This window comes from Antechinus flavipes, chromosome 4 (genome assembly GCF_016432865.1).
Source record: "Antechinus flavipes isolate AdamAnt ecotype Samford, QLD, Australia chromosome 4, AdamAnt_v2, whole genome shotgun sequence".
NCBI lineage: Eukaryota > Metazoa > Chordata > Mammalia > Dasyuromorphia > Dasyuridae > Antechinus > Antechinus flavipes.
Window position 1 is genome coordinate 197,113,771 of NC_067401.1, and position 108,417 is coordinate 197,222,187.

The following is a 108,417-nucleotide window of genomic DNA, read 5'->3' on the forward strand; positions in this document are numbered from 1 at the left end:
GAGGGAAAATGATTTGTCTTTGGGGAAAGTTGATTTTGAGATTGTTAGAGGAATTCTAAAAAAATTTTTTTTCATTATTTGAGATTCAGGGTCATTCCTCTTTGCAAATATCTTAATTATCCACCTCACCTGATCCAAAATCAATCCCATAGAATGAAAAAATTTACTTAAGATCCATAAACATGTCTTAGATAAAAAGTCTGAGGCAGAGTTTTAGCTGTCCCCGACTCCTAGTCAATATGTAAAGCTGCCTATTTGTGAATGTAAACGTAGTTTTAATCTGTAAACTTAGTTTATCTATAGAATTTGTCTCACAAAGTTTATTTCCTTAAAGTTAGGTTAAGAAGTGTATGAAATTACTCCAAGTTTGTCTGATTTAATGACACTTAAAAAACTTTATTATGAATCTATCTTCTATTTAACTTTTATGCCCCACAAAAAGGGCTTTCCTATAGATGGGATAGCGAGGGGGGAAGGGTGGAGTAGGTGCTCGTGGAAGACTGGTGTTTTCTCTGCAGTTCGAGAGTTGGGCGCAGTCTTTGTTGTCAAGGAGTAGGGGCGGGGACAGAAGGGCCGCGAGCGCCGCTGGAATGGATTGCGGTTGCGCGGGCCGGAAGCGTTGATTGCTTCTGTCTGTTATTTAGACATGGCGGCTTCGGCGGAGGAGGCAGAGATCCAGGTGGCAAGGCAGAGGAGGGACGGCCGGGCCCAGGGGCCCGGCCGGGGCTCCACCTTGTGCTGACTGACAGCGTGGCCGGGATTAGGTCCAGGACCGGAATCGGCCCTGGGTCTGTGCCGGCCTGACCGGCCATGGGGGATCCCGGTGGCGGCAGCGGCGGCGGCGGCGGCGGTAGCGGCCGGGCCTGGTGCCTGCGGCGAGTGGGAATGAGCGCTGAGTGGCTGCTGCTGGAGGATCGCAGCGAGGTGAGGGGAGCGGGCCGGACCGGGGGAGGAAACAGGCGGAGGGTGAAGTGGGAAAGGAGGCCATCCAGAAGCTAGAACCGCTTTTGTGATGAAGCCAGTGTGTCTGCCTCAGCGTCGGAGGCCTCTTATGCGGACCCGGTGGGAGTAGGGACCTGTGTCTCGCTGAAAGAGCCGCGGGTGGGAAAAAATGTGTGCTGGAGGGAAAAAAAAGGAGGGGGTGCCTTCGAGGAGAGGAGAGATCCCAGAGTGCAATTTTTTGGTGAACCTCTTCATTCCCCGTTTGCCCCCTACCCCCCGCCCATTTTAGAACCAAGAATCAATAAACACTCGTTAAAAGCTCACAGACTTAATGGTGACAAGAGCAAACAAATATTTGCAGCAGACTAGAGGATGGAAGGGAAATTGGCCGACGCTAGAATTAAATTCTTTTGGGGAAGGATTCCTTTAGAAAATGGGAATTTAGCTGGGACTTAAAGGAAACGAGGAGGAAAATTCTAGACTTGGTGGAGAGCCAGTGGAAATAGCCCAGTTAGGAGAGTACAACATCATTTGCATGTATGGGTGTGTGGGTGGCCTGGAAGTGATAGTCTTTGGAATTCCGCGGGGGGGGAGGGGAGAAGAAGGTTATGTGATGGAACCTATACTTAGGAAGACCACATTTGACAACCGAGTGGAAGATAGACTGGAAAGGAGAGAGACTTGTGGGAGAAAGATCAGTGAGCAGGCTATTGCCAGGTGTGAGATGGTGAGAAACTGTACCATGACAGGGTCACAGGAAAGGAGAAATTGGAAAAATGTTGCAAAAGTGAAATCATTATTGGCCCAGATACCTCTGACATTTCTGAAGTTGATACTTCTGCTTACTAAAGATTACTCTTCTGGTGCTCTTGATCACTTTGCTTCTCATGAGCTTGCCCCTCAGCAATTAAGTTCATTTTTACTGCCTTGCTAGATAAATTGTCTCATCCAGTGGCACCTTCCTTACCTCACTAAACTCCGTACCTCACTTCTCAAATTCCTTCTCTTTGGTTCCTGATAAAAGAACTTCATTCAAACTGCTTAACAATAACCTCTTAAGTATTTAAATCTGATGTCCTTTTTTAGCCTTCTTCCTCTTAGAATTTTCATCTTTTGACACAGTCAACCTTGGATATTCCTTTATTCTCTTTTTTCCTTTCGATCTGAATCTTTGAGTGCTGGTAACCTCTTAGATTACTGTCCTGTTCTCGCTACCCTCTACTACCCTTGGTGATCTCATAAATATAACTTGATAGTTCAGATTTTTGTGTCTGCATTAAACTATCTTATCTGCATAAGAAACTCCTTGAGGAAATACCCTCCACTCGTGCAAGTGAATAGGCACTAAGAAGTGATTTGTCTTGTTCACCCAACCATCATTTGGAAGACTGAGAAGGAAATTGAAACCAGATCTTAAGACATTCCCAAGCCCATTCATTTCTTATCCCTTGTTCTAATGAATTCAAACTAATTTTTTTTTTATTTAGTAGTACATTTTGTTGAACAGGTTGTTATAGAATATAGGTTCATTGTATTTTTGATACTTCATTTTAATGGTTAGCATCGTTGAAAGAGATAACTCTTATAATGATACTATGGATCCAGATGTCAGAAATGCTTCATTGGTTGTATTTATTAAATCATGATACACAATTTCCAAACTCAGCCTCCAAAATTATTCATAGTTTTTAACATCCCTCTTCCCTGGTGTCAATTCTTATAAATTATTCAGTAGATAATACTTTTTTTTTTTTTTTTTACACAAATGTACTGGAAGCCTATTGGAATTTTTAATTTGTTAGATTTTTTTAAAAGGTTAAAAAATTCTATATTGGCAACTTTTAAGTGTACAGATAAGTTTCTATGTCTTTCTAATATTAATGGCTTCACAATACCATTAATTAATATCTTAAAGCACACTATGCACTTAGGATGAAGTTCCTCATTAAAGCATATAAAGCCACATTTTAAATTTTTTCTTAATCATAAGTTGGTAGGTTTAGAACTAAAATGGACAGTTAACAAGTCCAACCCCCTCCTTTTACAGATAAGAAAACTGAGGTTCAGAGAAATTAAGTAGATCATATATCTAGTAAATGTCTGTGGAAGAATAACTTTTGGGGGGGCTGTGTTTTATCATTTCACATTAGATTATCTTTTTATCTTGTAAAGTGGTTGATGAAATGTTTATAGCAGGAAAAGCGCACTGCTTAGTTTAGTTTCTTATTAGTGCCTCAAAACTATTTACAAAGATTAGTTTAGTTAAAAATAGATAACAATATGTAAATCCACTTAACCAGAGAGATTAAAATATGTTTTACCTTGTAGTATTGCAAAACATGGACCAAAAAAAAAAAAAGTTGTGGAGTTCTTTCCTCAGAATTCCTGGCATACCATGTTCAATTCTTATATTAAATATTGCTAAAACTTTATTTTTTAGATAGTGGTCAAATATTTTTTTCCCATTTCTCAGTCAATCTCTGTGCAGCTACTTTGGAGTCTTCATATGAGACATTCAATTTTATTTCATGAGGATCATAAAATTATAGATTTGGGGACAGCTAGGTAGCGCAGTGGATAGAACACAGCCCTGAAGTCAGGAAGACCTGAATTCAAATTTGCTCTCAAGACAACACTTCTAGCTGTGTGATCCTGGGCAAGTCACTTAACCCCAATTGCCTCAGCAAAAAAAAAAAAAAACAAAAAAACAAAAAAAAAAACCCAAACCTATATATTTGGAGCTGGAAAGGATTTTAGACATCATTTTAAACAATCCTTTTGTTTTAGAGATGAGAAAACCAAGGCCCAGAAGGGTTAAAATGCCTGTAGAGGTAGTTTATATCTGAATAAATATTCAGAACTTTGAGTCTCGACCCCTAGTCCAATGCTCTATCTACTATACCCTGAACTCTCCCCCAATTCCCTTTCTTTGCTAAATATCTCCATCTGGATGTACCCTAAGTATCTTGAATTTACTATATTTGAAACAACTCATCTTTTCCAAGCCCCTCTCCTCTAAACTTTCCTATTTCTTTTGAGAGCATAGCCTTTCTTCCAGTTATTAAAGTTTATAACATAAAAATCACCTTCATGCTTCTTTACTTTACCATATTCAGTCAGTTGCCTGATTATGTTTTCTCTCTCTACCATCTCTCAAATTTATTGACTTCTCTCCACTTACAATACCACTATCTTGATTTATACCTACATCAATGCTTTCTATTTATTTAAAAAAAAAAATCTGTTTTAGTTTTCTCCTCTTAATTCATTGAGCACAGCTTACAAAATAAATCTTTTAGGTACAGTTTTTACCATATCATCCCCTACTCTAAAACATTTACTGGTTTTGTATTGTATTAAATGATAAAATGCAAGTTCTCATCCTGGCAAGTAAGGCCATCTATGACCCTTATTTCATATTATTTTCGTTTATCTACTCTTATGTTGCAATGAAAATGAACTATTACTGGCTGTTCTTCACACTGAACATTATCTAATCCTGACCTACTGTGCATTTATACAAGTCCAGAATGTAATTGGCTCTTATTTTTTCTTTAGGCCTCTTTCAGGAGCCATTCTCATGAAATCTTACTCTCCTTTTCCAAGTACATATTGTCATTGCTGCTTTACATTTACTTATCTGTATACATGTTCACTCTTAATATATTGTGAACTTCTAGGCAGGGATTGTCTTTTCTATTGTCTATGAATCTCTGATACCTGATAAGAATGCTTTTGTACTTAGAATTTGAATTGAGACTACTCTTGCAGTACTTTACATGCTAGCCAGTTTATGAGATACAAATATGAATAAGATACAAATCTTTATTATGAAGTTGATTAGTTAAATGTGTATTGATAATTATAGTTGGGGGTGGAATGGGAATGAGAAATATGGTTATGCTAATTGTAGATGAGTAAGCAATGCTTCATAAAAAAAAAAAAAAGTGAGATGTGAAAATGGAAGAACAGGAGAAAATATCCCAGCCTAGAGATGGTTGGTAACTGAGGATGGAACAAGAAGAAGCTGGGCCATTAGGTATTGTGAGCTAAGAGAGAAATATGGTTTGAAAGAAGAAAAGATGTTGGGGAGAGATAGATCAGTTAAGGAATAAATGTCAGTACTTTGGAGGAAAATACATAAGACAAGATTCCTATTCTCAGGCAACTTAAAATCTAGATGGAAATGCTAATGTGACATATAAAAAGGCCAGGGAAAGGGAAGAAATAGATACATGCTCTGGATAAAGGTTAAAAGAGTTGAGAGATGGTAAAAAGGGTTAGTTGAAGTGAGGCTGTTAGAAGATGATAGTTTCAAACTTGTATAAAGTTAGTGAAATAAAATTAAGAAGAAATGAATGGGTTTTTTTTTTTTAATAATGTGAAATATCTCTGATAAAAATCTGATAACTAAGCAAAATTTATTAGCACAAAAGCCAGGTACCCCCTCAGTACATAGAATTTGAAGCATATAAACTTATTTTCAAAAAACGAAGTACAGATGATTAATAATCACAAACAAATATGCCACTAATAATAGAAATGCAAATTCAAACAACTGAGGTTTTACTTTGAGCCCACCAAATAGGCAAAGATGATAAAAAGGTAGAAATTGTCAACGTTAGAAAGGTATTATAATATACTGTTGGTGAAGCTTGAGAATTGGACTAAGTATTCTTGAAAACAATTCTGAATTATTTTAGGAAAAATATAATGATGCCAATATTAGGCATATTCTTGAAGGTCAAAGACATATGTTGATACTTATCTGGTTTATTGCATTTTTAAAATTTAATAAAAAGGAAAAGATCCTAGATATATTAAAATGTTCATAGTGAATTTCTTATGATAGTTCACAAATAGGGAATGTCTGAACAACAAATGTGATATATGAATGTAGGATAATGTTATAATGCAATAAAAGAGACAAATATGAGGATTTTGGGAAGACTTGAATGGATTGAGGCAGAGGAGAAAAAATCAGAAAAAAATGCACATAATAATGTAAATGAAAATAAAAAAAACTCTAAAGATAGCCAACAGCTAATTATTTGCAAGGTTCCCATCTTGGAACAGATAATATTAACACTCCAAGAAGTTATATATTTCCCTCCTCCTGGTACTAAAGGACTGTGGGCATGGAATATTGTCATTGTTGTCAGATTCCACATGGCTTTTCAGTTGGTTTTGCTTAACTGCTCTTTTTTTTTTTTTTTTTTTAAGTAAGTATAAGGGTATAAGGATATATTACTAGCGTGAAAAACAAAAGGCATCAATTAAACTCATTTTTTAAAAAATCTACTTTTCTTCCACTTCTCATTTTTCCTCAGATTGAGTGGTATTTTGGACACTAAACTTTATATATTAGGGCTACTTTGTTGGAAAGCTGGTTATTATATTACTTTGATATCTGATAACAAGGGAAAGAATATTAGATTTGGAGTCAGTTTTACTGAAACTGAGTAACATTAATAGTAAGCATATTAAGCACTTACTGTGTGACATACTGTGCTAAGTACTGGCGATACAAAGGCACAAGACAATCTTTATTCTCGAAGAACTTTTAATCGGATGGGAGAGACTACATAAAATAACTTTGTACAAACAATTGTAGATAGGATAAACTGGAGATAATCAATAAAGACTTCATTCGAATGAATGGGTATCAGGAAATAGGATAAACTGGAGATAATCAATAAAGACTTCATTCGAATGAATGGGTATCAGGAAAAGTTTCCTAGAAGTGGGATTTTACCTAGTACTTCAGGGCAAAGGGCAATCAGTGCTATTAGAGATGAGGAGAACAAGATTTTATGTATGGAGGACAGCCAGTGAAAATGACCAGAAACAGGAAATAGAATGTCTTGTTGGAAAAGTGGATAGGAGGTCAATGTCCCTGGGTTTCAGAGTACATACATAGTTAGGAGAAGATATAAGATGACTAGAAGTGTGGGGGATGGGTGTGATTGTATGAAGAACTTTGAATGCCAAACAGAATGTTGTATTTGATCCTGTAGGTGACAGGAAGCTGCTAGAGTTTAATTAGAAAAGTGACATAGCACATTAGTGCTCAAGGAAGATCACTTTAACAACTGCATGAAGGATAGACTGCAGTAGAGAAAGACTCATGAGAGGAGGCCAATCAGCAGAGTGTTACAGTCGTCCAGGAATGAGATAATTAAACACTTGCAATGTACCATATTAGTGGCAGTATCAGAAGAGAAAAGGGATATGTACGAGAAATAAAATTTCTCATTATAAAGATAAAATAAATAGGATTTGAGAGAAGATTAAATAAGGGCCAGGGAGGAATATTAAGCCCTTAATAATAGGTCGAGGCACTTTAAAAATATCAAATTTGAATCTTAACATCAATCTTGTAAGATGGGTGACATTATTATCCCCATTTTTACTGTTGAGGAAATGGAGGCAGAGGTTAAATGATTTGACTATAGATACATAGGGAGTAAGTGTCTAAGATAAAATTTGAACTGGGGCTCTCCTGACTCCAGGCCACTGTACCACTTAGGTAAAGAGTTGGAAATGACAACTAAGTTTTAAACCTTGGAGCCTGGAAGGATAGCAGTATCTTTGATAATAATAAGAAAGTTAGAAAGGGTTCAGTTTTGGATATATCGAGTTTAAAATGTTTATTAGATATCCAGTATGAGATTAAGTCCATTGAGTATTTGGATATATGAGTCTGGAAGTCAGGAGAGTAGAATAGGATAAATAGATCTGAGAATCCTCAGCATAGAGATATTAACTGAATCCATGGAAGCTTAGTCATGAGATAACCAAGTGAAATATTACAGAGGTTGAAGGAGATGAAAATAGAGTTCTCTGGGATTAGGGTCATCCAACAAAGGAGACTGAAGGAATAAACGGCTCAGCTAGGTAGATAGGAGGAGAATTAGAACAGAGTAGCATCATGAGAACCTAGAGCAGAGAGAATGAAGGAGAAAAGAATGTTCAATGTCAAAAACTGCAGAGAGATTATGCAAGAAAGCTGAGGATTGAAAAAAGCCCATTAGATTTAGCAGTTAAGAGTTCATTGGTAACATTAAAGAAAACAGTTTCGGTTAAATGATAAAATTGATTGATAAAGATTTAAGAAGAGAGAGGAAATGCGATGGAAGCACTAAATTATAGATGACCCACTCAAGGGGGTTTAGTCATAAAATGAAAAAAGATCTAGAATGATAGGAGAGATATAGATCAAGTGAGGGATTTTTGAGGATAGGAGAGACTTGGGAATATTTGTAGGGAGTAAGCAACTAGCCAGTCTACTGCAAGAAATTGAAGATATGTGAGAGTGGGTTAATAAAAAGGACCTGGATGCAAAACTTTGCTCTGTGTTGCCCCTTGTTTTACTTTGGTCAGCTTATGTCATCTCTCTGGGCCTTTGTCTTTTCATCTAAAAGAGTGGGATAGGATAAGGGATTTGTACTAGACAATCCTTTCCAATTCTAAAGATATCCATCTTGTGGTGCATATTGGTTTTTTTTGTTTTTGTTTTTGGGAAAGCTTTTTATTTTTAAAACATGCATGGGTAATTTTTTAACATTGACCTTGCAAAAACTTCTGTTCCAACTTTCCCCCTCCTTCCTTCTACCTTCTCCTCTAGATGGCAGGTAGTACCATACATGTTAAATGTGTTCAAGTATATGTTAACTACAATATGTGTGTACATGTTTATACAGTTATCTTGTTACACAAGAAAAATCGAATTTAGAAAGAAAAATAACCTGGGAAGAAAAACAAAAATGCAAGCAAACAATAACAGAGTGTAAATGCTATATTGTGGTCCACACTCATTTCCCAATGTACTTTCTTTGGGTATAGCTGCTTCTTTCCATCATTGATCAATTGAAACTGAATTAGATCTCTTTGTCGAAGAAATCCACTTCCATCAGAATACATCCTTATACAGTATTATTGTTGAAGTGTATAATGATCTCCTGGTTCTGCTCATTTCACTTAGCATCAGTTCTCTCAAAGCCTCTCTATATTTCATCCATTTCATTTCTTAGAGAACAACAATATTCTACAACATTCATATACCACAATTTACTCAGCCATTCTCCAATTGATGGGCATCCATTTAATTTCCAGTTTCTGGCCACTACAAAAAGGGCTTCCACAAACATTTTGGCACATACAGGTTCCTTTCCCTTCTTTAAAATCTCTGTGGGGATATAAGCCCAGTAGTAACACTGCTGGATCAAAGGGTATGCACAGTTTGATAACTTTTTGAGTATAGTTCCCAATTGCTCTCCAGAATGGTTGGATCTGTTCACAACTTTATCAACAATGCATCAGTGTCTCAGTTTTCCCACATCCCCTCCAACATTTGTCATTATCTTTTCCTGTCATCTTAGCCAATCTGACAGGTGTGTAGTGGTATCTGAGAGTTGTCTTAATTTGCATTTCTCTGATCAATAATTATTTAGAACACCCTTTCGGATCAGTAGAAATAGTTTCAATTTCATCATCTGAAAATTGTCTGTTTATATCCAGTTGGAGAATGGCTTGATTTCTTATAAATTTGAGTCAAATCTCTATATATTTTGGAAACAATGTCTATCAGAACCTTTAACTGTGTAAAGATGTTTTCCCATTTTATTGCTTCCCTTCTAATTTTGTCCGCATTAGTTTTATTTGTACAAAAGCTTTTTTAACTTGATATAATCAGAATTTTCCATTTTGTGATCAGTAATGATCTCTAGTTCTTCTTTGGTCACAAGTTCCTTGCTCCTCCACAGGGTCTAAAAGGTAAACCATCCTATGTTCTTCTAATTTATTTATAATCTCATTCTTTATGCCTAGATCATGAACCCATTTTAACCTTATCTTGGTATATGGTGTTAAGTGGGGGTCAAAGCCTAGTTTCTGCCCTATTTCCAATTTTCCCAACAGTTTTTGTCATATAGTGCATTCTTATCCCAAAAGTTGGGATTTTTGGATTTGTCAAACACTAGATTGCTATATTTTGTCATGTGAACTTAACCTATTCCACTGATCAACTAGTCTATTTCTTAGCCAATACCAAATGGTTTTGGTGACTGCTGCTTTATGTAATAAAGTTTTAGATCAGGTACAACCAGGCCAGCATGGATAATTTTTCATTGCTGACCCTTGCATAATCTTGTGTTCCAAATTTTCCACCCTTTCCCCTAGATGGCAAGCAATCCAATATGTGTTATTCATGTTAAAATATATGTTAAACCCAATATATGTAAACATTTATACAATTATCTTGCTGCATAAGAATAATCAGATCAAAAAGAAAATGAGTAAGAAAACAAAATGCAAGCGAATAACAAAAAGAGTGAGAATGTTAAGTTGTGACTGGTGCGTATTGCAACCTATCTTTAAAGGCCGCCTTATACGACTTTTGTTCACATCATCCCATATTTACTCTAGAAAGATTGAACAAATGCTATAGAGATCTACTTTAAGTCTTTTATTACTGTTCTGTGTTTAGAGACATATTCTGGATATTGCTTGGAAAGCATTGGCTTGCTCACCCCATGCTGTGCAACAGTTATCTCTTATTACATTATCAGCCCACTTTCTTTTCATACTTAATGACATTCTTTTGGAGCCTTCTCCTTTGTTAGAAATGTTCTTTGTTAGAAATGTGTTGTATTCTTATGTTCACTGTGTTCTCTTTATTGCTATTTTGAGGTCTCTCAACTTATATCTTTGAGATATCTTATATTTTTCAGAGATTGCTGTTTTTTGACTCACAGCCACAACACCATTGGAAGCTAATTGTTAAAAAGATAGGTGTTGCCTTGGCAAGGAGATCTTGGTTGATTGTTTTTCATTCCTTCTAACTCTTTCTGACCTGACCCCATTTGGGATTTTCTTCTCCATCTTATTTTACAAATGACGAAACTTGAGGTGGACAGGATTAAGTGACTTGCCTAATGTCAAACAGCTAATAATAGTAAGGAGATGAGAGTTCTTACAAACACAGTGTGAGCAATGGAACCAGAGTTTTGGAATGGTACATATACTATTAAGGTAGTTCTTTTGGGGGCAACTAGGTGACGCAGTGGATAGAGCACCATCCCTGAAATTAGGAGGACCTGAGTTCAAAATCTGGCCTCAGACACTTAACACTTCCTAGCTGTGTGACCCTGGGCAAGTCTCTTAACCCAAATTGCCTCAGCCAAAAAAAAAAGGTAGTTCTTTTGTCACTGGTGTTAAGTTCTCTTTCACCATTTTCTTCTTTGGACAGAGGAGATCAGGGAGGGAAATGGAGAGGAAAAAAGTTTGAGGATAGGATGGAAGAAAATTCACAATCATAGCTGAACAGGAATAGTTTGTACACATGAATAAAACATAGTTAAGCAAAACAGGAACAAAATCTGTTTCAAATTAACTAAAATAAAACCTGGCTAGTACTTATGACCCTGCAGATAAGTAACAGTAAAATAAATACAGTTTAAAAAGATCAAAAGGAAAACTATCTTGTATTTAAAAGTGCCATAGATAAACTAGCATTAACTCAATTTATATGTACCAGATGATATAACTTTTAAAAACTTAAGAGTGTTATGGCCAGCACAACACACATGGGCTAATGGCAGTTAAAAATAAGAAGACAGGTTTGATGATAATTCAACAGAGCCACTTATTGAGAGAAATTATTATATCTCTTAAAATCATATGTTATGAAAATCATTTGTTCTATGAAAAGCCAACTTTGGTGTCTGTTTTCTATCTCAGAAGCATGTTATTAGTTTCTAGGGACTCAATCTTGGGTTAAGTTCACAATGCCCCAGTAATTGTGCCAGGATTTTGTTTTCTCATGATTTCAAACTTAGATGCACCCTTGATTAACTTATGAGAAGAGAAACATCCTAGTTATTGAAATTTCTATTTTCCTTGGATTCTCTACAAAAGGGAAGGTAAATTGAATTACAGACAGAATTAATAAGCATAAAGTAGTGGAAGACCTCAACATATACTTTCAGGGTTTAGATTTGTCTTTAAAAGATAAACAGCAACCCTGGGAAAGGTAGGTGCTATTATCTTCATTTTTATAGATTAGGAACAAGAGCACATTAGGAAACTGGTGAGAAAGGCTTAGGGACTTGACCAGAATTGTAACCTTAATAAGTGTAAGAAGTAAAAAGAAAGATTTTTATTAAGCTTTTCCAGTTTGCAACTCCAATGTTTTATCCAGAGTTGAGGAGGCCTTTATTGAATATCTGCAATTTTGATGTGTTTTTTAGGATATAGAAAGATGCATTTCCAGAGTATCTGAAAAGTCAATACAAAAGGTTTGGAAGGAAAAAGGTTGAAGCTTGTTATTACTCTCCAAATGTTAACCAAGAAAATAATTTAATTGTTGACCTATCTCTCTTTCTTTATCTTGATAAAATTTTAATGAAAATAATATGCACTTTAAATTAAGGAAAAAGTTGCAAGTGTTCTAGTTAAAAAAGACTTGATTTTATATCTTCTCAGTTTTGTTCAGTGAATATTTGAGTACTTGGATGATTCTGTGGAAAATATTGTAGAAGAATTATGAATCAGTGATTTTCTAAGGCAGAAGACTTTTCTTTGTTATTGCAGTAACCCTTATTTTAAAATTTTTTATCGTATTGTTTGTAAAAAAAAAAAAAAAATTCCTATTTTCAGGAAATTCCCTTGGGGAGGTAAGACTTGGACATTGGAAACAGAACATTAAACTGGCTTGTAATCAGTTAAATTCTATTCTGTGATTCTGCTAAATTGAACTGCTCAATGTTCTTTAAACTCCTCTAACATTTTTTCTATTTCTCTTTATTTTCTGGGGTTGTTTCTGTGTCTGGAATGGCTATCCTTATTTCCAGTTGCTTAAATCATCCTTTCTGTCAACACCTAACCCCATTGGTATCAGTTCTCTGAAGGTTTCCAGAAATGCAATAGCTCTTCCAACTAGAAATAAGAGTCATCTTGCTAGGAGCTTCTTAGGTACTTTGTAATTCTCTTTCCTACTATATTGCATTTTAATTTAATTGCTACTTTTTGCAATTTGCATTCTCTTAGAGGAGAATGGCAGCGGAATAGCTAGAACTATATTTAATCTTACGTGAAAAGTCATGTAGGGGAAATCAAACTCGCAGAAAGTATAACACCAGATGAACTAACCTAGATCATTCTGAAAGTGTTTAAAAATGGAATTGATGAATGGATGTCCATCAGTTGGAGAATGGCTGGGTAAATTGTGGTATATGAATGTTATGGAATATTATTGTTCTGTAAGAAATTCCCAGCAGGACGAATACAGAGAGGCTTGGAGAGACTTACATGAACTGATGCTAAGTGAAATGAGCAGAACTAGGAGATCATTATACACTTCAACAATGATACTGTATGAGGATGTGTTCTGATGGAAGTAGATTTCTTTGACAGAGACCTAACTCCCTTTCAATTGATAAATGATGGACAGAAGAAGCAGCTACACCCAAAGAAAGAACACTGGGAAATGAATGTGAACTATTTGCATTTTTGTTTTTCTTCCTAGGTTATTTTTACCTTCTGAATCCAATTCTCCCTGTGCAACAAGAGAACTGGTCGGTTCTGCAAACATATATTGTATCTAGGATATACTGCAACATATTTAACATATATAGGACTGCTTGCCATCTAGGGGAGGGGGTGGAGGGAGGGAGGGGAAAAATCAGAACAGAAGCGAGTGCAAGGGATAATGTTGTAAAAAAAATTACCCTGGCATGGGTTCTGTCAATAAAAAGTTATTACAAAATTAAAAAATAAAAAAAATAAAAAAAAATTGAATTAAAAGATCAGCCAAATATATAGCAAATAATAATTGCTTTTAGTCATTTTAGTATCACTTAAGGGATCAATTTTCTCTTTTTTTTGTTTTTGTTTTTATTTTAATAGCCTTTTATTTGCAGGTTATATGTATGGGTAACTTTGCAGCATTGACAATTGCCAATCTTGTTCCAATTTTTCCCCTTCTTCCCCCTGTCTCCTCCCCCAGATGGCAGGATGACCAGTAGATGTTAAATATATTAAAGTATAAATTAGATATACAAGAAGTATACGTGACTAAACCGTTATTTTGCTGTACAAAAAAAGAATCAGATTCTGAAATATTGTACAATTAGCCTGTGAAGGAAATAAAAAATGCAGGTAGGCAAAAGTATAGGGATTGGGAATTCAATATAATGGTTCTTAGTCATCTCCCAGAGTTCTTTCGCTGGGTGTAACTGGTTCAGTTCATTACTGCTCCATTGGAACTGGTTCCAATTAGGTTCATCTCATTGCTGAGGATGGCCAGGTCCATCAGAATTGGTCATCATATAGTATTGTTGTTGAAGTATATAATGATCTCCTGGCCCTGCTCCTTTCACTCACCATCAGTTCGTGTAAGTCTCTCCAGGCCTCTCTGAAATCCTCCTGTTGGTCATTTCTTACCGAACAATAATATTCCATATTATTCATATACCACAATTTATTCAGCCATTCTCCAATTGATGGGCATCCAGTCAGTTTCCAGTTTCTGGCCACTACAAAGAGGGCTGCCACAAATATTTGTACACATACAGAGGGATCAATTTTCTCAAAAGATAGGACGATTCAGAAATAAAGTTCCCAGTTGTTATTGTTACCTCAAAAAAGTCTACATAGATGAAATTAATTACTGATCCATTTGGGTTCTTTTTCATATTTATGAAATCATTATAAAATTATGTATCAGAATATTATTTTGTTCCTTAAGCATTAAAAAAAATGTTCTCTTATTTGATCTTCACAACAGGTCTGAGAAGTTGATGTTTTTACTCCCATTTTCAGTTATGCAAACTTGAGTTAAACAAGTTGAGGGACTTACCCAGGATCACATAATTAATTAATAAAATAAGGTCAAATTTGGACTCAGGTCTGCTTGTCTCTAGATGTTCTATCTACTGCCTGACTAGCTTCCTCTGTATCAAGATGTTTTTAGTGGGATTGTAAAAATGATAATAGGCAGGCTTTTACAAAATTCTGTAACAATGATGTGGCTTAGCAATTTCTGGTTTCAAATGATGTGTTAGGGATTTAGCACCAAATATTGGGATTCATTCATGACTATTGGATTGGGAGAGCATATAGTTAGCATGGAAAGGGGTTTTAATAATTAATGATGAAAAGACAAATTCCCTAGCAGTACTTAGGATTAACTAGGAAAAGGGAACACCCCATGAGGTTGGAGTATACTCTTAGGTGACAGGCAAGACAACAGGAGATAAAGCATTGTGGGGTGAGAGGAGAGACACCACATGGCATGGAGGAAGAGTGAGAGAAAAGATACCACAAGACAGAGTGCCAAAGTAGACATAAACAGATTTATAGGGGAAATTTAATTTTAGTGCTTTGAGAAAGCTCAGATTTCTGACCTGACATAGCAAGACAGGACTGCTCATGACTTTCACAGAGAGCGGGATTGAGGCTAACTGATCCCCATCAGTGCTGAAATTTTCCTGTCTGTCCCAGGGAGCAAGTCTCTTTCCATCAACCATTACTCATCATTATGATGATAGCTGTAATTATACATTTAACTAAGTGTTGTCAACACACCGTTTCTTTTATTTATTGATTACAAAAAATACATAAACATTGCCTCAGTGCAAAAAAACAAAAACAAACCCCTAAGATTTTTATGTTAACATCATACTGATGCGATTCTAGTGGTAGAAATTTGAGGTATGAGAATTGATGTGAAAAATCCCCTCTGGTTGGCACAGGTCCAACATGAAAGAATTCACAAACTCAAAAAATCTGAATAGCAAAAGGGATTTTTATTGGCACTAAGAAGCCAGCTTTGCTAGGAAGACAGACTTCTCAATGGCAAGAAGTCTTGTCAGAGAAATAATGAAGGTTATCGCTGAAAAGAGAATGTCTTCACAGTGGGCAGGATTCCTGGTAGTCAGCTGTGCCAAGAAGAGAGGTCCCTTGGCAAAGCGTAACCCTACTTCAGACTTCTACAGAGATTTGGAGTTTTGATTGTCCTTTATGGCAGTCTGAGTCTAAGGCTTCCAATTCTTCATATGCCACAATTTATTCAGCCATTCTCCAATTGATGGGCATCCACTCAGTTTCCAGTGCCCCCAGGCCTAGATAATTATCATGGAGTTTCAAGCTACTCAATATCTGTCTCAGATTTCTAACGAATAAAATCATTTTGAAGGCCTTTTTCTTTTTTTTTTTTAAGTCTGGAATTTCCTGAAGATCCAGACCACCTCAAAAAGATGAATGGAAGGTGCTTTGATCAAGATTTCCAATTGAATGACACTGCTTAACTTGTCTGGGAAGATATGTTTTCCCAGAGAGCCTGAGACTCCCGAATCTCCCTTAAATCAAATTAGATTAAAGAGAACACAGTATAAGATTCTTTGATAGATACAACCACAGAGGTAAAATTGCCTAATGAGCCTCCAGATAGTACCATCAAACAAGGACTAAAATGAATGGAAGATATATCTATATCTATATTTATATCTATCTATCTATCTATCTATCTATCTATCTTATTTATCTTTATATATAAACAAAATAGGTGCTTGCCTGTGTTGGAAATGTTTCTTGAAGAAACAAATGGTGAGGATTCTTTTTTTGGGACAAACTACTCCATTTGTTTTGGGAAACTTTTATAAAAGTAAATATTATTGAGGACCATACAAAGAGGTTATCTGAATTGTAATCTACATCATATTGTGTTAAAAAAATATTTCATAAATTTTCTTTAGGTCCTCTTGTCATTAAGTCAACTGTAAGAAACAAAATATCTTATCAAGAACTCCACAGACTCACTGATTAATGCAGGAAAGGTTTATTTTACATTCTTGCCCAAATGGGTGCCTAAGTGAGTAGACACAGCTTTGAAACTCCAAAGGCAACTTTTTATTTCCTATCCCTGAAGCACAAATTTCCCATTAATTGGATATTAAAGAATTTATACAATATGAATCTCCACCCCTCTGTTACATGGCTAGTTCCTACCCCCAAAAGAGCTTCCATTCTAGAAGGGGGAAGGGTAAAAGAGGAGGGATGAGGGCAGAGCACAAAAGATTTTTTTCAAATCTCAAGCCACCACTCTTCATTACAAAAGTCAGTCCCTGTCCTCAAGTGATGAAGTGCAAGAAAGAGGACAAGAGATTCCCTTGGCAGTGGCAGGCTTTTCAAAAGAAATCACAAACTCCAGTGCATACAGGCACAAGTTTGTGGCAAAGAATGGGATTTATTTACACTGACAAGAAAACTTGCTAGGAAGAGTTTTCTTAGTGGGCCTTTTTTTTTTTTTAAATAACTTTTTATTGACAGAATCCATGCCAGAGTAATTTTTTACACTATCCCTTGCACTCTCTTCTGTTCCCATTTTTCCCCTCCCTCCCTCCCCCAGATGGCAAGCAGTCCTATACATGTTAAATAGGTTACAGTATATCCTAGATATAATATATGTGTGCAGAACCGAATAGTTCTCTTGTTGAACAGGGAAAATTGGATTCAGAAGGTATAAATAACCCGGGAAGAAAAACAAAAATGCAAGCAGTTTATATTCATTTCAGTGGGTCTTCCTGATTAGGAATTAGGCAAAAGTGGGTTAATAGACTCTTAATTTAATTATCAGGTAAATCTTGGCCTGGGGACTGGGGAACAGTTTGAGCCACTCAATAGAGGACTATTGACTATGCTCTAGAGGAGATCTCCAATTGAATAAGACCACTTAATTTGGGAAGGGCATTGTCTGGGAAAGGTGTGCTTTTCCTAGGGTTTGAGATTCCCCACAAAGGGGATACAATTTACATCAGGTAAATAGAAGGGACCAGATAGGTTAACTGCTTTGGGGAAAGGTTTACTTGTATCTCTACAGATGGAAAAGGAATCAGATGGGTGCCAATGAGCACCCAGAGAAAGACAGAAAAAGAGAAAAATCTCGAAACAAAGGAGAAGACTTAAAAACCATCTGACACTGAAAGAGCATGGCTGATAATGAGACTATTAAAGAATTTTAAAACCAGCAGGAATCATTGTGTTATGCCACAGTTCTCTTTAACTGTCCTGACTCAGTTTCCCTCTACAAGTTTCCCTTATCTCAGTCTCCCTAACTATTCTCCTAAGCTGTAAATCCCCTTCTGATCCATTAAGACTGAGGACCAATTACTCTAAGGTTATAAATTGTTAGCACAAGCAAGATAAACAAGACAGTAGACCTCCTGACTCTTTTCTGTCCTTAAGAATTTACAATATCCCCCTAAAATATTTCACGATATTTCACTGACATCTTTATCTCTGTGTATTCAGACATCCTGTTTCTGGGTTTTTTTGGGTTTATGGCCTTCCCTATCCTGACAGAGGCTTTACCTCGTTTTCCCTCTTCTTTGTCTCCAAAGGTACTTAAAGGTTTGAGATTCTCCCATTCAGCACTGGATAATTTGAGACGAGAGTCCTGTCCAGTCAATTTTACTCTCCCATTAATAAAATTTTAAAACTCTCTAATCTCTCTCTTGCCTCAGTTTCTCCGGCATTACAATTGGATTTCCTGAGATAAAAAATTGTTGATAAGATTATTACTTCAAAACTTGCAGGAATTATTGGATTTTTGGCATATGAAGTAATGGACAATAGATTTCTTTTGGACTACTTTTAGGACTTGTGGACATGTATAAATTCTCATGTTGATTCATGTTACATCACTATGTGCTTATGTAATTATGTGTAGTGCCTGCCATATTGATGGATTTATGTATACCTGTTTCAAATGAGACCCTTCAGAAACCCACTAATCTGATTTGATTCCCCATTTTCCTTTGGTTTTCATCTCCCTGACAAGTCAGGGAGGGCGTGACCACCTCGTTTTATGGTGTTTTCACCCCTTTTTTGAGCAGTCAGTGAAGGTGTGATCACCTCCTTTTTTGGTGTTCTCATCTCCTTGAGAAGTCAGAAGGTCTAAAACGAAAAAGGGAGCAGCCCTTTTTGTAATGGCCAGAAATTGGAAACTGAGTGGAGGTCCATCAATTAGAGAATGGCTGAATAAGTTATGGTATGTCAACGTTATGGAATATTATTTTTCTATAAGAAACAATCAAGTAGGATGATTTCAGAAAGGCCTGGAGAGACTTATGGAACTGATGCTAAATGAAATGAGCAGAACCAGGAGACCATTGTATTCAACAACAGCAAGAATATATACTATGATCAATTCTGATGGATGTGGCTCTTCTCAACAATGAGATGATTCAGGTCTATTCCAATGATTTTGTGATGAAGAGAGCCATCTACATCCAGAAAGAGAACTGTGGGAACTGATTGTGGATCACAACATAAGAGTTTCACTTTTGTCGTTGTTTGCTTGAATTTTCTTTTCTTTCTCATTTTCTTCCTTTTTGATCAGATATATTTTTATATACAGCAAGATAACTGTATAAAATATGTATGCCTGTATTCGATTTACATATATTTTTTACCATGTTTAATATATATTGGATAACTGGCTATCTAGGGAAGTGGAGAGGAGTAGAGGGAGAGTTGGAACAAAAGGTTTTTGCAAGGGTCAATGTTGAAAAATTATCCTTGCACATGTTTTGAAAATAAAACGCTTCAATAAAAAAAAGCTAACTAGATTGGAGATAGGATGGATGAATTAACGATAACTGACTTCACATTTTATGTGATAAGCATTTTGGACTTCTTAATTCATATCAATATTGCTTTGTATTTGTATTTGAAGGGTCTCTGATTTTATTGGTGTTATTACATCTCTAGATGGCAGTTGCAACTCCCTTGCACCTTAAGAGACAAAATAACCTGGGATTTTATACCATTGTTATCTGTTAATTGAGAACATTATTTATTGATGATAAAAACTTTGATGAAATCAATACTTTAGTTGAATTTGTATCATTAGTCCCAATGGCATCTGAAAACATTTGAAAAATACTACCACGGATGTGACTCCTACTTTTCTTTTCAGCCTTATTTCATACTGCTGCTCTTTTATGAACTGTTTTTCAGTTGAATTGAACAACTGAATTCTACCATCACTCATCAATCATACAAGTTTTTTCTCATCTCTACCTCTAAGAAGCTTTGTCTTCCTGCTGAGCTCAGTTGAGGTTGTCATCTTATTGGGTCCAGACTCAGACCTGGAAGGAATCTCAGAAGTCATTTAGTCCAATCCTCTGTTTCACATATAAAGAAACAGAGGTCAGAGATATAAAGTGACATACCCATGGTTCAATAGGTAGTAAACTGGCATTTGAACTCAAATTCTCTGGCTTCAAATCCAGGATTATTTCCATTACAGTTTGATTTACCCTTTAGTGAATACCCCCCTCTATTTTCCTTGATGGTTCTTGTTTGTGTCTGACCCACTCCATCTCATAGACTTTTTGAGAAATCTTCACCTGGTCCCATTCAAAGCCAAGCTACTCCCTGAGATAAGTTGGAAGGAGCTCAGACAGCAATGTTTTGGCTGGAAGCGGGCTTTTATTGGAGTAGGCCCTTGCTGAATTCCTTATATTGACAATTTATTATGAGGTGTCATATTAACTGTTACTGTATTCAATCAGAAGGCCAAATTATATTATCTTGCAAGTTTATTTTTCTCATATAAACTGGAACTCCACTTCTCAAGACAAGTCCTTTTAGAGTTAGCCCATAACACAATGACTAACTTCTTTTTGGGAATTTAAATCTCCATGCCATAATTCCCTTAGTGTTCTTACCAAATGTCATAATGACTTGTTAATTAGAAACTTAGCCTGCTTTAATGGTGTTTTCCCACTTGTTAATGGTCTCTAAGGAACTTAGTCCAAGACTTTAACCCTTATTGATTGCTAAACTCCCTTTTGTTAGTTCAACTTAGTTCAACAGTCAGTGATGTGGTAATAAAATTTTTGCCTCTAAATCTGGAAAAAGCCTACAAATTCTTTTGAGATACCACATGACACAGATGTGAAACCCCAGTATATTTTTGGAGTTCAACCCCCATATCTCAACATTGGACTTAGTCTGACTTAAGACCAGTCCATTTCCATCAGACTTCATATTATTAGAATATGAAATGAGATGCTTGTCTTGTTGAAAGTTATGTTGACTCAGTATCCCATTTTCCCCTGTTTATAAAGAGATGCTCTCTTACTATCATAGTTGAGAAAGGGTGTCTCCTCCCAATTAGTCAGAAAAGGAGAGGCAAAGTCACATTTTTTTAAAAATTTTTATTTAATAATTACTTTATATTGACACTCGTTTCTGTTCCGATTTTTTTTTTCCCTCCCTCCCTCCACCCCCTCCCCTAGATGGCAAGCAGTCCTTTATATGTTGGATATGTTGCAGTATATCCTAGATACAATATATGTTTTTTTTTTAAATTTTATTTTTATTTTATTTTTAATTAATTTTATTTTATTTAATAATAACTTTGTATTGACAGAATCCATGCCAGGATAATTTTTACACGACATTATCCCTTGCAATCACTTATGTTTCGTTTTTTCCCTCCCTCCCTCCTCCCCCCCCCCAAGATGGCAAGCAGTCCTATATATGTTAAATATGTTGCAGTATATCCTAAATACAATACATATTTGCAGAACCGAACAGTTCTCCCGCTGCACAGGGAGAATTGGATTCAGAAGGTATAAATAACCCGGGAAGAAAAACAAAAATGCAGATAGTTCACATTCGTTTCCCAGTGTTCTTTCTTTGGGTGTAGCTGCTTTTGTCCATCATTTATCAATTGAAACTCAGGTCTCTTTGTCAAAGAAATCCACGTCCATCAAAATATATCCTCATACAATATCGTTGTCGAAGTGTATAATGATCTCCTGGTTCTGCTCATTTCACTTAGCATCAGTTCATGTAAGTCTCGCCAGTCCTCTCTGTATTCATCCTGCTGGTCATTTCTTACAGAACAATAATATTCCATAACATTCATATACCACAGTTTACCCAGCCATTCTCCAATTGATGGGCATCCATTCATTTTCCAATTTCTAGCCACTACAAACAGGGCTGCTACAAACATTTTGGCACATACAGGTCCCTTTCCCTTCTTTAGTATCTCTTTGGGATATAAGCCCAATAGAAACACTGCTGGATCAAAGGGTATGCACAATTTGATAATTTTTTGGGCATAATTCCAGATTGCTCTCCAGAATGGTTGGATTCCTTCACAACTCCACCAACAATGCATTAGTGTCCCAATTTTCCCGCATCCCCTCCAACATTCATCATTATTTTTTCCTGTCATCTTAGCCAATCTGACAGGTGTGTAGTGGTATCTCAGAGTTGTCTTAATTTGCATTTCTCTGATCAATAATGATTTGGAACACTCTTTCATATGAGTGGTAATAGTTTCAATTTCATCCTCTGAAAATTGTCTGTTCATATCCTTTGACCATTTATCAATTGGAGAATGGCTTGATTTCTTATAAATTTGAGTCAGTTCTCTATATATTTTGGAAATGAGGCCTTTATCAGAACCTTTAACTGTGAAAATGTTTTCCCAGTTTGTTGCTTCCCTTCTAATCTTGTTTGCATTAGTTTTATTTGTACAAAGGCTTTTTAATTTGATGTAATCAAAATTTTCTATTTTGTGATCAGTAATGGTCTCTAATTCATCTTTGGTCACAAATTTCTTTCTCCTCCACAAGTCTGAGAGATAAACTATTCTATGTTCCTCTAATTTATTTATAATCTCTTTCTTTATGCCTAGGTTATAGACCCATTTTGATCTTAGCTTGGTATATGGTGTTAAGTGTGGGTCCATGCCTAATTTCTGAGGCAAAGTCACATTAAACAAACAATGATGTAGGGGTCTGGGGTAACAATTCCTATAGGCTGGACCTTTGCCCTGATTAGTCCCACCAAATAACGCCACATTCTAAGTCATAAATGAGGAAAAACTTATAACCCAACCACATCTTTAGGATTACTACTTTATATGGGAGTTTTAATACCAAGGTGACCTTAATTTAGTCTCACAAAGAAAAGGACTTTATGAACCTATTCTTTGTAAACCATATGATTTCTGGAGAAGAAAACTTGGGCCTGGGGCATAGCCAGACTTTCACTAAATTTTTAGAACATTGTTTCCATCTTGTAAGATAGCTTTCACAGTTCACTTCATTCACACTTAAATGCTACAACTCATTCAGACTTTTCCCACCTGATGAGCATCCCCTTAATTTCCAATCCTTTACTACTACAAAAATAGCTGCTATAAATATTTTTGAACATCTGGATCTTTTCCCTTTTTTTATGATCCTTTGGGATACAGACCTAGTTGTGGTATTGCTTGATCAAAGGTTTTATTTTAGTCCTTTGGGCATAGTTCCAAATTGCTCTCCAGTTCACAACTCAGCCAGCAATGCCTTAGTTTCTCTAATCAAGTGACTTAGAACATGTTTTCATATGATTGTGGATAGCTTTAATTTCTCCATTTGAAAGTTGTCCATAGCCTTTGACAAATCAATTGGGGAATTACTTGCATTGTTAGAAATTTGATTCAGTCTTTTATATATTTGAGGAATGGCCTCTTTATCAGATGAACTGGCTGCAAAAATTGTTTCTCAGATTTCTGCTTTCCTTCTAATTTTGGTTGCCTTGGTTTTATTTGTACAAAGCCTTTTTTTTTTTTTTAATTTAAATTTTATTTTATTTAATAATAACTTTGTATTGACAGAATCCATGCCAGGATAATTTTTTTTTTACAACATTATCCCTTGCACTCGCTTATGTTTCGTTTTTTTTTCCCCCTCCCTCCCCCCTCCCTCTCTTCCCCCCTCCCCCCCCAAGATGGCAAGCAGTCCTATATATGTTAAATATGTTGCAGTATATCCTAGATACAATACATATTTGCAGAACCGAACAGTTCTCCCGCTGCACAGGGAGAATTGTACAAAGCCTTTTAAATGAAATGTAATCAAAATTATCGGTTTTATATTTCATAATGTTTTCTGTCTCGTTTGGTCATAAATTCATCCTTTCTTCAAAGATCTGATATATAAATTATTCCTTGCTCTCTTAATTTTTTTTGGTTTTTATGTCTTAAGTCATGTACCCATTTTGAATCTTCTCTTAGTGTAAAGGGTGTGAAATGTTGATCTATGCCTAGTTTCTGAAATACTAGTTTCCATTTTCCCCAGCAGTTTTTGTCAGATAGTATGTTCTTATCCCAAAAATTGAAGTCTTTGGGTTTATTGAGTAGTAGATTGCCATAGTCATTTACTAGTGTGTCTTATGTAGCTGATCTATCACTGTTTCTTAGCTAGTACCAAATAGTTTTAATGATTACAACTTTCTAATAGAGCTTTAGATCTAGTATGGCTAATTTACCTTCTTTTCCATTTTTTTCTCATTTATTCCCTTGATATGGATGACCTTTTATTTTTCCAGATGAATTTTGTCTTTTTTTTCTAGATATACAAAATAATTTTTGGTAGTTTGATTGGTATAACAATGAATAAGTAAATTAGTTTAGGTAGAATTGTCATTTTTATTAGTTCAACCTACCCATCAGCAATCGATATTTTTCCAATTGTTTAGATTTGATTTTACTTATGTAAAAGATGTTTTGTAATTTTGGTCATATAGTTCCTGGGTTTGTCTTGGTAAGGTAGACTACCAAATATTTTATAATTGTCCACAGTTATTTAATGGAATTCTCTTTCTGTTCCTTGCCATTGGGCTTTGTTGGTAAAGTATAGTAATGTTGATGATTTATATGGACTTACTTTATATAATTCAGTCTTCCTGTAATGGATACATTACTTTCAATAAAATTTTGCCCCTTGACTAGGAAATGGGTTCAAGCCTGCAAATTCTTTTGAGACACCTCATGACACTGATCTGGCACTTTTGAGGTTCCCTTTTTCAATCTTAATAATATGATTTCTTTTTTGTTATTGGTAATGGTCAATTATGCTGGTAGTTTTCCTAACATTGAACCATTTTTGTGTTTCTGGTATAAATCTCACTGGTCATAATGTATTATCTTGATGATAAATTGGTGTAATCTTTGCTAATTAAAAAAAATTTTTTTGCATCAATATGCATTAGGGAAACTGGCCCAATTCATTGATCTTCTTTCTCCATTTTATTCATATAAGCATTTAGATATAAAAAATTTTTCTTAAGAACTTATTTGCCTGCATCCCGTAAGTTTTGCTATGTTGTCTCACTTTTATCATTCTTTTTGATAAAAGTATTATTTCTATGATTTGTTGTTTGACATACTCATTCTTTGGGATTAGATTATTTATTTTCCAATTAATTTTTAGTCTTTCTTTCTATGACCCTTATTACAGTTTTTGTTGCATCATCATTTGAAAGGAATGCATTTAATATTTCTGCCTTTGGTTATGCAGTTTTTATTCAGTTTGGTTATTCAGTTTTTGTGTAGGTGCAATGTATTAATGAGAAATGGGGTATAGTACTTTCTTACCTCTTTCGATTTTCCCGAAAGGTCTATCATATCTAACTTTTCTAAAATTCTGTTCACTTCCTTGACTTCGTTATTGTTTATTTTGTGGTTAGATTTATCTAGTTCTGAGGAGAGCTTGAAGTCTTCCAGTAATGTAGTTTTGCTGTCTGTTTAACTTCTTCAAGAATTTGGATGCTGTATTACTTGGTGCATATATATTTAATATTAATATTACTCCATTGCCTATTATACCTTTTAGCAAGATGTAGTTTCTTTCTTGATCTTTTAAAATTAGATCTATTTTGTTTTTGCTTTGAGATCAGGATTGCTTAACTTGGCTTTTTTCTTTTTTTAACTTCAGCTGAAGTATAATGTATTCTATTCCAATCTTCTACCTTTACTCTGTGTGTATCTCTGCTTCTGATGTGTTTCTTATAAACAATATGTTGTAGGATTCTGATTGTTAATGCACTCTGCTATCTAATTCCATTTTATGGTAGAGTTCTTCCCAACCACATCCATAGTTATGATTACTAACTGCATATCCCTCTATCTTATTTTTCCTGTTTATATTTTTTCCTTTCCTTTCACTCTGTCCCTTCTTAACAGTATTTACTTTTGACCAGTACTTTTCAATCTGCCTTCTTTCGGCCCTCCCCTCCCTTTTCTTTTCCCCTTTACTGTTCTGCATTTGCCTTCTCTTCTATCAATTTCTCCTCCCCCTTTTCTTTTTCTTTCCCCTTTCCCATCTTATTTCTGAATAAGGTAAGATAAATGTCACTATGAATTGATTCCCTCTTGGAGCCAAAATCAAAGGATATGTGTATAAGATACCCTCTTATCTCTGTATACTCCTTCTAACTGCCCTAATAAGGATAGTTTTCAAAATTTACAAGTGTCACCTTCCTGTGTATGGTTGTAAACAGTTTAATCTTATTAAATAACATGTATTTTTCTTTCCTTCTATCTTTTAAAAAAGTTTCTCTTGTATTTGAAGATCAAATTTTCCATTTATCTCTGGTCTTTTCATCATCCATGTTTGATGATCTTGCCTGTTAAATTATGTAGGTGATCTTGGTTGTAATTCTAGTTCCTTTGCCTTCTAGAATATCATGTTCCAATGTCTTCTGATCCTTTAATGTAAAAGTTGCCAAGTCTTGGGTAATGCTGACTGTGGCTCCTTGATTTTTGAATTGTTTCTTTCTGACTGGCTGCGGTATTTTCTTTTTGACAGGATAGTTCTGGAATTTGGCTGCAATATTCCTTGAAGTTTTCATTTTTGGATCTCTTTCAAGAGGGTATCAGTAGATTTTTTTTCAGTGATTATTTTACCCTCTGCTTCTAGTATTACTTACCAGGTTATTTTTCTTTTGATCGTTTCTTGAAAGATGCTGTCTAGATTCTTCTTTTTTTGATTATGGCTTTCAGGTTGTCCAATAATTCTTAAATTGTCTCACTTGAATCTGTTTTCCAGGTCAGTTGTTTTCAAATGAGGTGTTTTATATTTTCTACTTTAGTTCTTTTGATTTTATTTGATTGATTCTTGATATCATAAAATCATTTGCTTGATTCTAATTTTTAAGGAATTATTATTTTCTTCAATTAGCTTTTTCCATTTGCCAATTCTGCTGATAAGAGTTGCTTTTGTCAGTGGATTTTTCCCACTCAATTTAACCAGTTCTGTTTTTAAGGAGTTGTTTTCTTCTATCTTTTTTTGTGCTTCCTTTTTCAAGCTGTTGATCCCTTTTTCATAATTCTCATTTCTTTTCCCAATTTTTCTTCTACCTCTCTTGATTTTTTGAGCGCTTTTTTTTCTTGTTCTTTCACACATTTAATTGACAAAGACATTAAAAATGGTAATTGCCAAGTTTCAGAAGCTATGGAAAGATAAGTATACCCTATAAACTATTAGAGCTGTGAGCTAGTCTAATTCTTTTTTAAGACCAATTTAGAATTGTAGCATACAATTCACTAAGCTGTTCATATCCTTTGACTTAGCTTTTTTCCTCCTAGACCAAGAATGTTAAAGACATAAATAGAAAAGTCCCACATATGTGTTCTGGCATTCTTTTTTTTTTTTTTTTTTTTTTTTTCCTCCTTTTTAAAAATTTTTCCAAATACATGTCAAGATAGTTTTCAATATTTATTTTTCTAATACTTTGTATTCCAAATTTTTCTTCCTTATCTTCTCACTCCCCAAGTTGAGCTCTTTCAAAAGGATTTTTTGGGATTTGGACCAATTCATATTTCCCTTTGAGGCTTCATATGTAGACACTTTGACACTGTTATCCTCTTCTGAGTTTGTATTTGATCTTCCCTGTTGGTGTAGTAGCTTACTGGTTAACTCTTTACTGTTTATTACTCATTTTTTAAAATCTGTTTCATGACTTAAAAGTTGATTTCTTTTTCTATGTCAGAGGTGGCACTGTCCCAAGTATCTCAAGGGCCTGATCATTGGCTTTCCACACTAGGGCTTCAAGGGCTTGTGGCTTGCCCACTGTGCTGGGTTGGCCCAGACTAGTTCTATCTGTTGTTGGCTGGTTCCAGAGCTCATGATTTGCCTTCTGCACTGGGATTAGAGGCCTCACAGTTGGTCTGCAGAGCCAGGACCAAGGGATCTAGGTTACTGATCTGTGCTGTAGCTAAGCACCTCCCGCTGGCTTGCCTGGACACGGTGTGCACTTCCTTTTTACCTACTTCAAAGTATCTAGTTTAAGAAAGAAAGTGGTGAGTGGCCACTGGGGGGAAAAAATCTGTGTATTAAGTGGGCTGCTAAAACAATGTAGACAAACACCTTTCATTTCCCAGTAAATAAATAGTGAAAGTATATAAAAAAGCAGTTCTCAAAACACTTGTAAAACATAGCTGTCATATGGAAGAATGATCTAAATGATTACTAATAAAATAATGTCAAACAACTCTTGAGATTTTGCTTCATACCTAGTAATATTCCTTTCTGTTCCACTTTATTATAGGGACTAATCCATTTGTTGACAGCTATGAATTGGTACAAGCATTTTAGAAAGCAGTTTACAATGGTGCAAATGAAGTGGCTAAAGTGTCTATATTTTTTCTCCCAGAAATTCCATTATTAGGCATATACCTCAGATAAGTAATTGATAAAAAAGGAAGGTTCCACATCTACCAAAATATTTGTGCTGATACTTTTTGTGGTAGCAAAGAACTAGAAATAAAGTAGATTAAAAATTATGTTATAGAATCTTGCTATGCTATAAGAAACATTGATTATAAAGATTACAAAGAAAGGTGGAAATATGTGACTGGATACAAGTTAGGTGAGTCAAGAATACAATACACACAATGACCTCAACAATTTTGCAGTTATCATTTTCAATTGTTGTACAGTTGAATTGTGTTCCTCCACTTACAGTGTTAAGGTCATTGTGTGTATTGTATTCTTGAACAATCTTGAATTCTCTTGAACAATTTTGGCCTCAGAGAAGGATGAGAAGATACCCCATTCACTACTTTGCAGAGTGTATGTCGATTGGAAGGTTGTCTAAAAGATATGAAACAGTGCATGTATTGTCAGGTTTTTAAAAATATGTTGATTAGTTTTGTTGATAATCTTAATTTTTAATTATTTGCTGTGTGAATTGACTCTGTGAGAAAGGGAAAGGAGACATGGGAAAATTTAGTTGATATGAAAACTAGTAAAGATACCCAGGGAGGAAGGCACATCACATTTATGGCTATATGAACATACTTAGCCTAAAGATAATTCTGGTCTTCTCTGTAAAATGTTTTCAATACTCCTAATTAATATCATTGCAAACACTTTTTCAGTATTTTATTTAATTTTGCCTTTCATTTTCATTGTCTTTGCAGATTACAATTGGTCGAGGATTTGACGTCACATACCAGCTGCTTTCGAAAATTTGTCCATTGATGATTTCTCGAAACCACTGTGTTTTCAAGCAGAATGCTGAGGGCCAATGGACAATGATGGACAACAAGGTAGAAGAATTCATAGTTCTCCAGTGGTCCTCATCCTAATGATCTTCAAAGTGATACCTGATTTGGGACAGATGTTATTTGAGGAGCTTGCTCATTTACCAAACAATTATTCAGTACTTTCCGTGAGGAGATAGAAAGCTTTAAATAAAATAGTCCCCGCCTTCATATAGCTTATAGTCTAAGAGGAAGAGAAGGTAGGGACTCTCAGATTACTATAATATACAGTACTATATGAGAAATGATAAATTCCCTTGAATTTCAAAGCAAAGTACTATGAGTTCCATTGAGTGAAGTCACGGTAGAGATGGGCAGAATCAGGGAAGGCCTCATAAAGGAGATAGCAAAGAACAAGGAGGGCATTCAACTGGTAGATAATTGCATGAGCAGTGATGAAGGCAAGAGAGTTCATTATGCAGTATAGAAGTAGAAAGTAGTTCTGTTTAGTTAGAGAATAAGAGTATGTAGCAAACTGGAAAAATATTGTACAGAAAACTAACAGAAAAATACTCTGCTAGTTTATAGAGATCCTTGAATGCTAGTCAACGGAATTTGAACTTTATTCAGTTAGTAGTGAATAACTCTCTGGAAGTTTTTGAGAAGAATGATAATAAATCTTTACATAAAAAGGATTACTTTGTTGTCCAGAGAAGGTTTTTGTGATTGTAAGGCTGGATGGTAATAAAATCTTGTCCTAGAGTAGGAGCAGAAGGAATAGAGTAGAGAAAGATAGCTTTTAAAGGTGTTGATGTATTGGAATCAAGATGACCTGATAATTGGCCAGATATAACAGATAAAGAATCAAAGACAATTCCAAGGTTATGGACATGTAAGACTAGATTGTTGATGTTTCCTTGCGGAGAAATGACAAAGACCAAAGGTGTAACTTTGGTTTAGAGGGAAATAATATAGGCCATTTACATAAAGTTTAAAATATGTGCAAATGACATTGTCTAATTTAAACTTCTCTAGTAAATTACTTTTATCCTGTTTTCATAAATGAGGAAATTAATGCTTAAACGGCCTAAGCTACTTGCCCAGAATTACATAGCTACTAAGTGTGGGGAGAGGATCACAATTCGGGTTACTCTGAATAACAAATAAAATGCTCTTTCCTCTATACAGTCCTGTATTTCCTCTCTACCACACCTGAGATAAGAGGCTTTGTTTGAGGATATTAGTTTTCAATCCTTTTAGGGATTTAGGTAAAATATCTAATAGGGAGTATGTGGCTCTGAACATTAGAAAAGTAATCCGAATTAGAGAGCTAGGAATTATTTGTATAGAACAGGTAGTTTAAAATGGTAGAATGAATAAAATCATCAATGGAGTATAGAAAGGAGAAAAGAAGGCAAAAGAACTGAATATGAGTTGGAGAGGCAGCATGATACAGTGGAAAAGGCATGGAATTTTGATGTCAAAATCTGGGTTTAAATCTTTCCCTCATACATTCATCGCCTGTGTGCCCTTAGGTGAGTTTTTTTAACTTATCTGGGCTTCAGTTTCCTTATTTGTAAAATAAAGGAATTCAATTAGATTACTCTCTTAGCCAGGGGTTCTTAACTTGGGGCCCTCAGGACCCCCAAGGTGGTGCATAGATAAGATTTCAAAGGGCCTATAACCTTGAATTGGGGGGGGGAGGGGAGAATCTCATTTTCATTATCATTGGTTTCCACTAACAACACTAAATTGTTAATTTAACCATATGAATGAGCTTTTGGTTTCATCAGATGATGGGAGTGGGGAGGAGTGCATGATGTGAAAATGGTAAAGAATTTCTGCTTCAAGCTTTCTTCCATTCTGAGTCTGTGAGTTTGTGGAATCCAAATTCGTCTGAGAGAGCCTAAACCTCAGGAGGAATCTCTTTACCTACTACATGTCCTTAAAACCTTTCCAGAGTTTTCCCTCTCCCACTTCCAGTTTGTGCTCTTTGTTCTTTCCTCAAATTTGTATTTACTTATCTTTCCCCACCCCCATCCTCTGGACAATATAAAATTTAAGGTCATAACAATTTCAGTTTTTTGTCTTTTTGTCCTTGCTCTCTTAACAAAGTACTACTTTGTGGTTGGTTCTTTTTTTTTTTTTTTTAAGCTTTTTATTTACAATTTGTAGTAGGTTCTTAAATCTCTATCATTTCAGGAGGTAACATGCAATGGATAGAGCACTAGCTCTGAAATCAGGAGAACCTGAGTTCAAATCTGGCCTCAGACACTAGCCTGGGCAAGTCAGTTGCCTCACCCAAAAACAAAAACAAAGCTCTGTCATTTTCTGTAGCTCCTACTTCTCATTTTGGTAAGGGCAGTTCTGTGAAGCAGCAGAATCTGGTATGCTACTGGCTATTGAGAGTTCTGGCTTTTCTGCACATCTAGGTTGCATGTAACCAAATTAAATGGGAAAGGCAGTGTGGTCTTTGTCGTTCTGGGCAATACTAGGCAATTATAGTTCTGCTAAAACAGAGTGCTCATATTACACGAAACTGATAGAAAAGCAGCCAGGGCAAATGTTTGCAACGAAGTGACATCTTGTTTCCTTGTTCTTATCTTTTCCATGTGTGTAAGTGTGTTCTGCTGATAGACATTTAGGAAGGCAATTAGGAAAATTGGGCAATAGGGTGTGTCTTATGTGTCTATAGTTAAAGTTCATCAAAGTCCTTTTCCAGTTAACACTGAATCAGAGCTTTCAGGTATGAGAGTTATTTGTGTAGCACTATAAACTGGCCTCTGTGCACCTGGAGTTAGGAAGACTTAAGTTCAAGATAATGGCCTCAAGATAATATGGGCTTGTGAAAGCCTCTTAACTCCTTTTTCTCAGTTTCTTCCACTATAAACTGCTGATAACACCTGCCTTTCAGAGTTGTTAGGTGCAAATGAGTTAATATTTGTAAAAGCCCTTAATACAGTGCTTGGCAAATAACAAATAGTGCTATTCAAAGGCTTAACTCTCCCTCCACTGGTAGTTCAGGTTCAGCTTTGGAACAATATGAGATCATTTAGCGATTTTATCTCCCACCATTTACCTGACACATAGTGGTTATTTAATTAATGTGGATTAGCTGAAGTTCAGGGTAGTCCATACTGCAGTTTTGCCTCTGAATTATGGTTTCAGTGGACTGACTCGTCCTACTGCCAGAATGATCTTCCTTAAACAGTGCTGTTAGATATCCACATATGTACATATTACATATTGAAAGTCTATAAACAGAATTTAACACTGACTTAACCAGGGGTCCTCAAATTTTTAAAATAAGAGGCCAGTTCACTGTCCTTCAAGACTGTTGGAGGGCCGGACTATTGTAAAAACAAAAACTTTGTTTTGTGGGCCTTTAAATAAAGAAATTTCATACCCCTGGGTGAGGGGGATAAACGTCCTCAGCTGCTGCATCTGGCCTACGGCCGTAGTTTGAGGACCCCTGGACTTAACAAATATCACTCTGAATTATAAATTGTTCTGTTTTCTTCTTCTTCCCTCATCTCTTCTCTCCTTTACCAAAGTACAAGGAGACAGTAAAGGAATAGAGCAAAGAAAAGGAAAATGTGGTTTCTCTGAAATATATATAGGAGTATATTTTATACACACATACACATATGATATGGGAGTAATAAACAATATCAAATTCTATAGCAAAGTCAAATTTTTTTTAGTCATCTTTGGATTTGGAAATGAGAGATTATTTGTGATCTTTAAAAGAAAATTTTTTATAAAGTGGGTAGAGGCAGAAACCCTTTTGTAAGAGTTGAGAAGAAAATAGACATCAGATTTTGGTAGCTTTTCAGAATCATTAGTAGTGAAGAGGAGATAGGAAGGAGAAGTAAACTAAAGTAAGAAAGTTCAGGGGAAGACTTCTTTGGGATCATGAAGAACTTAGCTTATTTTACCTAAGTTGGAAGGAGTCATCAGATCTAAGTTAAGTGAGAGGAAAAAAGAGTTAGCAGTTTTATGTCCACATTGCTTTTTTTTTTTTTCCAAAAAAATTTTTGTAGCCTAGAATTGAACCTTCACATTTATGTATTTAATCTTGAGCATTTTTTATTAGTTATGCTTTTTGAGGGTTTCCCCAAGGAATAACATAATTTTACTTAAACCCAAATTTCCACACACATGAAAAGAAAAAGGTGTTTGTTTTTAAAGGAAAAGAGTCTTTACTCATGAAAATACTCAGGCAATAAAACATCAAATAAAAAGTTTTATTTAATTTGACAGGAAATGCAAAGGATTTATCATATATGAATACCTAACTAGTAAAACAACCAGTCTCTCCAGGCTTCAGGATCATTGAATTTCATGAGAAGGAAAAGCCATTTAATACAACTCAGATCTGACCAAGAATCCCTTCTCTAAAGTAGCTTACATATTAACAAAGGACAAAGCAACCACAGTCTAGGAACTACATGAAATAGGAATGAACTTAGAAAAAATTAAATTGGATATTGTACACATAAAAGCAAACTTCTTCGAGTAAAAAAAACAAGCTATGAAAGTATTTCCAAGGTCAAGGCATAAAAATTAAGTACTCAGAGGCCAATATCAGTCTAGCCATTGCTTCAGTCCCTTTAGCAACAGAAAATCCAAGGTGTATCCTGTTCTGCATTTGGATAAGTTTCCTGTAGGAAAATTTTCATTTATCAAACTTAAAATTTATCTTTTCAAAAAAAATTTTTTTTTTCTGAGGCAATTGGGGTTAAGTGAAAATGTTAAGTGTCTGAGACCAATTTGACAGATTTGAACTTAGGTCCTCCTGACTTCAGGGCTGGTGCTCTATCCACTGCGCCACCTAGCTACTCCTATCTTTTCAATTTTTACTAATTGTTTCTAGTTTTTTTTTTTCCTGAGAAGTTCAAAGCTAATTTCTCTTCCAGTAGTTGTAGATAGTTACTATGTCCCTTCTAAGTTTTTTCTAGGCTTTATTCATCCCTAGTTCTTTTAGTTAGTTTTTACATAGTATGAACTCAAGGTTCATTCTTATTTTTCACTCATTTCAGTCATATTAGATTCTGTGTGACCTCATTTGGAGTTTTCTTGACAGAGATACTACAATGATTTGCTGTTTCCTTCTCTAGCTCATTTTACAGATGAGGAAATTGAGGCAAACAAGAGGAATTGATTTGTCCAGTGTCACACATGCATTAAATGTCTGAGGCCAGATTTAAACTTGGAGTCTTCCTAACTCGCGGCCCCAGTACTTTTATCTACTTTGCCATCTAACTGCTCCCCCCACCCCCCTTACCAGTGGCCTTCTCAAAATGTGAGGCCCAGAATGATACATATTTTCTGTCTACATCAGGATAGAATTCAGTGAGATCGTCAACTCTTATTGGGTGTTTTGTCTCTCTTGCTGGAACCTAAGATTACAGTATTATTATTGTCCGCTTATCATACTGTTAACTCATGTTGAACTTGAGGTCCAATAAGTACTGCTTTGCCTAAGGGTGTGCCTATTAGACAGCTATTTCTAGAGTACATGCCTTCTAAATCTGTCCCTTAATCCCAATGGATCCTTATTTGCTGCTCTGATAGTTTCTTTCTAGGGGTTGATGTAGTTTTTTTTCCTCCATCTCTCTATCTCTTTTTAAAGACTAGGCTTCAGGGCCACCTCTGATGTATGAACACCTTTAAGAAATTGTTAGCTCAGTAATTCTGTGCCTACTAAAATTCTGTGATAGCAATTTTCATCATCTATGCCAGAACTAAGCACTTACGGGAGATGTAGGAAGAAGACTCAAAACTCCATGAGACCCAATAGGCCGTCATTTGTACAAACATGAATGCAGAATTCATGCTATTTGGGAAAGCACCTTCCTGCTGTATGATGGAGTTGCTTTTTGCACTGTGTAACAGAAGAATTTTGATGTATAAATACCAAATCATTTAACTCAGCAGTTTAATAAGCAAGGCACTCTTTGAATAAATATTTGAATAAAGGGCATCGGGGCAGTTGGTTTTAGGATTTTGGAGGGAAAGTGAAATTATGCACAATTTTAAGGCAAGAGTTTATTTTTTAAATCTAAGGTCTGCCTGGGATTGTAAATGTTCCCTTGATTTTTCTTTCCTTGGGAAGAAAGAAAACACAAACATGTGGTAGCTTAATCCTTTTCTTTAAAGAAAAGGCTCAATGATGAAGTTTGGAGACCTTTCCCAAGATTCAGTCTAACATATTTTAAAAGTTGTTGAATAACCACAACGGCAACAGTTTTGAGAAGCAAGACCTTATAACATATATAGACTATGTTTCAGTATTAACTTTTTTTTAAATTTTATTTTATTTAATAATAACTTTATATTGACAGAATCCATGCCAGGGTAATTTTTTACAACATTATCCCTTGCACTCGCTTATGTTTCGATTTTTCCTCTCCCTCTCTCCACCCCCTCCCCTAGATGGCAAGCAGTCCTATATATGTTAGATATGTTGCAGTATATCCTAGATAAAATATATGTTTGCAGAACCGAACAGTTCTCATGTTGCACAGAGAGAATTGGATTCAGAAGGTAAAAATAACTCGGGAAGAAAATCAAAAATGCAAATAGTTCATATTCGTTTCCCAGTGTTCTTTCTTTGGGTGTAGCTGTTTCTGTCCATCATTTATCCATTGAAACTCAGTTAGGTCTCTTTGTCAAAGAAATCCACTTACATCAGAATACATCCTCATACAATATCGTTGTTGAAGTGTATAATGATCTCCTGGTTCTGCTCATTTCACTTAGCATCAGTTCATGTAGGTCTCTCCAAGCCTCTCTGTATTCATCCTGCTGGTCATTCCTTATAGAGCAATAATATTCCATAACATTCATATACCACAATTTACCCAGCCATTCTCCAATTGATGGGCATCCATTCATTTTCCAGTTTCTAGCCACTACAAACAGGGCTGCTACAAACATTTTGGCACATACAGGTCCCTTTCCCTTTTTTAGTATTTCTTTGGGGTATAAGCCCAATAGAAACACTGCTGGATCAAAGGGTATGCACATTTTGATAACTTTTTGGGCATAATTCCAGATTGCTCTCCAGAATGGTTGGGTTCGTTCACAACTCCACCAACAATGCATCAGTGTCCCAGTTTTCCCGCATCCCCTCCAACATATTCATCATTATTTTTTCCTGTCATCTTCAGTATTAACTTTATATTCCGTTATTTCAGGGTTGTCTTTTTTCATATAACCTCTGTAATGTCTGGACTAGCTCTCTGGAGGACCTCGGGGTTAGCCCGAGTCCTTGGTTTTAGTGGAGGAGTGAAGGAGGCAGAAGAGCTACCAAGTGACTGGTCAAAGATGGAATCTGGAATCTGGCGTCTTCTCTTGTGTCTATGGCTGAGAGGCCTTTGTGTCCCTCCTTAAGCCTTTAAATACTTCAGTATAATTACATCACTACACCATACTGAGCATGTGCCAGCTGTAGAACATTACAGCCCACTGAGCAGTGTGCAACCATTACATCACCATACTAAGTATTAAGTATATACTTAACTATATGTACCTTGCTGTCCTAGATTTAAGTACACCTTTTCTGAATTGTGGCCCTCTACAACCTCTCCGAAAAAAGAGGCAACTTTCTGATAAAAGAACTCTTTAGGATATTTATGCACATTTAAAGACAATTAGCATTCATTACTGTATGCTGTATTTTTGTGTCCCTTTCAAAAAAATATGCCTGAGATAGAAAATTGGAGTTGTCAGGGAAACAGCCACCAGGAAAAAAATTCCATTTTTGCAAACCAGAATTTTTTTGTGTATGGCTCCCTCTGACTGGTATACTGTGCACTCTGGCTTTCGCCCTAAGTTGATAAATGATCCAGTTTCAGCAACTCAATTTCATTGTTCCATTTTTGCCTAAAAAGGCCTTTAGATGATATAGTGTTCTAATAAAAAATAAAAAAGATCTCAGATCAGATTATCATAATCTCTCATACAAGGGCCACTCTTGACTATTGGGATAGTTGGAAAATGAGCACTTAAATATAGAGATAGAAAGTGTGGGTTTTTTTTTTTTTAATGAAATTTTGACTGTTTTGAATGTTTTTTTTTAAAACATTTTAAACAAATGAGCAAAAATTTGTGATAGAGCATTCATCTAGAATGAATGTTTCACAGTTTTTAATAAATGGTTTAGGCGACTGTGTTTGTTGTGTCCCATCACATAATACTTGTACCATTTTTTTTTTCCTGCAAAAAACACACAAAATTTAAGTTAGTGACAACGTGAAAGATCATTTTGGAATTATTGTCCTATACCCTTGAGACATTTCAGAGGGAAAACACTTCCCTTTCTAATGACATTACTTCTGCTCATCTCCAGTTGATCCTTTTTGTCCTTTTTTCCTTCCTTGACACTTTTGATCATCTGGTTTTCTTAAATTTGGTGACACTGCTCTCTAGTTTGCCTGTCTGATCCAATTCTCAGTCTTCTTTACTAGATCCTTAACCACATCCTGTCACTAACCATGGAGGAATCCCAAAGATCACATTTTATTTTCCCTTCTATACCATTTTTTTGTTGGCGATCTCATCACTATATGGGTCCACTTAATCATTTTTATGAGGATGATTCTTAGATACCTTGCCCTAATCTCTCTCCTGAGCTTCGGTCTTGAATCACTAATTGTTTCTTGGACCTCTCAAACTGTCTGAATATGACTGAAACATGTCTGAACATATCTGGGGAAAAAAACCAAAAAACTCCTCTTCTCCAAATCTTCCTGTTCTACAGTTTTCATTATTTTCAAGAGCACCACTTTCCTCCTAATTAGTCAAATTCACTACCTTGGTGTTACTTTCTCCTCTCTATTCTTGTTCACCTCCCATATCCATTCTTTTGCCAAATCTTGTTGATTTTGGCCTCACAAATTTTGTATATATTCCTTTCTTTCTACTTACCTAGGCACCACCCTGGTTCAGGTCTTTATTATCTCATGCCTGGTCTGTTGCACTAGACTTGTGATTGGTCTTCCTGCCTCAAGTTTTTCCTCATTCTATTCTATCCTCTACTCAGTTGCCAAATTGATTTTTCCAATGTCATTATGAATTGCCTTTCATTTACATAGTATATCTTATATATTTGTTTGCATGGCATATTTCCCATTAGAATATGAGCTCTTTGAGCACAGGGACCATGTTTTTACCTTTAATCTCTATTACTTAGGACTATTTTATCTTCGAATTTTTGCTACCACAAAAAGTGCCTCAAAAAATAATTTGTTATATATTATAGCATTTCTTCTCCCTCTCCTCCTCCATATAACTTCTTGATACAGTAATAGCATTGCTGGATTAAATAGTCTGAACAATTTAGTGACTTCTTATATAATATATCCTTATTATTTTCCTTAATGATTAGACCAGTTTACAATTCCACCAACATTGTCTTGGTGTTTCTCTCTTCCCCAAACACACCTAACATTGACTACTATTATATATCATCATTTTTGTCTTTAGCATTTTGGAATAGGATGTGGTACTTTCTACCTCTGTGACAAGTCACTTATCTGAATCTTATTTCTTTATCTGTAGAATGAGGAAATTTAATTATATGGCTTCTGAAGTCCCTTCCAACTCTAAATCCTTTGAAATGTGAATGGCCTATCAGGCATCTGTGTGCCTTCATCTTTTTTTTCCTGACTGAAAAGCAGACATGTGTAGAAAGATTTATAAATTATGCCACTAGGTGGCACCAAGAGTTAAGAGAGAGAGGGAAATTCAGTGAATCAAAGGAAAGATTATATAGTAGAATGAACACTTATTTCTCCAATATGGGAGATTTGAGAAGACCTGCAAACAAAATATTTGGGAGTCATTATGTATTATCATAGTTTTAGGTTGATCTATTTAGTTCTGTTGTTGCTTCTTTATCCCTTTAATCCCCTTTACCTCTCTTCAAACCTCTGTTTCATATTAACTCAGTTGTTTTTAACCTTGATAACTAAATCTACCTTTGCCTTCTGAGTTTTACTTAATTTCTGTACCTTGATCTTGACTTTCATGATCAGCTTGCTTTTTTACTTTGAGAAATTTGAAGAGGCACCAAAGATCATAAGTAGGGAAAATCTTGAGTGCAGAATTCCTACATTTGAGAACCTTGGAAAGAAGTATATATAAGAAGTCCTATCACATGCTATCTACTTCTTGCTCTTGAATTATTCTACTATTCTTCCTCTGATCTTTGGATTGAATTAAACTGACAGAAAGACAAGTCAGGCCTTATCCGTGATGTGTATATGCTAACAATATTTTAACTTTATTTTGAGTCTTCATCTCTGAACTGCCCCCAAAGTTAAACCTGGGATCTCAAATGCATATGAGTCTTTTAAAGATGTCTCCCAGTTATATTTACTGATCTCAATCACATACTTTTTTCAAGCCTGGCTCAAAACCTACTTTTCCCATGAATTAATTTGACCCTTTTTTTTTCCATTCTGAAATACTAAAGAATTTATGATTTATATTTATGGTTTATAACTTCATATTTGTGTATATATTACATCGTTTTGTTCTCTGGTTTCATGTGTTTACATTTTCTCTCCACAACTAGACTACATTATTCAAGCATAAGACCTATATTATCTCCTTATTTACATTTTTCCCAGTTATCTCCCATAGCACTGAACACAATAGGTCATAAGTGCTTAATGAGTGAATCAGCTAGAAGAAAAGCCATATTTTTGGTGCCATTAATTGTTTCAGCCTGCGGATGCTCAGTATAAGACATTGGTGTTCCTTTCTTGGTTGTTTTTTGTTTGGAGTTTTTTTGTACTTTGTATGTTTTATTATAATAATAGCTGTCCACATATCTCTCTAAATTTGACAAGATATTATCTACATTGTCATTTTCATCCTCACAACAAATTTGTGAAGGTAGATACCCAGAGAATTTTAAGGAGTTACATGATTTGCCCCAAATCACAGAACCCAGAAGTATATGAAGTGTCCTTAAAACCAGGCCTTCTCCACTAACCTACACTTCCCCTAGTGTATGTAGGATTATAAGAAACCAGCAGGAAGCTTGGAGAGCATCTGATCTTTTCACTTGATAAATGAGGACACTGGGGCCCAGAGAGGGACAAAGGAATTTGCTCAAGAGACCCCAGCTAGTAAGCTCTGAGGCATGTTATGGTTTTGTCCTATGTGTAGGTGTTTTCTGGAACACTCTTAGGTGTGTTCCACTTCACTGACATCACCATTAGAAGCTGTCTGTAGTCTAATTGAATTTTTCACATTTCATAACAAGGGATGACTTAAATTCACGTTCCCTTCAATGCTGTAGTATTTGTTTTAGTGGTTCTTCAGGAGTCTTGGACTTGGAATTAGGAAGATATGTCCAAATACTTCCTCAGACAGTAGTTGTATGTGACCCCTGGATTCAACTTTGTTCAACCTCAGTTACCACAATAATTCTTAACACTTCTTAATATTTAGCCCTTTTTTGTTGTTGTTTTAAGGATCAAATGAAATGACATTTGTACATATTGTACTTTGCTAATCTCAAAGTGTTAAGAATTTTTTATTATTGTTATTACCTGAAATTGAAAGTAATTCCTGCCTATTTTGCAGCTAGTTCTCAATGATGGAGACATGAGTATAAAATATATTGGAGATAAACTGAAGTTGCTCTTTAAAAATGCTGTTTCTAAAAATAGTTGTTTGCCTTTTTTGAAATTTATTCTCAAGAATTTTTTTTTCTGAGGATGCAGAAAAAGAGAGACCCCCATTAAGAAGAGTAAACATTGTGAAGCTTATTCATTTCTATCTCTTCCTCATTCCCTAGAGTCTGAATGGTGTTTGGCTGAACAAAGAACGCCTGGAACCTTTAAAGGCTTATCCTATTCGGGAGGGAGACCAAATCCAGCTTGGAGTTCCACTAGAAAATAAGGAGAATGCAGAATATGAATATGAAGTAGTAGAAGAAGACTGGGACAAGATCCACTTATGTCTTGCCTTGAGGAACAATAGGGCAGTAGTTAAGTGCTCAAGAACCAAAAGGAAATGTAGTTTGGAGGAGTTGGATAGCCCTGGAGCAGAGGGCTCTTCAAACTCCAGAACCAAAGTAAATAAAGTGTCCCATTACTATGAGCAGTCAGGAAAGTCCTGTGGAAAAGCTGAAATGTCCAAACAGACCCCTAAAAACATGGACCAAAAATTGGCTTCTCCTGGACCAAGTAGGGAGAGAGCAGCAGAGGATGACCTTCAAATTGTTTCAGAAAAAGCAACAGTGCTGCAGAGCACGGAGCACAAAGACCCCAGCTTGTCACAATCTCAGAGCAGCTTGGACATACTTAAGAAGACAATGGCCAAGATCCTCAAGCTGAAGGTGAAGGTTCAGGAGAAGCAAGTAGCTGTTCTGAGTGTGAAGCAGCACAGCCACAAGGGGACCCAGAAAGAAATTGTGAAGATGGAAGAGGAGCTTCAGGAGTTACAGGATCAGCTGTTTACGGAGCAGGTCCAGCAACAGCAGAGAGTGGAGCAGCTAGAGAAAAATTTTCAGGAGAAGGAGCAGCATTTAGAGGTACAGAATGTGAGAAAATAAATGACAGTTTATTAGAGGTATATTTTTCATGCCTGTCTGTCTCTTCCAGAGACTCAATGTCCTGTTCATGTTGTTAGGGATAAAAGCTGAACACTAGATACAGGAGATGGAAGCTTGGGACAGTGATTAGAGAATCTATGGTTGAGGATTAAAGGGAATTATTGTGTAAGGCAAAAATCAGGAGCAGAATTAGAATACCAAGCCAAATGAGTGGCAGACAGTCCGAGAACCCAGAGGCAACTAGGTGGTGCAATGGATAGAGTGGTGGGCCTAAAATCAAAAAGATCTGAATTCAAATTCTCAGGCACTGGCTATTTTACCCCAGGCAAATCATTTAAACTGTTTGCCTTGGTTTCCCCAACTGTAAAGTGGAAATAATAACAGCATTTACTTCAAAGGAATGTTATGAGAAGCAAATGAGATAATATTTATTTATAAAGTGCTTAGCACAGTGCCTGGCACATATGTAGTTATTGTATAAATGCTTATTCTCTTCTCCCTTCCCTTCCCCTCATCTAGGATCAGAACCAGTAGGTGAAGAGGGAACCAAACAAGGGTGAATCCAGAAAAAGTGAACCAGTGTAAATCAAGATATTGGAATGCCACAGTAAATTGCTTGTTAGATCAGTTGTGTTTTTTTGGCTCATTATTTTTGAAAATGTTTATTGACTTTTGTTTTTTACGTTATAGTCATTTTTCCAATATGGCACCACTGACTCCTTCCTGTAACAAAGAAAAACACTTAAGGAAAACCAGTTTATAACTTGACTAAAATGGAAAAAATATGTAATATTCCATACCTTTTATCCCTCACCTTTCTACCATCTATTTTCTGGGATAGATTGCTCATTACATTAAATTAGAATTGGGTACCTTTAGTTGTTATTTTCATTTATGTTATTGTAGTCTTCTGTTTCTGTTTTCTTTGCTCTTTATTAGCTTATACATGTTTATTTGCATTTTTCATCATTTCTTACAGTGCAGTAACATTTAAATACCAGTTTGTGCACCATTCTCTATTCATTGGACATATAATTTGATTCCATTTTTCTGCTATTGCAAAATATCAATGCTCCATAATATATGGAACTTTCCCTCTTTTTTTTGTTCTCTTTGGGGTATATATAAACAATAGTAGAATATGAGCAATTTAACAACTTTTTTTTTCTAATTCCAAGTAATTTTCCAAAGGAGTTGGACAAATACACACCTCCTCAATAGTGTATTACAGCGCCTGCCTTTCTATATTCCTTTTAGCAATGACAATTGCCATTTTTATCCCTTTTTCTACTTTGGTGGGTGAAAAATAAAACCTTAGTTATTTTAATATGCATTTCCTCACAGAAATGATTTGGAGTGGGGCAGTTAGGTAGCACAGTATATAGAGCATCAATTCTGAGTCAGGAGGACCTGAATTCAAAACTTAATTACTAGCTGTGTGACCCTGGACAAGTCATTTAACCCCTAATGCCGCCAAAGAGATAGAAAGAAAAAGAAGTTATTTGGAGTATGTGCCATTAGCTGTTGATAGTATTCATAGTTTTACAAAAAGCTGATTGATGTTTACCTGGAAGCCAAATTTAGGTTAACAGATTATCTTGCCTTATTAAAACAAACTCTCCAAACTAAATTCTGTATGCCACATATAGAACACAACTTAGGTTTTTGGTATGCACTAATTGTGGTGAATCCCTCTTCTGACAATTTTGATCTTGAAAGACATGCTGATTTATGTATGTCATGATTGGGGTCTAGGCAGAACTATATTTATATCCCTTTCCCTGAGCACCTAGTTGAGTCAGCAAGAATTTATTAAGCATCAGCAGTGTGCCAAGCACTATGCTAAACTCTGGGGATTATAAAGAAAGGGAAAAACAGATTCTGTTCTCAAGGACCTCCCAGTCCTTGAGTCCACAAACACCTATTTACAAACAGCATGTGCATATATATAGAAAGAATACCAGGAGGCCAAGATGAAAGGAGAGAATTCCAGATATGTGGTATAGCCATTGAAAAGGCGCAGAGTTGAGAGAGAGGATAATTTTTCAGCAACAGGCAAGAAACCATTGTGACATAGGACTGTCGTACATGGAGGGAAGGAAGTAAGGTGTAAGATGACTTGAAAGGTAAGAAGGGGTAAGTTTAGAGAGGTCTTAAAGCGAAAGAATTTGATATATAAGCTTTTCGGAAATAGTGAGCTGAAGTTTATTGAATGGAGGTGTGGTGGGAGAGAGGTAGCTATATAACATTGTGACACTTTTTTAGGAAGATCACTTTGATAGCTTAATAGAGGGTGGATTAAAGTGAGGAGGATTTAAGACAGTGGAGACTATCCAGAAGGGTATTGTATTAATATAGACATGAAATGATAGAACTTGCACTAGTATAGTGCTGTTTGTCAAAAAAGAAAAGGGGATTTATATTGAAGCCCTATAAGTCTGGCAACTGATTGGAAGTGAGTGAGAAATAGAGGAAGACATAAGGTTGTGAGCCTGAGAGAGGGGGTATGGATAGTGGTATCCTACAATAATAGGGAAGTGAGGAATAAGGGAAAGTTTGAGAAGGGTAAAGAGGTAATACATTTAGTTTTGGACATGTTGAGTTTAAAAGATCTTGAAACATTCAGTTCTAGATACCTAATATGCCATTATAAATGTGGTACTGGGAGATGAGAGATTAGGGCTAAAAAAAGTAGATCTGGGAATAATCAGCATAAAGATGATAATTAAATAATAATAAAATCAACATGGAAGAAGATGAGAATACTTAAGTTAAATAGCAGAAGGAAAAAAATAGAGAGTAGCCCTAGCAAAGGAAACAGAGAAGTGGTCAGACAGGTAGGAGGAGAACCAGAAGAGAATAGTGTCACCAAAACCTAAAGAGTATGGCAGAAAGGGCTGAAGAAATGGAAAGTGAGCAGAAATATTGTCTTCAGAAAGGAGAAAAGAAATCCATGTAAATGGTCTTACGGGACAAGTAAAGAGACCTTTAAAGCCTAGAAAGAAGAGACTATCAAGAGGATGATTGACAATGACAGAGGCTACAGAGAGGTCAAGAAAGATGAAGATGGGAGGAGGGGAACCTAATTAGATTTCACAATGAAGATATCATTGTTAATTCTGGATAAAATACTTTCAGCTGAATAATGAAGTCAGAAACCAAACTATAAAGAATTCAGAAGAGAATAGAATGTGAGAAATGGAGGCACTGTTTACTGTTGTAAATGACTTTCTCAATGAGAAACTTGATAGCTAATAAATATTACTGGATCAAGGGAGGGATTTTTTGAGAAATCTTGTGTTTATAAGCTGAAGGAAAGTATCTAGTGGACAGGGAGAAAGTGAAGATTACTGGAAGAATGGGGATTAAGGAAAAATCTGCTGGAGAAGGTAGATAGAATGAGATTAAAGGTATAAACAGAAAGGAGAAAGACCACTGATAATGATGAAAAGCATCTTGAGTGATTCAAATGAGAAAAGAGCTCTCAGATATCAGCTCAATTTTTTCAGTAAAATATGAAGCAAGATTCTTGGATGAACAGATGTGAGGGAGAAAGGCATGAGAGGTCTGAGAAGGGATGAAAAGGTTTTTAAATGCCATTATGGTGAGTGGAATAGTGAATCAGTTATACAGATTGCTTTGCTGTGAGTAGGGATCTACTTGAGGCTATGTAACAAATTTTTAGTGAATTTCATCTGAATGATTTTCTTCAGCTTCATTAAAATAGCACGTGAATAGGAGTAAAGAGAATGGCAGAAATAATTCAAGATTTCAAGTTTGTCGAGGAAAGTTTAGCCAAGATTAAGGAAGGAACAAGGGACTCAAAAGAGTTAAATTGAACAAACCTTTCATGGAGAAGTCAGTTACTGAATAATAGTGCTTGAGGGAGAATCTGGAAATGACAGTGGTGAACAAGGAGTATTCCAGTTCTCTTATTATGACTAGTGAAATGGAGGTATGAATGAGTGAAAATACAACTGACAATGGAAAGGACGTCTTTTAGCTAAATTAGATGTTCAGGCATGAGATTAGATAAGTGGATTTTATGGCCCACAGGCCAGAATTCTTCAAAACATCAAGTTTCTGAGGACAAGAATCATATACCCATATATCCTGCCTACTTAATATCAAACTGGTCAAGAGCCAAGTAAAATTAGCTCTTAAAACAAAAAGATTCTACAAAGACTTAGCTTTCACCTCAGAATCAAGTGACTCAGGACAAGATAATTTAAAATGTTGTCATCTGCTTATTCTTTGATGTAAAAGCTCATACCTTGAGCATATTTTTCTTATTTCAGAGTAATTGTAAGTTCTGTCCTCTTCATGTCCTTATGATAAGTGATTTGGGGAAGGGTAACAAATGGAATAACTATATTTGGGCTGACTGCCTGTTTGTGAAATGCTGCCTTTAACTTGATACAATTCTGGAAATTAACAGAGGACATTTCCCTCCAGATTACTCACCTTTCACCTGCTCAAATGACTTTTTCCAACTTTAAAACAAGTGGGGTTTTTTGGTTGGTTTGGTTTGGTTTTTTCCTAATGGGGGAGAATGGTGTCAGAGAGAGAAAATAAATGCTTATTAATTAAAAAAAAAAATTTAGTGTGGCAACATCTACCTCTGGAATCCTCAAAGCAACAAAATAAAAAAAATAAAAAATAAAAAAAACTGGGTTGAAAAATTCTACTGCCCATTTGCCAGGTATGAGAAGAAGGTCAGATGTATGGATGTTGAGGGAAGTGAAACATCTTTATTAACAGCTACCTTCTGTGCTCTTATTACCCCTCCCTGACAAAAAAAGCAGGTAAATTTTCTGGTAGAGTTATTAACCTTTGTAAGAGGTTGGAAACTGCATTTTAATCCTTTCTCCCCCACTTATTTCAGTGATATTTATTAAGCTCTTACTGTGTGCATATGCTAGGTCATCTGGGGATACAGTGAAGCTTACCATCAATCCTCGCCTTCAAAGAAATTATGATCTTGTTGAGGAAATGAGACTTAACACACATGAAAAAACCAGCGAAAAGTTTTTAAGGTGACATTAATAGCTGCATGATTTGATATAGACTGTATTAAGAGAACTACTGCAGTTCAAAGGGAAAATTCACATAGAAAGTTCTGGACATAAATTGGTAAAAATGAAGTCAGCAGGTACTTGGCCAGAGGAAGAGATGTAATTGTGACAGAAAGGATATGTATGCTGGGGTGGATGTCTCCCCAGCTCCCAACCCCACCTGAGAGTAGTAAGTGTGGTACTGTAGAGAGAAGGCTGATTTGGGAGTCAAAAGGATCTGGGTTCTGTTCTCAGTTTTGTTACTTATTACTTGTATGAGCTTACTCCTCATTTACTGCAAAAATAAGAGATTATAAACTTTTTGAATTACCTGCAAGGTGCCTTTCAGTTCTAAAACTATGATCCTGTTAGGTTGTGTGGCTTAAGGGGAGGAAAGTAATGGTCAAAAGATAGGCTGAGATCTTTCCATAAGAGATCTGAAACATTCTGTATATTGTAGTTAATTCAGTTTCAGCTGTAGGAGAACTTTGAGACCAGCCAGTCCAATTCCTCATTTGACTGATGAGAAAATTGAGACATGGGGGTATTAAGTAACCTATCCAAAGTCACATAGCTAGCAGCCTGCAGAGCTAAAAATTAGTCCCAAGTCATTTGATTCCAAATCCATAGCTCCTCTAGCATAAAAGCCCATTCAACAGTCTTGTGAGGTGGGTAGGACAAATATCATTAACCACATTTCATAGGGAGGAAACTGAGTAAGCTTAGGAAGGTCAATTGCTTTTTGACTTCAAGGAACCATTATCTTGTAAAAGATGCTTGGAACAATTTCATTGTATTTCCAGGAAGTCAGGCAACTTTGCTTAAATCCCTTTGTAGGTAACAGCTTGAGAGAAAACAGAAGTTGTTCCCACCTGCTCCCCCGACCCCTGCTGCTCCCAGATGCTCATGCCATCTACCCTGCTCTGCATGTTGCTGGGTTTTATTCCTCCTCTTGCTTCCCCTCAAGGAAACCTTCCATTTGTTTTTGGCTTTGCAGGGTTTGGAGAAACAGCATGGGGAAAAGAACCTGAAGGAGCAGCTGGCACAAGCCCTGCAGGAGGTAACTTATCTCTTGCCACTGGGCTGAGATTGTTCCATCAACTGTAGAGCAGGGGGTGCAGCCAAGCCTTGAATGACTGATGGCTGCTTCTCCTACTTATCTTCCACTTCCATTGCACCTCTAGTCTGTCAGATGGAGCAGATGGCAGCTGCTGACACCATCAGTTCCAAGATGTGGAGTCCCACAGACATGGCAGGCCTCGGCATGAAAGCCTACTACTTCATTTGAGCAGTCCCCTTAGTGAAATGGACTAAGAACCTCTGGGGAATTGTGAGGCTCATGGGTTGGGGCAAGCTTTGCAATTAGAAAGGTAAGGAGGAAAAAATGTCAGCTGTGCCAGGGTTGTAGGACCCATTGTTTCCTCTGCTGACCTCATTCATTCAGAGCTGTAACCAGATGGGGATCACGGTTATTTAATAGAAAAAGGCAATTAAACATTTCAGGCCAATTTGAGAATGTACAATTTAATGATCACTGAACGGACAAAAAGTTACATGGTTGAAATACTGATAAAAGTTTCTTCTAATTTAGTTCTTTTATCTTAACTACTCACTTTTCCACTCTGGTTTGAATCTTTGAAAACTTGCCTTATTCTTCCTTAATTCATCCTGAATGTGGGTCAGGTGTAAGTTTATTTTGCGGTCAGAGAGTAGAGTAATAAGAAAATGGATTCAAGCTTCATTAACAAAGATGAGCATTACAATAAGAATTTGTTCTGAAAACAGGACTCCTAGTAGTTTAACTCCATGGTATTCTGGCTTATTAGACTTGTGGACCAGTTTCCTTAGAGAAAGTATCACATTATTAGTATTAGCACCAGGGGGTACTCAGAGTTTCCCAATAGAACATAAAAATGGCATTAGGGAAAACAGTGTTGAGGATATCAGTGCTCACTTAGTTTCCTTTTTCAAAAGAAGACTTTGTCTTCAGAAGTTATTTGTGTATTCCATACTGCAGGTTTCTTTAGCCCAATCATATTTACCGAAAATCTTATTAAGGTGTTGAGGTTGGTTGGAGTTTTAAAAAAAAAGTCAACTTCTGATATTTGAAGATACTATAGGAATAGCTGAACTCCCTTCATATCTTTCTACTCCCTCTTGAGATATAGACAACTCCCTTTATTGCCTTACTATGTTAGAACACAAAATTGCTGTGTGCTCAGGTACTTGGCTCACAGATGCTTCTCACCTTATAATTTAAAAAATTGCAGCCACTTTCCAGGCATCAGGGGTGAGAAGCAGCCTAAATTATTTACCATTCTTGAGACCAGATTTAAAGGGATCATCATAATCTAAATTTATATAGTATTTTTTTTTTTTTAAGGAGAGTAAACACTTGGAGTACTTTTGTAACTAATCTGACTTTATTTTCACATCAGGACTAAGAAATGTATCAGGCAGGTATTTCCCTATTTTACAAATAAGGAAACTGAGGTTTATACACAGGTAGAGTGGCAAAGTCAAGACAAAATTTCAAGTGTCCAAATTCCAGCCAGTATTTTTCACTAAATAGTTTATATTTTGCCCTCTAATTGATGATCAGTACTTTGATCTAAATTGTGTTGGATTTGTGAGTGACTTTTTTATTAATTCAATTTGCAGTTGCAGATTTGTGTCTTATGCAAGCCATAAGACACTCTCTCTGATGTATAGCATGGCAACTTTGAGAAATGAAATGAAAACTCTGTTGTTGCTCCCTTGACTTGTAGCAAATACCAGTGATTGTTCAGCTCGCTGGCAACACATGGATTGAGGGAGCAACCAGGATGACAATGACTAAAGCAGTTTATTTAGGATGGTTTTCTATTTCAACCAAAATGCTTACTTGAATTTTCTGGATTCTCTGTTCCTTTTAATGTTTCCCAAAAGACAAACAATTGATATCTGACTTCCTAGTATTTGACAGTTCCTCAAAGTCTAGCGAATCCCTTAGCAGGAATTCTTTCAACAAGAGAACAGAAAAACAAGAATAAATTGTTTTTCACCCTGTTGGAAGATTACTTATAATGGGAAGATTACTTATAATGGTGGTGTCTACTACCTTGCTATTGAGATATTTGTAATTGCCAGGAAGGTTTTCTTCTTGCTGAGCCACAGCCTGCCTTTTTGCAGTTTGCATAGCCTAGTTCTACAATGGATTCAGAGTTAGAAAATGTATGCTGGCCCTGGCTTCTGTCTCTTACTAACCTACATCTAGACTAAATGATATGAACCTGTTGAATCTCAGTTTCCTCATGTATAAAATATGGATAAAACTTCCAGTGTGGCTAATCATACAGAAGTGTTGTGAAGATCAAATCAGCATATTAAGTACTTTGGAAACTGAAACAGCATACAAACCAAAGTGAAGTTATTTCTTTACTGGTTTTGGGATCTCTGATTATTTTCTTTTGTACCCTGTTGCTTGTCAAAAAACAATATGGGGAGAGAGTTGTTAGAATCCAAGAAAGGAAGGATTTTAATAAAATTGGAAATTTTCAGTGAACTGTAGAAAAAAGAATACGGTTGTCGGAGGGAAAGCTGCTAGTATGTGAGTATTTTAGAGAGAAGGATACAGTAAAGGCCATGTTAAATGTATATATTTATTTTTGCAGCATCACATTCTAATGGAAGAGTTAAATCGGAGCAAAAAGGACTTTGAAGCAATCATTCAAGCCAAGAATAAAGAGCTGGAACAGACCAAGGTACTCAAAAGGATATTGTGATTTCAGTATCAGTAAATTAGCATTTATTAAGTGTGTATTATGTGTCAGACACTATGCTAAACACTGGGGATATGAAGAAAGGCAGAAAATAGTTTCTTACCTCAAAGGAGCTCACAGTCTAAAGGAGATAATATATGAACAATTTATGTACAGACTTATAGAATAAATAGGAAATGATCAATTGTGGGAAAGGCACTAGAATTAAGAGGAATTAAGGAATCTCCTCCTGTAGAAGGTAGGATTCTTGTTGGGACTTGAGGGAAACTAGTAAGTGATTAGGGGAGAATATTCTAAGCATGGGGGACAGCCAGAGTCAGGAAATAAATGGAGCCAGTATAACTAGGTCAAAAAGTACATAATGAGGTGAAAGTTGTAAGAAAATTGATATGGAGCCAGTGGAAGGTGTGTCTGTATGTGTGTAAAAAAGAGAGAGAATCAGACCTATGCTTTAGGAAAATCATCATTTTGGTGGAAATAGTATCAGAGGAGAGAAGGTGTCATTTTTTTTTTTTTAATTTATTTAATAATAACTTTGTATTGACAGAATCCATGCCAGGGTAATTTTTTACAACATTATCCCTTGCACTCGCTTATGTTTCGTTTTTTCCCCTCCCTCCCTCCCCCCCCCCCCCCAAGATGGCAAGCAGTCCTATATATGTTAAATATGTTTCAGTATATCCTAGATACAATACATATTTGCAGAACCGAACAGTTCTCTTGTTGCACCGGGAGAATTGGATTCAGAAGGTAAAAATAACTCGGGAAGAAAATCAAAAATGCAAACAGTTCACATTTGTTTCCCAGTGTTCCTTCTCTGGATGTAGCTGTCTCTGTCCATCATTTATCCATTGAAACTCAGTTAGGTCTCTTTGTCATAGAAATCCACTTCCATCAGAATACATCCTCATACAATGTCGTTGTCGAAGTGTATAATGATCTCCTGGTTCTGCTCATTTCACTTAGCATCAGTCCATGTAGGTCTCTCCAAGCCTCTCTGTATTCATCCTGCTGGTCATTCCTTACAGAACAATAATATTCCATAACATTCATATACCACAATTTACCCAGCCATTCTCCAATTGATGGGCATCCATTCATTTTCCAGTTTCTAGCCACTACAAACAGGGCTGCTACAAACATTTTGGCACACACAGGTCCCTTTCCCTTCTTTAGCATTTCTTTGGGATATAAGCCCAATAGAAACACTGCTGGATCAAAGGGTATGCACAGTTTGATAACTTTTTGGGCATAATTCCAGATTGCTCTCCAGAATGGTTGGATTCGTTCACAACTGCACCAACAATGCATCAGTGTCCCCGTTTTCCCGCATCCCCTCCAACACTCATCATTATTTTTTCCTGTCATCTTAGCCAATCTGACAAGTATGTAGTGGTATCTCAGAGTTGTCTTAATTTGCATTTCTCTGATCAATAGTGATTTGGAACACTCTTTCATGTGAGTGGTAATAGTTTCAATTTCATCCTCTGAAAATTGTCTGTTCATATCCTTTGACCATTTATCAATTGGAGAATGGCTTGATTTTTTTATAAATTTGAGTCAGTTCTCTATATATTTTGGAAATGAGGCCTTTATCAGAACCGTTAATTGTAAAGATGTTTTCCCAGTTTGTTGCTTCCCTACTAATCTTGTTTGCATTCGTTCTGTTTGTACAAAGGCTTTTTAATTTGATATAATCAAAATTTTCAATTTTGTGATCAGTAATAGTCTCTAGTTCATCTTTGGTCACAAATTTCTTTCTCCTCCACAAGTCTGAGAGATAAACTATCCTATGTTCCTCTAATTTATTTATAATCTCGTTCTTTATGCCTAGGTCATGGACCCATTTTGATCTTATCTTGGTATATGGTGTTAAATGTGTGTCCTTGCCTAATTTCTGCCATACTAATTTCCAGTTATCCCAGCAGTTTTTATCAAATAATGAAATCTTATCCCAAAAGTTAGAATCTTTGGGTTTGTCACACACTAGATTGCTATAGTTGACTATTCTGTCTTGTGAACCTAACCTTTTCCACTGATCAACTAATCTATTTCTTAGCCAATACCAAATATTTTGGTGACTGCTGCTTTATAATATAATTTTAGATCAGGTACAGCTAGACCACAAGAACGTGTCATTTTCAAGAAGTGTTGCAGTGGCAAAATCAACATTGGCTTTGGATATGGGAGGGTGAAGCTTAGGTTTTGAGTCTGACAATAGAGAAGATGGTCTTCTTGACAGTAATAGGGAAGTTTGGAAGGAGTGAGAGTTTGGGGTAAGGGAAAAATAGTGAATTCATTTTTGGACATAATGAATTTAAGCTGAATAGGACATCCAGTTTGAGATGTTTTATGGTAGAGATGTGAGAAGGTGGTTAGTAGAGTTGTTAACGGTAGAGAAGTAGATTGGAGAATGATCAATATAGAGATGATTATTGAATCTACAGAAACCGATAAAATCACCAAGTGAAATGATATAGAGGGAAAAGAGAAGAGAATTCAGAATACAACTCTTGTAGGACACATCCATGATTACTGGCTGTGACCTGGATGAAGATTCAGGAAAGGAAACTGAGAGAAGTGGTGGTCAGATAGTCAGGAGCATTAGGGGAGAGAGAGAGAGATCCTGTAAACCTCCAGAGGAGAGAGTATCAAGGGCAAAAAAGTGATGGTGATGTTCAAAATTTTAAAGCTGTCACAAGGAATGAAGATTGAAAAAAAGGCTATTGGGACAATTATGAGATCATTGATAATTTTGGAGCTAGCAGTTTTGGTGAGATGATGAATTTGGAAGCCAGACTGCAGGGAGTTGACAGTGAGAGGAAGGGAAGTGAAAGCACATATTTGGTTTTCTAGCAGCATTGTAGTACTCTACAGTGGAATGGTTATTAGAGCAAATACTCTGGTTTCTCAGTGCAAGGGAAATGTCAGTTGGATGGATCCTAGGAATATCCTGAACATGAGAAAACATTGATTTTTTTTTTTTTCCCACCAAAAGGCACACTGTCAGAATGTTGATGCTTGCACTACATTCAGTAATTTTATCTCTAGAGGTTAGTTATTCAGCTACTTCAGTGAAATTAATTCTGGATATACGAAGAGGTGCTAATTAAAACCTGGGGAATCAAGATAACTGAGATGAGTAGAAGGAAGAGGAAGCCTAGGATAGAGCTTTAGGCAATACCTTCACTTAATGGATGAGAAATGTATGATAAGGATACACACGCTCTCAGTGAATACTGGAAGGGTTGGGATACAAAGAATTAGAGTGGTTATTCTAGATCAGTTTGATAAGGTTTAAATTTAGGGAACCAAAATGAGATTAGTGTTTCTGGTGGTCCTAGAGTTGTGGTAGGTTCGGGGTTCAGGGAACCAAATGGAGAGGTTAGGCTCTCCTGCTGATGAGTGATAGATATGGGGTACCCGAATGAAATTAGGGTTTAATTGAGGTCTAGTGGCAGGTTTGGGGTACAGGGAGTCAAATAGAGCTCCCCTGCAACCCTTTTGGATTCATTGCTAGGATACGGTGTTAAATGAAGTCTAGTGGCAGCGCGAGTCCCCAATAAAAGCATTTATTTATTGAAAGGCTAGATTGATTAAAGAGTTTTATTATGGGGTTTGGAAGTAAAGTTAATGCATAGTTAAGGAAATAGGTGAAGGTAGAGATAAAAGGACACTGGACACAGAGTTCCAGTGGACAGAAAGTCCTGACATGCCAGGCATAAGGCTGCCATGTTTGGGACCTCTGCAAAGAGGGGGTCCCAGCTTGGCCCCTTTTATAATGGGAGATTTAGCTAGAGGGGCCTATGGGTATAGCCCCAACTTGGCTCAGATTCAGGTGGGGCTAGCATGTCAAAGGGACCAGAATTTGTGAATCAAAAGGTCCTTGATTGATAATTACATCAACTGGGGGGAAAGGAGGGGGTTGGAAATCAAAAAGAAGGAATCTTAAAGGGACCACACCTGCAACCCTGCAACCCCTTTGGTGCAAGGGTAGGGAGTTTTGGGGACTCCCTCTGACGGAGCCGGGATTCTCTATAAAGAAATTAACAAACCCCAAAACCTAGATTGATAAAAGAGGATTATTTGGGGGATTGGAAGTAAGCTTAGAAATCCTGACAGAGAGGCATAAAATCTCCTTCGGGAAATAGGTGAGGGTAAAGAGAGGGTGGCACTGGAAAGAATATTATTCCAGTGGGCAGAGGCTTCCTTGGCATAACATGGCATGTTTGGAACCTCTGCAAAGAGGATTTTAGTTTGGCTCTTTTTATAATGAGAGATTTAGCTGAAGGGAACTCTTGGGTGGAGTCCCAAATTGGCTCCTTGCTGGGTTTCAGATTGAGCTGGAATTTGAATTGAATTCAATGAATTTCAGGACTGAGCCTACCCCACCCAGATAACAAGAAAACTATTTGTCCTTTGGGGTAGGGTCCCTCACTAAGGCAGAGTTGAAGAGATTTTCTCCTTTAAGGATTTTTAGAGTTAGGGGTCCCCTCTTCAAATTGTCAACCAAATTTCTGTAAAATTTTATTTAGGCATTGTGAGCCAAGAGGCAAAATTGAGATTATTACATAGCTACTTAGATAATGAGAGAGGACACATTTCTACGAACTTTTTATTGATGAAATTCAAAATATAATGAGTATAATTTTTTGAAACAGATCTAATGAGAAGAATGGAATTCTTTTGTGGGGGATAATTTATTTAGTTAGGATTGTTAGTATTTCCCATCATGTGTAAATGCTGATTGCAATGAAGTTTTATTTATTTCGTCCTTGAAAAATATATTTTCCCACAGATATTTATTGCCAAATACTTATGACAGTCCATAAACATGATTTTAACTAAGCATTTCATTGCTTGAAAGATGTCTACATAATTCTTTTAGATTCTTTTGATTTTTGCCTTTAAGCATATCATTACGTTGTAACCTTCCAGTTGAAGGTTAGATGGAGGAAGCTTCTCAACTTCCCAGTTTTGAAATAAGGAAATGTCTTTTGCATTTGTCTTAGCATCAGAAACATGCTGCAGGAACTGTAGTTTGAGGTCGGAAAATAAATTCCCTACAAATCTGTGTGGAAATATAGATCTCGTTTTTTGTTTTAACTTTTGACAGCATGGGATGTTTATAAAAGAGCTTGACATTACCTTGTTCAAACAATATAACTTGTTAAGTTGGTTTTATTACACCATATTTCACAAATAAGCACTATTTTGCCCTATAAATTTTAGGTTGGATTCATTAGGAAAAATTTATCTAGTCTGCAGCATAAGCCATTCAATGTTCATTTTCCAAAGCTATTCAGTGTTTGATAATAGTGGTTTAGGGTAGTTCTTCTCATTCAGAAAAATTCAGTCCTGGTCCTGAGCCTAAAAAAATTATAAAACTATTTTTCCTCTTCTTATTTAACATGATATAAAAATGTCATAATATGGTGATATGCCTGAAAATTCAAGTTTTGGTTGCATCATTGATTCATTGTTTAAAACAGCATTTAAAAGCAACAAGAACACTACATAAGGGCTCTGTCACTACTTCTCAAACCTCCCATTGTAGTGTGAAAGCAGAAGCAGATAATATGTAAATCAATGAGTATGGCTGTGTTCTAATAAAACTTAATGGGCACTGAAATTTGAATTTTGTACAATTTTCACCTGTAGTTAAATATTATTTTTCCCCAACCATTTAAAAATGTAAAAATTATTCTTGGGTCATAGATTTTATGAAGACCAGCAGCAGGACAGATAGGGCCTGTAAGTCATGGTTTGCTTAACGCTTATCTAGGCAAGAAGGGCCACCTCTTAGGGATCATAACAAAGAAGAGAAGGGGGAAGTGACATAGAATTCTGAGGTGTGGAATAAGAGAGAAGCACATCATGAAAGTCCTCTATGCTCCTGATTCTGGTATATTGTAAAAATTTGAGAATCAAAGAAATGGATATAACCTTTGCTCAGATGAAATGATCATAATTGACAGCACTTGGTTAGTAAGCATTTACTTAGTGCCTACTATAGGCTAGCAATTGTGCTTAATTAGAAGGGGAAAGAATTCCAAAAGCCAAAAGAAAGACAAATGTCTTGATTTTCAGAAATAAAGAAAAGACAATAGACTCTGTATGTCATAGGCCAATGACTTTTACTTCAATTTCTGGCAGCTACAAAATTGAATTTTTTTGTTATTAAATTCAGTCTGTTGGTAGCTTTTTTTTTCTCCCTGAGGCAATTGGGGTTAAGTAACTTGCCCAGGGCCACACAGCTAGGAAGTGTTAAGTGTCTGAGGACAGATTTGAACTCAGGCCCTCCTGACTTCAGGGCTGGTGCTCTATTCACTGCGCCACCTAGCTGCCCCACAGGTTTTATTTTTAGACCACATTTGTTTCTGAATGTCTTTCCTTCTTTCCTAACCTGTGAGCCATCCCTGAAGGTATTCTTGACCTCTGCAGTGAAGGGAGGATGTAATGATCGCGTATTTAAAATCAGCCGGAGTCAGGAACTCAGGTTAAGGGAAAAATCTTCAGTCTTTATTGAAGTGAAGAGGTGAAAAAAGATTGCGATAGCAATATGCGGAAGAAGGATTGCAATAGCAATATGGGCAAGAAAGATTGCGATAGCAATATGGGCAGCTGCGACAGGAAGCCAGCTAGCAGAGAGAGCGCGAGAGATCTGAGCTCTCCTCCCCTTCCTTTTTCCCTCCCCTGCCTCCACCCACCAGAATCGTCATTTCCTATACAACACATCAGGACTTGCACAAAGAGTGGGCGGGGCCATTCTTTCTCCAAGCTTATATATTAATAGAGTATGGTCCAATTACTATTTAGCCTCATGTGCTTGGGACCTCAGTGCATCAACTCAAGCCTCAGCCCATTACAGGAGGAGATGTAGTTTCTGAAATCTTCTGTGAGGTCAGACTTAGCTATTATCCTAAAATAGATTATTAAAGATTAAAAAAAGATTATGTTGGAAATACCTATTTTAAAAGTGTTTTACATACAGCAGAGTACTGAAGCACATGTCACAACACTGCTGACTCCCCGCTTTGGGCAAATCTCTGAGCCTCAGCTCCAGAACGCCTATAAAATTGGGAGGTGGATGGAGAATCAGGATGGAGAGAAGAGGAGCAGGGCTGCCTGGCCTCTGCAGTTTGTGGTCATGTAGAAAAGAAAGCGTGATTTTTAACACAATTTCTGAACAAGTAGATCTGGAGAATAACATAGATAGTTTAACTTAGATTCCAGTAGTGTTCTTGTTCTTGGGAAAAGTAGAAGAAATGTGGACTATAGATGGTATTAATAGATAAATTCAGAACTAATTGGTCAGATTAAATGTAGCTGATAGCAGCTTGACAGAAAGTCTTCAGTGGAATACCTCAGGGATTTGGTTGTGACTTTGTGCTTCTATTAAAAACTTTGTTATTCATAGCATTTACACTCTTTCTGTTGATGTTTTCTTGCATTTTTTGTTTTCCTTCTCAGGTTTTTTCTTTCTAAATCCAATTTTCCTTGTGCACCAAGATAACTGTATAAATATGCATACATATATTAGATTTAACATATACTTTAACATTTTTAACATGTATGGGACTACTTGCCACCTAGGGGTGGGGGGTGGGGGAGACAGAGAGGAAAGGTTGGAACAGAAGTTTTTGCAAGGGTCAATGTTGAAAAATTACCCATGCATATGTTTTGTAAATAAAAAGCAACAAATAAATAACTTCATTGTTGATGATTTGGATGAAGGCAGGGATACTTAATTAAATTTCCAAATGACAACAAATTAAAAATATTCAGGAATTGAGTTTTTAAAAGAGCTCAGAACTGGCTGGAACATTGGATTGAATCTAATCATCTTCAAGGAAGGTGATTGATAGTTAAATCTGTCTGGGAGAGAAAAAAAAACATGACAGCTGCAAGAAGCTCATAACTTGCACGAATAAGGTGATAGTTTGCTGTACTTCTCCCTGCAAGGCATGTCTGGAGTACTGTGTTCTCCTGGGTACCACAATTTAGGATGATGATAAAATGGAGTTTACAGAGAATGGCTGCCAAGAAAAGCCTTCATTTTAATATTAAAAAAGAGAAGAAAATAAGCATAATTGACCAATACTTTGAGAAATTATAAGTATATATGCATTGTAAAACACTTAGGACATTTATCACCTCTGCAAAGTGGTGGGATGTTTTCTTCTATCTCTTTTTGAACTGTGTATATCCTTTGTTATTTTGAAGCATTTGTTTTTGTAGGTCTTTCCCTATTTTTCTGTATTTGCCACATTCAGCATTTCTTAAAGCATTCATTATATTCATAATCCCCAATTTGTTTAGCCATTCCCCATTCAATGTGCATATATTGTCACTTTATTTGCATAATTATGCAAATAATTTTTCCAGATTTCCAGATATAATGATAATGATTTCCAGAATGTTTGTGTTGATTCATAGCTCCATAAACAATTCACTTATAGGAATCTTTTCCCCCAATCCCTCCTACCTTGACTATCCCCATTTTTTGTCATCTTTGGTAATTTGCAGAGTATGAAGTAAAACTATGTTGTTTTAATTTTGCATTTCTCTTGTTATTAATGATAATGGAGCCTACTCATTTGACTGTCAATAGTTGGCATTTTTTCTTTTTGAGAACTGTTCATATCCTTTGATTATTTCCTTTGGTCTTATAAATAAATATCTATGTAATATAAATAATAAATATCTGTTATTTCTGTATTTTGGATCTGGAGAAATTTGATGCAAAAAAAAAAAAAAGTCTTTCCCATCCAACTACTTCCTTTCTTATCCTAGACATATTCAGTTTGTGCAAAAGCTTTTCAGTTTCATATAATCAAAGTTATCTGTTTTATCTTTAATTGTTCCTGTTACTTGCTTAATTAAGAATATAACTTCTGCCCATAACTGTTAAGAGGTATGTGACGTTTCTCTTACAAATTTTTTTTAATAATTTGATTTTTTTATTAGTATAATCTTTAATTTTAAGGCCACATCCATTTAGAATGTATTGTGGAATATAGTATAAGGTATTATTGTAAGCCTACATTATATCAAACAGTTTTCCAATTTTCTTGGAAGTTTTTTATCCAATAGAATGTTCTTCCTTCATAACTTGTTTTTCAGTTTATCAAATACTAGTTTAATTTCTATTGTTTCTGATTCTCCTTTGTGTAGTCTGTTCCAGTGTTTTACCTCTCTTTTTAAATTAATACCAGGTGGTTTTGAGTGCTACTACATATAATATCGTTTGAGATCTAGAAGAGCAGTGTTCCCTCCATATGGATTTTCTTATTTTATCAAGCTCTGCAAAGTAGTAGCCCTTTGAAAGTTTAATTGACTTTGCATTAAAATAGTAAATTAATTTGGGTTGTGTTATCATTTTTATGATATTGGTATGGTCCAGCCTTGAGTGTTAAATATTTTTCAAGTTATTTAATATTTTTCCCAGTTACATTTAAAACCAATTTTTTAACAGTTGTTTTTAATTTTTTTGAATTCCAGATTTTCTTCCTTACCCCTATTCATAATTTTTTTTAATCCTTATCCTTTTTTTTCCTCATTATATATGTATATTAACTTTTTAAATATACATTTCTTCATGAATCATGTTGGGAGAGAGAAATCAGAACAAAAGGAAAAAACCACGAGGAGAAAAAAAGTGAAATATAGTATGTCTTGGTTTACATTCAATCTCCGTAGTTCTCTTTCTGGATGCAGATGGAATTTTTCTATCAAAGTTTATTGGGACTGCCTTGGATCTGAAGCACTGAGAAGAGTCAAGTCTTTTTTAGTTGATCATTGCACAATTTTGTTGTTGCTATATATAATACATTCTTGGTTCTGCTTGTTTTGCTCAGCATCAGTTCATCTTTCTAGGCCTTACTAAAATCAACTTGTGTTTTTTATAGAACAGTAATAGTCCCATTTCTTTGATATACCATAATTTATTCAGCCACTTCCCAATTGATGGGCATCTTCTCAACTTCCAATTCTTTGCCACCAAAAAAAGAGCTGCCACAAACATTTTTGCACGTAGATCCAGTAATGGCACTGCTAGCTCAAAGGATATGCATAATTTTATAGCCCTTTGGGTATAGTGCCTAACTTACTGTTCTTCAGAATTATTTTAAGAACCACTTTGTAATTGAATCTATGTGAACAGTTTGTGTAGTTAGATTGATTTCCAGGTATTTTATGAATTTTAATTTTTTGGAATAGAATTTCCTTTTCCATTATTGCTCTTGTGATTTATTAATTATATAGAAATACCGTTGATTGTGAAGGGTTTATATTGTATCCTGTAAAACCTTTGTTAAAGCTATTCTAAGTAAACCATAGTGTCATCAGCAAACTCTTTACCTATCTTTAATACCTTTAATTTCCATCTCTTGAGTTATTTTTATTGCTACATTTCCAGAACTAATCAGATAATCAGAGTGGGTATCCTTGATTTACTTTTATATTTATTGTGAAAGAGTGTACTCCCATTGTATATGTATGATGCTTGCTTCTTTATGTAGGTACTTTTTATAATATTTCTTAAAAGATCTCCATGTGCTTAAATTTTAAAGGATTTTTAATATAAATGAGTGTTGTACTTTCTCAAAAACTTCCCCTGTGGGTGTTCTCTTCTTTAAAATATAATGGTTCTCTCTGGGAGCAGGTTTCTTGGGGAGGTTTTCTGGAGACAGCCTTCATTTCAGTTCAGAGTAATAATTTCTCCAAATACAGCTAGCTGATAAAATCCAAACATTTATTTTCTCCTTCTGAGTCTTTTTTCCTTACCTGGGGCTGGGTAGCTTTCTGGAGAGCCTTTCAGACCAGCCTTGGTCTCAGTGAGGGAAGTGCAGGAGGCCAGCTACCACAGTGGTGTGAGATGAAGTGAATGAATCTGTCTCCACCTCCGAGAGTGGGCTTCTGTATCTCCCAGAGTGCTCTGTGTCTGGCCCTAAGAGCTTCTTGCTTATATGAGCTCTCTAAAGGTGTGAACACAAGCATTGTTTCTATCAGTTCCACTTAGTACCTTGTTTCAGGTTCTGGCCTATAATATCTTCTTGTAAGATCAGATCAGTCATACTGGACCATGTTAATTTAGATAATTATTGTCTCTATCAACTCTAATGAGTTAACACTTTGTGAGGATTCCAACATTCTCCCACATCGTTTGAGAAAACCATATGGTTTTGGATGTTTTTTGTGTTAGTAGAACTAATTATGTTGATTTTTTTTTTCCCAATAGTGAACCATTCTTGCATTTCTTGTATCTCCAACGTGATCATATCACTGTGATCTTTTTAACAGGAATTTATTTAGAACTTTTCAGTTGATATTCATTAATGATATTGATCTTTAGTTCTATGTTTTTTCTTTCCCTAGTTTAGATATTTGTCATATTTTACATTTGTCTTACTAAGGGAATCCAATAGCTTTCTTATTTTTTGAGAATAGTTTTTATATTATTGACACTAATTGTTCTTTAAAAATTTGCTAGAATTTTCCTTTGAATCTATCAGGACTCCTAATAAATTTTTGTTAAATACAGTTTGTTCAAATCTTTTTTTAGGTAAATGTGTATAAACATTATTTTAAGCTAATGGGTGAGACAACTGATATGTAGGGATGAAGACACACTCTCCTAAATGATAGAAGTTGGAATAGACCCCAGACCTAATATGTTCTAGTGCAGTGTTCTTGGCAAAGTGGGTACCCTGTAGGTAGTAGCTTTTTAATGACTTATTTCTGATAATGTGTTTCATCATTGTTCTGGAACAAATTTTACAATTTTCTCAGAAATTCTAAACATCTGCAAAACAGAACTCAAGGTTAAGACCTACATTTGGTTTGACTTTTGAGAAGTAGTAATTCTTAGATGTGGGTTGTTCCATTTGAATCATTCTGTTTAATTCTTTCTTGTTTAATTGGTGACCAATCAGTAGTGCTTCTAGTGATAAATAGGATTGTCTATCATTGCAGGAAGAGAAAGAGAAAGTGAGAGCACAGAAGGAAGAGGTTCTAAACCAAATGAATGATGTGCTAGAAAATGAACTTCAATGCATCATTTGCTCTGAACACTTCATTGAGGTAATAACAAGGTACAGGGACTCTTCACCCTCCCACCCTATCCACTGGTAGAACTTTATCTGAGCTAGTATATATTTTGTTTTATGTTTATTTTATTTTGTTAATGTAACAAACACCAAAATAAAGTGAGCATTTATGTATGCAAAGTATAATAAAAGAATGAGATTGTATATGAAATTGTAAAAACATTTACATTTTGCTTTTCTTTCCAAGTATGTAATAATTTTTGACATGAACTTCAAAATTATCCTGATTTCATTTTTTCGGGCACTCCTATTGCTATTCTATCTCTTCTCTCACCTACCACCCCCTTCAAATTAAAAAAATTGTAACAAATAAGTATAGCCAGGCAAAACAAAGTGTCACATTGGTCATGTCCAGAGATGTTTGCCTCATTCTGCCCCATGGATCTTCTTTGTTAGGAAGTGGGTAGTATTCAAACTTCTTAAGTATTTCAAAGTACTTTGTCTTTCTATACTTGCTCAGTTTATATGAATCTTTTCAAGTTATCCAAACAACCCTCCTTTTGTTATTTTTTATGGTGCAATAGTAACTCTTTACTTTCATACACAATAATTGTTCATTCCCCAACTGATGTTCATTCTCTTAACTTAAGTGAAACTTCTTTGATGTAACAAAAAAAGAACTGCTTTGTGTGCATATGGATTTTTTTTCTTTTATTTTCTTTTACATTTTTGGGGTATGCCTCTCCAGTACAGCGTAAGATTGCATTAAATTTTTGGCTTTCACATCACACTGTTGACGCATGAGTTTGTAACTCACTAAAACCATCAAAACCCTCATTAGAATAGCCACTGTTCATAACCATGCCTTTCATTTTCCAATAATGAAATTGGTTTTCTTATACCTAAGAAGTAAAATTTTACACTTATTCCTATTGAATTTCATCTTATTTATATTCAGCCTAATATTCTAGCCTTTTGATTTCTTTTTTAACATCCTGTTATTAGTCACTCCCTTTAATTTTTTGTCATCTGAAAATGTGATGAGCATGCATGCCATTTATACCTTTAATCAAGTCACTGATTAGTTGTGTCTGATTCTTTGTAACTACATTTGGAGGTTTTTTTAACAGAGATCCTGGAGTGTTTGCCATTTCTTTCTCCAGTTCATTGTACAGATGAAGAAGCTGAGGCAAACAGGTTGAAGTGACTTGCCCAGGTTGACCAGCTAGTGAGGGTCTGAGGCTAATGAGGTTAGAAAAATCAGTCTTCCTGACTCCAAGCCTAGTGCTTCACTTACTGTACTGCCTCGCTGCCCACTTGGCTTTTCACTGTCCCTCAAATCCTGAATCCAGAATTGATCAATGTTTCATTTCTGCCATACTGTTTTGCAATTTTCCCAGCAGTTTTTGTCAAATAATGAGTTTTTATCCCAAAAGCTGCGGTCTTTGGGTTTATCAAACACTAGATTACCATGGTCATTGACTATTATGTCTTGTGAACCTAACCGATTCCACTGATCAACAACTGTATTTCTTAGCCAGTACCAAATAGTTTTGGTGATTGTTGCTTTATAAAGTCTATTGCACTAATTATGAATTTGTTTCCTTAATCATAATAAATGCTCTGACCAGCCACAGAAAAGAAAAAACGAAAATGGTTCCAAATGGTATTTGAACATAACCCTGGGACTGATTCTTGGCTTCCTAGAAAGCCCTGACTGAACTGGCTAGACAGTAACTATTTAATAGATCATTGTGGATCACATTCTGATTTAATTTAAAAGTTTACTCATCTTTTTGCTCTTTTTCCCATTAAAAAAGCATCCAAAAGTGAGATTCCTGATAGATTTTTCCTTGTCTTTTTTAGGCTGTCACCTTGAACTGTGCTCACAGTTTTTGCTCCTACTGTATCAATGAATGGATGAAGCGAAAAGTGGAATGTCCCATCTGTCGACAGGATATTGAATCTAAAACTCGCTCCCTAGTGCTAGACAACTGCATCAACAAGATGGTTGAGAAACTAAGCTCTGAAATGAAAGAGCGACGAGAAATTCTCATTAATGAAAGGAAAGGTAAGGAGAAAGCAGGGAGGCTTCTGAATGCATGAGATATGAGGAACCTGATCCCTCACTATAGCACATTCAGTGTTTTTATAACATATCAAACCTGGGGGAATGGTTAGTTTTATTCATTCGACAAATTTTTATTAAAGTGCTTCTCAGTGTAGGCATATCATAAATATCAAAGACATAGTCCCCACTTCTAAACTGTATATAATCTGACTTTTCCCCACAAGAGTTGAAGGCTGGAATAGTTCTGTTCTTCTATTGTTGACTGGTTAGATTTAGGAATGAACTTTTCTTAAGTGCATGCATACATACAAATACAGGCACAGATATACCATTTCCTGTCCTTTTTTGTATTTAATGATATGCTTCATGTCAAGTTTATACATAGTACAAATTTATTTATTACATACAAATTTATGAATTTATTGATTAGTGACAAATAGATGCATTTCTGTTTGGGATTCTCTCAAATGCAAATGATAGGCATTAATGCAACTTTCATCTATTTTATCAACCTATATCTACATATATATCTATGTATGTATATATGTAGAGGAAAAACTGTCTGGTAAAGAACTTAAAATTACAATTAACATTATATCATTTGGTTCTCATAACCGTTCTGTGAATATTAGGGAACCATTTTATTAATGAGGAAACCCAGATCCAATCTGTTATCAGTTGTCAAAAGCTCCCCCTCCCTTTTGAGTTACGTATTTTGAAGAAGGCGAATAGGGAGCCAGGGATGCCTTTAAACAACATTTTAAAATAAGGAAAGCCTAACTTTAACATTTCCTTTGTGTTTTTTTTACCTCATTTTCTTCATGTTCTCTGCCTTTATACAGGCCTTTCCCCTACTCCCAACAATGTAACTTGATGTAACATTATTTCTTTTTTCTTCCTATTTGCCTTCCTTGTGCTATAGGCTTCCCTCCCCCAATAAAAATACATTAGAGCCACAGAAAGATATCAGCTAGACATTAAATAGAAAAAAAATCTGATAAAACTTATTCGTACTATCTGATAGTCCACTAGCTCTCCCACAAACATTTCTATTTTTTAAGTTATGCTTTTCCTAGGATTTAATTATTTGTACTTAAAGATATTGGAGATGAGATTAGAATGCATTATGTGGTAGACAAGCTAAGTGATGTGTCCCTTTTCATAACTTATAGGCATTATTCAGTGAACTATTTGTCTGTCTGTACATATACACACACATATACAATACACACACAGAGGTAATTTCTGCACTGCAGAAACAGCTGGGGAAATTCAGGAAAAGCCTCATGTAGGAACTGAGCTGAGCTTTACAGGAAGCTAGTTGTTCCTAGGGAGGTAGTGGAGAGGATGTGTACATAAAGAGGAAACCAAAATGTGTCCAAAGGCCTGGAGGCAGGATATGGGATGTCATTTGAAGAGCAGAAAAAATCCAATTAGGTTGGCTCATTGAGTAAAGGTTGAAAAGGTAGATTGGATCCAGGTTGTAAAATAACCAATTGAAAGTGTTTATATTTGATCTTGGAAGTAATGGATTACTATCACAAGAAAATAATTTGGTCAGGATTATAATGTAAGAATATTAGTCTGTCAGCTGTGTGAAGATAGGTTGGAGAGGATAGACCTTCAGGCAGAGAAGCCAATAAGGCAGGTATTACAATAGTCCAGACAAGGGATAATACAATCCCCAACTAGGGTAGGGGCTTTCTGAGTAGGAAAAAAAAATGGTGAACATAGAAAAAGCCAGACTTGTCAACTGATTGTGTAGGGTGAAGCAATAAAGAATCCAGAGTGATCCTCAGAACAGCTTCTTGTCCTGCTCGTCTCCTACTATTTGATTTTTCTCGTTCTTCCTATGTATATTGTTCCCAGCCCAGACCTAGAACTTACACTGTTTCATCTTTTGATGATAGGACAATAATCAATTTAGCTCAATTCAGCAAATACTTAGTAAGTACCTAACCCCTCTCTGTCTCAGTTTCCTTATTTGAAAAATAGTAAAGTTGAACTTGATGACCTCTAAAATCTCTGATAGGACTCAACTCTGTAATTTGATCTATGTCTTATATTTTTGTTTTTCTCCTGTATCCTCGTATACATAGAAAGATATATGTATTGAGTAAGTAGATGAAGAACTTTGACTTGGGTCTCTAATTCCACAGGCTGTTGTCCAAGGTATGTTACTTTTGACTATTGTAGGATTCAGTCCAGAAAAAGCCAACTGTGTTCCCAACCATACATGTATGATCACTTTGTCTTTTGGAGTTAGGGGGGAATCAAAGGAATTAAAACGTTATTATTATTGATCTCTTCTTCAAGCCACTTAGTGAATTATGTTGATGTCTTACAGGATCATAGAGTTAGACCTGGAAGCTCACATAGTCCAGTCTGTTCATTTTACATATGAGGAAGGTAATGCCCAGAAAAGTTAAGTCACTTGGCCAAAATTGTACAAGTTTTAAGTTGCAGAACTGGAATAAAAACCAGGTCCTCTTAATTAAAAATTCATGGCTTTTTCCACTCTACCACTAACCTTATCATAGACTCTGTCGCCTTCTGTCTGTTAAGCCAATAGATAATCTTCTGGAATCATGTCCTCTAGAATCATGGTTGTTCATTTCATTAGTCAGAATTCCTAAGTCTCTCAAAGTTGTTGGTCTTTATAAAATAATTTTAATATAGATTGTTCTGGTTCTATTCATTTCACTCTGCATCAGTTCATTGAATTCTTCCCAGTAACTGTATATGTTCATTGAGCCAGGAAAGCTACACTATAACTGTAATCCAAAATTCTATTTGGCATTCAAAAGTCTTCACCTTCATACTCTTCTAATCTACTTATATCTTGTGCCATAGTACTTGACACTTAGACACTTAATAAATGTTTGTTGACTGACTGTTCATAGCTTTTGATCATTTGTCAATTGGCTTATTCTTAAAATTTTGAATCAATGCTCTATAAAGCTTACAAATGAGACCTTTATCAGAGAAACTTCTTATAGATTTTTCCCCCATTTAATTTTCTCTTATAATTTTTAACTCCATTGGTTTTGTTGTACAAAAAGTTAAAAATCTTATATAATAAAAATTATCATTTTACTTTTTGTGATCCTCTTTATCCATTGATAAAGAACTCTTCCTCACTCTGTATATAAGATAATTTCTTGTGAAATATTTGGAAAAACATTTAATTCAGAGGTGGAGACAAGAAGGTAGAGTAATGGCAGGGATTTGCCTGAGCTCTCCTCCAAACCCTTCCAAATACCTTTAAGTGGTGACTCTAAAATTCTACAGTGGCAGAATCCACAAAAAGCCAGAGTGAAACAATTTTTCCAGTCCAAGAAAACTTAGAAAGTTTGTAGGAAAGGAATGTTGCACCATGGTGAGAGAGTAGTGTAATCCAGCACAGACCATATTTGTAAACCAGGAGCAGGCCTTGGGCCAATTAAATCTGCGGCCTTTCAGACCTTTCAGCACACTGACAAAGAATTGAACAAAGAAAAAAAAAATTATTCAGAAAACCTGCTATGATATTCTAGAACTAGAAGATGAAATAGAAATAGAAGGAATCCACTGATAGCCTCCTGAAAGATAACTGAAAATGAAAACTCCCAGGAATATTAAAGCTAAATTCCAGACCTCCCAAATCAAGGAGAAAATTATTAAGCAGCCAGAAAAAAACAATTCAGATACCATGACCAATCAGGATAACATAAGATTTTGCAGCTTCTACAGAAGGCTTGAAATTCCGGAGGACAAAAGGATTACAACATAGAATCACCAACCCAGCAAAAGTGAGTATTATCCTTTGGGGGGATAAATGGACATTCACTGAAATAGAGCACTTTCACGCATTCCTGATGAAAAGACCAGATCTGATGGAAAACTTAGTGTTCAAATACAAGATGCAAAAGAATCATAAAAAGGCAAACAGAAAAGAGAAATCAGGGATTCCATGAGGTTAAACGGTTTATATTCCTACATAGAAAAAATGATATTTGTATCTTCTAAAATCTTTCTGATCATTTAGGAGGAGTATACATAGAAAGCATAGGTGTGAATTTAATATGATAATGTGATTATCTAAAAAAATAAATAAAGAGAAGGAAAATAAAGGAAAGAGGGGAAAGAAAGGTAGAATGGGATAAATTATCTGATATAAAAATGGCTCAAGTTATAATGGAGGGGAAAATGGGGGAAGCAGGGAGAGGAACACATGAAATTTTACTCATTAAAATTGGCTCAAAGAAGGAATAATATGCACTAGAAATAGAAATCTAGTTTACTATACAGGAAAGTAATAAGGGAAAATGGGTATCCATCAACTTCTAGTTTCTTAAAGGCCTCATTTCTAAAATATATAGAGAATTGACTCAAATTTGTAAGAATTCAAGCCATTCTCCAATTGAAAAATGGTCAAAGAATATGAATAGACAATTTTAAGATAAAGAAATTGGAACCATTTCTAGTCATATGAAAAGGTGTTCTAAATCATTATTGAGCAGAGAAATGTGAGGTACCATTACACACCTCTCATATTGGCTAAGATGACAGCAAAAAATATGATAAATGTTAGAGGAGATGTGAGAAAACTGGGACTCTAATACCTTGTTGGTGGAGTTGTGAACTGATCCAAACATTCTGGAGAGCAATTTGGAATTGTGCCCAAAGGGCTATCAAACTGTGCATACCCTTTGATCCAGCAGTTTCTACTGGGCTTATATCCCAAAGAGATCTTAAAGGAGGAAAAGGGACCCACATGTGTAAAAATGTTTGTGGCAGAAACTGAAAATTGAGTGGATTCCACCCACCGGTTGGAGAATGGCTGAATAAGTTATGGTATATGAATGCTATGGAATACTATTGTTTTGTAAGAAATGACCAGCAGGATGATTTCAGAGAGGCCTGGAGAGACATATGAACTGATGCTAAGTGAAGTAAGTGGAACCAAGAGAACATTGTACATGGCAATAGCAAGATTATGTGATGATCAGTTCTGATGGATGTGGCTCTTCTCAACAATGAATGATTCAGATCAGTTCCAATGAATTTGTGGTGAAGAAAGTCATCTGCACTCAGAGAGAGGACTGTGGGAACTGAGTATAGATCACAACATAACATTTTTACTCCTTTTGTTGTTTTTTGTTGAATTTTATTTTCTCATTTTTTCCCTTTTTGATCTGATTTTTCTTGTGCAGCAAGATAATTGTATAAATATGTATGCATATATTGGATTTTAAAACATGTTTTTACTATGTTTAACATATATTGGATTATTTGCCATCTGGGAGAAGGAAGGGGGGTATTGGAACACAAGGTTTTGCAAGAGTCGATGTTGAAAAATTGTCCATGAATATATTTTGAAAATAAAAAGCTTTGATTTAACACAAAAAAAAAAAAAAAAAAAAAAAGAATGGGAAAGAAATTTAGAAGAAGGTTTCTGATATTTCTATCTCTTTTTTTTTGGAAGTTAGAGTTTTGCACCAAGTCCCAAAGCCGAATATCTTCCTATTAAGCCAAATGATCTTTCTGCTTTTAGAGCCTACTGGGGGCTGTTAAGAACTACTTTCATCTACAACTACATCTGGATTCCTCACTACTTGCCTAGCATTTAGATACCCTTATACTGTCAGTCTTTTTATCTTGGGGCAAAACACTAATGGTTGGAAAGGATTGGTAAGATCATGGTGTACCTCTGAGGGATGATAGACCATACAAAGGTAGGGAGGAGTTACAGTCCCCATAGTAATCCAGTACAGCACTGCCTTGAAGGGAAACCTCAGAGCCAGATTGTTGTTTGCTGGGGCAAAGTATGGCAGTTCAAAGGAAAAAACAAGAGCTAATTTCGCCTCCAGGTGCTGTCTACCATCTGGCTGTTAGTTAAGCAGTATACGTTTGTATCTGTAGATATGCCAGAGAAGCAGGAGGCCGTCCATCCCTAATCACAGCTGGTAAGAATATTCTCTTCAACTAGCTGCCTCCTGCTCCCAAGCACTTTTTACTCTAGGGACTTTGAGGAATATTTTGACTCTGATGATGAGTAGCAAACAGCTGCTTAGTGAACCCATCCTGATTGGATTGGCCTGAGCCACCACAGTAGCTCATGCATCTGGACACTTGGAGACAACCAGTGGGTCACAGAGCCAAGCAGGTTATGCTTATAAAACCCATGGACATTTCTGACATGTGGAAGGGTGGAGTTGTCTTTGATTAATCAATGAGAACCAACATACTTGCTAGTTTTTTTTCTATGGTTATATGTATATTATGTGTTTCATATAATTGGATTCTTGGTCTCAACATTGTGCATCCAAAATTTTTTTCTCCTGAGTAACTCAGTAAACTGAGTATCCTCAGTAAACTAATGACTCCTAAATAAAAATTCTTCTCTTTGGTATTTAAAGCCCCCTGACTTAGCCTAACTGAACTTTTCAGCCTCAATATATACATTATTCCTCTTCATGTATGTTGTGGTCTAGTCAGACTAGCCACATTACATGTCAAATGTATGTTAATGTGGGCCCTGTGCATCCCATATATGAGTAATGTCTAAATGGTCGCCTTAACACAGTTGGCACATGACCCCCAAACCTGGGTAAAAGACATTTAGGAGTGAGATAACAACTACAAGTAAAATTGACAATTTGCTTTCACATTGGATCTCACAGAAGCCAGATTTGATGAGGGTTGGTGTAAATCATCCTTATTGGAAAACACAGGTGGCCTTGGAACCAGTGTTTGACCAGATTATAAATGTTAAGAGATGCTCATCAATATAACCTGTGAGAGTTAGGCCTTAGCCAGCATCCCAGCTCCCCTAGCTGAGTAAGTGAAAAGAGTTTGTGCCCTGCTTAGCTAGCTCACGCTACAAAGACGATCGATAGGTTCTTCAGCAGAGGGCACTATTACCCTTCAGTTATCTGATGAAGTTTGGTGATATGGCTAATTTTACCTTTGATTCTAGTAGGACAAAAATGGATTGATCAATATGTGTAACTTGCCTTCTGTTGTCTTCCTGTTGTTGGCAATGTTTTAAGGACACCATACCAGCCTCTGGTTACATATAGATGTGAACCTTCCTTGCTTTTATATGTAGATAGTGAAATCTACTATATATACATGACCTTTTTTAAGTCTACTGTAGAACAGTGTTGCTTTTTAATTCTATATTTACAAAACATATGCATGGGTAATTTTTCCAATGTTGACCCTTGCAGAACCTTTTGTTCCAAATTTTCCCCTTCCCCCCCACCCTCTCCCCATCTGGCAGTTACTCCAATACATGTTAAATATGTTGAAATACATGTTAGATCCAATATGTGCATACATATTTATGCAGTTATCTGGTTGCACAAGAAAAATCAGATCAAGAAGGAAGAAAAAGAAAAACTGAGAGAAAAAAATAAAATGCAAGCAAATAATAGTAGAGTGAGAGAGAGAATGCTATGTTGTGTTCCACCCTCTCTTCCCATGATTCTCTTCTCTGAGTGTAGATGGCTGTCTTCATCATTGCACAAGTGGAACGAGTTTAAATCATCTCAATGTTGAAGAGAGCCATGTCTGTCAGAATTGATCAAGATGTCTTTTTCTTTCCCAACTTTCATCAGAGTTGTATAAGGTAAGAGTAACCTTATCTTGTACTCATTTAGAGTACAAGAGAATTAGCAGTCTCTTTAAGAAATAAGTTAAAACTGAAGTCTAGAGGAAGGGCCCGCTATATTTTACAATAACTAATCTTGTGAGGAATTTTCTTTTGACCCATGTTGGAGGGTAAATAATTTATTCTTTCATGAATTAGTATAAAGAAAGAAAAAGAGAAAACTCTTCTCCATAGTTTTCTGCTTGTTAAATAGATTTTATTTAATATAATGGACTGTTTCTTACCCTTTACTTTTTTTTTTTTTTTTTTTTTGTAGTTGTACTTTCACTTTATTTGGTGCATTTCTTTTTTTTTTTTAATTAAAGCTTTTTATTTACAAATGCATGGGTAATTTTTCAGCAATGACACTTGCAGTTCCAACTTTTCCTCTCCTTCCCCCTACCCCTTCCCCTAAATGGCAGGTTAAATATGTTAAAATATATGTTAAATCCAATATATCTATACATATTTATACAAGCAAGAAAAATCGGAGCAAGAAGGAAAAAAAAAACTTGAGAAAGAAAACAAAATGCAAGCAAACATCAACAGAAGGAGTAGAAATACTATGTTGTGTTCCACACTTAGTTCCCATAATCCTCTTTCTGGGTGTAGTGACTCACTGAACAAGTGGAACTGGTCTGAACCATCTCATGAGGACAGCCATGTCCATCAGAATTGATCGTCATACAATCTTCTTGTTGCCATGTATAATGATCTCTGGTTCTGCTCATTTCACTTAGCATCAGTTCATGACTCTTCAGGCCTCTCTGAAATCATCCTGCCGGTTGTTTCTTCTAGAACAGCAATATTCCGTAACATTCATATACCACAATTTATTCAGCCATTCCTCAACTGATGGGCATTCACTCAGTTTCCAGTTCCTTGCCACTACAAAGAGGGCTGCCACAAACATTTTTGCACATGGGGGTCTCTTTCCCTTCTTTAAGATCTCTTTGGGATATAAGCCCAATAGAAACACTGCTGGATCAAAGGGTATGCACAGTTTGATAACTTTTTGAGCATAGTTCCAAAGTTTTCCAGAATGGCTAGATCCATTCACAATTCCACCAACAATGTATCAGTGTCTTTGGTGCAGTTCTTTGAGAAGAGCTGAGCTTAGACACAATTAGAAGCCTACTCTTATTCATTTCTTTTTTAAAAGCTAGGAGAGAAAGTTCCCCCATTCCCATTTGGCAGCATTAGAACCAACATATTAAACAACAACAACAAAAACATCTCTGCTGCACACAAATGGTTGAAAACCATTCTGGCATATTTCTTTGTTTTTGCAGTTATTGGAGCAAGTATAGCATCTGAGAATTTCCCTGGAGCCTGACAAAAGATTGCTAAATCCTCATTCAGGGATTGCTTTGTTAGAGAGCCATCACCAGTCTTACTGTTTTACAGTATTGGAGTTAGAGAGAGATCTTTGCTTATAACAATAACTCTGTTTTGCAAAGAGAAAGCATTGGTTTCAGGGCCAATTGGAAGCTTATATTAACCAAATCCCCAGTAAAAAGTCGTTTAAATAAGGACTCGGTTTTAGGTCCAGGAATTAGGTTTGGCATGGCTATAGTTGTCAACCGTCTAAAATGCATCAGGACCATCTTTCTCCTAGTCGATCGTTCCCAGAAAATTGGCTCTCCAAAATCAAAGTTTAACTGAAGACAGAGATCACAGAGGGAAACCTAGATGTATACCTATGGGCAGCACTGAGTTGGGATAGTTTCCAGATTATCCTTTAATATCCAAGTCAAATGACACTGCCTTGGTGAAGTCTAATCTAGTTCCTCTTTTTTTTTTCTTTTTTTTTTTTTTTTTGCTGAGGCAATTGGGGTTAATTGACTTGCCCAGGGTCACACAAGTAACACAGTGTTAAATGTCTGAGACCGTATTTGAACTCGTGTCCTCCTGACTTCAGGGCTGGTGCTCTATCCACTGCGCCACCTAGCTGCTTCTCTAGTTTCTCTTAAAGAAAAATGGCTTTCCTTTTGGGGGCTGTAGATTTTACTTTGTTAGGCACTTATTTAACCAACTTCTCATTTATTTTTATTACAGTTATTTGAGTATCTTATGCCCCTGTTAATACTGTAAACTCCATGAGGACAATGACAGTATCTTAGAGAAGTATGGATCTTCCCATTCTAAATACAAGTACCTTATTTTTTCCTTTTAAATAGTAGTTTATTTTTACTAATTGCATGTAAAGACAGTTTTTAACATTCATTTTAAAATAAATTTTTGAGTTCCAGATTTTCTTCCTCTTTTCTTCCCTAAAATAGTAAACAATTGTAATATAGGTTATAAGTATGCAATCATGTAAAACATTTTCATATTAGTCATGCTGTGAAAGAAGAAACAGGATAAATGGAAAAAATTAAGTAAAAATAATATCCTTCAATCTGCATTCAGGCTCGATTATTTCTTTCTCTGAATAGAGAGGGCATTTTGCCTCATTAGTCTTTTGGAATTGTCCTAAAACATTGGTTTATTGAAAAGAGCCAAGGCAATCAGAGTTGATCACCATACAATGCTGATACTGTGTACAGTGTTTTGGTTCTCCTTACTTCACTCAGTATCCATTCATGTAAATCTTTCCAGGTTTTTTCAAATCTGCCAGTTCATCATCTCTTATTACATAATATCATTCCATTACATTTATATACTATAATTTGTTATAGCCATTTTCTTGATGGATATCTCTCAATTTCCAATTTTTGCCACCACAAAATAAAGTGCAATAGATAGTTTTGTACATGTAGTATCTTTTCCCTTTTTTATGACCTCTTTGGAATACAGCTGAAGGAGTGGCACTCTTTGATAGCCCTTTGGGCATACTTCCAAGTTGATCTCCAGAAAGGTTGGATCAGTTCACAACTCTACCTATAGTGTATTAGTGCTCCAATTTTCTCACATCTTATCATTTTCCTTTTCTGTTATATGCACCAATCTGATAGATCTGAGGTGGTGCATCAGTGGTTTTTTATTTGCATTTCTCTCGTCAATGGTGATTTAGAGCATTTCTTTAAATATCTCTTAAATAACTTTGTTTTCTTCATCTGAAAACTGCCTGTTCATATCCATTTGTCATTTGGGTAATGGTTTATATTCTTATAAATTTGATTTAGTTCTTTATTTATTTGAGAAATTAGTCCTTTATCTGAGATCCTTGCTGTAAAGATCGTTTCCAACTTTCTGCTTTCCATCTAATGATGGTTGCCTTGGTTTTGTTTGTGATGTTTGATGGAATTAATTTCAGGAGTTTATTGCCATAAAATTTGACATCTTCATTAACTACCATTATGTATACACAATAACTGATTGATGCTTGGCCTTTCCACACCTAGTTCTTCATTTAATTTAATGCCCTGGAAGATAATTTTTAAACTTCATTTGCCGTTTACCTCTTAATATGTCTAATGTTATTTGAACTCCTTTCTTGGTGACAGGTTTGGAAAAACCTTTGTAGCATTGAGTGCCCGAAAGTAAGTGAAGATGAAAGAGGTTTGAAGGAACTCTGGTGCCAAGCACACATTAGGTGCTCATTAAATGCTTATTGAAGATTGGTTGTGAATATCTGAAGTACTGTTCTAAGGCTTTGCTGAAAGAGAATCTTTTGCTGGAGGTGCAGTGAGGAGGGGAAAGGGTAGAACCATTTGCCCTTTGTTAGCAGTATTAGAGACCAGAATATATTATATCAAATATCTTATTTTTTCTTTTTTTTTTTAAGTTCACTTTACATTAGTAGGCGCTCTGTAAACATCATTTGCTTAATAGAACATTATAACTTGATCTCTTTGCTTTCTATACAAGTCTCTTTGAGTCACACTCCAGAAGAAATAAAGCAATTGAAAAACACTGTTATAATTTGTGCTTTGAGGGAATTTGTGAGAGACAAATTCCCCTGTGGAGAAACTGGGAAATGGAATAAAGTTCAACTTGGTAAAGCCAGAAGCCTGAAATCAAAGATCTCTTTTCAGGACTATATGGATAATATGTAAAAATATGTAGACTACATAGTATTAGATGATGTTTCAGAAGGCATGAGCTTAAATATATATAACTAATCATTCAGTATTGTTTGAATTAAAACTGATAAGCTAGTGTTATCCTGATCCTGAGAACAGTTACTAGTTGTAACTTTAAATACTTGTTATGAAGGTAATTAATGAGAGAATATTCCTAAAGGTAGATGAGCTATCCATAAGCCTCAAAAATGTAAGCAGAGTGATAATTCTTTTCTTACCTCTGAGAATAGTATCTTTAGTTCGATTAAACAAGTATTGTGCTTATTTTTTGTAGGGTGTATCGTGCTTGGCATTGGGGATAAAAAGATGAATAATAGTCCTGTCTCTCAAGATGTTTAACAGGCTGATCAGTTAAATGGCAAATAGAAAATAAGATTAAATAAAGTAAGAATAAAATAGAGTATAATAAGCTATGAGTAAGATTACTTTAAGCCAAAGTAGAGTGTCAGGGAAGGCTTTATGAAAGAGCTGGTATCTATTTTGGACCTTGAACCAAGAGAGGAACAAAAACAGAGCTGTGGAGTATTTTTTAAGCTTTAGGTACAACATAAAAAGAACGGGGACAGAAAATACTCTAGATTGATGGTAATGTGCAGTGTATGAAAAGAACTACTGATGTGATAAATATGTTGGAATCAGATTGTGAAAAGACCTTAAATATGAGATTCAAGACTTATTTATAATTTTTTTGTTTTGGTGGTGGAGAACCCCCTCCAGGGTGAGTAGAAATGTGACATAGAGCACTGCATGTGCCCAGGCAGTGGCATGTATTATTAGCTTGGAGGAGGAATAGACTAGATAGATGCAGGAGAGTGGTTAGGCTGTTAATACAATTGAAGTGACAAAAGATGAGTATTTGAATCTGGATGGTTGCAGAGAATATAAAAAGTAGCGACTAGGTACCAGAGAGATTGTAAAGGTGTTTAAAAAAAAAAAAAAAAGTGATCAAACTGGTTGGCTGTGTGGAATAAGGAAAAGAGAAAGATCAAAGATGAGCTTAAGCTTAAAGTCTATGGGGTTGGGGTTATCTTTAGCAGAAATGGAATGGGAGGAGTTTCTAGAGATGAATAAAATGGTGACACAGTTTTAGATGTGTTGAAGTTTAAGATGCAGTTGAGACTCCAGATAGAGTTAGGAAAATATGAGTGAAGTCCTAGGATAGAGTGCAAAGGGGAAATACCTACATGGAAGGAGCTAGAGGAAGATGAAGAACCAGACAAAAATCCCAAGAGTGTAGTGTCTAGGATGTACAAAGTGTCACGTGCCTGGAAAGATAAGGACAGAAAGGGTCCTGTTAGGTTTGATGGTAAGGATATCATTAGTGGCCTTAGGAACAAGCTGTTTCAGTGAAATGGTTGAAATGGAAATCTTACTGCAAGAATTTAGTAGTGAATAAGTAGTGAAGGAAGCAAAGTCTCATTAAATGTAAACTATTCTGTATGTGGGTATTGGACAGTGAAGGAGAGAAAGGAATACAGCTTCAAGAAATGGCCAGATCTGTGTGCCTTTCAACAAAGGGCTCATTGATTTAGAGCTGAGGATCTTTAGAAGCCATCTGGCTCAACTTATTCATTTTATAAATTTTATATTCTTACTCATTTTATAAATCAGGAAAAAATGACACAGGTAACAAATGACAGAGCCAGAATTTGAATTCAGATCATATAACTAATAATAACCAAATGAAACAATTCCTACTCATAAAGAGCTTACATTCAAATGAAGAATACAATGAGGCATATGTAGAGTAAACATAGAGAAGATAATTCAACTAAATACAAGGTAGCTAAATTCAAAGTAGTTTGGAAAGGAAGATATTAGCCATGTCTTAAAGAATCCCTGGGAATAGCAAGTATTTTTACTTCTATTTATATGGATGTTTGGTAATAACGGGAGAAAAAAGATAATAGCTTAGAAAGATAGGTAACTTGTCTGAATTGTAGGTCGTAAGAAAAGAGAGTGGAGGGAAGTCATTTACAATAAGATAGGTTGAAGCTAGTTTATAATTTTGTTGCTATTTTGTGTCCAACTTTTTGTGACCCTATTAGGGCTTTTTTTGGCAGAGATATTGGAGAGGTTCCATTTCCTTTTCCAGCTCCAGATGAAAGAGGAACTTAGTTGAATTAAAGGGTTAAGTACTTAACTCAGGTTCATACAATTAGTATGACCAGTTCTGAGGCCAAATTTGAACTCAGTAGTAAAAGTCTTACTGATCCTATGTTCAGCATTCAATCTATTGCACCACCTAGCTGCCCCCAAATTTGTAAAGGGCTTTTAAAACTTTTGAAAGTTTATATTTTAATTTAGGACCAACAGGTAGCCACTGGACTTTATTGGGTAAGAGAGTGACATCAAATTTGTTCAAGAAAATCACTTTGATTGCTCTTTGGAGTGGACTGAAATGGTGAAAAATTTAAGGTTAGGGACACTGTTTCATTACTATAGGCAAGAAGTAATGAAGTCCTGAACAAGAGTGGAGACTATTTTAGTAGATAAGAGTTGTTATGGACTCATGTCATGAGATATGATAGGAAGGTAGAAACAGCAAAGTTTGACAACTGATTGTATATTTGGGAAGAAAAAGTGAAGAAGCAGGGATGATTCCCAAGGCTATGAATCTGAGAAACTGATGTAATGATATCTTTGACAGAAATGGGGAAGTTTGGAGTAAACTAAAGAGTCAAAGAAGTTCACAACACAGTGAAGTTCTTAACAGCAGTTATTGCCTCAAACTCCTGAACACATTCTTCATTGCCTTCAGAGTAAGGGGAAAGTTTTCAGTTCTCCTCTAGTACATGCACACGCACGCACGCACACACACACACACACACACACACCACTATCAATGAAAAATGTAAATTCATCTTTAATTTTTGTCTCTTGTCCCTTCAAAGCAAAGAGCCTACCCTGAAGACCGGAGCTCCCTGCAGTATATGTGACTGAGACACAAGGAAATTTCAATGTGGATCTGGAGAGACATTGTTCAGAAGTAGCTCATTCCTGCCTTTGGGACAGAGACCTGGGCATGATACTCTGAACTCCTGCCTCCATCACTATCTGCATTATCATCTTGTTTACCAGAGCAGCTCTCCAATTTTGGATGTTGTTTTCATTTGTTACTTTGTGAGGATGCTTTATCATAAGTACTCATCACACATCAAAATGGGGTTTTGGGGGGTGGGTGTTTTTTTTTTTTTCCCCTTTTATCGTTAAAGCATCCACATTGACTTTTTGAGGAAGCTGTGAATTACCCAACTGCCCTGGGATGGCTAAGGTGTTTTGCTGCAGGAGAAAGACAAGTATCCCTCTTCTAGGTGGACTTAAATGTCCCTTCACAAACAAGATGTCATTTTCTAGTAATAAAATGTATCAGCTGTTCAGCTGGGCTTTGGTGTGTTTACCTTCCTTCCCTTTTAGCTCCAAGATAGCTTCACAAGCAAACACTGGCAGCTCATTGACTGCAACAAAGCAGCTGTATCCAGGAACAGATGATACTGCACTAGTGAACATCAATCAGGGAGGCCAAGTCAGATCTCATTGCCTCAGAGAAGATGTGCTCTGTTAAAGCCTCACGCAATCATGTTTTCCTTTCTGCTCCAATATGTGGTGACTCGACCAATTGTTCTGTCCTGCTGCAGTTCTGCTGAAGGGTAATTTTCCTTCGACTGTACAGCTGGAGTTGCCAGTACATTTTACCAAATGTCATAGAAATACGATCTGTCTTCTTAAGAACTGTGTTTATGTATGTAAATGTATTTAATTAAAACTTAGTTTTTTATGTGACTCCCTCTTTTTCTATAAAATAAAAAAGATTTTCTTCATCTAGTGAGAGGTAGCGGCCTCTTTGACTACTAATGGAATTCTGGAACAAGATGAGGAAAGAACGGATACAAAAATCAGGAAGAGAAATTCTTACTACTGGATGGTCAAGAATCTTTGTTCAATTGTTGTCATTCATGTGATTTATATCTTGATCTGCTCTTGACACATTTAGATGCATTTGGAACTGGCCGAACAACCATATCCAAAAAATGTCAATTGATTGATGTTAAACTGAATGGAGATTGCTCATAACATGCCACAATGCCAGTGACTTGGATAAAGACATTGATGGCAGGCAGCCATAAAAATGGTAATAATGATAATTATTCTATCTACCTCATAGGATTGTTGTTAAAAAAAAATGCTTTGTAAACAAGATGCTTTGCAGATGTAAGTTATTATTATGTCATATTAACCAAATTCACAAATCTGGAAGAGATAGCTGATGAATGAGAATCCAAAAAGACTGAATGTGATAAGCCACATCAATAAAAAAAATTGTCTAGAGCCAGAGCAGTTAACATTGTCTGCCTGTGTTGCACTGTTTCATATCTATATTGTGTTCAATGGATTATCTCATATATATATATATATATATGGATACTCCTCCATTGATATAGATCAGTCTCTTTGTGACCTCATACTGATCCTTGTCCATATCCTCCTATAAATTCTCCACCAGGTTCTACTCAAGATGCCAAAAACTTCTAGGTCTCTGTTGTTCTTGTTTCATTCTCGAAGAGGACCATGACAGCAGGGAGGTGATACCATGCCATGCAAGTGAGTTGATTTTAAGTGAGAATAGGCTGTGCAAAATCACCAGCCTTACTTTCTCCTCCAGAGCCATCTGGGTCTAGTGGCAAGATATTACGTGGCTACCAGTGCAGTTTGCAGTCTGTTTTTCCATGCTCTCACCTGACTGATACACATGGTTAACCTATTTATGTCCACCATATATCCTTGCATTGCTTTTTGGGTGACATACTTGAATCTTTGGAGATTCCATGATTCCCAAATTCCCACTCTCTTCTATTTTACTTCACTCAGTAAACATTAAGGATCTTTTTTTTTTTTTTTAACTTTTTATTGACAGAACCCATGCCAGGGTAATTTTTTACAGCATTATCCCTTGCACTCATTTCTGTTCCAATTTTTCCCCTCCCTCCCTCTACCCCCTCCCCCAGATGGCAAGCAGTCTTTTATATGTTAAATAAGTTACAGTATATCCTAGGTACAATATATGTGTGCAGAACCGAACAGTTCTCTTCTTGCATGGGGAGAATTGGATTCAGAAGGTAGAAAAACAAAAATGCAAGCAGTTTATGTTCATTTCCCAGTGTTCTTTCTTTGAATGGAGCTGCTTCTGTTCATCCTTGATCAATTGAAACTGAATTAGCTCTTTTTATCAAAGAGATCCACTTCCATCAGAATACATCCTCAAACAGTATCGTAAACATTAAGGATCTTATATTCCAACCATTGTAATAAGAATTTGGGATGCAAAAAAAGGCAAAAGATAGTCATTGCTCTAGGACCTCACAGTCTAGTGAAGACAACATGCAAACAAATACACTAAATTCAGGATAAGTTTGAGATAATCAACAAAGGAAAGGCATTAAAATTAAGGAGAATTGGGAAGACCTCTTCAGTGCTTAATATCTAAAATACTGCTTCTGGAGGGGCCTGCTTAGTGGCTTTTCATCTGACAACATATAATCTGGACAGTATTTCTTCCACCTATTTTTTCCTGTTTGGATTGTTAAGTTGATTTCTATGTGGTTATGATGTACCTCATTTAGGTTATACTCTAGTATTTAAAATAATGCATTCAATTCACCCACACATCAGAACTCATCATTTATAGGAAAACCCTTTTGTAATTAGACTCCCCTGATGGCAACAAATGACTGGTGAATACACCTCTTTGTTGTCTGCATGGTAATAATCAAAGGGTCAACAAACTTATCTTGGTCATTTGTATAAGGGAATTATATATTGATCATTACATATTCGTGGGAGATAACCTTGTTGGAGATCCTTTTAAGAATAGGCATTTTGCTCTACTGAATCAAAAGCCATTTTTACAAGCAAAAGTGGGATTTTTGTATTTCAATTTTTCAGAATATTGTTTACAAAAGATTCCCTATTGGGAATGGCTATTTCAAGCATAAAAATAAAGGTGAGAAGTTAGATGGCTTATTGCTGTTGAATTGATCTTTATTCATGAAAGATGATCATCTTCCTCTAATGAATTTTATTTCAGATATACTTATCCTACCCTAACCACCATCCAATCTCCAGTTGTTTTTCAAATATACTGAAATGGATGTCCAATACCAAGAAAAGTGAAACGACTTTATCAAGCTTTTAAACCTAAATCATTTAGCTTTCCTTGAATGTCTAATAATAATAGGCTCAGCCCAATCCTCTGTGGTTCATGGTTTAGAATGAGTATAAATAGCAGTTGTTTTCTATTTTGGCAGAAATAGAATCTTCTCTGAGAATATTTTGGGGATGCTAAATTGTGCCATATTTTTTCCTCAACTCTTAAGCCTAATTTTTTGAATGGGCATAGCCTCCTGCAAATTGAGACTTGGGAAAGAATTTATTTTAGAAAGACCAAAGTCATATTTTGACCTTTTGTCTTACCACTGGACTTTGATGCTTGGAGGATATAGTAAGGCTGACAACTTTTTCATTTCTCCTCTTTAAGAACTAAGGACAATCTCCACCTATTGTCAGCAGATCCTTGAATTCCCAACTAAAATCCCATCTCTTTATGAAGCTATTCCCAGTCCCTTAATTCCAGCACTTTCCTTTTCTTAGTTCCTGTCTATCCTGGCTTGTTTGTACATAATTGTCTTCCCCAAAAGAGAGTGAGCTCTTTGTGGGCAAGAATTGTCTTTTCCTTTTTGTAGCCATAGTGCTTAGCACACAGTAAATTTACTATTTACTGATGAATAAAAATAAATTTGGGTTCAAAAATTTTTCACAAAGAACAGGAGAAATATGACTATACAGTAATTCATGGGAAAACAAATTTGGCTATGGAGTGGGTGAATGGGTGAATGGGATGATAGCGTATATAGTTACCTAGAAGCTCAGTAATAGTTGGGCAGCCAAAAGTCCTAGCAGAAGTAGATTATTTAAAAGACAAGAATTGCTTATTTCCTTAACTATAAAATAGGAATATCTACCACAAAGGAGGTGCTATATATAACTGCTTCTTCCATTCCTTTCCTCCCCTCAAAAAATTCCATCTTTTTTCAGGGAAACCTTCATTTTGAAACCAAGTACAATATATGCCTCTTTTAAATTTTTAAATTTGTCCCAATGTTCTAGCTCATTCATTTTGGAAGCCTGATTTCCTTCCAGGTTTGTTACCTCTCCAACTTTGTGCCATTTGCAAAACATAGCATTTCAGTCTTTATCCAGGGTATTCAGGATAAATGTCCAAAACTTGAGATACTCAAATCATGTTGGGTGTTTGTTTTTGTTTGTTTGTTTTTTTAGAGACAGTTGGGATTAAGTGACTTTGCCCAACCTCACTACACAGCTAGGAAATGTTGGTTTTGAGGACAGATTTGAACTCTGATCTTCCTGACTCCAGGGATGGTACTCTATCCACTGCACCATCTAACTGCCTATATCCAAATCATTTCAAACACACACACACACACACACACACACACACACATATATATATAATAAAGCACAGATCCCTTTGGGATTCCCCTGAAGCTTTCCAAGATGACATTGAACTATCAACGAATACTTTTTGTTCTTAGCCACTAAACCAAGTCAAAGCTACTTAGATTATTTTCTAGTTTTTGTTCCCCATTTTAAGTCCTCAAAAAGTTGCATGAAAGATGCTTTGCTAAAATCCAGGTGAACTACTGTGTTTGTCTGAAATAGTAATATTATAATCTTGCCACACACAAAAATAAAAAAGTCTAGCAGGACCAGTATTTTTGATAAAGCCATCATTACATTCAGTCTCATCGTTTGTATTTTTACTATCCATCTTTCTACTAAGACATACTAAAAGTTTATCAGGAGTCAAAAGTTGAATTCAGTGGCCTATAGTTTATAGATTCCATTGTCTTCTCTGTACTATATCCTGTATCCTCCAATTTCCCTCTTTAAAAAAAAAAAACAAAAACAATCTGGACATTCATTTTTCTCAGATCCTATAGTACTTTTCACATCCTCTATTGTTTTATAAAGATCACTGACAATGGTTCATCATTCATGTTTGTTCTCTCAGTACCTAAGATTGTTATTCATCTGGGCCAGGTGACTATCTCATTTCTTATTTTGGATATCAGCTATGTATTAGCCACTTTTGTTTTGGCAGAGAAAATGGAAGGAAAGACTCAACAGTTGTCTAGTTGTCATTGTCCCAGCCACACCAAATAATTCTCTCCCTTTTTCGATCCTTTCCTTTTCCTCAGTAGGCTCAAAACGAATCCTTAGTTTTCTTAGCCAGCTTCAGGTCATTGTCAATTTTCACATTCTTGACATTCTTACAGGACCATGCTAAACTTTTGTATTCATCCTATCAACTTGTCCTTGCTTTCATCTTCATCATTAAAAGGATATTTCCTTTTAAAATCTAAATGATTTAGTGGGTTTTTGGGCCTTCTCTTACTATTTCCCTTTTGCCTTGTATGTATTTCTCTTTGTCTTAAGAATTTCAATCTTGAAGTCTTTTCCTATTTGAACTAATTTTCCATGTAGAATTTTAGTCTGTAGAATCTTTTTTCTTTTTCTTTTTTTTTTTTTCAACTAGAGTGTACACTAGGCTCTTTGAATTTCCTCTCTTTTGTCTCAGTGGTCACATTCTCCTCTCCCCAAATTCCCGTTGCTTCTACCCCAACAATCATCCTACTTGTCAGCAACACTCTTACTATATGTCAGGCACTATAGGGATATTATGATCCAGAACAAAATTTCTTTTTGTTGATTCTTATACCCATATTGAAGGATTTTTTTTTCCTGAGGCAGTTGGGGTTAAATGACTTGCCCAGGATCACATGGAAGGATTAAATTATTAAGGTAAATCAAGAGATTAACTTGCTCTGCTTTTGGCTTTAGGATTCCTACAGATGTCCAGATAATTGAAATCCTCCTTCACTAATAAGTCATGTCAAGTTTGTGACTCTTTCCAAAATTAAAGATAAGTAATGAAGCTATTCCCAGTCCCTAACAAAGATGTTCTTCTCAGTTGATGGTATCACTTCTGTTTCTGCAAACTTTAATCTTTACCAAAATGTTTCCAATTCTTAACACCACCTTCATATTTTGTGCTACTGTCCTATACCCCATTTACCTATCATGTTTCTTTTGACTAGTATACTTGTCAGTCCTATATTCAAGTTGAGTCTATCTCACCAAGTCCTAGTGATACATATCAGATCAACTTGTTACCCAGTACCTTGTATTTGACCTTTTGCTTCTTGTAGCAGTGTCTAATGGGGAAAATGTAGATACTTCCATCTTTGTTCTAGTAGCTAGAGCTCACCATGGAAGTAAGATTTGATTGATCTCTGCTTGGGAGCACTGTAATGATTTGGATTCTCCCATATTCAGTTTCTGTGTTGGTTTTCTTTTAAACTGATTGACATAAAATGAGAAAGTTATACTAGAAAACCTCTAAGAAGCTTCCAGCTCTAAACCTTTGATTTGTGAATGTTAAAAATAAAACATTTCTTGACCCTTCTCAACTGTTGGAAGATAATCCCTAAGCATCAGTCAATGAGACCATCATGTGCAGTATACACTTTCCCTCTCCTCGGATGCTAGGTTAGCCATGGAAATCTTGCTTAACATCCCAAAGGCGGCACCATCGTCTTACAGAGTATTTAGCCTCAGGTGACTTGGAATCCTATTCAAAATCATCTCCCTCTTTTTCCTGTAGCTCAAATATGACTGCATTGTTCATGAACAAGAACCTGTATGTCACATTATAAAAATGGAAACAAACAAAACCCAAAGCCCCTCATCTCATTCTGTGAGCTGCTGAGTGACTGTTCCCTGGAGGGACATCTGACATTAAACAAATCATCTACATTTTGCTTGCCTGGGAAAATAAAACTTTTTCTGCCTTCAGGCACTGAACTACCCTAGCAGAACCCTACGGATGTGCTGTGCTGTATGGCTTTAATTAGGAGTATATTCTCTCTGCATTGATGCTTTGAGAGACTGAGCAGGGGAAGTTTGTTTGAGGTTTTGGGTTTATTAAAGCAAATGAATTCAACCAGCTCTGGTCTGCTTTGCAGTGACTGGCAGGTATTCTATATTCATCTAATTATGTTAACCCAGAAAGAGCTTTGCTTTCTATTGCTCCTGGCAGTTCATCCCAGCAATCAGATGATATGAAGACCAGTGTGTGGCTAAATACTCCAATTCTTTGGTATGTTAACATGTAAGTTTCCACCTTTTAAGATAGGGTTGTTTTTGTTCCTTTCCCTAGGTGCTTCAGCTCTTACTGGAAGAAGAAAGCCATTGTGTACTGATTTTCCTTCAGGTTGTCACCCTAAAAGTGGTTGAGTTGAATATCTGGATTATCCAGGGCAAACCTCACCAAAGGTGCTAAAGATTTTCATATACTGGCTCTATAGGTATATTTCTCTTAAGTCAATCTAAAATAGCCAAAACTAAAATTTGACAGAAGTATACTGTCCCAATAATAATCTTCCAAGCTGCTCCTGAGCTATAATGATTGACTCCATTTTGCAAAGAAATTTGTGTGAGGTAAAGATTTATAAAAAACATCCATCCAAGTTTATCCTGGTCTATGTAGCCAAACTACAGTGTAATTTTGATATGTATTGGTTAAATTCCTGGTTGGATTAACTCATCTGAAGCTAATGTATTAAGTATTAATGGAATCATGGGCTTTATCTTCCTGAAACTCCATAAAGTGAAAAGTTTTCACAGCCAAAGACCATATTCTTTTTTTTTTTCTTTTAAATAGTATTTTTCCAGTTACATGCAAAGATAATTTTTAATATTTTTAAATAAAATTTTGAGTTCCAAAATTGGTTCCTCTTTTTCTCCTAAGATGGAAAGCAATTTGATAAAGATTATATATGTGCAATCATATAAAACATTTCCATATTAATCATGTGTTGAAAGAAGAAACAACAAAAGGAAAAAATAGGAAAAATGTATAATTAAGATGGTATGCTTTCGATTTGCATTCAGAGTCCATTAGTTCTTTTTCTGTATGTAGATAGCATTTTCTGTCATTAGTTTTTTTGGAATTGCTTGAATAGTTTATCTAAGAAGAGCTAAGTCATCATAACTGATCATTGCACAGTGTTGCTGTTACCATGTATGTTCTCCTGGTTCTGCTCACTTCACTTTGCATCAGTCTTTCCAGGTTTTCACAAACCTATATTCTTAATCCAGATTAGTTTTCTCATGCCAAGGGGACCAAAGAGTAGGGATAACAGAATATTAGAACAGAAAAGAATCCAAAATGAATGATGGATTCCTGCCTTTTGATCAGATTAAAGAATTGTCTTTCCTAAATTTGAAATAATACTTGACTATGGTCCTATTCTGAGGTATTGCACTTTCACTAAAGCGCCTTAATAAAATGTGTGTTACCAGGTCTTCAGTGATGTCATATTTTTTATTTGCCCAGTCACACATTCCCTGCCTCCTACTCTCATCTTCCTATATTAACAGAAGCACCTGGCTCTTTATAAGATTCTGCAGTATACACACATTTATACAGAAGGATTAGATCAATATCTGTTACTTCAGCAGCCTAACAATCCTTTCAAGCTCTGCATACTTAAATCCAGGTTCATATAGGCCACAAGTGTCAGTCAATAAACACTATCTTTTATATGCTAGCTGGGGATACTTTAAAAAAAAAAAAAAAAAAAAAAAAAGGCCAAACACAGTCCCAGTTTTCCAGAAGCTAGTGGAAGTTCCTGGGTCAAGGAAGCTCAGCAGGTTGCAGAGAGGCTGGTCTCTTTGTTCTTAATCCTTGCCCCTAGGGCCAATGAATGCCACCCAGGAGTGATACCATGTTTCCCCGATGATAAGACACTGTCTTATTAATTTTTTTGGACAGAAAACCACCAGAGGGCTTATTTTCAAGGGAGGGCTTATTTTAATGAACATTGACAGCAATTTTAATAAACAGGTAAATGTGAACAAAAAAAAGTACCTTTATTCAATAATGATTACATCATCATCTTCAACAACATTGTCATAAGTGTCCATACCCTGAATTCCATCCTGGATGTCTTGCGCCTCTATTTCCTTCAGAAGAAGTGGATCCAATCTGTCATGTCCAGCAATATAGCTCTCTTTAAATGAACATGTCTTGTCCAGGTAACCTGCTTGTAGTGCCTTGGCGACACAGCTGTCAGTAATTTTATCCCATGACTTCTTCACCCAAGTCACGACTTCTTGCAGACAGGACTTCACAAAGTTTCCACGCTGATTTCTTTCCATTCTATTTTCAATGTAGTCATTGACTTCCATGCGCAAATGGTCCTTGAATGGCTTGTTTATTGCAATATCAAGGGTCTGGAGATAGGCAGTCATTCCTGCAGGAATCATTATTTGATCTATTCTTCTCTCTGCAAGGAAGTTCTTCATTTCTTTAGCACGGTGAGTGCTGGCTGAATCCCATATTATCAGACCTCTTTGGTTACCTTGCATAACAAGTGGCAGCATTAAATCAACCCACTTTCTTATAATGGCTTGTGTACATCAGGCTTTTTCGGTTTCAAGAACATAAATGCCTGATACACGTTCAATCTTATCTTTCTTGCCCTTACTGATGATTAGAGGTGTGGCTTTCTTTCCATCCAAACGAATTGCCAAAACACAGGTGATCCGTGCAGACAGAATAATAAAATTATGACCATCAGTCCTCCTTTTCACTCCATCATGCCCCTCAATAATGTTTTAACCCCATCATGCTCCCTAAGTGCTCCTTCTATCCTCCGTCATGCCGCCTGAGTTCTTCTTTTATCCTCCATCATGCCCCCTCACTCCCGCTTACATACCGGGTTTTTATGTTGTTCTGCCTCAGCTCTCCTCCACGGCACTGCTCTCAATGGCGCCAGCAAGCAAATCACTGGGGAAGAATAGGATGATGTGCTCACTGCTGCAGCTCTGATTGGATGCAGCTCGGAGCCTGGCGTGCGTTTCACCCCGGTGTGGGGAGAAATGGTGCATACAGAGGGTACCGTAGTGTAGTGTGTAGCGCAGGGGATCACCTTCACTACAGCAGCAATCTCAATAGGGCTTATTTTGGGGGGAGGGCTTATTTTAGAGGAATCTTACACAGTAAGGGGAGGGCTTATTTTCAGGATAGGTCTTACTATCGGGAAACACGGTAGGAGTGGGCCAAAGTTCCAAATTCCGAGGTTTGCACTTAAGTAACCTAGCGTCTAAGTTCAGTTTTGCTCATTCCCTGAGATGTTGAACCTGTGCAATTTTTATATATTGACACGTTTATTGTGCTGCATAAGAAAAACAAATCTAAAAGGAAAGAAAATTTAAAAAAAGAAAAGCAAACAAAAAAAGATGAAAATGTTATGTTTTAATCCTCATTCAGTCCCCACGATTCTCTTTCTGGATACAGATGGTTTTCTCCATTGCAAGTCTATTGGAATTGGTCTGAGTCATTTCTTTATTGAAAAGAGCCACATCGAATGTTGGAGAGGATGTGGGAAAACAGGGACACTACTACATTGTTGGTGAAATTGTGAATATATCCAACCATTCTGGAGAGCAATTTGGAACTATGCTCAAAAAGTATCAAACTGTGCATACCCTTTGATCCAGCAGTGTTTCTATTGGGCTTATATCCCAAAGAGATACTAAAGAAGGGAAAGGGACCTATATGTGCCAAAATGTTTGTGGCAGCCTTGTTTGTAGTGGCTAGAAACTGGAAACTGAGTAGATGCCCATCAATTGGAGAATGGTTGAGTAAATTGTGGTATATGAATGTTATGGAATATTATTGTTCTGTAAGAAATAACCAGCAGGATGAATACAGAGAGGCTTGGAGAGACATGAACTGATGCTAAGTTAAATGAGCAGAACCAGGAGATCATTATATACCTCAACGATACTGTATGAGGATGTATCCTGATGAAAGTGGATTTCTTCAACAGAGATCTAATTCAGTTTCAGTTGATCAATGATGGTCAGAAGCAGCTACACCCAAAGAAAGAATACTGGGAAATGAGTGTAAACTGCTGGCATTTTTGTTTTTCTTCCCAGGTTATTTTTACCTTCTGAATCTAATTCTTCCTATGAAACAAGAAAATAGTTCGGTTCTGCACACATATATTGTATCTAGGATATATTGCGACATACTTAACATGTATAGGACTGCTTGCCATCTAGGGGAGGGGGTGGAGGGAAGGAGGGGAAAAGTCGGAACAGAAGTGAGTGCAAGGGATAATGTTGTAAAAAAATTACCCAGGCATGGATTCTGTCAATAAAAAGTTATAATTATGAAAAAGAAAAAAAAAAAAGAGCCACATCTATCAGAGTTGATCATCATATAAGCTTGTAGCTGCCCCGTACAATGATCTGGTTCTGCTCACGTAATTTAGCATCAGTTTATGTAAGTCTCTCCAGGCCTCTGAAATCATCCTGCTGATAGTTTCTTATAGAATAACATTCATATACCATAATTTATTCAGACATTCCCCAACTGATGGGCATCCCTTCAGTTTCCAGTTCCTTGCCACTGCAAAAAGGGCTGCTACAAACATTTTTGCACATGTGGGTCTTTCTCTTTTTTTTATGATTTTTTTACAACACAATAGAGACACTGATGCATCAAAAGGTATACACAGTTTGATAACCTTTTGGGCATAGTTCCAAATTGCTCTCTAGAATAGTTAGCCAGACCAGAATGGTCCACCAACATATTGGTGTTTTCCCACATTCCCTTCAACATTTATCTTTCCCTGTCATCTTAGCTAATGTCAAAATTTTTTAATGAGAAGTTCATTTAAATATAAAATATCTTAGGAGCTCGGGTAATACAAAGGTACCTCTAAGATCTTTTTTTTTGGGGGGGAGGGAGGAGGCAGATTGTAATTATGGAACTCTGGCACCTGCTGTGCAACTCTTAGTCTTAAAGTTGTGACTTATAGGTACATATAATATGTGTCAAAGGTGTGACTTGAATTCAAGACTTCCTAAGATTGTCTCTTTTTCCATGAACATTTGCCATCTATGAAAGTTGGGAGGAACAGGAAAAGCTCTTTTTATTGGCTTACGGATATTAAGGAATATAGTAGAAAGCAATAAATATGGGCAAGCAAACATCTGGGTGGTATATTCTAATGTCCCAATGGAACTGTCTCCCAATAACTTTACCATTGCCAAGAACAACAGCTCTTTGATAAACAGACAAATAAATTTACTCCAGCAATTTAAGGCTTTCTATAGATAATTTTTCTAGCAAACAATGCAAATTCATTCACAAAGGATATTTACACCTGCAAAAATCCTAACACATTCTTTATATACATCATAAAAAGCAGATATAGAATATATTGATTTTCACAATTTAGCTGGCCTAATAGAAGATAGGAAGCCAGGAGAAGACTAGAGTAAGATTGTAATGGTCCCTGTTCACAAGCCAGTTTCTTGTTTTCATGTAGGCTTGCATTTGACTTTTATTTTGATTGTTCCTCTCTATACACTCATCTATGCCTAAGTTTGCCTTCAGGACTCTGAAGATCAGAATGAGGATGAAGAGAAGACTTCAGAACTCCTATCTTATCACATTTCCAGGAGGCCAGGCTCTATGGCTGGAGCCAAATAGAGCAGGCTAGAGACAGAATCTGTGTCAAAAATCAAACAGAAGTTTAATTAATTTGAAAGTGAGGAAACTGCTTGTGAGAAGTCCTCCTGAAGAATAAAGCTTAACATGCTAATGCAAAGGCAGTGTTTTATATTTATAAAAAAAAAATCACAAATGGGCTGGGGCTTGACATAATCATTCTTGGGTCATGAGTAGCAGTTCTCCTAATGTGTGGACAATGCGTGGGAACTGACTGCAAGTTAATTGTCTCACAGCAGAGTTCAGGACCAAAGTTAGTTTGGCAGAAACAGGAATGTAATGCTTGGTTCTATTTGATTCAATTCACTTAACTGTTACAATAAGGATTATGAACATGTCAAAAGGTGTGATTAGTGGCCCTCAGTTCCTTGGGGAATGCCTAGTGCTGGTCAAAGTAATACACTTTGCCAGAGGTTGGGATCATCCAGTATATAAAGGATTGTTATGTCAAATTCAGGGCACAACCTGTTTGCTGGGCCTTAACTCTAGAAAACAGGGTGCCTTCAAAATATCTGAACACCCTTTTGGAAAGCCCAAAACTGAGGAAAGTTTTCAAAGTGAAATACAAATAACTCATAGAAAAGGAGACAGATTTGTTCCTCTACAATGGAAAGGTTCAGACAAAGTATTGAGAGAAATTTGAGAAGAGAGAAGAGTTTTATGGAGAAGGTGGCACTTGAATTTTCCTAAGGTGGGGGGAAATACCTTTATAAGATGGTGATTGGAGCTGGGGATTTCTAGGCATGAAAGTACAAATAAAAGCCATAGGGATGTGAGAAAACAATGTAAAGGCTCAGGAGGTAAGACTCCATTCTAGGTTTTGAGTCTTAGAGTAAGTACACCAAAATTTCCTTACTGAAACAGAGACTGTCAATATAAATAATCTAGCCACTGAGGCAAAATGCAAACACTACTCTTTGGATTAAAAGCTAAATCTTTAAATTTATGACAGGAAAGAATGTCCACAAGGAGACTAAAGAAAGTTATTTGGGAGAAAGATAATGGTATAATAAACTTTACTCTGATGCATATCTCAACAACTATTTACATCTCTAAGTAATCAAGATCTGGGGCTTAAGGGGTTTGATCATTTACAGCATAGTAGATTTTGTTAGGCTATAGGAATTTTAAATATGTCTCTCTGATCAATAAACTTTGAAGAATCCATAATCAGGACTTCTTTGCCTGGCCCCCGTATGTTGTCGCATCCTTCATCTCACTACAGGAGCTGGACTCCAACAAGACAATCAGAACATGAGAATTAATAAAGTTTAGTTATAATACAATGTTTTTGAAGAAAACTAATATAAGATAAGATAGTCTGGAACAAGAGTCTTGGAAACCAGGATTAGGAGTTCATTTAGTAGACAATTGGAAGCCACTGAAATGTGTAGGGGATTGAGCTGAAGTTCATTTATGAAGGAGGAACCAGAGAATAAAAATAACTTAAAATGTTTATAATATAAACATATGTATAGTCAGCACCTTACTGACAATACCAAACCTTTCCGCTCCCAATATCCTCAATTCTCTGACCATTTCCAGTCTACTTCAATTTGCACAGATATAATCATACTTAAGATATTACTCCTTTAGTTGAATTTTTCCTAATTGCAAAATTACTAGTTACAACCCTAAATATGTCTACCTATCAGTTTTTAATTTTTTTTTTGTCAGTTCCAAATTCTTGCTCTCCTGCTTCCCTTCCCCTACCCAGTGAGAAAGGAAAATAAAACTCATTGAAAATATGTAAAGTCAAGCAAAAGAAATTTCTGAATTAGCTGTATATCAAAATATGCTTCAGTCTATATTCTTAGTCTACCACTTATGTTGAAGCAGGGGAAGGGAGAGTGGGGGAGTAAGCATTTACAAAGCACCTACTATTTGTCAGTAGCTTTAAAAATACCTCATTTGAGCCTCACAATCACCATGGGAGTTAAGTGTTTTTATCACAGTTGAGAAAACTGAAGCAAACAGAGATTAAGTGAGGTTAAGTGACTTGGCTATGCAAGATACACAGGTAGTGTCTGAAGCCAGATTTGAACTCATATCTTCCGGACTTCCAGAGAGAGTTTTACCTGAAGTCCTTCTAAATAGATAACATTTTATCATGAGCCTATTTAGTTGTTTATTTACATATTAAATTCTTGTATATATTTTTCTAATTACACATAAAAATAATTTTAATTTTCAAATTCTCCCTTTTTCTTCCCCCCTTTACCTTCTTGAGAAAGAAAGCAATTTTACATAGATTATACTGTGCAGTAATGCAAAACTTATTTCCATATTAGCCTTGTTCCAAAGGAGAACACACACCAAAAATTTTTTAAAATGAGAAAAATTAAGTTTTCAAGAGTATGTTGGCACTTTCATTTAGGATTGATTCTCTGTGTGTGTGTGTAAGTGAATAGCATTTTTCATAAGTCTTTTGGAATTGTCTTGACTTCTGGGCGTGGAGCCAAAATGGCAGGGAAAATCCAGAATACTACTTGAGCTTTCCCAGTTTCCCTCAAATACCACATGAAACCAAGTCTCTAAATAGTCTGATGGAATGAAACCACTCTCTAGCTAAAGATAGATTGGAAAAACTTCAAGAAAAGTCACTCTCCCTGGGGTGACGTGTATAGCCCAATTCAGAGTCTGGGAAAGCCAATGAAAGGGTCTTAATCACAGAAGATCAGCAACTGAGACCCTCAGTCCTAACTCAGTAATGAAGCAAACCAGTAGGGCTGTCTCCAATCCTAGCTCAAAAGGCGAATTCTGGGAAACCATGATATTCCTGGAAAGAACAGATAAAGCTACCCATTGTATTACAAGGGTCCCCTGTGCTCTCCAAGAGCTGTACAGGAAGCTTTGGAACAGTGTCCCCTTAACCCAAGAGCAAAACTCTACCATAGAAGTAAAAAAAGGGGGGTTGAGTGGGGCAGAGAATAGCAAAAGAAAAGGAAAAAAAATGAGTAAGGAAAAAGGACTTGACCATAAAAAACTACTATGGTGACAGGAAAGATCGAACCACCAATTCAGAGGAGGACATTTGTCCACAGAGGAAATCTCAAAGAGTGTTATGAATTGGTTTCAAGCCCAAAGAGGCTTTTTGGAAGTCCTCATAAAAGACTTTAAAAGGCAAATAGAGAGGTAGAAGAAAAAATAGGAAAAGAAATAAAAGGTATGTAAAAGAGAATCAACAGCTTGGAAAAGCAAGACAATTCCTTACAAAATACAATTGGCCAAGTGTAAAAAATATCCATTGAAGAAAATACCTTCAAAATGAGAATTAACCAAAAGGTGAATCAACAATAGAATTAACCAAAAAGAGATGCAAAAACTAACTGAAGAAAATCACACATTAAAAATGAGAATGGGGCAAATGGAAGCAATGACTATGAGACATCAAGAAACAGTCAAACAAACTAAAAAGAATGAAATAATGGAAGAACATGTAAAATACCTCATTGGAACAATAGCCAACCTTGGAAAATAGATCCAGAAGAGACAATTTTAAAATTATTGTTCTAGCTGAAGGCTATGACCAAATAAAGAGCCTAGATAGCATTCTTCAAGAGATCATCAAGGAAAACTGCCCCGATATTCTATAGATAGAGGAGGAAATAGTCATTGAAACAATCGGAACGAGAACCTGCAAGAAACATGTTTTAAAACTCCAGAACTACAATTTCAAGGAAAAAATGCTGCAAGCTGACAAAAGCAATTCAAATATCAAGGAACAGCAGTCAGGATTATCTAGGATCTGGCAGCTTCTACAAAAAGGATAAGAAGTCCTGGAATACCATATTCAAGAAGGCAAAGAACCTGGGGTTACAAAACAACTATCCAGCAAGACTGAGCATCTTTCAGGAGAGACAATGAATCTTCAATGAAGTAAGAGATTTTCAATCATTTCTATTGAAAAAATCAGAACTAAACAGAAAATTTAATCTATAAACACAACTCAAGAAAAGCATAGAAAAATCCACTTTATTTGATCTTTACAACAATTCTGGGAGGCAGGTATTATTATCCCCATTTTACAATTGGGGAAACTGAGGCAAACAGAAATTGAGACTTGCCCATGATCACATAAATAGCATCTAACTCCAGGTCCAGTATCCTATTGCTATACCAATTAGCTACAGAAAATTTAGTATCATTCTTGTCCATATTCTTCCATATCCCTAGGAGACTGACCCAACTTTCCTGAGTATTTCTTATTGTTCTTTTAACATCTTTGACATTACTAACATACCTAATTACTATATTGTAATACTTTATACCTTTTGCATATGAAATGCTGAGGTTGATCAAAGTTAAATGGATTGTCCAAAATCACACAATGAACTATTAGAGTTACAAATTTAGTTTTAGGGATCTAGACCAATTAAGACTAATTCTACTATTTCCAACTGTATCACAATTTTCCAAATAGAAGACACCATTCCTGTCCTTAAAGAGATATGAGACAATAATAGATAACAGTAAATTTTGGATGAGTGAGTTACATATTATATAGTTCAAATTATGTAGAAATCTAAGAATCCAGGAATCCAGAGAAAGAAGAACCCAGAGGAGATTGAGATAGCTAGGCAAAGGGACTTAAGAGAATCTGGGACTTGAATGTAGTTTTGAAGAATGGATAGGATTTAGGAAGTATAGGGATGGGGGTGGAGACTGTAAGAAAGGCATGCTAGACTGAGAAAGGAAAAGCAGAGGTCAAGGGCATTGGGACTTGCACTAAGACAAAACCTTGAACCAGTTTTAGATATTCCCAGAACTCTTCCTGAAAGCTCATTCCCCAACAGTTAATATCTTTTGTTCTTTGTCAAGCATGACTCAAGCCAGTCCAGTGAAATAGGTTCAGGACTGGAATGAAATGAGATACTTGCAGAACATCTAACATTTTACAAAAGTAGATTTACTTAATGATTTCATTGATTCCATTGGGTACATCTTGCCTGTTTCTACATTATCTGTAATGGAATGCATGGTTGGCAGGATATAGAAAATGAGGAAGTTATGTCAGTGTTTCAAGTTTTAGTTACCAGGACCAAATGAGTCTTTACTTTAAGTAGATGCTGCTTTTGCCACAAATTCATTTATTTTTACTAAATGACAGTTAGTTCTTACAGTTAGGAGTTGAGATCATTTAAGATTGTTTGAGACTCAATCTATATTATAAAGCAGTAATCATCAAAACAATCTGGTATAGACTAAGAAATAGACCAGCAGATCAGGGGAATAGATTAGGAACACAATACATTGCAGTATATAATTATAGTAAGGTAATATTTGATAAACCCCAAAATCTAAGATTGTGGGGCAAAAACTCATTATTTGACAAAAACTGCTGGAAAAACTGAAAAACAGCATGGCAGAAACTAGGGATAGACTAACAGCTTACACCTTATTCCAAGATAAAAGTCAAAATAGGAACATGGTTTAGATATAACAAGTGATACCATAAGTAAATTAGGAAAGCATAGAATAATTTTCCTGTGGCTCTATGAATAAGGGACCAAACAAGATATAGAGAACATTATAAAATGTAAAATGGATAATTATAAAATTAAAAAATTTTTTGTATAAACAAAACCAATGTAAGTAAAACTAGAAGGAAAGCAGAAACCTGAGGGAAAATTTTTATATCAGGTATCTCTGATAAAACTTTCATTTCTCAAATACACAGAAAACTGAGTTAAAATTTATAAGAACACAAGTCATTCTACAAAGATATGAACAAGCGGTTTTTAGACAAGGAAATCAAAACTATCTATACTCATATGAAAAAAATGCTCTAAATTAGTATTGATTAGAGAAATGAAAATTAAAACAACTCCGAAGTACCACTTCAGACCTATCATATTGACTAATATAACCAAAAAAAAAAAAAAAAAGGAAAATTATAAATTTCAGAAAGGATTTGGAAGACTGGGACTTAATGCACTCTTTATAGAGTTGTGAAATGGTCCATTCTTTAGAGCAATTTGGAATGATGCCCAATAAAACTGTATATAGCCCTTGATTAAACTGAATATATCCCTTGATTCAACAATACCACTCCTAGATCTGTATTCCAAAGAGATCATAAAAAATGAAAAAGGACCTACATATACAACAATATTCATAGCAAGTCTTTTTGGGGTAGCTAAGAATTGGAAATTGAGGAAATGCTTATCAATTGGGGAATGACTAAATAAGTTGTGGTATATGACTGCAATGGGATATTATTGCATTATAAGAAATAACAAGCAGGATGATTTTAGAAAAACTTGGAAAGACTTACATGAACTGATGCAGTGTAAGGTGAACAGAACCAGGAGAATATTGGACATGGCAACAGCAATATTATACTATAAAGAATTGTGAATGAATTGGTTCTTTTCAGCAACTCAATGATTCAAGACAATTATGAAAGGAAGTAGAATGAAACATGCTATCTACCTCCAAAGAAAAAACTGATATTGTCTGAATGAGGACTAAAAAATTCTTCTTCATCAATAAAACTTGAAAATAACTAATATAGAAATGTTTTATATGATTGCATATGTATAACCTATATCATATTACTTGCCATTTCAGAGAAGGGCAAAAGGGAAGAAGGAAGAATAGAATTTAGAATTCAAAACTTAATAAAATCCCAAATCAAATGTTAGAAAAAATTTTACCACTTAAGAGCATTTTATTTTTTCCCTATACGTGTAAATATAATTTTCAATATTCACTTTTGTAAGATTTTTAGTTCCAAATATTTTTTCCTATTTCCCTTCTTTCCCTCTGTGCTCCCCAAGACTTGTGAACAATCTGAGATAGATTATATATAAGAACAATTATGTTAGTCTAGAAATTGTTTTTTACATGTAATTAGGGAAAAATAATATATTGTTGTTTTTTTAAAAAAAGGAATGAGATTAAGAGCACAGAAATTTTCATTTATACTCTGAAATCCCTACCTCTGAACTCGCTTTCAGATCAGCCACATGGGGGCCATCCTAATGGTATGGCCCTACCCAGCCCAAAATAATAAATTTTTAGCGTTGGAAGAGATCTTAGTAGCCATCTCTTTTATTGAATCTCTTTTATTCTATGTATAAAAAAGAACTTCCACTATGATACATGTGACAAGTGGTCAACCAATCTCTGCTTTAATAACTTCATTGAAGAGTAATTCACTACCAGTTGAAGCATCTCCTACTTTTGGATGGTTTTAATTGCTTTGATTTTTGCATTTAAAAAAAATCAGTGATTTGGAGCAATTCTTATTCATTGGGAAATGGTACTTGATCTCAGATATTTGTTTTAGTTTCCTATGTATCTGAGGAATCACTTTTATTAGAGGTATTTGATATACTTCTCGTCCTCCCCAATCTACAGCTTCCCTTCTTGACTTGGTTGCATTGATTTCGTTCCTGCAGAAGAGTTTTCAATTTCATATTACATAAATGATTTATTTTACAAGTAAAATAAGTAAATAAAGTAAAAAATAAAAAAAATAAAGTAAAAAAAAATAAGTAAAAAAAGTAAAATAACTTTTTATTATTGATATTTTATTTTTGATATTTTATTAAGCAGTCCTCCTAAAAAACTTCCCCCTCTTCCTCTCCATTCACATTCATCATTCATACAATCTAGCAGTGACATTCCCAGGAGGAGATATTTCATATGTTTATGACAGAGGGGACAGTGTTAGATGGAAGAGAAGAAAGATCCCTAATCCTGGAGGCAGAAAGCATAAGAATTCAAATCTGTACTCAGATACTAAGTAGCTTTGTGACATTGGGCAAGCCACTTTTGTTTTCCTCAAGTATAAAATGAGGATAGTAGTAATACCTACCTTATATGGTTGCTGTTAGGATCAAATGTGTCAAATATTTATAAAGTGTTTAAAGATATTTTGCATTTTTAGTATAATGCCTGAGGTATAATAGGTGCTATTAAAATACTATTATTATTGTATTTTTATTTTGTATCATGGATCTCTTTGGAAGTTTGGTAAAACCTATAGACTCCTTAGAATAATGTTTTTAAACATATAAAATAAAATACACAGGGTAATAGAATAAAGCAATTATATTGAAATAGTTAATTAAAATTATTTGAAGAAAAAAGTTTACACACCCCAGGTTAAGAACCCCTGGTTTACATTATGTTCCTACCTATGGAGCAGAACATTTAGATACTCATAAAAACTGATTTATTGTCTTGACATAAAAATCATTTAGTAGTCAAGAAAGGAAAATGTCTTAATCAAATTTAGGCAATATTCAAAAGGATAAATGTATCCTTGGCTTTTATGAGTCGGAACATTTAGTGACAGGGAAGATGGATGTTATTCCTTCCTCCCCTCCCCCTTTCATTCTTCCTAGTTACCTTTCTTCTGTGAATGCAGGGGTTCTTAACCTTTTTTATGTGTGCCATAGATCCCCGTCTATAATACACATTGACAGTATGGCAAAACCTATGGGCCTCTTGTCAAAATAATGTTTTAAAATGTATAAAATAGGCAGAGGACCTAACATGCCAAGGAATGTCTCTCTTTCTGGCATAGCAACAACCTCTGCCCGCTGAAATGATATTCTCTTTCAGCATTACCCTCTCTTAACTCTTTCACTAACAAGACTTTATACCTCTCTGTCGGGATTTCTTTGCTAGAAACTCTGTATCTCTCCTCCACTAGAAACTTTACTTCTCTGTCAGGATCTTGCCACCAAGGAATTCTAGTCTTTTTAGAATTCATGCATAGCAAAGGCTAAACTTCCCAAATGTCAATAATAAACTTCCTTTACCAGTCTAGCTTTTCCAGTTTGTAAATTTCTTTATGAAAGATCTCAGTGTTGCCAGAAGGGGATTCCCACAACTCCCTACCCTGCGCCAAATGCTAGAGGGATTTAGGAGAGCCAGACCTCTTCATTAGGTTCCCTGAACCCTGAACCTGTCACTAACCCCATCATTTAACTCCCTGACCACCAAGAACCCTAACTTCATCATTTGGTTCCCTCACCGGGAATGCTGAAATCTAGATCTCATCATTTGATTCCTTGACCGAACAGAACCCCAAAATCTGGACAAGGTAAAAAAAAAGTCTTTTTTATTGTTGCCTTTTCTATAGCTAGCAAAATTCCTTTATGGGGATTCCTGTGGTCTCTCTCTCTCTCTCTCTCTCTAGACTTGTTGTCTACTCATAGCTAGAACACTCAAACTTTGAGTCCTCAGGAGATAATTCTCCCTCGCTCAGGGAGCATTTTGTCACTCTCCTTCTCTAGAGAAGGACAAGGAGCTGTAGACTTGGGGACACTGTCTAGGGTCAGACGAGGAGCTATTGAATCAAGAACACTAAAGCTTTTTTTTTTTCCTAGAAGGCAGAAATTAAGGAATTCAGTCTTTCTTGTGAAGGATGACTTCCCATTTGGTGGCTCGTTCATGAGTTTTTTTTCCCAGCTGAGGTAAGCCCACCACCCCACCCTTTCTATAGCGGGAGAACAGTTCGATCTCCCCAGGCCATACACAATTGAGTGTCTGGAGGCCTTGCACCTGTGCAGGATTGTCTATCCAGGGACGCTTGGACAGACAACTTCTGTGGGGAGACAAGTAGCCCTCTTACTGAGGAGAGATTTTGTCACATCTTTCTCTTAGGGATGCCTATAGAAAATGAAAAAGCTATAGAATTGAGAAAGCTTGGGGCTATGGTGACAGGGACAAATTCGGCTTGAGAAAAAAAACCTCAAAACTTGAAAGCTTAAGATGCTAATTAGAGTCAGCTGAAAGAAAATCAGACTCCCTCTACCTACCAGCCTTCTAGAGTCTAAGGAGCCACTCTTCTTTGCATCTCAACGCACTCCAAAAGTGCCTTTTTTCTCTCAAATCCTTAGCCCTCAGGCAGAAGTGACTGGTTCAGACACTCTCAGTGGAAGTGCCTCTTCCAAAGCTGGACCCCTCTTTGCCTAAGGAGAAACCTGGCTACTCTGAGGACTCCACCCAACTTTTTTAGGGGTCCAAGGCCAATATACCAAGAAAACTGGAGAAGCCAATTTAAACCCTCAAGTTTCTCCCACTTTGCTGTTACAAACAGCTGTTGGCTCTTTAACTCTCTCTCTCACCTAAACTAAAACCTGAGACTCCCAGTTTTTTTTCTTCTCCTCAGGGTAACTTCTGCCTCCTGGAAAAAACACTCAGAGCAGAGATGCCTCTTAATGCAAATCCCTCCCAGACTTAGGCCGGGAAACCCAGAAGTTCATACTGTAAGTGTTGTGGTAACTGTCTGAGGAGAGACTCCTCAGTCCCTGTCCTGAGTTGTAGCAGGAGGAGCACTGGAAGAACTGCCTTTCCAGCATAGTCAACACCTGGTGGCTGCTTGGTACAGGCGTCAAGCTGCCCCCCAACGTCCTGCCCTCTGGCAGGAATTTGGGGCTTGATCAAGTTCCCCTTGTTCCACCAGCTGAACACTTGGTGGCAGATAAAATGGGTGGGGCTTCTTCACTCTTGCTCTGGTCCTCTGGTCTCTCCCATCTCTTTCCCATAGAGTGGTGATAACAGGGGGAGTTCAGGATCTGTCTTGTGATCTCTCCTCTGCATAAACCAGCTTGGTGATTTTATGGTGAGACCCAACTCTCTTTCTCAGATTTTCAAAGGAATTTTTTTTTAAAAGAGCATAAACTTTTAGACACTCAGTTAAGAAATTTGGAGAAGCTTAACTGCACTCATCTTGATTTACAGCCCTGCCTCACAACAAAGAGCAGTGGCTGCTTTTAATTGAAAAGGCCTCTTAATTGAAGAAGCCTCAAAATTAACCCTGGGATAGCCATTAACCCCCCCGGGGTTCAGAACATTTTTAAAAGCTAAAGGACATCAGTGGTTTAGTAGGAGACCTAATAGATATCAAGGCCTCCTACCTGACCAGACTCTCTGAGTCTGTCACACCCTTAATCCCTTCCATGCTGACTCCACTTAACCAGGAGAAATTAGCTTTCCTGGAAATCAGAGAGAAAGGATGGCTTACACCCTAGACTCTAGGCTACTTAACACTTTTACTCAAGACCAGAACTTTTTGTTCTTAGCATTTTCTCTCCTAATTTTCCCACAGCTGCTACTTTTTTTTGATTGGCATTCTGCCAATCAATTAACTCCTTAACTACCTTCAGCTGGGGAGCTCTGTGGGCAGTGGGGCAATTTGGTATTGTTAGGTGGGCTATCAGCATTTTTAAAGGCAGCCCACAGACTGGACCTGATGCATTTTCTGCAAAAAGGCTCCATTCCCAAATGTCACCATCCCAACCCTGGATGACCACCCCACTTTTAATCTGCTCCTGAGATCTGTTTTCTCTAGGCTTCAGACTTTGGATTTTCAACTGCCCTTCAGCCTGGAGAACGTGGGAGACTGACTGGGACAAATACCCCTTGATGCTTTTTTGGACTTCACACCTCCCCTCTTGGCATGAACTCCAAATGAATTAGGGACATCTCTACAACCCTTGCCAGCTTGAAGCAGTTATAGAAGAAGAGACCTTTGCCCTTTATCCCAAATGAATTTGGGGGTGACTGCTTGAGGGGGGAATGATGAGGGGAGCCTGAAACTGAAGGGGACCCCGAAACTTTCTCAAGGAGAAAGTCTCCTTGAATTCTGGCCTCTGTAAAGAACTCTATCAGAGAGAAACAAGATAAACAGCTTCATTCTGTTATCCTGAGAGACGGCCCCACCCCCATTGATAACCCTCACTGCTAATTAAGCTTCCTATTAAGTGGAGATTAGTCAAGAGACATTCATTCAATTCCAAGATTCCCTATTCTTATTCCAGCTCAAACTGCACCCAGACCCCACCAAGAGCAACCCCCAGCTTATAGCCAAGGCTTCAATTATAAAATGAGCCAACTTGGGGACCTAATATGCCATGCCAAAGAACCTCTCTCTTCCTGTTATAGCAGCAATCCTCTGCCCACTGAAATGATATTCTCTTTCAGCTTTACCCTCTATCTTTCTCACCTATTTCCTTTTTAAAATTATTATTATTATAGCTTTTTATTTACAAGATATATGCATGGGTAATTTTTCAGCATTGACAATTGCAAAACCTTCTGTTCCAACTTTTCTCTTCCTTCCTCCTCCCCCCTCCCCCAGATGGCAAGTTGACCAATACATGTTAAATATGTTAAAGTATATGTTAAATACAATATATGTATACATGTCCATACAGTTATTTTGCTGCACAAAAAGAATCGGACTTTGAAATAGTGTAGTTAGCCTGTGAAGGAAATAAAAAGCAGGCAGACAAAAATAGAGGGATTAGGAATTCTATGTAGTTCACCATTTCCTTAACAAGACTTAATACCTCTCTGTTGGGATTTCTCTGCTAGAAATTCTCTCTCTCTGCCAGAACTCTTCCACTAGAAACTTTACTTCTCTGTCGGGACCATTGCCACCAAGGAATTCAGTCATTCTATTCAAGCATAGCAAAGGCTGACTTCCCAATGCTAATAATAAACTTCTACCACTCTTTAAAAAAATGTATAAAATAAAATACATAGGATTATAAAGGAAATCAATTATACTGAAATAGTTATTAAAATAAGAAAGCAATGAACGCATGGACCCCAGGCTAAGAATCCTGGTATTAGAACAATTTTTTTTTTATTCTTTACTACCAAATATGGTAAGAGTATCAGAAGTGGACATTATGCTATGCAACCTTTTAAATTATAGCATAGGTGTGATCTCCAAACTTTCAGTAACTTATGATTATCTCTACTTATTTCAAAAGCTATTTTATATATTCTGAAACTGCAATAAGAATAGACTATAGTTGATGAAAAACTGCAACAGTTTTTCTAAGTTGCTGTTAGAATTCTCCTGGGGGGAAATACTTGAATATTTTTGTGATCCATCTTTATATGACTAGAAAATTGTCTAACCTGAAATCATAGGAATACTGCTCTTTTTTTTTTTTTAATAATTTTTATTATAGCTTATTTACAAAACATGCATGGATAATTTTTCAATATTGACCCTTGCAAAACCTTCTATTCCAAATTTTCCCCTTCTTCCCCCTCCCCCCTCCCCTAGATGGCAGGTAGAACAATACATGCTAAATATTTTAAAATATATGTTAGATCCAATATATGTATACATATTTATACAGTTACCTTGCTTTACAAGAAAAATCGGATCTAGAAAGAAAGAAAAAAACCTGAGAAGGAAAACAAAAAATGCAAGCAAATAACAGAGAGAGTGAGAATGCTATGTTATGTTCCACATTGTTCCCATGGTTCTCTCTCTGGGTGTAGATGGCTCTCTTCATCACTGAACAAGTAGAACTGGTTTGAATCATCTCATTATTAAAGAGAGCCATGTCCATCAGAATTGATCATCATATAGTCTTGTTGTTGCCATGTATATTAATCTCCTGGTTCTGCTCATTTCATTCAGCATCAGTTCATGGTAAGTCCAGACCTCTCTTAAATCATCCTGCTGGTCGTTTCTTACAGAACAATAATATTCCATAATAATCATATACCATAACTTATTCAGCCACTCCCCAACTGATGGACACCCACTCAGTTTCCAATTTCTAGCCACTACAAAGAGAGCTGCCACAAACATTTTTGCATATGTGAGTCCCTTTCCCTCCTTTAAGATCTCTTTGGGATATAAGCCCAACAGTAACACTGCTGGGTCAAAGGGAGCATACTGATCTTAAAGACTTTTTAGGGAACCCAAGCCTTTGCTTCCAAATAGCTTGTATTTTGGCTTCACCTACATTATATTGCTTACTAGCTGTGGGACCTCAGGAAAGTCACTTAACTCTGCCTCAGCTTCTTCATCTATAAAATGAGCTAGAGGAGGAAATGGCAAACTAATCTTTCCAAAAAGCAAAACAAAACAAAAACCCCCAAAAAGCCAAAAAGGGGTCATAAAGAGTTAAAAGAGTAGAAAGACTAAAAATTACTAATCCACTACAAAATTATATTGAGTGTTTGCATTACCTGACTGATATATATCTCAAGCAACCTTGCCCTTCTCTGGAACATGCTTAATTGTTACCCATCTACTTCTGTTTTCACCTTGGTTTGAACCCTCTGTATTGTAAGTCTTAACAAGTTCTGCAGTGATCCAGGCAAATCCAAGGGACTTGTGATAGAAAATGCTGACCACGTCCAAAGAAATTACTATAGAGTCTGAATGTAGATTGAAGTGATGTGGGAAAGATTCCTTTCTAGATTCCCACCCTCTCCTAGTTAATAATGTAAATTACCCTTTAACTCACAAATCCTGGTCCCTTTGAATTCCAATAGAAGATCTGACCTGTTCCCAGCCCCACCCGGATCTTAGCCAACTTTGGAGCTACACCAAAAGCCCCTCGAGCTAAATTTCCCATTATAAAAGGGAGACACTGGGACCTCCTTTCCAGACATGCTAGCCATGTGAGCACCATCTGTCCATTGGACCCTCTGTCCTGTGCCCTCCTTATCTCTACCTTTGCCTACACTTTAACTTTGCTTACCCAATAATAAACTCCTTTAATCAATCTAGCTCTCAGGCCAACAAATGCTTTTATTGGGAACTCGTGCTGCTACTAGGCCCCATTTACCCCCGTATCCAAAGGGGTTGCAGGGGAGCTTTGCTTGACTTCCCCTACTCCAAACCTGCCACTAGACCTTAACTAAACCCTAATTTCATTTAGGTATCCCAAATCTAGACCTCAACAGAAGCATACTAGTTTAACTTTTTTTGGTTTGTCTTTTCATGGTATCCCTTTTGTTCTGAGTCTTCTTCCACGACATGACTAACGTAGCAATATATTTAACATGATTGCTTGCTCTCTTGGAGAGGGAGGAGAGAAAAGAGGGAAGAGGAAAAATTTGGAGCTTAAAAATTTTACAAAGATGAAAGTTGAAAACTATCTTTTCAATGTAATTGAAAAAAATAGTAAATTTTTTAAAAGGGGGGGAAAACAATTTCAAGAGGGGAGCCAAATCTTTTTCTGACTTTCTCCTTTGTCAAACGACTGAATAAAAATTCTTTCTAAAAATTTTTCAAGTCTTTGAGTTTGTTCTTGCTCTACCTTTTTACCTCTGTGCTTTGTGAAATTAATGAGACAATACACACTAAAACACTTTGTATTAAGTTTGTGAAAGAAAAATGCAGTACTCTTGTGTTTTTGGCACGTCTCAGAAACAAAAGGACTTATTTAAATTCTAAGTACTTTTGCTTAGTGAATGAGGAATCCATAGGGACAGAGATCCATATGCTTTTGAAAATCTGACCCAACTTTTCTGCTTTCAATTTATTGTGTTCAAGAATAAAGACAGAATTCCTTTGTCATGAATTAACAAAAGTATAAAGTTTTTAATTCATCTAACAGAAAAATAATTACTTTTGTTTATATCATTTAACTTGGCCAAGAGTTGAGAGCAAAGAGGCATTGTTCATAATTGAATTAGTCATTATTATTCTAATTCCATTACTCCTTGAATGCAGAGATTACCTTTTACCTTTTTGTACCCCCAGCACTTGGCAGAGTGCCAGGCACATGGTAGGTATTTAATAAAGAATGTTGTTCAGTTGTATCTAATTCTTCTTGTCCTCATTTGTGGTTTTATTAACAAAGAAACTGGAGGAGTTTGCCATTTCCTTTTTCAGCTTATTTTCCAAATGAACTGAGGTAAACAGGGTTAAATGACTTGCCTAGGGTCACACAGCTAGTGTCTGAGTGTGATGGGCTGAAAATTCAGAGCAGATGCACTGAGGTCAGAGCACTTAAAGTCAATCACTAATTGGACAATATTCTATCAGTATATGCTTGGAGAAAGAATGGCCCTGCCCACTATGCTGCAGGTTTGATCTGTTGTATAGGAGATTGGGTGGAAGAGTTGGTGGGTGGAGTGAGAAAGCCAGAGTCACTCCTGGCAGAATTCCTGTCAAGATGACTTTCACTTTGTATGACCATTCTCTTCACCTCCACAAAGAATTAAGATCAAGGACTTTTGCTGATCCTGACTCCAGATGATTCTAAAATATCCAAAGTGCTAACACGGGCTTCACATCTGAGTCCAGATTTAAACTCAGGAACATGGTTCTAAACTGTGAATAGTTGGAGCCACACAAAGCAGGCTTAGAGTTTTTTAGAGGTCAAGTAGCAATTTTATTAATTAGTTTCAGAGTGAAGAAGGTGGTTTGCAAACTGGAAGCTGTCTTGGAAAGGAGACCTTACCTGCTGCAATAAAGATAGAGATTTCATACATAAATCATGTGGGGAGGGAGAAGATGGATTACAATATAGTCATTTTCAGGGCCTAAGAATGCTTCA

General features: G+C 36.1%; 1 protein-coding gene across 4 annotated transcripts; it reads left to right on the forward strand.

Annotated features, from left to right (window-relative positions):
- Positions 1-627: 627 nt before the first annotated feature.
- On the forward strand, positions 628-80,790 carry RNF8 (ring finger protein 8). Of its 4 annotated transcripts, none has more exons than XM_051996801.1 (8): positions 629-924; positions 29,222-29,350; positions 41,103-41,840; positions 47,913-47,975; positions 50,569-50,658; positions 62,653-62,760; positions 64,593-64,797; positions 68,521-70,208. In XM_051996801.1, exons 1-8 carry the CDS (start codon positions 811-813, stop codon positions 68,751-68,753), a joined length of 1,680 nt encoding a protein of 559 aa, XP_051852761.1. In that variant the 5' UTR covers positions 629-810; the 3' UTR covers positions 68,754-70,208. The 4 variants fall into 4 exon arrangements, with proteins under 4 accessions (XP_051852763.1, XP_051852761.1, XP_051852764.1 ...); XM_051996805.1 differs by lacking the exon at positions 68,521-70,208 and adding an exon at positions 79,356-80,790 and having other exon boundaries at positions 631-924; XM_051996803.1 differs by lacking the exon at positions 47,913-47,975 and having other exon boundaries at positions 628-924.
- The last annotated feature ends 27,627 nt before the right edge of the window (positions 80,791-108,417 follow it).

Bases quoted from the DNA above. Each gene is read 5' to 3' on its own strand.
- RNF8 (XM_051996801.1), top strand. From the start codon at position 811: ATGGGGGATCCCGGTGGCGGCAGCGGCGGCGGCGGCGGCGGTAGCGGC. The intron at 41,841-47,912 runs GTACAGAATGTG...TTGGCTTTGCAG, and splicing joins AGAAGGAGCAGCATTTAGAG to GGTTTGGAGAAACAGCATGG. The intron at 64,798-68,520 runs GTAAGGAGAAAG...AAGATTTTGCAG, and splicing joins TCTCATTAATGAAAGGAAAG to CTTCTACAGAAGGCTTGAAA.